This window comes from Oncorhynchus clarkii, chromosome 12 (genome assembly GCF_045791955.1).
Source record: "Oncorhynchus clarkii lewisi isolate Uvic-CL-2024 chromosome 12, UVic_Ocla_1.0, whole genome shotgun sequence".
Taxonomy (NCBI): domain Eukaryota; kingdom Metazoa; phylum Chordata; class Actinopteri; order Salmoniformes; family Salmonidae; genus Oncorhynchus; species Oncorhynchus clarkii.
The window spans coordinates 77,993,801-78,132,877 of record NC_092158.1 but is presented as its reverse complement, the minus strand read 5'-3'; the positions used below and the strand labels follow the sequence as shown (position 1 = coordinate 78,132,877).

Here is a 139,077-nt window from a genome sequence, read left to right as displayed (position 1 = left end):
AGTTTGTTGTTGATCATTGCTAGACAGCCATTTTCATGTCTTGCCATAGATTTTCAAGTTGATTTAAGTCAAAACTGTAACTAGGTCACTCAGGAACATTCAGTGTTGTCTTGTTAAGCAACTCCGGTGTATATTTGGCCTTCTGTTTTAGGTTATTGTCCTGCTGAAAGGTGAATTTGTCTCCCTCTGTCTGTTGGAATTTAGACGGAACCAAGTTTTCCTCTAGGATTTTGCCTGTGCTTAGCTCTATTCCATTTTATTTTATCTTAAAAAACTCCCTAGTCCTTGCCGATGACAACCATTCTCATAACATAATGCAGCCACCACCATGCTTGAAACTATGGAGAGTGGTACTTAGTAATGTGTTGTGTTGTGTTGTAGTTGCCCCAAACATTAGTCTTTGTATTTAGACAAAACTTAAATGTATTTGCCACATTGTTTCCAGTATTACTTTAGCGCCTTGTTGCAAACAGGATGCATGTCTTGGAATATTTGGAATATATTCACTCTGTCATTTAGGTTAGTATTGTGGAGTAACTACAATGTTGTTGATCCATACTCCATTTTCTCCTATCACAGCAATTAAGCTCTGTAACTGTTTTAAAGTCACCATTGGCCTCATGGTGAAATCCCTGAGCGGTTTCCGTCCTCTCCGGAAACTGAGTTGGGAAGTACACCTGTATCTTTGTAGTGACTGGGTGTATTGATACACCATCCAAAGTGTAATTAATAACTTCACCATGCTCAAAGAGATATTCAGTGTCTGCTTTTTTAAAATCCATCTACCAATAGGTGCCCTTTTTTGCAAAGCCATTGGAAAACCTCCCTGGTCTTTGTGGTTGAATCTGTCCTTGAAATTCATTGCTCGACTGAGGGACCTTACAGATAATTGTATGTGTGGGGTACAGAGATGAGGTAGTCATTGACAAATATGTTAAACACTATTATTGCACACAGACTGAGTCTATGCAACTTATTATTCCTGAACGTATGAAGGCTTGCCATAACAAAGAGGTTGAATACTTATTGACTCAAGACATTACAGCTTTTCATTTTTAATTAATGTGTAAAAAATATCTAAAAACATAATTCCACTTTGACATTATGGGGTATTGTGTGTATATCAGTGACACAAAATACCACTGTAATCCATTTTATATGCAGGCTGTCACACAACAAAAGGTTGAGAAAGTCAAGGGGTGTAAACACTTTCTGAAGGCACTGTACATCGTTTTACTACCATCAAGGCCCAAAATATAAGTGCCTTTTTATCATCTCATAACACTTTTGCTGGATCAAGATTAGCGAGATTCGTGACATTGAGACAAGTGCTTTTTAACACTATGACTGATATCTTAGCTGTGAATGAGGGGAAGTGTTAAGATGGGACCACACAGAGCAGTCACCTCCTCTTCACTCATCTACAGTATGACAGATGATAAATGCTAAACAAATTAGGATACATGACATTTCCATGTGGTGGTGGTGTTAGGTTATTATACTGTAATGTAGTGTACAGGGAGGTATGACTGCCTTGGGTACCATAGAGTTTCAGAGTTCTCACACCCCCTGACCTCCCACTATCCTTTCATAGTAAGAGAGAGAGTAGCATCACGTGATAGGCTTCTAGGCCATATACACAAGACTAGAAACAGAGTCAAATGCTATGAAGAAAGTTTAGAGAGAGAGAATATAACAGGAAGGCTGAGCTACAGAGCAGCCACGACACATAGATGTGTCAAGAGATGTCTGGTAGTGGGCGTGGCCAGGAGACCTCTTCAGCGAATGTAATCTATTTTTATACCACGGGTCGTTTTTTTGTTGTTCTCTAAATCTAGAGTAGTCACAAGCTCCTGTCCTCTCACTCACCTTCTCACCCTTTGCCATGCAATGTGTGAGAGAGAGAAAGAGGGGAAATGAATGTGTGAGATGGGTGGGTGGGGGAGCGAGTCCTGTTGGTGACAGAGAAAAAGAAGATGTGGGCCATGAGAAAGTACACCCAGCCCCCTGACTGAAACCACAGCCACCAACCAACCACATATACAGAGATACACACAGCCAGCTGTAATCATGGCCTACTGCTGACGGCAGCCCTCTGACCATCTCCGTCTCTCTTTGCATGTTCATTTGTTGGATATGTTTTATTGATTAATGTGTGGTAATGTGTGATTAGTGAGGCAAATTCGGACTCCTTGTTGCTATCAGCGAAAGGCGTTTTTTTTCATTAGATCATTTCCTCCTGTGGTTGCCCCATGCAGAGAAAATGTGCAAGTGTGAAAACGCCTATTGTTTCTCCTCTATTCCTTATCGGACGATTTTGTTTACAGAATTTGGATGTCTTTACTGTTTTACTGTTTGTATGTCTTCAAGAGTGTGTCCTGAATGGTGTAGCCTGTGTAGACTATATGCTGTGTGGGACTGTTCACGTTTGTGAGTGTGTGCACTGTCGGCATGCACATGTGTATGTGACTTTGCCTGCTTGCAGATGCACAATAACGTGTGGTATGTGTGTGTATGTATTCATGTGTTTGTGTCTCTGGGAGAGCTTAAGGCCGTCTCTGGTTGATGTGTTAAAACCACAATAGTCAGTGACATTGGGCTGGGCCCAGCACTCGCTTATCTGGCCCCACACCCAGCTATAGAAAAAAATACTCTTTATTTTTTTGTTTATTAGATACAGACAAGTAGTTTTGCATCCTATCTTTTTGCTTTTTTAGTTTTAATATAATCTTAATTAAGTATCTATTTTCAATCAATAATTAATACAATTCATGAGTTGACAATATTTTTAAATACACATTGCAAAATAGAAGGCACACATTTAGAAAATACTTACATTTGTTGGTCATTAGAGATAATCATAATAAATACTGATAATAAAAAGTCCTGTAATTATTGATAAAGTTTTGCTTGTATGCAGTCTATTTAAGGGTACTCATTTAGAGCTGGTTTTTTTTAAAATTAGAGGTGGGTAGCCACCAGGGAGGGAGGTGGGAGGTGGCCGGACTACTGGCATGGTTTGGTGGGTCATCATCATGAGCTTCCATTTGAGTGGACCTGACTGCTGAAGGACCTGTGTCATCAAGATGGGGAGAGTCTTAGGATGGCTCTTCACTGGTGGACTCAAAGCTGTCATCGTTCTCCTCGTCACTTGTTATCTGGTGTGCTGTCAGACTGACTGCAAGACTGGCTGTTGCACTCGGGTTCGTGTTGTTTCACCTCTTCACTTCTCTCTGTTAACTTGTCCCCTTCTTCCTCACCTCTCTCCGCTCCCTTGTCCCCTTCTTCCTCACCTCTCTCCGCTCCCTTGTCCCCTTCTTGCTCAACTCTCTCCGCTCCCTTGTCCCCTTCTTCCTCAACTCTCTCTGCTCCCTAGTCCTCCTCCTCCTCACCGCTCTGCTGCTCAGCTTGTTAGGGGAGGGAGGGAGGGAGGGATCTGGAGGTCATCGGGCTTGTCTGCTGGCTGAGTTAGTGGTTGAGCTTCAGGTTCTGCTCCCCTTCCACCATTCTTTGCTCTGTTGTTGTAGGCTTGTGGACAGTTGAAGTAGGTGTGCCCATCACCATTGCAGAGTGTTCACTTGCTTTCATTCGTGCACTCTCTGGACTTGTGGCTGAACTCACTGCATCTCCATAACTTGACAGTCTTGCAATCCTTCAACTGGTGGTCACTGGCTTTACAGACATAGCAGCGGGTGGTCTGTCCTGGGCAGAAGATTCTGCAGCTGTGTGGCCCCAGCATGATGTTGTTGGATATCTCTACAGCTTCACCATCTGTTCCTCTCTTGGTCTGGACCTTGTACCTCCTTAGCCCATAACATACTGGTTTTAAGGCAAGCTGAAGGAGAGTGCAGTAATGTTGCAGATACAGTTCTATGTCATGGTCAGAGAGCCTTCCTGTCCAAAAATTACCATTATAGTCTTCTCATCCACGTTGAATGCGGACTCCACTTCCGAGTCACTCCAATTCTGCTCATGTACATTTGCATTGCGGTGAAACTGGCGTAGGGGGTTGTTTGAGATAAAGCATATTTCATATTCTTGCCGGTTTGGGAGGGCTATGTAGGAATAGACATTTGCAGCAGTGAACCACAGTGTTACGCAGAGCGGAACAGGTGAACCCAAGAGCAGACTCAGACGAGGAGACTGGGATGAGGTAACCAAGGTAGTTGCAGGAAACCAGGTGCAGAGGCTGAGGCTGGAGCGAGAGTTCTTGGGACAGGGTATGCAGGTCCAGATGGTCCAGATGAGAATCCAAGGGAGCAGTAGAGTGGGGGATCCAGGACAGAGTAGCAGGACTGATGAGACGTGGGACTGGAGACAGGGACCAGAGTCAGAGCGGGCAGAACTGTAGAGGAGAGGAAAACCGCGTCAGGCAAGGGAAAACAGGCACAACAGGATCTAAACAGGAACAAACGGTTGGAAACGTAGACTGACCGAGCAGAGATTACGATCTGGCAGCGTGGAAGTGGCAGGGCTGAGTATTTGTAGAGGTCTTGATTATGACTCCAGCACACCTGTCTCCACCCACACACACAGAGACAGAGTCAGAAAGTGATGACTGGTGTTACTCACCATCTCGAGACGGTACGTACAGTTGAAGTCGGAAGTATCCATACACTTAGGTTGGAGTCATTAAAACAATTTTTTCAACCACTCCAATCATTTAACAAGCTATGGTTTTGGCAAGTTGTTTAGGACATCTACTTTGTGCATGACACAAGTCATTTTTCCAACAATTGTTTTGAGACAGATTATTTCATTTATAACTCACTGTATCACAATTCCAGTGGGTCAAAAGTTTACATACACTAAGTTGACTGTGCCTTTAAACAGCTTGGAAAATAACATAAAATGATGCCATGGCTTTAGAAGCTTCTAACAGGCTAATTGACATAAATTGAGTCAATTGGAGGTAATACCTGTGGATGTAGTTCAAGGCCTACCTTCAAACCCAGTGCCTCTTTGCTTGACATCATGGGAAAATTAAAAGAAATCAGACCCCAGAAACAAAATTGTAGACCTCCACATGTCTGGTTCATCCTTGGAAGCAATTTGCAAATGCCTGAAGATACCATGTTCATCTGTACAAACAATAGTACGCAAGTATTCACATCATGGGTGTCAAGGTGTGAGTGTAGCTGGTACATTGGAAGTCAGGTGCAGGAGAGCAGAGATGAGTGGACAAGGCACTTTACTGAGGCAATATATGAATAGAACTCAACCGCGTCACAAAAACAATTGCCCTCAGAACAAGTGAGGCAGCAGTAAGTACAAAAATAACAAGGTACAAAGTACAGGCTGTCAAAAAGCATGGGTGTAAAATATAACCCGGCGTAAACCAGCCGGAAGAGTCCCAACCTGACAATAAACAAGTACACACACAGACATGGGGGGAGCAGAGGGTTAAATACACGACATGTAATGAGGGAATGAATACCAGGTGTGTGGGAAAACAAGACAAAACAAATGGAAAATGAAAGGTGGATCGCCGATGGTTAGAAGACCGGCGACGTCGACCGCCGAATGCCTCCCGAACAAGGAGAGGGACAGACTTCGGCGGAAGTCGTGCCAATGGGACCACGCAGCCGTTATACCGCACAGGAAGGAGACGCGTTCTTTCTCCTAGAGATAACGTACTTTGGTGCGAAAAGTGCAAATCAATCCCAGAACAACAGCGAAGGACCTTGTGAAGATGCTGGAGGAAACAGGTACAAAATTATCTATATCCACAGTAAAACAAGTCCTATATCGACATTACCTGAAATGCCGCTCAGCAAGGAAGAAGCCACCGTCCAAAACCGCCATATAAAAGCCAGACTACGGTTTGCAACTGCACATGGGGACAAAGATCATACTTTTTGGAGAAATGTCCTCTGGTCTGATGAAACAAAAATAGAGCTGTTTGGCCATAATGACCATCGTTATGTTTGGAGGAAAAAGAGGGATGCTTGCAAGCTGAAGAACACCATCCCAACCGTGAAGCACGGGGGTGGCAGCATCATGTTGTGGGGGTGCTTTGCTTCAGGAGGGACTGTTGCACTTCACAAAATAGATGGCATCATGAGGATGGAAAATTATGTGGATATATTGCAGCAACATCTCAAGACATCAATCAGGAAGTTAAAGCAAATGGGTCTTCAAAATGGACAATGACCCCAAGCATACTTCCAAAGTTGTGGCAAAATGGCTTAAGGACAACAAAGTCAAGGTATTGGAGTGGCCATCACAAAGCCTTGGCCTTAATCCTATAGAGAATTTGTGGGAAGAACTGAAAAAGTGTGTGCGAGCAAGGAGGCCTACAACCTGACTCAGTTACACCAGCTCTGTCAGGCGTAATGGGCCAAAATTCACCCAACTTATTGTGGGAAGCTTGTGGAAGGCTACCTGTAACGTTTGACCCAAGTTAAAGAATTTAACCTGATGATCCCTTCCCGGGATCATAACTGACCAAAGACAAGGAATTTCTACTAGGATTAAATGTCAGTAACTGTGAAAAACCGAGCTATAATGTGTTTGGCTAAGATGTATGTAAACATCCGACTTCAACTGTATGGAGGTTTGGATGGTCAACAAGAGAAAATACTTTGTGAAGCTGCATTAAACCCCTATCCTCAGGGGTTTATATACCTCTGTAGGCCGAGCTAACTTCATCCACAGCCTCAAGTTTGGATTAGAGGGGAGAGACAGAGCAAGAGAGAGAAAAATACGGAAGGTCAAGGAGACACAGGATGAACAGTAGAGGGGGTGGCAGAAGCAGATGTAACAGTACCCCCCCCCCCCCCCCCCCTATACGGATGGGGAACGGCCAGTGACGAAGTCCAGAGCTATGTGTGACCAGGGGCAACTGGGTTTGGGAAGAGGACGAAGCAGACCGGAAGTGGGTTTAGTGGAGGTTTTGTTCCGGGCACAGACCGAGCAGGCTGAGACGAACTCCCGGACCTCTCTCTCCATAGTGGGCCACCAAAACCACTGATGCAGGAAGGCGAGAGTCCGGTTCATACCAGGGTGAAGAACTTCAGAGCGAACTGAATTTGGAACAAACAGAGCCTTTCTAGGAACGTTACCTGAGTCAGGCTGGTTCTGCTGAGCCGGGCAAATGCGGGATTAGATCTCCCAGGAGACGGCGGCAACGATGCCGGTGAATGGCACAATGGTCTCTGGCTCAAGAACCTATGTCGTCGGCGGTGAACTGGCAGGAGAGGGCGTCTGGCTTGGTATTCCTAGATCTGGGGTGATAAGTGAGTGTATAGTTGAATCTCCCAAAGAACAATGCCCTCCTGGCTTGCCGGGAGTTCAGACGTTTAGTGGTCTGGATGTAGGACAGGTTTTTGTAGTCCGTCCACACAATGAAAGGGAGGGCCGAGCCCTCCAGCCAGTGACGCCATTCCTCAAGAGCTAGCTTCACTGCCAGGAGTTACCGGTTACCGATGTCAAAATGTGCAAACCCCAGGAAGCGCTGCAGCTGTTTCAGATTCGAGCCACTCTGTGACTGCCCTGACCTTGGCAGGGTCCATCCGTAACTGTCCCTGTGCAATAATGTAACCCAGGAAGGACATAGAGAAAGCATGAAAATCACATTTCTCAGCTTTAACAAAAAGCGTATTCTCCAAAAGCCATTGGAGAACTTGGCGAACGTGTTGCTGGTGAGCCTCAGGGACCTTAGAAAAAAATGGAATGTCGTCCACATAGACAAAAACGAAGCGTCCAATCACATCCCTCTGAACATCATTAACCAGGCTCTGGAAAAAGACAGGAGTGAGACCAAATACTCAAAGTGTCCAAGTGAACACCGTTCTCCACTCATCCCCCCTCTCTGATGTGGACAAGGTGTAGGCATTCCGGAGGTCGAGTTTAGTGAACGCTGTGGCACCATGGAGGGGGGCAAAAGCAGAACTGATGATTGTCAAGGGATACTTGTTCTTCACAGTGACATTATTCAGCCCACAGAAGTCTATGCACGTCCTCAGTGAACCATCCTTTTTCTTTACAAAGAAAAAGCCAGCCCCTACCAGAGAGGAAGAAGGCCTGACATGTCCTGCAGCCAGGGAATCCTGAATGTACCCTCCATAGCCTCTTGCTCGGGGCGAGATATGTTATACAACAGGCTACAGTGGAGAGGAGCTCAAGGCTGGAGGTCAATAGCGCAGTCGTACGGCCGATGACGCGGCAGCGACAGGCAAGGGCAGAATGTAGACAATTCAAGTGACAAAATTAACTCCAAGTGGTTACCTTTCCAGCGGTCCAGTCGATCTGTGGATTGTGCCGTCACATCTGCTCCCACTATGCCCGGTGTTGTCATAACCTTCTGTTCTTCCCCTGTATTCTCTCTCTCTCTCTCTCTCTCTCTCTCTCTCTCTCTCTCTCTCTCTCTCTCTCCCCCTCTCTCTCTCTTGGTGTGATTGTGTGGTTGGAGACAGGTGTGCTGGAGTCCCTACCAGCTGCATATTGCCCCATTATCAAGACCTCTACATAAACTCATTCCTGCCATCATCGTAATATCTGATCAGTCAGTAATGATTCTAGCCTTTTGTCTTAGCTCAAGATCCTGGTTGCTCTAAAGTGCTTGCTCCCTGTCTTAGATCATTTTGTCCTCTCCTTGCAGTACTGCTCTGTCTCTGGCTCCTGTCTCCTGGTCAACATCTCAACACCAACCACCTTGCTCTGGATATTACTCACAACCATCACCTTGGATTCCTCTCAGGACCTGTTCCCCTGTTCCACGCTGTCAACTCCAACCTCACTCTACACTCCTGGTTATTGCAACTCATCTGAGCTGCCCCGGTTCTGCACTCCCAATTTTCTGTGTTCAATAAACATTTTGTGAATTCATCCCGGTTTCCTCTGTTGAGTCCGCTCTTGGGTTCCCCCTCTTCGCTCATCGTAACATGTGCAGCTTTAACCAAGGATGGCCAAGAACCAGGGGAGAGTGAGGGCAGTCGATTAAATGGAGACTGATCCTTTCCTGGTGATTCCCAGAGACACGCAGGATGGTTCTCTCACTGACACGGGCGAGGAGCTGTCCATTGAGAGCGATGGCATCGAGGGGTGAATCGAGTGGAACAGTGTCCAGGCCCAACTCGATGACAACAACTTGGTCCAGGAAACTCTTGTCGGCACCCGAGTCGATGAGGGCAGGCAGAGGACAAGCCTGGCTTTGCCACACGAGCGTGCCATCTAGCAAGGGTCTGGGGAGATGGAAAGCCGATTTGGCTCAACAGTATATCCCCCACAACTGCTGAGCCAACCCCTTTTGCTTCGCTGCAGTGAACAAGTGGAGACAAAGTGACCAACCTGGCCACAGTATAGGCAGCTCCTACTGCTGATTCGCAGCTGCCTCTCTTCAGGAGAAAGATGGGCCCGGTCGAGCTGCATGGGTTCGGGTTCTACCCTTTCTCTCCGACGCTCACGGAGATGGTTGTCAATGCAGATGGTGAGAGAAATGAGCTCCTCGACTCCATCAGGCTGGACACCAACTCATCCTTTATGGTCTCGGTGAGAGCGTTCTGGAATGCTCGCTGAAGGGCCTCCTCATTCCAGCTGCTCTCAGCGGCGAGGGTGCAAAACTCAATCGCCATCTCAGCAACACTATGGGAGCCTTGACGGATGGACAGGAGTTGCTTAGCGGCATCCTTACCGCAGACAGGGTGGTCGAAGACTCTCCTCATCACCTCCGTGAAGCTGGAGCAGGAGGAGCAGAAGTGGGACAGTTTCTCCCACACAGTTGTGGCCCAAGAAAGCGCTGCTCCAAAGAGGCTCCCAATCAGGAAGGAAATCTTGGCCCGTTCGCTAGCATAAGCGTAGGGCTGTTGCTTGTATAACAGTGAACATTGTACCCAAAAGGCTCTGCAAGCCGCAAGGTTGTCATCGTAATGCTCGGGGGACGGAACAAACGGCTCACAGAGCGGAGGAGAAGAACTAGGGGCTGGTTGCGGGCTCTGGGCGAAAGTTCGGCCCTGCAGGTCCAAAAGGCTCCATGAAAACTCTGTGACGTGCTCCAGAAGGGTTTTCAGGGCTTGGTGATGTTGCTCGAGCAGGGCGCCTTGGCCGGCGAGGGTTTGGTGGAGAGGATCTGAGTCTGCTGAGTTCATCTCTCTGGCCAGATCATACTGTTACACGGAGCGGAACAGGTGAACCCACGAGCAGACGAGGATGAGGAGACTGGGATGAGGTAACCAAGGTATTTATTGAAACACAGGGGGAAGATGGAGCGCAGGCCAGGGGAAGCCCCGGGCGGGTTGCAGGAAACCAGGTGCGGAGGCTGAGGCTGGAGCGAGAGGTGTTGGGACAGGGTAAGCAGGTCCGGAGGGGAATCCAAGGGAGCAGTAGAGTGGGAGATCCAGGACAGGGTAGCTGGATTGACGTGGGACTGGAGACAGGGACCAGAGTCAGAGCGGGCAAGGGAAAACAGGCACAACAGGATAACAGGATCTAAACAGGAACAAACGTCTAGAAACGTAGACTGACTGAGCAGAGATTACAATCTGGCAGCGTAGAAATGGCAGGGCTGAATATTTGTAGAGGTCTTGATTATGGAACAGGTTGCAGCTGGTGGGGATCTGCTCTGACTCCAGCACACCTGTCTCTGAGAGAGAGAGAGAGAGAGAGAGAGAGGGAGAAAGAGAGAGAGAGAGAGAGAGAGAGAGAGAGAGAGAGAGAGAGAGCATTGGGGGAGTAGTGGCAGGTCAAGGAGACACAGGATGAGCAGTAGAGTGCGTGGCAGGAGCAGATGTAACACACTGGGAGTTGAGCAGTAGGTTTTCAGCCACGTACTCTCTACTAGGCACATATCCTTCCAACAAGATTGGGAGCCATGATGGAAAATTTGCTCAGTTGTGATAAATGAGGGGGATTCCAGTGTATTCACTGGTTGAGTCCAACCCCAGGTCGCTCTCTGCCCAGAGAGAGTCTTGTGTTTGCATCCTCACCTGTCGCTTCATTCGTGCTTGTGATGCTGATTTCATAACCAAGCCTTATACAGACTGCTTCATTGGAGCTCAGAGCCAGGAGCATACTTGAACGCAAGGGAACATATCACAGTGGAAAGCAGAACAGGTGAGACAAAAACAAAGAAAGGAAAAGTACACTAAATGCCAACCAGCCATAACCCCCTCCCCCCTCCCTAAACCCCTCCACCCCAGACCCCAAGATTCAGGTTCCTAGAAAGACAGGAGCAGCAGCAGGGGAGCAGAGGGACGGATGTAGGAAGAGAAGCCCCTGAACCCCCCCCATCAGAGACGAGACACAAACCCACCACCCCGTCTCAACAACCTGCCCCCCCCTCGCCTGCACTCCCTGAAACCCTGGGGAGAAGGCTGCCAGCCCCCCGCCACAGTAACCACAGCGCTCTGCCAAGCTCCACTCCAGAACATCAAGGCAGTGGTACACTCAACTCCACTGTCTGCTGCTCACAGGATACAATACAATGAGTGTACAAAACATTAAGAACACCTGCTCTTTCAATGACATAGACTGACCAGGTGAATCCAGGTGAAAGCTATGATCTCTTATTGATGTCACATGTTAAATCCACTTCAATTAGTGTGGATGACGAGGAGGAGACAGGTTAAAGAAGGATTTTTAAGTCTAGAGACAGGTGAGACATGGATTGTGTACATGTGAAATTCAGAGAGTGAATGGGCAAGACTAAATATTTAAGTCCCTTTGAATGGGGTATGGTAGTAGGTGCCAGGCGCACCGGTTTCCGTCAAGAAGTGCAACGCTGCTGGGTTTTTGAAGCAGTTTCCCATGTGTATCAAGAATGGTCCACATGAGAGTCAACATGGGCCAGCATCCTTGTGAAACACTTTCGACACCTTGTAGAATCCATGCCACAATTAATTGAGGCTGTTCTGAGGGCCTCTGACCTGCTTCAATCTAAGGTGTCATGTGCTGAGTCATACAGTGATCTCCAATGTAGTTTCTCTGTAATTCAATGGATATCAGCTGTAATACAGTTATCTTTGCCATCTCACTTCTTGACTTCACTTGATTAGTAAAATCCTGTCATCTTCTAGCAGCTCTTTTAACCTTTGTTCTAGTGTGGGAGAGTGTTTCTATTTTCTCTATTTCCTAAATTACCTCAGTCACAGGAAGAGAGTTGTGTGGGTTGTGTAATTATACACATTCCACACTGCATAGACACCAGTGATGTGTGTGTCAATAATCTCCCATAGCAAGATTACATGGTTAAAGTAAGGTCCCTATTTGTACGTGAGACTAAGGTATTTAAGCACAATCAAGTGACCTTAATGTACACACTTCCTACCCTCAGTCAGGCTGTTGCTACCGGTATCTCCAAGTTACCTGTGACTCAGTAGCATAGAACATTGACTCTCAGACCAAGCTGGACATGTTTGGATATGTGCTTGGTCCTTTCTTGTGTACGGTAGCAGGATCAGTCCTCTCTAGAGGTAAGACAACAGGCAGGATGCGAACAACAAGCTGAACACCGAGCACATGTTTCCATTACAGAAGTTGGTTAACAACGGGGAATATCACATATGTTTTATTCAATCAAAAACTAAAACAAAGAAAAACAGTTTATCTAGCTGATAGACTATTTCTGATTAGAAAATCTCTGGTAAAGATTAGAATAAATCTTGAAAAATAACCAATGTTATGTATCATTGTCACATACTGTAGTTATGTGTGTAAGAGCCAAATTAATGTTACAGTATGAGTTTAACAGATTCACATTTTTAATTTCTAGCCTTTAGATAAATGCTTTGAATTGTACGCTGAGGTATAGACTTTGAATGCACTGTAAAGGTTGGCTGGTGTTTTTTTTTTTTTTAGCTTTCCCACAATTCTTTGTTCAGCAACTGCTTCAAAATCAAACCAAATCAATTGTTTTCTGTCATGTCATCAGTTAATGGGTGAGGGGGTAAAGAAAAGGGGATGTTACCGACACCAAAGAGATAGCAACCACTCCAGATTCAACTGTGCATACAAGTGGTAAGTTAAAGAATTCAGCCTCTCTCCAGATTTCAACTTTATAATATGAGATTGGTGTTTAATTAATGTTTTGCATGATTTTTATTGAATTTGAGGATCAATTCAGTACAGATATAAATCATTTTAATACTTTTAACTGACGAGCAATAAAAAAATGCAATATTTTTAGGATTGAGCGTGACTGAAAACTGACCAAAATAGGTTATTGTTTTTGCAAAAGTTTGTGTCGTTTGTTAATATACAGCTAGGTGATCAGTGGTAAAAAATCTATTCTGATAATGTGTAGAATTGTGAATATCATTGGGAGAATTGCAAAGGAAATATGTTGCATTTGTAATTTGATTGTATTATATGGTAGGATTGTATTCTATTTTATGAATGATTTGGTTACATATGTCATATTTAGAAACGTTTGAAAACTTATAGTGACGTAGATCTATTTAGTAAAAAGCTCAAAATGTATATATCACAACAGATCGTGAGATTTCAGTTTGAATTGCTTGACTTTAAAACAATGCCGGAGTAGGGTAGTCCTCAGAGAAAGAACTGCTTTTGAAATGTGTTTTTTTTTAAACAGTGTGCAGGTGGCCATGATGCATTTCTTACCCAAACCACAGGCTTTGGCATTTTAACTGAATATTTATCAACAGGTGTGTGTGTTTCACATTTACATACGAAGATAAGGAATACTAACTCAGAGCAACATGAGTGACATTACAGCTAAGTGTGATGTGTGTAAATGTGTGCCAATCTGTATATTTTCACAAAGCAATTTTTAGAGATAATATATTATTCAAAAATTTGGTGAATGACTATGTTACATTACGTGGAAAATTCATTCATGAAAGTTAATGTTATCAAAAAACGTATTATCTCTAATTTCGCTATCTCTTACAGCAGAAACACATATTTATATATCAAACTATTTTATGTCCATTACTTAATTGCAGCAAAATGTCATTACGATCCAAACACATTTCACATTCTCCAGAAATTCTATAAGTGAGGTGAATGATTCTGTAGATAAATATACTGAGTGTACAAAACATTAGGAACATGTTCTTTTTTCATGACATACAGTAGAGTGACCAGGTAAATCCAGGTGAAAGCTATGATCCCTTAACGATGTCACTTCAATCAGTGTAGATGAAGGGGAGTAGACAGGTTAAAGAAGCCATGAGACATTTGAGACATGGATTGTTTATGTGTGCCATTCAGAGGGTGAATGGACAAGACAAAACATTTAAGTGCCTTTGAACAGGGTATGGTAGAAGGACCGGTGCACCGGTTGTGTAAAGTACTGCAAGGCTACTGGGTTTTTCACACTCAACAGTTTCCTGTGTGTATCAAGATTGGTCCACTACCTAAAGGACACAATTGTGGGAAGCATTGGAGTCAACATGGGCCAGCATTCCTGTGGGATGCTTTCCACACCTTATAGAGTCCATGCCCCGACGAATTGAGTGCAACTCAATATTAGGAAGGTGTTGTTGGTGTTGTTTGGTATACTCAATGTATGTCTTTAGGGCCTTGGTATTTGTAGAAAAAATAAATAAAAAATATATAAATAATATTAGTTCGTTGTTGTTCTTTAGTACAGAGGAACACTTTGTCAAAGAATCTGTCATTAAGTTGTGAGTAAATTTCGAATGACCCCTCGCCTCTTGTCTGTTCTGTAGGTATTTATCTCTCTCACGCTCTGCACCTTCCCCTTGCCTCAGCTCTGTCATGCCTCGCTCATTCCTGGTCAAGAGTAAGAGACCAGGGTCTCATCCCCCTTGCTTCTCTAAAGGCACCAGACACACAAACCCTGACCAGCCACAACCTCATACAAATCATCACGACAGGCAGAACAGGGCGTGGCAGGAAGTAAGGTCCCCACATCGGAGCCCCTTCCAGGAGGACCAGGGCAACCTGTGCTCAGGGTCAGAAGTCAAGGACACCCTGGACTACCCCTGTCCTAGCTGGGACGCCATGGCAACCAGACCACACAGCACCTCGCCAGCTGATCTCTGGACCAGCAGGTCTGCAGGTATCTGACGGATCCTGACTTTATGGCTCTACACTCTATTTATTGTAAATAATAAATAAGTAGACCTAGATATTTGTATTTATTTGTATTGCATCGCATTAAACACTTCAAGTTGCCTCAATTTGATTGTCATAACTATCTTTATCAAATCAAAAATACTTTTTTTATTTCAAACTCAATCTACTAGTATGCCACTTACTCCACAGAAACCCAAGGGTACGATGGTGTGGAGCCTTCCGAGTCTGCCCTGCCCTGGTACCCACACTGGCCCCGGGGCCCTGACAGAGAGAGGGAGCTGGAGAAACTGGTCCATGTCTTACTGAGCCACAGGCCACATATGGACCTCAAATCCACCAGCCCATGCCCCCTCTGTGAAAAGGTAAGAAGAACCAGCAAGGGTCAGGAATTACAATATAATCAGAACAGCACATCCACCCTTGTAGGGTGTATCGACCAAAAGTGTGTGGTTCCAAACCATGCAAACACCTTCAGGCATGACTAAAATAGAGTAAATGAGATACTGTTTGGTGTTTGTGACCTGAGACAAGATTGACAGTAGAGTGGTGAAAAATGTACTCGACAGGGCTCTGTGACATGTCAGAAAATGACATAACAGATTTGTTTGGTGTGAGAATTGAGGCTGTGAGGGGTAATTGTGTTGAATATGGTTGACATCTCTGGGAGTATGAGCTACATCTGTTGTTACTCTTAGCTTTCTCTTTTCTCAGGTCTTGTACTCAGGAGCTGTACTGAAGACTCATTTACTCAGGTCACGTACATGCATGCATGCAGTCCCATTGGTCACATCAGCCAAAGCCCCAGAGCACCCCTACGAGTTCAAACAAGCTCTGGGCATGTACGGAAGACCAAAGGTATATCTGGCAGAAGTACATTGTTGGAGGTCTCTCCACTTCCCAACACAAACTATATAAACATACTCATGGCAAAATCCTAACCACATCTCTGTGAATGTGTGTGTTCCAGGAGCGTAGCTATAGCTGTAAGGAGTGTGGGAAGGTATTCAAGCGCTCCTCCACCCTGTCCACCCACCTGCTCATCCACTCTGACACCAGGCCCTACCCCTGCCAGTACTGTGGCAAGAGGTTCCACCAGAAGTCAGACATGAAGAAACACACCTTCATACATACAGGTATATGTTTATACTGTATCTTATACCATCTATTGTATCTTGCCTATGCCACTCGTACATATATTTATATGTACATATTCTTATTCCATCCCTTTAGATTTGTGTGCATTAGGTAGTTGTTGGGGAATTGTTAGATTACTTATTGGATATTACTGCACTGTTGAAACTAGAAGCACAAGCATTTCGCTACACTTGCATTAACATCTGCTAACCATGTGTATGTGACCAATACAAATATATTTGATTTGATTTGAGGTGCGGGGAGGTACACTGTAAGGACACATACACAAATGAGCATAGTGTGACTTGAACATAGGTCAGCTTGTGTGTGTACATTATAGTACAACTGACATACACATTGTGCAAAGGTTGCTTACATCTGAAGTTAGGATTCTGCCCTGCACACTGGCTGCTGTCACAGAGTATCTCTCTTCTTGAATTCTATGTCATGTCCTGCTGTCTGTCCCTGCCTGTCTCAGGTGAGAAGCCCCATGTGTGCCAGGTGTGTGGCAAGGCCTTCAGCCAGAGCTCCAACCTCATCACCCACAGCCGTAAACACAGCAGCTACTGGCCCTTCAGCTGCACGCACTGCCAAAGCAGCTTCCAGCGCAGACTGGACCTACAGCGCCACCAGGAGACACAATGTGTCCATAGCAGCGTGTACACACAGAGCTGAGGCCACGGGTATAATGGAGATCTGTATTACATAAGTACTGTATGTAGCACAAGAATGAGTGCTTTGTATAGATTGTTGACTGGTATTTGCAGTTCCATTTTTATATGGTACTTTGATCAGTGAATGAGGCCAAGCACATTACTTGTGTTCAAGTTATTTGTGCATTTGTTTTTGTGGATTTGCTTTCACTCACAGCTTTTCAGGTTGACCGTTTGGATAGTGCCTTGAGGGGATCTGATCACTTTAACATCTCTAGCAATGTCATATATAGTGTACGAGCTGGATTCCATTATTAGCACAGAAGATCAGCGTTGTAGCCAATTGAAATGTAAAGATAATTTTCGATTGAGCCAACATATGCAACATTGACCACGAATGCTGTCTCCGCCAACACGGAAACGTTGCCTTTAAATGTCAGTCACGCTTTAACGCTACGGACTGAATCCAGCCCTTTAGGTCCTGGTCTCTACTATGCTGTATGTCTAAAAAGACACCGTATTAAAAAAAGGTGGTTTGTAGAGTGACAAAGCAAACCCCTATTTCCCACTGTAATTGTCAATTCTCCTCAGAGAGCCGTTGCAATTGTAGCTCCCATTGTTGGTGTATGAATGAAGCTGCCATTTTCACTTCACTGTGGCAGCCCACCCAAGGGCATAATAATATACATTCAGGCCATGGGGAACACGACAGCAGTACGAGCAGAGAGAGAATGATTATGTTGAAGTGATGCTCCACAATTATGGGGAGACAACGTGACTGTATATTTTCAGTGTCACAGCCTGGTCAGCATGAGTGTATATATAAAAAGGGATTTAGATATACAAAAATAAATACTCTGTTAAAGTTTAGAATTTCTGGGGCTTCATTCATTGTTCTCACCCGCACTTTATTTGAAGATAAAACACAAAAACTCAGCCACAGATATTTAATTTAAATAGCAACAGCACAGATAATATCAAACAAAGGGTCACAGTTACAACATAGATATATACAATAAGGATCTGGATAATGGCAATTGCCCTCACACATATTCTACTCATGACATACAGTGCTTTGCGAAAGTATTCGGCCCCCTTGAACTTTGCGACCATTTGCCACATTTCAGGCTTCAAACAAAGATATAAAACTGTATTTTTTTGTGAAGAATCAACAACAAGTGGGACACAATCATGAAGTGGAACGACATTTATTGGATATTTCAAACTTTAACAAATCAAAAACTGAAAAATTGGGCGTGCAAAATTATTCAGCCCCCTTAAGTTAATACTTTATAGCGCCACCTTTTGCTGTGATTACAGCTGTAAGTCGCTTGGGGTATGTCTCTATCAGTTTTGCACATCGAGAGACTGAATTTTTTTCCCATTCCTCCTTGCAAAACAGCTCGAGCTCAGTGAAGTTGGATGGAGAGCATTTGTGAACAGCAGTTTTCAGTTCTTTCCACAGATTCTCGATTGGATTCAGGTCTGGACTTTGACTTGGCCATTCTAACACCTGGATATGTTTATTTTTTGAACCATTCCATTGTAGATTTTGCTTTATGTTTTGGATCATTGTCTTGTTGGAAGACAAATCTCCGTCCCAGTCTCAGGTCTTTTGCAGACTCCATCAGGTTTTCTTCCAGAATGGTCCTGTATTTGGCTCCATCCATCTTCCCATCAATTTTAACCATCTTCCCTGTCCCTGCTGAAGAAAAGCAGGCCCAAACCATGATGCTGCCACCACCATGTTTGACAGTGGGGATGGTGTGTTCAGCTGTGTTGCTTTTACGCCAAACATAACGTTTTGCATTGTTGCCAAAACGTTCAATTTTGGTTTCATCTGACCAGAGCACCTTCTTCCACATGTTTGGTGTGTCTCCCAGGTGGCTTGTGGCAAACTTTAAACAACACTTTTTATGGATATCTTTAAGAAATTGCTTTCTTCTTGCCACTCTTCCATAAAGGCCAGATTTGTGCAATATACGACTGATTGTTGTCCTATGGACAGAGTCTCCCACCTCAGCTGTAGATCTCTGCAGTTCATCCAGAGTGATCATGGGCCTCTTGGCTGCATCTCTGATCAGTCTTCTCCTTGTATAATCTGAAAGTTTAGAGGGACGGCCAGGTCTTGGTAGATTTGCAGTGGTCTGATACTCCTTCCATTTCAATATTATCGCTTGCACAGTGCTCCTTGGGATGTTTAAAGCTTGGGAAATCTTTTTGTATTCAAATCCGGCTTTAAACTTCTTCACAACAGTATCTCGGACCTGCCTGGTGTGTTCCTTGTTCTTCATGATGCTCTCTGCGCTTTTAACGGACCTCTGAGACTATCACAGTGCAGGTGCATTTATACGGAGACTTGATTACACACAGGTGGATTGTATTTATCATCATTAGTCATTTAGGTCAACATTGGATCATTCAGAGATCCTCACTGAACTTCTGGAGAGAGTTTGCTGCACTGAAAGTAAAGGGGCTGAATAATTTTGCACGCCCAATTTTTCAGTTTTTGATTTGTTAAAAAAGTTTGAAATATCCAATAAATGTCGTTCCACTTCATGATTGTGTCCCACTTGTTGTTGATTCTTCACAAAAAAATACAGTTTTATATCTTTATGTTTGAAGCCTGAAATGTGGCAAAAGGTCGCAAAGTTCAAGGGGGCCGAATACTTTCGCAAGGCACTGTATATTTGACTTCATGTGTTCCTCCTCTTTAAACTCAGTAGTGCTTATTTCTGTTTTAACATTAGGCTATGTTCAGATTCATGCTCGTCCTATAACCAGTAATCACACCATTCCATTCTATGAGCCCAGGTTATGACATTGTAGATACAGTGTAATGGATCAGATGCACTGAATAGTATTTCTTCCAACACTTTTAGGAGTTGCTGAGGCCATGTACCTGTAGACATTCATGTAGCCTCAGTCTTTCAGACCTTTACACATCTCATTGCTTCAAGCATGTGTACACCAAGTATACAAAACATTAAGGACACATTCCTAATATTGAGTTGCACCCCCCTCCCTTTTGCCCTCAGAACAGCCTTAATTATTTGGGGCATGGACTGTACAAGGTATCGAAAGCGTTCCACAGGGATGCTGGCCCATGTTGACTTCAATGCTTCCCACAGTTGTGTCCTTTAGGTAGTGGACCATTCTTGATACACACGGGAAACTGCGGGGGGGGGGGGGGGGGGGGGGGGGACTCAGCAGCGTTGTAATTCTTGACACAAACTGGTGTCCCTGGCACCTACTATCATTCCCCGTTCAAAGGAACTTAAATAATTAGTCTTGACCATTCACTCTCTGAATTTCACACATACACAATCCATGTCTCAATTGTCTCAAGGCTTAAAAATCTTTCTTTAACCCGTCTCCTCCCCTTCATCTCCACTGATTGAAGTGGATTTAACAAGGGACATCAATAAGGGATCATAACTTTCACCTGGATTTACCTGGTTAGTCTATGTCATGGAAAGAGCAGGTGTTCTCAATGTTTTGTATACTCAGTGTATATGTATTTACACACACCAGACATGGGGTTCAAAAACTATTTAGGGTATTTCAATTACTTTCAAAGACAGTTTGAAGTAAGTATCTGGATATTTTTTCAGTACTAAAATATTGGAATGAATTTGGAAATGCTCAACTATTTTCAAATACAAATATTAAAATACTGCATGCATTTGAACCCAGGTCTGTTTGGTCCTAGGGTTTTTTAAATAATGTATTTGAAAATATTTTCTGCTATTTATAGGAAGTTATTTTTTTAAATACTTCCAAGTAAAAATAGCTGATTGTATTTTCAAATAATGTGGCCAAAAATACACTGAGAATAAGTATTTAAATAACAAATACTTAAATACGCATGTATTTCAACCCAGGTCTGACACACTCACATACACACACCAGGTGTTTCATCTTCTGTCCCACTTTACCCTCAGTCTCAGATTTACCAGAGGAAACACTGAAAATGAGATATTTAGAGTATTTATTACATATGATACGAGATATCACTATTGCAATCTGCAGGTGCTTGACTAATTCACAAAGGGCGCTAGTGCCACCATGATAAGTCTATAGAATACTAGTCTAAATTTGACAATCTCTTTACTTTGTGGTCCCCCACCTGCTGTGTGTGTTGTTCCACTCTTATCACGTTCCATCTCACCTCTACACAGAGCTGTTGGAAGAGTCTAATAAGGCAGGGTTAGTATTCTCGATCAGGCCCCCTCTTCTGGTTGGTGGAGGAGCCCCTGCAACCAATCACATGTCAAGTGTTTCACTAACATTTATTCATGGTGAAAAAACCCAGCATTTCTCTCAAAAAATAATAAGAAAGTTGTCATAGTATCTTCTCTTACACTAGGTCAAATAAAATCAAATGTTATTTGTCACATGCTTCGAAAAAACAACAGGTGTAGACTAACAGTGAAATGCTTACTTACGGGCCCTTCCCAACAATGCAGAGAGAAAGAAAATAGAGAAATAATAAAATGAGTAACGATAACTTGGCTTTATATAAGGGTAACCAGTACCAAGTGGATGTGCAGGGTTACGAGGTAATTAAGGTAAATATGTACATATAACTAGAAATAAAGTGACAGATAGTAAACAGTAGCAGCAGGTATAGAATGTTCTCTGTTTATTTGTGAATAGGGTGGTATAGCTCAGTATTTTGGCCTTTGGTCCAGGATAGACTTTAGGAACTGTCCCGTGTGGTTACCTGTGTGAGAGTAGATGCACCATAGCGTCCCCATCAGGCTGATGCCCAGAAGGAAAGCAACAAACACAATCCCCAACACTGAGCCTGTGTCTACCCCAGAGCCTGGGTGACAAAAACATGGGAGGGAAAAGTAGTAGATAAGCCAAATCCCAGTTACTATCACTGTTGTGATAATACACACATGTAGGAACATCCGGGAGTTGATATTATGGTTAGGGTTGAACCGGGTGAGGACATGAAGCAAGGGTTAGGGTTGAGGCTAGGGTTAGGGTTGAATTGGGGTGTGGACATGAAGCAAGGGATAGGTTTGAGGCTAGGGTTAGGGTTGAATTGGGGTGTGGACATGAAGCAAGGGATAGGATTGAGGCTAGGGTTAGGGTTTAACCAGGGTGTGGACCTGAAGGTAGGGTTAGGGTTGAGGCTAGGGTTAGAGTTTAACCAGGGTGTGGACCTGAAGGTAGGGTTAGGGTTGAGGCTAGGGTTAGGGTTAGGGTTTAACCAGGGTGTGGACCTGAAGGTAGGGTTAGGGTTGAGGCTAGGGTTAGGGTTTAACCAGGGTGTGGACCTGAAGGTAGGGTTAGGGTTGAGGCTAGGGTTAAAGTTACAGTTACTCACTGCTGTGGGCTGGGATAGGCTTGGGTAGCTGAGACACACTGGGCATTTGACCTCTCTGACCTAGAGAGAGAAAGAGAGAGTTGGATAAGAAGAGAGAAACACCCTTTTACACAGAGTGAAAGTGAATTACTTCAGGCCCATGTAATGAGGAGGTGGACCACACCACCAATGACCATCTACTACTCACCAGCAGGTGGCGCCAGCTGTCTGGCCACACCAACGGGCTGATAGACCAGCATGGGTCTGGAGAAGTTTCTGTACTCACACTGACAGAGAGAAGAGAGAGGAAGATAAGCAGTGGCGGAATTAGGTATAGGCGACATTGGCATCCGCCCAGGGTGGCATCCTGCAGTGAGCAAAAATAAATAAATTGGGAACGGTGACATTTACACGATTGGTTTTCTATCGCTCATTAGCACGTCACGTCAATAATATCATGTCACCGTGTGGGACTGTGGGTCAATTAACCTTGTCGAAGTGGGCGCCCTGATTCTAGTTTGTGAGCTAGGGAAGGTCTCCCACTCAGAAGTACGAGATGTGGAGGGGGGCGGGGGTAGGTTAACCTCAGGTCTTCCAACTGGAAGCCCAAGGTAGGGGGAGCGGGGGAATCTATCAAATAGCGCACCTCTAACTATGTAAAGTACTAACGCAATCATTAAAATCAGTCACACTACGAAATGCTACTAAATAAATCACAATTAATTCATAATACTGTGAATATATAGTTTCACATACATTTTTCCGCGTTGTGCAAAATCATTAAGAATAATATAAAACCAGTCTACACACCACCAAGCTGAATTGGTTTAGTATTGACTCCTGGTTGACAGTGTTGGGGGATGGGTAATGTAGTGATGCTCGGGTGCCAAATCAACACTAATTTGTTTCTATTTGTCTTTTTTACTTCTTTTTGATATTAGTCTTATGTTTGTCTATATTTGTATATTTCTATAGTTTAAATGTTATGATTATTTATGATTTGTGTTATTCCAAATGTCTGAATAAAAATGACAGTTAGCGCAGAATCTTGCTTTTTTTGTTGCTGGGGGTGGGGGGGCGCTGAAGGGAGCCATACAAGCTAGTACCGCCACTGAGGGTAAGTCATTACTTTTAGTCATTAATAGCCATTATGAATATAGAACATGTACTGTACCTGTTGGTTGGGTAGTTTAGATACGAGGGCAGGGATACGGAGGCCCCAGGGATTTGGACAGCCACTCTGTATTATGGCCGTTGGAGGCCCCTGGGTCAATGACTCTCGGCCACACAGACAGATGCGACAGTGCAGGAACTGGACAGAGTTGTTGTAGATGGGCCGAAGGACAAAACTGAACCTCAGTCTGTGTATCTGGTCCTCCTCTCCTCCCATTCCTCCATCGCTCTCCTTCCTTTTGGCTCGTCCTCCTCGTCCCCTCTTCCCAACGTGTTCTCTTTTTCTCAATCCTGCTTTGTTCCTCCAAGCCCTTCCTGGATGCCTGAATGATAGGACTCTAGGTACCTCCTCTTCCTCTTCATAATATTCCTCATCATCCTCATCTTCCTCTTGGCCATGTGCCATGTTGCTGAGTGTCAGTGAGGAGTCAGCGGAGCAGCTGTCTCTAATGACTGACCAGCCAGGGGACACACGGGGGTCTGATAGGGGAGACACCATGCAGGACCGCACCTCCACACCCCCACCGAGGGCCCCCTTGGCGGAAAGCTTGGCAAAAACAGTCAGAGAAAATATGGGTAACACATTACTTTACCATGGTCTTATTACTGAGTTGATATTTTGTAAGTAGAGTGTAATAAGTATTGTAATTACACTAGTACTGTAATTTGTAGTACTCTGTTAAAACCTGCTGTGCTCTAGTGCTGTAATAGCAGGGCTACAGAGTTCTTATAGAAATGACTTATTGTGACATATCTAGATGTGATTATAATAGCCTTCTGGTAGAAGTCTTCTCTGAGCTTGAGGCAGCTGATACTGTAGAAGACGAGCAGAGGGAGAAACACAAGTAGCACTTGCAGCAGGAGCTACATCAACAGACAGACAGACAGACAGACAGACACACAATTAAACACACACACATAGCTTGGCAAACTGACCTCCACATAGACACGGTTGTCAGCAGTGATGGTACAAGGACCGGTCTGCCTCTGCTCATAGCCCTCTGTAACAAACAGCTGCAGTGAGACCAGTGGTCCGGCCCTGGCCCTTGGGAGAGGCCCCGGCCCCTGCAGAGTGGGCTGCTCCACAGGAAGGCTTGGGACACTGGGGACTGCAGCAAAACAGCTGAACTAAGAGGACAATGGAAAAGAGGGAGATGTATGGAATGATAAGGACAAGCATAGATATACATGTCTCTGTCTCACACACACACAACAAACACACACTAATATGTGGTGAAAATGGACCACACATACACAAACACACAACCTGTATCATCTCACATGTATGACCAGTGGAGTCCACTCTGTGGGCTCCTCGTCTGTCTCATTGCCCACGGCAACCAGAGGCTTGTTTCTCCATAGCAACACCTGAGAGGATGGATAGACACAAAACATGGCAAGTCATGTATTGTAAGAGTTGAAATACTAGAGCAGATAGGTCAGTGAGAGGTCAGTAGATATACAGTATTAGTAGATCGTAGTTCATTCACATGCTACATGTCTGTCTCACTGCCTCCCTCCTCTCCTGCTCCCTTTCCTCCCAGACCTCCACCACTCCCACTACCCTCTCTCCCTCCCTCCCTCCAGCCCCCTGCTCCCACACTCCCGTCCCCAGGCCTAGCTACACTCAGGTTGATCAGCAGTGTTCTGGCAACTCTAACCTAGGTCACCCATGTGGTGCCTGGGGGAGGTAAGACAGACTACTTACACAACCTCAGGAGCCCTTCAGATCATACTAACCAACAACAACACAATTACAGCCCTGCTCTTCTACTCTCTTCTCTCGTCCTCTGCCTTTCTACTGTGCATCTCTCTCAATCTCACACATAGATACACAGACAGACACACAGAGAGGGGCTCCATAGTGACCTACATGTCCCTCTCCCCCTCCCCACCTAAGTAAAGCCCATCCCTGCTCTATCTCCCCATCAGATCTGCCTCTCAGATGAGGCTGCCGGACGTCCCTATTACACAGCTCTTTCTCTTTCTGCTGACTGTGTTTAGCACAGAATCACTTGTAAACGGCTGCATGCATGGTTCAATTACCATTTTGGTGAGACAAGAACATTGCAAAACATGGTGAGACACAAAAATGTCACAAAACATGTTAAAATGTTCTCTGCAGATATTTTACCCCTTAAAACCACCTCTCTGTCTTACCGCATTTTTGTACTGTACCCCTCTGGGCTCTCCCTGCAGCACCCCTTCAGTCCCACAGGAAATGACCGGGAATGCCAACAAGAAATGGCTGCTGTTGGACTGGGCCATGCACTGAGGCTCCCGTAGTGTCACCTCCGACACCGGGAGAGACAGGGTCTGTGTGAAAGAGAGCATCACAAAAGCGACACTAAGTACCGTCATAAGAACCTACAATACACTGTAGGTCTACATGCAGTATATTGGTATTTGTATAACATAACCTCGCTAACAGGCTAACACACTAAACTACCAGTACAACCATAACCTCGCTAACACGCTAACACGTTAAACTACCAGTACAACCATAACCTCGCTAACACGCTAAACTACCAGTACAACCATAACCTCGCTAATACGCTAAACTACCAGTACAACCATAACCTCGCTAACACGCTAAACTACCAGTACAACCATAACCTCGCTAACACGCTAAACTACCAGTACAACCACAACTTCGCTAACACGCTAAACTACCAGTACAACCATAACCTCGCTAACACGCTAAACTACAACCATAACTCTCTTTCTATCTTTCTTTCTCTCTCTTGGAGTACTTGAGCCCTAGGAACATGCCTCAGGACTATCTGGCATGATGACTCCTTGCTGTCCCCAGTCCACCTGGCCGTGCTGCTGCTCCAGTTTCAACTGTTCTGCCTGCGGCTATGGAATCCTGACCTGTTCACTGGACGTGCTACCTGTCCCAGACCTATTATTTGACCATGCTGGTCATTTATGAACATTTGAACATCTTGGCCATGTTCCGTTATAATCTCCACCCGGCACAGCCAGTAGAGGACTGGCCACCCCTCATAGCCTGGTCCCTCTCTATGTTTCTTCCTAGGTTTTGAACTTTCTAGGGAGTTTTTCCTAGCCAACGTGCTTCAACACCTGCATTGCTTGCTGTTTGGGGTTTTAGGCTGGGTTTCTGTACAGCACTTTGCGATATCAGCTGATGTACGAAGGGCTATATAAATAAATTGGATAACCCCGCTAACACGCTAAACTACCAGTACAACCATAACCTCGAAAACACGCTAAACTACCAGTATAACCATAACCTCGCTAAACTACCAGTACAACCATAACCTCGCTAACACGCTAAACTACCAGTACAACCATAACCTCGCTAACATGCTAAACCACCAGTACAACCATAACCCCGCTAAACACGCTAAACTACCAGTACAACCACATAGTGAAAGTGACCTGCAGAATGTGTCTGTCCACTGCCACGTTGAGTCGTCCGTCCTGACACTGCACACTGACAGCCTCCCAGCCCCCACTGGTCCTTCCACCTCCCTCACTCAGCCACTGTCTCAGCCTGTGCTCCTGGACCCAAGGGGGCCTGCCATCCAGCATACGCACAGGGGGGCCACCTTCTGTGGGGAGGGAGAGAAAGAGAGAAAGGTGTGCTAACACACAGAACAGCACTTTTTAGGGATAACATGACCTTCAATATTGGGAGACAACATAATTAATCAGGAGAAACACCAACACAAACACACTGTTAGGAAACACAAAATAAACCATCCAGTTCACTCACACAATGAGGGACACAAGAGACACACACAGGTCCTGACCTGTCCCTCCCACAGCCAGTCTGATCACAAAGTGATTGGCCAGGTCAGCCTCTGTGTATGAGGCCACTTTGGGAAAGCCACTCTGATTGGCCCAGCTCAAAAGGTCACGGGTGGTAGAGAGGTCAGAGGTGAGCATGCTAGTCAGTGTCAGGTCAGGCTTCGGAGGGTAGAGTGGGGACACGCTGTTGGAGGACTGAGAGGAAAGAACAAGGGAGAGAAAAATGGTCAAAGAAATGCATAAATGGGGTGTTTGTGTTACAAGATAACCTGGCAAGCCCTGTCAAAGCCAAGTTGAATGTGTTTATTTATCAACAAGATAACCTGAGAGATATTTCCATTGATATTTGGAACTCACTTTGATGTTTTGAAATCACGTTTAGCTTGGCCTTCACTCAATGATTGTATTGCTCCTTTAATTTATTTAGCTATTTTGTCCATTTCATCATAATTTTTTTACAAATAACCCCTTTTATGACTTTTATACCAAACTCCAGAACAGGTGAAGGACCCATTCTAGCCCACATGATAGGAGAAATACCATAATGTGTCAAGTTTTACTAGATAGGATCCTCACATAGACAGAGATGTGTCCCCGGAGCCCTGGCACTGTGAGAGCCCAGTTGACTGGAACGGCACTACTGAGGATCAGCACCAATTTGTGCCACCCAGCATTGGCCACTGGGGGCACCAGAGAAATAGTCACCTCCACCTGCAGAGAGCTGGGATAGAGGGAGAGACCGGTCACTGAAAGGCATAGAGAGGGAGAAAATGCTTTGAAAATGATTAAGGGATAACTCAATAGCTCAACATTGTATTACTTGAACAGCTTCAGAGATTGATATTCTCCGCATGATTTTCTTCACATGCTGGAGACGTCCTAAACATACCCACAAAGCCCTGACCCTGCTGAAAGGAGCTTGATGACATGCACTTCTGGGTCGCCTCCGCCAACTGGAGCACAGCCCTGTACTTCCTGTGGCTGCAGGTCAGAGGTCAGGTAGTTGTGTGACAGGAACAGAGACTGCAGCTGGCACACGCTGGGCATGGTGATATCTGGAGGGCAGAGGGGAGACTTGGTTGGAGAGGGAGAGAGGTCAGAAAGACCAGGGTTGTGTATTAGTTGTATGTGTGTGGGGCGGGCTCACCCTCGCCCACGCGGACGTAGACGCGGTTGGCACTGGCTGTGTGTGTGAGGGAGGACAGGGAGCCATGGCGATGCATTGCCCATCGCAGCAAAGCCCGCGGACGGAAAGGCAGAGAGGGCATAGGCTGCACCTGCACTGCCAGACTGTAGGGCTGCACTGTAGAGTTAGGAGAGACCTGGGGCAAAGGGGGGACACTGTGGTTACAGAGAGAGACATGATAACACATAGTAATAGAAACATTCATTTGTGGGGGCCTATGTTTCTAAAACAACACACTTGCACAGACATACACACAAACACACTGGAGAGGTCAGTACTTTTATCAGTTCCTCATGGGAGGAAGTAAATACTCCCATCAAAACTGTTCTTTTTGGGGGTGAATGATTAATGACTAAAAGAGGTACACACACACACCACACGAGCACGCACACACAGACTGACCTGCACCAGCACAGGCAGATCCGGGGGTAGTCTCTCAGCCTCCAGCCACCAGCGTACTGGTTGCTTGGAGCTCAGTACCAGGATGAGGGTTTGACGGGGGGGGTGAGACAGAGACAGGGGTCTCAGGAGCACAGTCACCTAGAAGGGAAGAGAGGGGGTCAGGGCAGGGAGGCACAACGTATTGGGAGTGATTGTGGATGTGTCCTACTGTGAGAAAAAGAGAGGGAGCACCTGTTTGTCAGGGCTGCGTGTCCCTCTCCCCACAGCGATCACATGGGTCTCTTTCTCCCCGCTCTCTCTGGCTGCACAGCCCGGGCCGGCCTCAAAGCGCTCCAACAGCCCCTGCACAGGGTGAAGCGCCCCGGCTGGAGACAGAGAGCACTGCAGTTCCCCACAGTCAACTGCACAGTTGCAAAGACAACCAGAGGTCACTCAAATGGAGCTACGGCTGTATACTCTGTTTACGAGGAACATTGAGGACAAACTAATATAGATTGGGTCTCTTGTGAAAGAGATACAATGAAAAATAAAACACTTGATGTCCCTGAAAAAGACAACACAGAGAGACCATCTGAACTTGGTGTGAGGTTTGGTAATAGGCAGGATGGACAGGGTCAGCAGCAGACTCTCTGCTCTCACTGACAAACAGAAGAAACAAGTCTCTGTCAATCCGCCACATAAACACACTAGTGCTCCACTCGACTGCTCTGGTCTCAGACAAGCCCTCTCACTCAGCCTCTCTGTCTATGTCTCAGTCTGTCTCTGGTTCTTGCTCTCTTCTTCCAGTCAGTGGCTGTTGGCCCACTATGACTAAAAGACAGCTTGTTGTTCTCGGACTGAACAGAGCTAACTGGGGAGTGCCCCCTGACTGAACTTTCTATTTTTTTTCTTTACGTCTCTGAATATTCCACTTTCACTTTGCTAAACCCAAATCTGACTATTGACACATAGCTTTTTGAAAGCAGAGTCACTCTGGGAGGTACTTTTGAGAGAAAGCATTAAAGTTGTACTATTCCGTATGGAAACATCCTGTAGAATTAACAGTACCTCTATAACTGTCTCCTACCTCTTCAAAGAACATCTTAAAGAATCCCACAGCACCTCCCCCCATTTTTTAAAATAAAAAATACAAATGGCTTTTCATGAACTCGCACTTGAATGTGTCAGTGAACTAGCACTGACTTTGCTGACAGCTACTTTATTGAGGAAAATGTACTTATTATGACTGCGATATGTGGTTGTCCGACCTAGCTATCTTAAGATGAATGTACTAATTGGAAGTCAATCTGGATAAGAGCGTCTGCTAAATGACTAAAATGTCAATGTAAATGTCTTGTTTCCCTTACGTCCTGTTCTCTCCCCCAGTAGAAAGAGGCAGAAGAGAAACCACCTCGTCCCTGAAACCATCATGACTATTCTCCAGGAGTGAATTCAATGGGAGAGTCCCTCTTGCGTCATCCTGAGGGGGAAAAGAGAGTGATTAATACAGTGGTCTAGACGGAGTCTTTAACAAGAGACCAAGTTCTCCGTGTGCATAATGTTATATTGGACAGGCTGAGAGAACAGATGGATAATATGTATCCAAATAGAGGAGGAACAAACACTAGAGCAAGGACAGAGTTTACCCAGGGAACAAACAACATAACAAAGTCATCCCTCCCACTCATTCTTCTCCCATTCTGGACAGTATCAGATTCTTGGGGAATTTTTTCTTCTCTGTGTTCTGCCAATTGCAACTCGGAAACATTTGTCAATAACATGCTTTGAAGGCAAAATCTGTGATTTCAAAACGCCTGAATGATAAGACGAGTTACAGGGGTGTCGGAAAGTAAGTACTCTAAAATTGATAGAAGCTTTGGATACCATGCAATCAGGTCTGACATTCAGTGAGATTGACATGATAGTATTAAACATATTTTGACTCCATTGTTTGTTTATATAGAATACAAATAGGTCTGTACATCTTTCCTTAGCCTTGTTGAGTATATAATGCAATATAATCAAAGGTCATATACCCACTTATCTCATAATTGTCATGTGCCTATCTTTATTATGTGCCTGATAGTGACACACATCATATAATGCTGTGAGACAGAATTGGGGGTCGTTGTTCGGGACCGGTTGACCAGTTTATTGTCCTTGGGTGGGCTCCCGAGTGGCGCAGCGGTCTAAGGCACTGCATCTCATTGCTAGAGGCGTCACTACTGACCCTGGTTCAATCGCAGGCTGTATCACAACTGGCTGTGATTGGGAGTCCCATAGGGTGGTGCACCATTGGCCCAGCGTCGTCTGGGTTAGGGTTTGGCCAAGGTAGGCCGTCATTGTAAATAATAATTTGTTCTTAACTGACTTGCCTAGTTAAATAAATACAAAAAATAAGGATCAGAGGACGTCCAGACAACACACCGACCCATTGAAATAATGACATGTCATTAACTGGCGCGCAAAACTCTAATCTCTTCCACTCAAACTTGCCCAGAAAGAACTCACCACGAACTGCAAAATAACGGCTAATGGGGCCGGAAACAAAAATTGAACAATTGATTGGTCTTGATGGGTACTATGAGAATGCAGAGGAATAAACTATATATATTTTCTCTAACAGTGTCATTCAAAACAGTTGTTATATTATTTGTCTCATTAGCAAAGGATTCATCCCTTTGCTAATTCATGACAAATATTTAGAACTTCACTCGAAGAAAAAATGCATTAGCCCAGTCAGAATTCACTAGAAATAAAACATTAAAAAGTCAATAAACCTATAATGATTCAATTTAAACGGACCACAACTCACAGCACTTCGAATATCTCTCCTGACTTCTGAATACAGGCTATAATAAAAAGTCGTAACTCACCTGTGACAGTTCCCGGTGGAGCTGGACGTTGAAAGCAGACTGTCGATCAACTATTGATTCTCAGGTTAAGACCATTCAATAATTGGTTAAAACCAGTGACCACAGAACTGTATTGGCGTATATCACAGCGGGCTACACACCCTCTGTACCCCCTTTCAATACTAGAGAAAATAACAGAAAATTGCCTTTACCAAATCTATGTGCTGCTGCTTCAGGCGTCCAGAGACGCACTGGGTGGCATTTCAGATGGGGTATTGCATTGACATCATAGTTTTCGATAAGCCAAAGAAATCAAGAGTTAAGACAGTTTAATATTTTTAGAGGTGAGATACGGAATTTAAAACGATTCCCTCGAAATAGTATACAAGCCAGAGGAGGGGCAGGGAATGGGGCGATAGACAGGAGAGAGAATAGGGTCTAAAAACGCACAGAAACGTAGAAGGCAACAGGAAGAAGAGTGAGAGAGGACGAAGCGTAAAGGGGAAGAGGAGGGATGGTGGGAGGGTAAATAAATAGGAGCAGAAGGCTGGACTTGAGAAGTTGGAGAGGCAGGGGTAAAGTGAGAGGAATGCAGAGGAGGGAAAGGAAAGAGAGATAAATGAGAGATGGAGAAAAGTAATTAGACCATGAAGTACACTGTAATTATTTTTATTCATTGTAGAATTGTAAGGCTTCCAGTTGCAACAGGATGGTGAGTTTGCTCAACAAAATTGCATTCCAGTTGATTCAACATACAATTGTTTGCATATTTCCCAGTGTAAAATGAAACGCTTTATGACAATACATTACATATATCATAAGGCTTTTCTTTGAGGGCCTAGTTACACCCTAACACAGTGGTCTGAAACTCCTGGTTTATAGGCTGTATTAAGCCTGCAAGTCATATTCTGGCTTGCAAAATGTTGTTTAATCCCTTTTAGAATCCAGCCAGAGTGAGGATATCCAACAATTGGAACATTTATTTACCCGCAAACTGCATTGAGAACGATGGCCAGGGTAGGCGTATGGAAGATGAATTATTGAGACTACTAACAGCTTGGATTAGTTTAGAAAAATGTATGTTATTTATGTTTGCGTAGCATAAGATTATAAGATTAATCAACCAATCAATGCAAAAACACAGGTATTGAAACAAACAATTCTGAAAATCAACCTGCGATAGAGCATGCTGGGAAATGCTTTTGAGTAGTTTTGAGCAAACATACATTTGTAATTTTACTCAACAAGCTTGTTCAAATTCAGCTCACTTTGAGCAGAGTTTGTTGATTCACCATTCAACTGTACGGCTGCAATAGCATTGTGTGTTTGCTCAACATTTGGGCATATTGCTGAACCAACATACAGTGTTGCTTTCCAAGGGCACACATGAATTAGTAATTCGACTCAAGTTTTTATACATTCATATCACTGTGAGCAAAGATTGTTGATGTTCACACATTAGCTCAATTTCTTGTCCTTCTGGCTTTTCATATTTTTTTTTTTACTGTGTAGGCTAACATATATTTTCTCTGAAGTGTGGGTGAAATTACACAGATTTTTATCCAAATTGAGAAAGTTCAGAAAGAATTCAGAAAGTACTCAAGATGCATAATGTAAGGATTGTGTTTAATACGCATTGTTAGGTCCTATTTGCTCAATTCTGTTTTTGCAGGGAAACTCTTATTTCATGCCATGAAATTGTTGTTGGATATGTTATTACTGATATGTTTTCTGGTTGATTTATGTCCCAGATATACATTTTTTATCTGAAATAAATAACAATGTTTCCAGGCTGCCCAATACAGTATTTCATATTCAATCTAAATTGAAATGTATCATGGGTAAATTAAATTAAAGTAAATTCTCCAGATCGGTCTGAGAATAGATCAGCCTTTTAACTCTTAAGCTACCAGCTGGGGCCATTTTGTAAGGAACCTCGTCCTCCTCTTCTGAGGAGGAGAAGCGAGAAGGATCGGAGGACCAAAACGCAGCGTGGTAAGTATCCATAATTTAATGAAGCAAAATGAACACTGAACAAAAACAATAAGGAACAAACGAACAGTCCCGTAAGGTGAATGACAAACACTAAACAGGAATTAAACACCCACGAAACCCAGGTGGAAAAGGCTACCTAAGTATGATTCTCAATCAGAGACAACTAATGACACCTGCCTCTGATTTAGAACCATACTAGGCCGAACACAAAAACCAACATAGAAAAACAAACAGACTGCCCACAACAACTCACGCCCTGACCATACTAAAACAAAGACAAAACAAAGGAACTAAGGTCAGAACGTGACAGTACCCCCCCCTAAGGTGCGGTCTCCGGCCGCAAAACCTGAACCTATAGGGGAGGGTCTGAGTGGGCGTCTGTCCGCGGTGGCGGCTCTGGCGCGGGACGTGGACCCCACTTCACCATAGTTTTTGTCCGCCTCCTCAACCGCCCCCGTGACCTCTTATGAGCGGCAACCCTCGCCGCAGACCTCGGACTGGGGACCCTCGCCACGGGTCCCGAAAGGACGGGAGACTACAGCAACGCCGGGCAGGCGGTAGACTCCAGCAGCGCTGCCAGAGTCTCCCGCCTGTCCGCCTGTCCGTCCATTCGGGACCCGTGGCGAGGGTCCCCAGTCCGAGGTCGGCGGCGAGGGTTGCCGCTCATAAGAGAGGCCACGGGGGGGGGGGGGGGGGGGGGGGGCTCTGGCAGCTCCTGGCTGCCTGGCAGCTCAGGACAGACTGGCGGCTCTGGCAGCTCAGGACAGACGGGCGGCTCAGGACAGATGGACGGCTCAGGACAGACGGGCGGCTCTGGCAGCTCAGGACAGACGGGAGGCTCTGGCAGCTCAGGACAGACGGGAGACTCTGGCAGCTCAGGACAGACGGGAAACTCTGGCAGCTCAGGACAGACGGGAGACTCTGGCAGCTCAGGACAGACGGGAGACTCTGGCAGCTCAGGACAGACGGGAGACTCTGGCAGCTCAGGACAGACGGGAGACTCTGGCAGCTCAGGACAGACGGGAGACTCTGGCAGCTCAGGACAGACGGGAGACTCTGGCAGCTCAGGACAGACGGGAGACTCTGGCAGCTCAGGACAGACGGGAGACTGAACATGAACTCTAACCACGCTGCGTTTTGGTCTGCCTCTCCTTCCCAGGAAGAAAGCCGTTACAGAATCACCCACCAACCAAGGACCAAGCGGCGTGGTAACAGACGGCGGCAGAAGCAACAGCAGCAGCAGCAGGAGCAACAGCAGCAGCAGCAGCAGGAGAAGCAACAGCAGCAGTAGGAAAAGCAACAGAGGCAGCAGCAGCAGCAGCAGTGGGAGAGGCTGCACTATTTGGAAAAATGGACTTGGGAGGAGATCCTAGACGGGAAAGGACCCTGGGCAGAGCCAGGGGAATATTGCTGCACCAAAGCCGAGCTGGAGGCAGCGAAAGCGAAAGCAGAGAGGCGGCATTATGAGAGAGGGAGAGGCAGCCCCAAACATTTCTTGGGGGGGGGGGGAACAGGGAGAGTGTGGCAGAGTCAGGAGCCAGACCTGAGCCAACTCCCCCTGTTTACCGTAAGGAGCCATGGATGTTATCGGAGCTATCGGCGAAGCTGAGGGCTGAGTCTGAGAGGGTCGAGGAGTTATTGGACAGAATGGAGGAGAGTGAACGGATGGGAGTTGAGGAGAGTCTTGAGGAGGTGTTAATAGAATTGGGGGAGTGTGAAGAGAGAGAGCAGTTGATTTGGCATAGTATGCAAGGCATTCGCCATGAGGTGCGTGTCCCCAGCCCGGTACCACCAGTGCCGGCACCCCACACCAGGTTGTCTCTCCGTCCCATCAATACAGGTGCTCCCGCCTGTCCGGCGCTACCTGAGTTTCCGCCCCTCAGTCCAGAGGTGCCAGAGCTTCTCTGTCCAGCGCTGCCAGAGCCTTCCTCCTCTCCGGCGCTGCCAGAGCTTCCGCCCCTCAGCCAGGATCCGCCAGAGCCGCCAGTCAGCCAGGATCCGCCAGGATCTGCCAGAGCCGCCAGTCAGCCAGGATCTGCCAGAGCCGCCAGTCAGCTAGGATCTGCCAGAGCCGCCAGTCAGCCAGGATCTGCCAGAGCCGCCAGTCAGCATGGAGCCGCCAGAGCCGCCATTCAGCCAGGATCTGCCAGAGCCGTCAACCAGCCTGAGCTACCCTTCAGTCCCAAGCTACCCCTCAGTCCCGAGCTACCCCTCAGTCCCGAGCTACCCCTCAGTCCCGAGCTGCCCCTCAGTCCAGTGGGGCCCTTTGTTAGGGTTCATAGGCCAAGGTCGGCGGCGAGGGTCGCCACTCAAAGGACGCTAAGGAGGTGGACTAAGACAATGATGGAGTGGGGTCCACGTCCAGCGCCAGAGCCGCCACCGCGGACAGATGCCCACCCAGACCTTCCCCTACCTTCCCTAGGTTTAGGTTGTGCGGTCGGAGTCCGCACCTTGGGGGGAGGGGGTACTGTCACGTTCTGACCATAGTTCTTGTGTGTTTTCCTTGTTTTAGTGTTGGTCAGGACATGAGCTGGGTGGGCATTCTATGTTGTGTCTAGTTTGTCTGTTTCTGTGTTTGGCCTGATATGGTTCTCAATCAGAGGAAGGTGTTAGTCATTGTCTCTGATTGGGAACCATATTTAGGGAGCTTGTTTTGTGTTTGGGTTTGTGGGTGATTGTTTCCTGTCTTTGTGTTTTCTGCACAAGCTAGGACTGTTTCGGTTTTGCCACGTTTATTGTTTTGTATTCTGTTCATGTTGAGTTACCTTATTAAAATAACATGAACTCTAACCACGCTGCGTTTTGGTCCGCCTCTCCTTCCCAGGAAGAAAGCCGTTACAAGGGGCATATTTTTGTCATTACAGCCAAAAGTTTGTTTATTAAATTCTTAAAATGTTTTATGACTTAGTCAATCAACTTGTTCTTAACAAATCTAATTAATTGTTTAGTGTTTCTCTATCAATATGGACTATTTAAAAATGTAAGTCATTTGGGATAATTTTGACCTCAGCCAAAAACATATACTTCTGCCTATAGTAATTGGATAAATAGGACCTTTATTTCAATCCAGGATTCTCTGGAGACATAACAAGTTACCCACCAGAGGGTGGAGGGGGACCTGTTAACCACACCACCAGTGATTTGTATCAGTGATTTCGACCCGATAGACATATCATCTGCAGAGCTCCCCATGTACTCTCCTAAGTTGTAACTTTTCTATACCACGCATCATATGACTGTGTACAAAACCAAAATAACCTTATTTTTTATATATAAAATTTGCCAAAGGTATACAAGGTCTGGTAATGGTATCAATACTTGATAGAACTGAAATACAGAACTCAGATAGGCTCTGAATCTACATAGAGAGCTGTATTGGTGTGTATTCTCCGAAATATAGTTATATTAGGGCCTATGGTTATAAATGGTTATAACTAGGTAAGACCACATACATGCTTAGTTGTTGTCAAAACAGCTGATAAAAGTATGTCAGTGCTATGAATACTTGATAAAATAATAATACAAAAACCAGCTACCCTCTAAATGTACACATAGTGTTGTATTGGTGTGTATTCTACTTATTCTACTGAAAATATGATATAAATACCAGAATTCCTGTAATATCCTCCAATATTCTATATGTGCAACTTGGAAGTATATGTTTGGTGCTATATACTTTGGTTTGTAGTGACTTAGATGTGGGCATGCTTTTTGCAATAGTTTTGGTCATTGTCTCTCAGAATCACTTTTTGAAGGGAATTGAATCCTTTTTGTCAATAAAATGTTTTATATTTCAAATGTTGGTGTACTGCCCCTTTAAAATATGATAATTTTGACCACATGAATATGACAATTGATATTTACTTAAAAATTCTGAAAACTAAATGATACTATAATTAAATGACGGTAAATGTGCTTTTTTTTGTGCTAATGTGGATTGTACTTTGGAAAAAGCTGCACATTGTATAAAGGAAAAATGCATATATATGTTTGACAGAATATGCTGATTAACTGTAATTTTGCTAAAATAACAGTCTATTCTGGTAATCTTTTACTTCAGATAACATGTATCAAATGTTTTATGATGTTTTGATAAAACATAAGTTGATATTTTGCTGTGATTGATGCTTTTTCCAATAGTTTCTTCTTGGGGTCAAAATGACCCCAGTTGGTAAACGATGTCTATCAAATATTATGTTGGTGGCTTGAGAATTAAATGAGCAGACATGCAATCTATCTATGAAAAGAAGTATGGCCATGGAAATTAAATGAAAATTCCAGTCTTGGCTGCAATTTATGTGAACATACACTATGTACTGTAGAACCAAAAAAGGTTATTCGGCTGTCCAGATAGGAGAACCCTTTGAAGAACCCTTTTTGGTTCCAGGTAGAACCCTTTTAGGATCCATGTAGAACCCTTTCCACAGAGGGAGAACATCACCCTTGCTGACTTGTTTTCATCCTAACCAACTCACTTTTCAGTCTCAGTCAGGCCTTTTTTAATGACCACCTTTCTATGAATAGAAAATGTATTTTTCCTTCCATAGCCGTCCTTTTCTTGTCGGCTTGGTTCTCTGTTCAGTTGGAGCTCTCAGTACATCCTCAATCTCCTTTACACAGCTAAAGCCAAACTATCCCTGTCTAACGTGATCACAACACTGTCCAGCTCATTCCCACCTACCTACAGCTCAGGAGCAGTAAACCCCTTGTGAAATCTGTGAATGTCTGGAAGCAGGACAGTATAGAATCACTAAAGGGATGTTCTGTGTCCAGATTGGGACATTTTTCACGAGTTAGACATGCACAAGTCAGCACAGGTTGTCACAGACTACATACATTTCTGCGTTGACTCTGATATGCCAGAATACAAAAAGGCATACCCAAACAACACACACTACATCACAAATGAGGTCAAGGACTGGATCAACTGCAAGAGGCAAGAAGCAAGAGGCAACCATTCAAAAACAAGGACAAACAACAACTGAAATGGGTGCAAAAGGAGCTCAACCAAATGCTCAGAGAGACAAGGAAACAACACACGGAATCAGTGGGAACAAATAGTTCCTTACAAAGAACTCCAAAAAATGGTGGGAGTCGATGCGAACAATCACCAACATGAACCCTGCAAAATAAATCCTTGCACACACCAGATGAGCTGACCAAAGCCAAGGAATTAAATGTTTTTTTTTATACAAGATTTGATGTACATGACTTCTCTGTTGAGTGTGATAATGTGATTGTCTCCATTGTTATTGATTATTGTGTTCCTAGGTTGGAAATCAACCCTGTAGTTGTCATTTGAGTCTTCAAGCACACCTGTAAGAATAAAAAGATCATGGTGTGCGAGCTCCATTCAGATGTGAACCCTGTGTTAGATCCTTAGTAATTTGCCTATAAGAAAAGTTGTGAGACAAGATGAGGCAATCAACACCATAGTGCATCTCATTGTTAAGCATCTGGAAAACCCTGAGGCCTGTTATTTATTTCAGTTCAGCGTTTAACACAACACAGCCACATGTCCTACTCAGTCAGTTTTAAAGCAGACGAGTGTTAACTCCTGTATCATAAGGTGGTAGCACTCATTCCTGACTAGCCGTACTCAGCAGGTTAGTGTTAACAGAACCCTCTCTGAGGCTAGAGACATTAGCACAGGGGCCCGCAGGGTTGTGGGAGTTCACCCATCTTATTCATCATGTACACACATGAGTACACTAGCAGTAATCCTAATAACTATATTTTTCAGTTTTCTGATGATACCGCCATCCTTGGTGTGATGTATAAAGATGCTGATACTACTGTCAGGTCAGAAATTCAAAGGTTTGTCAATTGGTGTGATGAGCACCATCTTATCCTCAATGTAAAGAAAACAGAGGAGATGGTGTTTGACCCCAAATCTGATGGCAACCACGTGCCTGTGGTTGTCCACAATGCTAACATAGCACAGCTTAGTTCATACAAGTAGCTGGGTGCACACTAGGACAATGTACTGAACTGGAAGGTCCAAGTAGACAGTGTCTTCTGCAGAGTTCAACAACACCTCTATTTCCTAAGTAGACTCTATTTCCTAAGTAGACTCTATTTCCTAAGTAGACTCAGGGTTTTGGGATTTGACCAGAAAATAATGTCAAACGTACTCTGGCCACAGAGTTATTTTTTCAGAGTTGTGTACGCTCAATTTAATGTTGATATTTAACTCTGCTTCATTGGGTTTCACTCTGTACAGTATTAATTCAAAATAATTATTTTTAATCTCTGCAGTGTTGTTCAGTATTCTAGAGTTAATTATTTAGAGTAACGTTTACACTCAATACAATCGCAAGAGTTAATTCAACTCCTATGTGGTCAAACAACACTATTTTGGGGTTTATATGGTTCCATTTGAGGTATAAGGGTGTAAAGTCTCATTTGCATATTTCCTAATGTGTCACATTATGGTGTCTTGCAATGTGACATCCAATCTCTACTGGTATCCATTTAAGAGGGAGGATGTCCAGAACTTTTACATCACCTACAACTTACATTCAGAATCTATGTCAGAGCAGAGCAGAGCATAATGTTGCTTGAGACTACATACATCATGTAATCTGAAACAGCCTCCTCAGTAATGGTTGCCATAAACCCAAACACTTACATATTAGTTTAAGAAAATGCATGTTACATATTGAAACAAACCATTTGTAAAAATCTACCTGCAACAGAGCATTCTGAGAAATACGACAATGACGCCCCTCCAACATCTGTAGATACTCCGTAGTTTTAACTCCCTGTTTCTGGTTACTCTTAAAGGAGTTAAACATATACAGTCCCAATTAACTCGTTATCAGCACTAACTCCAGGGAACGTATCACTCTGTTGATGTGTTAAGATAACATCAGTAGAGTCAATTTAATTCTACATTTCACCTCTCCTTGATTTACTGTGTAGGTCTATTTCTACATTGTGGACTGACGCTTTGTGGACTTCTGCACTTTTGGATTGACGCTATTGGCCCAAAACTCTCAAAAGTGTCATTTTGTGAGTGGGTGGTTTCTGAAAAGTGGACAGAGTTAACAAGTCTTGACAGAGTTCAGATTTAACGGAGAACTATTACCTCCTTGGATACAGGCCAGATTGTCCAATTCCAAATCGAAATTCTCCACTAAAAGCTAATATTTGTTAATTAAATGTCTCTAAATGTTTTGAGTGATGACTGATGTTTCGGTCAAGAGGTACTGCCAGACACATTTAAAAATGTTTGCTTTACCACTAATGAACACAGCGCAAAGATGTTGAGACAACCAGGAAAGAGCCAAATGGAAATGCAGACAAAGTGTTTGAGGATGGTTAATGTGAGTGGGACTCTGAGGCAGACCAAGCCAGGGAAGATATCTATAATTGCATGCATTCGTCTCTCTTGCTAGTTAAAGGCCCACTATTGCTCCAACAACCACTTATCTGTCCTGGTTTCTTATGTAAAGAGGTCAGAGTTCATTGGACTGGCAGACTTGATAAACAGACTGAAGAACATGCAGCAGGGGCATTTGAGCCGTAGAGCCTTCAGCAGGCCAAGTTGGTGACATTGATGTGTAGCAACCTGATGCTCTTTAGCTACACCTGTTAGTCATTGCGTTTAACATATTTTCTGGATCGGTGACATTCACATATTTTTCCAACAATGACAATAAGGTAGTTATTGTTGGTCTCTGTTCCTTGTAAGGCCATGTTGGTCTTCACTGCCCATGGTGTCCCAGACTGCTACAGTGTGTCCTACAGAGAGAGAGAGAAAGAGAGAGAGAGAGAGAGAGAGAGAGAGAGAGAGACTCCTGTCTCTTCCTGGTAATGGTTTCTTATATTGGCTTTGACCAGAAAAGTGCAGGAAAAAATGAAACCGCAGTCTCCTTTTAAACTAGGCTCCAGTGAAGATGGGAGTGAGGGAAAGAAGGACAGAACGAGGGAGGAGAAAAGTGTGTTCCAGGAACACCCTGACCCCCTCACTCCCACTGCTTGAGTGCCCCCTCTCTACACACACCATCAACACGTTCATCTCTCCTCATCTAACCCCACCCCCTCCACATCTTTTCTCCCTTTTTTTCTCTACAATGATGTTCCCCGTCTCTCTTTTGTGCATCAAAATGATAATCTGACACATTATTCCTTCTGTCTTTCATTCTCCTGTTCCTCTTCTCCAGGGCACAGTATTGTCATTAGCACATTGAATAATAACAATGGGACCACATCCTCTCCTGCTGTACAGTATATCAGACTCAGCTCTGTTCTCAGGGTGCTAGAGTGTCGCACCTATTTCTTTGTCCATGCCATATGTTACCATCTCTACACTTACCTACCTGCACTGGTTTCCCACTGTGTCAGTATTTGTCTACTTTCTTGCTGGTTGGTACTCTCTGTTTCAGACATAGTTCCAGCCCCCTGAGATCACTGAGCACTGCTGTAACTATTGCTCTGTGATGGCATAACCCGCTGGGCTAAAATTACCTATTTTTTAATTTGTTGTATTTCACCCCAATTTCAATCTTGCCGCATTGCTGCAACTCCCCAACTGTCTCGGGAGGCAAAGGTCAAGTCATGCATCCTCCGAAACATGAACCGCCAAACCATGCTTCTTAACACCTGCCCGCACTAATGTGTTTGAGGTCGTTCAACTGACGACCAAGGTCAACCTGCAGGCGTCCGGCCCGCCACAAGGAGTCGCTAAAGCGCGATGAGCCAAGTAAAGCCAAACCTCCCCTAACCCGGACGACGCTGGGCCACGACGCTGGGCCAATTGTACGCCGCCCAAAGGGACTCCCGATCACGGCCGGTTGTGACACAGCCTGGGAACGAACCCGGGTCTGTAATGACCCCTCTAGCATTGCGATGCAGGGCGTAAGACCGCTGCACCACTATGGAGGCCCTGCTCTACTGACCATTTCATTCTCATCCATTTTATTATATTGCATTATGTTGACCTTAGGCCTAGTCATTCATTGTTTATGTGAATCTACAACAGAGAGACTCCAAATTCCACAGTGTGTTTCTGACCTGGAGAGAACACACACACACACACACACACACACACACACACACACACACACAAAATGATGGAAAAGATAAGGCCCTGCTGTAGACGTGTTTGGCCCATTAGGACTGAGTGTCTTCATAGTGTACCCGCTACTGCTAACGGTGTCTGGTGACGTGCAGCACACTCTGCTCTGTTCTATTACACAACATAATGAACGTAACATTGCTTTAAAAGGAGTTCAGACAATACTGGATGACAAACAAATGTAGTTATATTAGTTTGGATTGTGTGAGACAATCCATAAACAATATACACTACTGTACTCATGTTATAGGTTGTATATCACAAAAATGAAAAAATAAGTTCAAAGAATTGCTGCTAATGTAGCTGGCTGAATAGTAATTGGGCTGAAGAGTCAGAAAGCTGCGAGTCAGTCCATTGGGTTCAAATTTTTACTAAGTCACAATTCCAGACATAACATCGGCATGATTGACAAATCAAACACCAGAATGAAACTAAAATCACAGAAAAATTATTCTAAATGATTGAGGATAAAACTCACTGACGTACCGAGTGGGGACAGTAGAGGAGTATCCCATTTGAAGACGATGGGTAACATGACATAGTGAGGACCCAGCACAAACACAGAAAAACACCTCAACCTTCCACCCTCATCATCCTCACTGGCATCCCTTGACAGTCGTCATACACTGAATCTGCACCCCACTCATCTCAATTTCTTTGGAACACTTGACCTTCTCTATGGCTCCACCCTGTGGTCATTTATGAGAGGTGCAGGACTCTAGATGGACAGCAATGGGAACAGACTGAGGCAGGATCAGAATTTACACACAGAAACAGTAAGCAGCCTCAAACGATAAAGGGAGAGGAGACAGCAGACAGAGAGGCAATAGAGAGAGGTCCATTTGAGAGTAATCATATCTGATGATCCCTGCACCAACTGTATTGTCTTCTACAGAGAATATACTTTTCATCTTTTAAGTGGGCTCCATTACTTTCTATAGGGAAATAAACTTCAGTCAGTTCCAGTGTTGCTATGCTGCACAGATACTGTGTCCCAGCACTCATCCACTGTGCGTTACATCATCCGGATTATCTTCATGTATCATCCTATAAAAGGCCCTCCAGAAATCCATAGAGGTCAGCATCTCCGCAACACGCATTCACATCCTCCTGTAACTTTCTTCTGCCTTTTCACAGTTCAGACAGGACAGAACAGCAGTAAGCCTCTCCTGGTAACATACCTCTCGCAGTGTAGAGTCCCTCATCAGTTCCTCTTACAGTCTAAAGGGAGAGTCTGATCTTGACCCTTAGCAGAGGTCAGAGACGTAGTCAAAGTCTTTGAAGCAGTCCTGGTCCTTGCGGGAGAGGGTGCGGCGTTCGCGGGGCGGCGTGAGGGCGGGGGTCTCGGCGGTGAACTCCTCGTCAAAGTTGCTCACGTCCTCCCTCCCCCTGATGTTGGGGACGAACGGGGGCGGGAGCCGCCTCTGCAGCAACGCTTCCCAGTCCACACCCTGAGAGGGGGAACAGAGAGACCGGATTGGTTCATAGAATCCAGGTGAATTGAATCATCTACAGTGGGGCAAAAAAGTATTTAGTCAGCCACCAATTGTGTAAGTTCTCCCACTTAAAAAGATGAGAGAGGCCGGTAATTTTCATCATAGGTACACTTCAACGATGACAGACAAAATGAGAGAAAAAAATCCAGAAAATCACATTGTAGGATTTTTAATGAATTTATTTGCAAATTATGGTGGAAAATAAGTATTTGGTCACCTACAAAAAAGCAAGATTTCTGGCTCTCACAGACCTGTAACTTCTTCTTTAAGAGGCTCCTCTGTCCTCCACTGTATTAATGACACCTGTTTGAACTTGTTATCAGTATAAAAGACACCTGTCCACAACCTCAAACAGTCACACTCCAAACTCCACTATGACCAAGACCAAAGAGCTGTCAAAGGACACCAGAAACAAAACTGTAGACCTGCACCAGGCTGGGAAGACTGAATCTGCAATAGGTAAGCAGCTTGGTTTGAAGAAATCAACTGTGGAAGCAATTATTAGGAAATGGAAGACATACAAGACCACTGATAATCTCCCTCGATCTGGGGCTACACGCAAGATCTCACCCCGTGGGGTCAAAATGATCACAAGAACGGTGAGCAAAAATTCCAGAACCACACGGGGGGACCTAGTGAATGACCTGCAGAGAGCTGGGACCAAAGTAACAAAGCCTACCATCAGTAACACACTACGCCGCCAGGGACTCAAATCCTGCAGTGCCAGACGTGTCCCCCTGCTTAAGCCAGTACATGTCCAGGCCCGTCTGAAGTTTGCTAGAGAGCATTTGGATGATCCAGAAAAAGATTGGGAGAATGGCATATGGTCAGATGAAACCAAAATATAACTTTTTGGTAAAAACTCAACTCGTCGTGTTTGGAGGACAAAGAATGCGGAGTTGCATCCAAAGAACACCATACCTACTGTGAAGCATGGGGGTGGAAACATCATGCTTTGGGGCTGTTTTTCTGCAAAGGAACCAGGACGACTGATCCATGTAAAGGAAAGAATGAATGGGGCAATGTATTGTGAGATTTTGAGTGAAAACCTCCTTCCATCAGCAAGGGTATTGAAGATGAAACGTGGCTGGGTCTTTCAGCATGACAATGATCCCAAACACACCGCCCGTGTAACGAAGGAGTGGCTTCGTAAGAAGCATTTCAAGGTCCTGGAGTGGCCTAGCCAGTCTCCAGATCTCAACCCCATAGAAAATCTTTGGAGGGAGTTGAAAGTTTGTGTTGCCCAGCAACAGCCCCAAAACATCACTGCTCTAGAGGAGATCTGCATGGAGGAATGGGCCAAAATACCAGCAACAGTGTGTGAAAACCTTGTGAAGACTTACAGAAAACATTTGACCTCTGTCATTGCCAACAAAGGGTATATAACAAAGTATTGAGATAAACTTTTGTTATTGACCAAATACTTATTTTACACCATAATTTGCAAATAAATTCACTAAAAATCCTACAATGTGATTTTCTGGATTTTTTTCCCTCATTTTGTCTGTCATAGTTGAAGTGTACCTATGATGAAGATTACAGGCCTCTCTCATCTTTTTAAGTGGGAGAACTTGCACAATTGGTGGCTGACTAAATACTTTTTTGCCCCACTGTATGCAACTGAGAACAGCAACCCGTGATGTGACACGACCACATAGAGTTGGAGCAGATTCTGGAACTATTTAACAGGCTCATTGATTACATAAAATAGTTTAATCAGTGGTTTATAAGGAATGTGAGGGAACTTGAGAGAGAGCGAGAAAGAGGGAACTTGAGAGAAAGAGGGAACTTGAGAGAGAGCGAAAGGGAACTTGAGAGAGAGAGAAAGAGGGAACTTGAGAGAAAGAGGGAACTTGAGAGAGAGAAAGAAAGAGGTAACTTGAGAGAGAGCGAGGGAACTTGCGATAGAGAGAAAGGGAACTTGAGAGAGAGAGCGAGGGAACTTGCGAGAGAGAGAAAGGGAACTTGAGAGAGAGAGAGAGAGAGAGAAAGAGGGAACTTGAGAGAGAGAGAGAGAGAAAGAGGGAACTTGAGAGAGAGAGAGAGAGAGAGAGAGAAAGAGGGAACTTGAGAGAAAGAGGGAACTTGAGAGAAAGAGGGAGAGAGAGAAAGAGGGAACTTGAGAAAGAGAGAGAGAACGAGGGAACTTGCGAGAGAGAGAAAGAGGGAACTTGAGAGAAAGAGAGAGAAAGAGGGAACTTGAGAGAGAGAGAGGGAACTTGAGAGAGAGGGAACTTGAGAGAGAGAGAGAGAGGGAACTTGAGAGAGGGAACTTGAGAGAGAGAGAGAAAGAGGGAACTTGAGAGAGGGAACTTGAGAGAGAGAGAGAAAGAGGGAACTTGAGAGAGAGAGAGAAAGAGAGAAAGAGGGAACTTGAGAGAAAGAGAGAGAAAGAGGGAACTTGAGAGAGAGAGAAAGAGGGAACTTGAGAGAAAGAGAGAGAGAGAAAGAGGGAACTTGAGAGAAAGAGAGAGAGAGAAAGAGGGAACTTGAGAGAAAGAGAGAGAGAGAAAGAGGGAACTTGAGAGAAAGAGAGAGAGAGAAAGAGGGAACTTGAGAGAAAGAGAGAGAGAGAAAGAGGGAACTTGAGAGAGAGAGAAAGAGAGAACTTGAGAGAGAGAGAAAGAGAGAACTTGAGAGAGAGAAAGAGGGAACTTGAGAGAGAGCGAGGGAACTTGAGAGAGAGCGAGGGAACTTGAGAGAGAGCGAGGGAACTTGAGAGAGAGCGAGGGAACTTGAGAGAGAGCGAGGGAACTTGAGAGAGAGAGGGGGGGAAAGAGGGAACTTGAGAGAGAGCGAGGGAACTTGAGAGAGAGCGAGGGAACTTGAGAGAGAGCGAGGGAACTTGAGAGAGGGAACTTGAGAGAGAGAGAGAGAGAGAGAGAGAAAGAGGGAACTTGAGAGAGAGAAAGAGGGAACTTGAGAGAGAGAAAGAGGGAACTTGAGAGAGAGAAAGAGGGAGGGAACTTGAGAGAGAGAGAGAGAGGAAACTTGAGAGAGAGAGAGAGAGGAAACTTGAGAGAGAGAGAGAGGGGGAACTTGAGAGAGAGAACTTGAGAGAGAGAGAGAGAGAGAACTTGAGAGAGAGAGAACTTGAGAGAAACTTGAGAGAGAGAGAGAGAGAGAGAGAGAGAGAACTTGAGAGAGAGAGAGAGAACTTGAGAGAGAGAGAGAGAGAGAGAGAACTTGAGAGAGAGAGAGAGAGAGAACTTGAGAGAGAGAGAGAGAGAGAACTTGAGAGAGAGAGAGAGAGAGACATAGAGAGAGAGAGAGAGAGAGAGAGAGAGAGAGAGATCTTGAGAGAGAGAGAGAGAGAGAACTTGAGAGAGAGAGAGAGAGAGAACTTGAGAGAGAGAGAGACAGAGAACTTGAGAGAGAGACAGAGAACTTGAGAGAGAGAGACAGAGAACTTGAGAGAGAGACAGAGAACTTGAGAGAGAGACAGAGAACTTGAGAGAGAGACAGAGAACTTGAGAGAGAGACAGAGAACTTGAGAGAGAGAGAGAGAACTTGAGAGAGAGAGAGAGAACTTGAGAGAGAGAGAGAGAACTTGAGAGAGAGAGAGAGAACTTGAGAGAGAGAGAGAGAACTTGAGAGAGAGAGAGAGAGAGAACTTGAGAGAGAGAGAGAGAGAGAACTTGAGAGAGAGAACTTGAGAGAGAGAGAGAGAGGGAACTTGAGAGAGAGAGAGAGAGAGGGAACTTGAGAGAGGGAACTTGAGAGAGAGAGAGAAAGAGGGAACTTGAGAGAGAGAGAGAAAGAGAGAAAGAGGGAACTTGAGAGAAAGAGAGAGAAAGAGGGAACTTGAGAGAGAGAGAAAGAGGGAACTTGAGAGAAAGAGAGAGAGAGAAAGAGGGAACTTGAGAGAGAGAGAGAGAGAAAGAGGGAACTTGAGAGAGAGAGAGAGAGAGAAAGAGGGAACTTGAGAGAGAAAGAGGGAACTTGAGAGAGAAAGAGGGAACTTGAGAGAGAAAGAGAGAACTTGAGAGAGAAAGAGAGAGAACTTGAGAGAGAAAGAGAGAGAACTTGAGAGAGAGAGAGAGAGAACTTGAGAGAGAGAACTTGAGAGAGAGAGAGAGAGGGAACTTGAGAGAGGGAACTTGAGAGAGAGAGAGAAAGAGGGAACTTGAGAGAGGGAACTTGAGAGAGAGAGAGAAAGAGGGAACTTGAGAGAGAGAGAGAAAGAGAGAAAGAGGGAACTTGAGAGAGAGAGAAAGAGGGAACTTGAGAGAAAGAGAGAGAGAGAAAGAGGGAACTTGAGAGAAAGAGAGAGAGAGAAAGAGGGAACTTGAGAGAAAGAGAGAGAGAGAAAGAGGGAACTTGAGAGAAAGAGAGCGAGAGAAAGAGGGAACTTGAGAGAAAGAGAGAGAGAGAAAGAGGGAACTTGAGAGAGAGAGAAAGAGAGAACTTGAGAGAGAGAGAAAGAGAGAACTTGAGAGAGAGAAAGAGGGAACTTGAGAGAGAGCGAGGGAACTTGAGAGAGAGCGAGGGAACTTGAGAGAGAGCGAGGGAACTTGATAGAGAGAGGGGGGGAAAGAGGGAACTTGAGAGAGAGCGAGGGAACTTGAGAGAGAGCGAGGGAACTTGAGAGAGAGCGAGGGAACTTGAGAGAGGGAACTTGAGAGAGAGAGAGAGAGAGAGAGAGAAAGAGGGAACTTGAGAGAGAGAAAGAGGGAACTTGAGAGAGAGAAAGAGGGAACTTGAGAGAGAGAAAGAGGGAGGGAACTTGAGAGAGAGAGAGAGAGGAAACTTGAGAGAGAGAGAGAGAGGAAACTTGAGAGAGAGAGAGAGAGGGGGAACTTGAGAGAGAGAACTTGAGAGAGAGAGAGAGAGAACTTGAGAGAGAGAGAACTTGAGAGAAACTTGAGAGAGAGAGAGAGAACTTGAGAGAGAGAGAGAGAACTTGAGAGAGAGAGAGAGAACTTGAGAGAGAGAGAGAGAGAGAACTTGAGAGAGAGAGAGAGAGAGAACTTGAGAGAGAGAGAGAGAGAGAACTTGAGAGAGAGAGAGAGAGAGAACTTGAGAGAGAGAGAGAGAGAGAACTTGAGAGAGAGAGAGAGAGAGAACTTGAGAGAGAGAGAGAGAGAGAACTTGAGAGAGAGAGAGAGAGAGAACTTGAGAGAGAGAGAGAGAGAGAACTTGAGAGAGAGAGAGAGAGAGACTTGAGAGAGAGAGAGAGAGAGAACTTGAGAGAGAGAGAGAGAGAGAACTTGAGAGAGAGAGAGAGAGAGAACTTGAGAGAGAGAGAGAGAGAGAACTTGAGAGAGAGAGAGAGAGAGAACTTGAGAGAGAGAGAGAGAGAGAACTTGAGAGAGAGAGAGAGAGAGAACTTGAGAGAGAGAGAGAGAGAGAACTTGAGAGAGAGACAGAGAACTTGAGAGAGAGACAGAGAACTTGAGAGAGAGACAGAGAACTTGAGAGAGAGACAGAGAACTTGAGAGAGAGACAGAGAACTTGAGAGAGAGACAGAGAACTTGAGAGAGAGAGAGAGAACTTGAGAGAGAGAGAGAGAGAACTTGAGAGAGAGAGAGAGAACTTGAGAGAGAGAGAGAGAACTTGAGAGAGAGAGAGAGAACTTGAGAGAGAGAGAGAGAACTTGAGAGAGAGAGAGAGAGAGAGAACTTGAGAGAGAGAGAGAGAGAGAGAACTTGAGAGAGAGAACTTGAGAGAGAGAGAGAGAGGGAACTTGAGAGAGAGAGAGAGAGAGGGAACTTGAGAGAGGGAACTTGAGAGAGAGAGAGAAAGAGGGAACTTGAGAGAGAGAGAGAAAGAGAGAAAGAGGGAACTTGAGAGAAAGAGAGAGAAAGAGGGAACTTGAGAGAGAGAGAAAGAGGGAACTTGAGAGAAAGAGAGAGAGAGAAAGAGGGAACTTGAGAGAAAGAGAGAGAGAGAAAGAGGGAACTTGAGAGAAAGAGAGAGAGAGAAAGAGGGAACTTGAGAGAAAGAGAGAGAGAGAAAGAGGGAACTTGAGAGAAAGAGAGAGAGAGAAAGAGGGAACTTGAGAGAGAGAGAAAGAGGGAACTTGAGAGAGAGCGAGGGAACTTGAGAGAGAGCGAGGGAACTTGAGAGAGAGCGAGGGAACTTGATAGAGAGAGGGGGGGAAAGAGGGAACTTGAGAGAGAGCGAGGGAACTTGAGAGAGAGCGAGGGAACTTGAGAGAGAGCGAGGGAACTTGAGAGAGGGAACTTGAGAGAGAGAGAGAGAGAGAGAGAGAGAAAGAGGGAACTTGAGAGAGAGAAAGAGGGAACTTGAGAGAGAGAAAGAGGGAACTTGAGAGAGAGAAAGAGGGAGGGAACTTGAGAGAGAGCGAGGGAACTTGAGAGAGAGCGAGGGAACTTGAGAGAGGGAACTTGAGAGAGAGAGAGAGAGAGAGAGAGAGAGAGAGGGAACTTGAGAGAGAGAAAGAGGGAACTTGAGAGAGAGAAAGAGGGAACTTGAGAGAGAGAAAGAGGGAGGGAACTTGAGAGCGAGAGAGAGAGGAAACTTGAGAGAGAGAGAGAGAGGGGGAACTTGAGAGAGAGAACTTGAGAGAGAGAGAGAGAGAACTTGAGAGAAAGAAAGAACTTGAGAGAGAGAGAACTTGAAAGAGAGAGAGAACTTGAAAGAGAGAGAACTTGAAAGAGAGAGAACTTGAAAGAGAGAGAACTTGAAAGAGAGAGAACTTGAAAGAGAGAGAACTTGAAAGAGAGAGAACTTGAAAGAGAGAGAACTTGAAAGAGAGAGAACTTGAAAGAGAGAGAACTTGAGAGAGAGAGAACTTGAGAGAGAGAGAACTTGAGAGAGAGAGAAAGAGGGAACTTGAGAGAGAGAGAGAGAGGGAACTTGAGAAAGAGAGAGGGAACTTGAGAAAGAGAGAGGGAACTTGAGAAAGAGAGAGGGAACTTGAGAAAGAGAGAGGGAAGAAAGAGAGAGGGAACTTGAGAAAGAGAGAGGGAACTTGAGAAAGAGAGAGGGAACTTGAGAAAGAGAGAGGGAACTTGAGAAAGAGAGAGGGAACTTGAGAAAGAGAGAGGGAACTTGAGAAAGAGAGAGGGAGAGGGAACTTGAGAAAGAGAGAGAGAGAGAGGGAACTTGAGAAAGAGAGAGAGAGAGGGAACTTGAGAAAGAGAGAGAGAGACCTTGAGAGAGAGAGAGAGACTCACCCTAAAGAAAGGCTGTTTCTTGACATCATCAGCATCTTTCTCACCAGAGCCTAGGCGCCGCTCCGGGTTCCTCCTCAACAACTGGCAACAGAAAACAACAAACACCTCAACCCAGACTTAACAACTCACAGCACTGACCCAACACCAGCTAGCAACACACACAGATGGCAAACAGCTGAAAAAACATCAGAAACACTTTCTTTCACAGAAAACCCACTGCCTGAAAACTAGAAGCAAAATGGCTCCACCTTTACAGTGACCAAACTGACCATGTCAATCAATGAGATTCTCTCTTACTCCACTGGTGATTGGTGGGATGTGAATGTTGGGGGAGGAGCTTACCCGTCTCATGATGCCGATGGCCTCTGTGGAGAGGAAGCGAGGGTAGCGCACCTCGTCATTCACTATGCTGTCAAACACCTCCTCTTCATCATCACCTGGGAATGGAGACTGACACACACAGACCACACCGTCACGCTCGCAGCCACTCATTTAACCTATTATGGCGCCCCGGTGATGTGGCCAGGGAATGCCACTGTTTGGAGTGTAAGCCACACCCCACAACCAGCATTTTTAGGCTGCAGTGCCAAGCCCCACACCTGAAGCCACTCAGCCTCGTTAGGCTGTAATACAACTGGGGCATATGGGTGCAAGTTCAGTTCAACATGAGAAGAGGAGATACTGGCTGAATGCTGCAGGCCGAGCATTACAGACATTTGGGAAAAGCTCCTGGCTGGATGCCGAAGGCTGAGCTCTATAGACATTTGTTTGAAGCCCATGGACATTGTGAAGCTGGTAAGCTGGGTAGCAGCCCAGCTAGTTTTAAGTTCAGTTTAACTTTAAGTTCAGTTAAGCCCTCTGTGGGAAAGTGTTTTGTTTTCAGTTACAGTTTGAGAACTATCTTCGTGACCCTTTTATTTTGAATAAACATGCCAGCTTGGCTTAAGTTGTGTCTCTGTGTTGGACTTCTGTCATTATTACTCATCATTGCCATCCATCCATCCCCCCACCACACCTAGTGAGTCGTTACACTATATTAGTTTATGTAACATATGGCTCAAACACACATCACTTTATGTAATATAGACTAAAGCGCTGTATTACCATAAAGGCTTAAAGTACATATTACTGGCTTAAAGTATATATTACTTTAAAGGTAAGGGCTTAACTCATTATGTATTTTGTATACTTTTTAGCCAGTAGTTCTGAAAGTGGTCCCCTGAAATTGCCTCTCTCTCGCTCTGCTGTGGGTGCATCTTGCTAGCTGTCACTCATATGGCGAGGGGCTGAAGCTCATTGGTTGAACTCGAATTGCTAGGGGGTTGGACCACGTGAGGGGAAAATGGTGCAGCACAGCTTCCAGAACTAGCGATTTCGTGGCTAACTGAGGTAATACAGTAATTCTCCTAATGAACTATGCATGTATGAACTACACATTGACACATCCAACCCAAAGCGGGAGGTTTAAAAAATACTTTAGTAGTCGCCAAAGTTCCAGAGCATGTCTAAATAATAAGACTAGATATGTATGGAGTCATATTTATATAATTCTCTGAAGAGGTTTTTAGAGTCAAGTCTCTTACCTCTCCCACCAGCATCTCATACACCAGTACTCCCAGGCCCCACCAGTCCACTGCCCTGGTGTAGGAGGTGTCTGTCAGAACCTCTGGAGCCAAGAACTCAGGAGTACCACAGAACGTACTGGTCCTGTCCCCATAGCCCATACCTGGGGAAGTAGAGAGAGATCAGGAATGAGAAGAAGGGGAGAAAAGAGAAGCAGTGAGAGAGAGGTTGTTGTGAGAGAAAAACAGAGAGAGGAAGGAGAGCGAGAGAGACAAACTGAGTCACAAATATATAAAAACATGAGCACATTAGCAAAAAGAGGCTTCAATAATAAGACTCAAAAGTACTCCAAACTACAACCGCTATGACCTTGCATCCTTACAGACATGAGACATGCTGAATAGAGAACATACCCTCTTTGCAGAGCCCGAAGTCTGCGATCTTCACATAGCCCTGTGTATCCAGCAACAAGTTATCGAGTTTAAGGTCCCTGAGGAGGAGGGATGAAGATTAATTCAAAATTGATGAGTACTCTGAGGATGAAGGGGTAGGAGGATGAGAGGGTGCCTGTCTTTCATGTGTTCTGTATTTCATGTCTACCCAGAGTACTCACCGGTACACAATCTTATGGTCATGAAGAAACTGCAGGCCCAAAACCACACAGGCTGCGTAGAACCTGCAGGACGGACGGACAGACAGACAGACAGACAGACAGACAGACACACACACACACGACAGTAACAGCAGACCGTGGATGGATATGAGTACGCATACAGTACACAACCATATGAACACAAATCTACATATCTCAAAGCATGCCTGCTCCTCCCCCATGTCCCGTTACACATTCAGTAGAACACAGCAAACACAGAAATACACAGCGGTACCCACACGGCTCGGGGCTCTGTAAAGACGTCTGTGTGGATGTGCATCATGAGGTCACCCCCAGCCGTGTACTCCATGACGAAGCACACATGTTCTGGGGTCTGGAAACATGCAAACAGATTGACCAGGAAGGGATGGTGGGAGCTGTTCACCGTCTCAAAAATACGCTTCTCACACATCAAACTGAGGAGGGAGAGAGGAGAGGGAGAAGGAGAGATGAGAGAATGATAGAAGACAACAGGAAAGAGAGACAACTGTCTAATGTCAAGTACAGTATGTAAACACACAGTTAACTTGTACAGTGTATATGTTTGCCATGGTTTGTTGCAGATCAGTTTTGTGTTAACAATAATATTGTGGCACACTGTATATAAAACTAGACAATCCAGTCATAGAAATATCACCATGATGGAGGTCATATATTGTCAGAGAGAGGCATGATATTATGCCTTGATTCTGTCTTGGCCTGTGTTGCATTCTAGTGTTGATCCATACCTGTCCACTTCGTCCCGCGCCACAATGTCTCCCTTCTTCAGGGCTTTGATAGCGTACACACTGCCTGTCCTCTTGTACTCCGACAACAACACCTGGAAAACACCAGTGGTTCATGTGGATCTCGACCTGAATCCTCTGGATGGAGAACTTCCAAACAAAGGGAGGATATTTCAAATGTGAGGACACATACTTTGCCAAAGTGTCCCCTGCCCAGCACAGCGATCAGCTTGAAGTCCTGCAGACACAGAGGGCCTTTGCTCTGTCTAATACCAGGACACAAAGAAAATAATAATGATCACAATCACTGAAATAGCCTTTACTTTACCATGTTGAGGGTCATCTGCTAGCTGAAGAAACAGGATGCAGTATTATCTGGTGTTTTGTGCCTACCTAGCACTTCTATAGAGAGCATGTTGGTGTGATATATGTCTCTGTGGCTACAATAACGTGTTATGGAGGAGGTCAGGTCATGTGGCCATATTGTGAGTGGGTGTGTTTCTCCAGCATCATACTGTAGGGGCCATATTGTGAGAGGATGTACTCAGGTGTGAGTGTGAGGACACACTGTGCCAACTCTGCATGTTGCTGTACCTGCGCAAGGAACTCGTGGATAGGGTTCTGGTTGGCCGCCCTTGGGCGAGGTCCGGAGGGGACAAGGGCTCAATCACAGGCTGTTCCTGAGAGTGAGAGAAAAAGAGAGATGGAGAGAGAGATATATAAAGAGGGGAGAGGGATAGATAGAGAGAATGAGGGAGAAGGTGAGAGAGGGAGAAGGAAAAACAGACAGACAGGGCAACAGTAATTTTGTCACGCATTAGTAGCCAGTTCCCTGCTGGCTGGCTGGCTGCTCAATCCCCTTTCCTCTCCTCTCTTCCTCGTTACTGTTAATTAGTTCTTGAAAAACACTAGAGTAACTAATCCAGTAATCCCCCAGCCCCACTGACCATACCATCTGTTACCAAGGCCCTCCCTTCCTCCGCATCTCTCTCCCTCTCCCTCCATCACTCCCTCTGTCCCTCTCTCTCTGTCCTCTCGTGCCAATCATGTTTTACACACTTGGAATCTAACACAGATTGGGCTTTGATCTAATTAAAGCTCATTCGATCCAATTTGGTCTAATTAGTGTGGATTTCTCCCTTTCCCCTCTTATTGTTACCTCTCTCCTCTCCTTCCTCCAAAGCCCTGCTCTGTCTCGCTCCAGATTCATCCTAGTCTAATAGTCCAATATGACTGAACCACTGTTTTTTAATCAAAGGCTTTCTGGAGGGAATGGCCAAAGGGAATGTGATACTACAGAGATGGCTATCAGATGATTATCACTCCATCGCCGCACCCTCCCTCCCTCCCTCTATCCTCCCATCCCATCCCTCCCTCCATCCTCCCATCCCTCCCTCATCCTCCCATCCCTCCCTCCCTCATCCCTCTGTTCATCCCTTCCTTCTCTTCTTCTCACCAGGTGGGGTGTGTCAAAAGCGTCTCTCCTGATCTCAGGTCTCAGAGGAGAGTCGCTCTCCAGAGTCAGCTTCTCCACTGAGATCTCCCTACGACACACACAGAAACACCAGTCAACAGTCTCCCCATGTACAGTATATGTTGTGCTTGCTGTCTGAAGCATTAAAGAGGTATGAGAAAGGCTAACTGTGTGTGTGTGTGTACAGTACCCAGAATGTGAGCGTGAGTGTGTGTGTGGGGTGTGGCTGGGAACGTTATTTCCAGTAGGTATGGCGTTCCTCAGTAGGCGGACCCAGGTGGCGATGTCAACATTCATCTGATGAGCACGCAGGAACGATTTACCTGCCACACCCACACACACACACACACACACACACACACACACACACACACACACACACACACACACACGGCAATAAGATATACTGATAAACACATCCCCCTGAAATGCAATCTATCCTGTTCACGCAGAAACTTTTAACATGGTTTACTCAATCCATTAGGACTGCCCAGATTGCACTGAAGTTTCAACCCTGACACACTCAAGTTGTCATACTCCAAAGCATTAAACCACCTAAAACCATCAGATGAATCCACAGCACTGCTAATTCCAACACTAGATTGTAATACAGAGCACAGAGGGATACAAAGTTACAAAGTGGGTTCTGGGTGGAGGTCGCATGTAGTCACATATCTAGGACCTCCCCCAATCCCAATGTTAGGGGTGAAACACTAAACTGACTGTAGATCAGTGTCTAGGGGGCAACTCCATGCTACTCAGTGGGGAAGCAGTGGGGCGTCAGTGATGCAGGTGTGAGCCCTATAAGGATGCTGGGATACATGGAGCCAGGCTTGGCAGCTGCTGACAACATAAAAAACAAGATGGGGCTTTATCTAAGAGTTTACACATACTAACACAACACACTGTTCTGAGAAAAACTTACCATGCTGTTTGGAGAAAACCTTTTGTCTCTGCAGTCTTCGGCCTCTCACTATGACTGGGTTGAAGAACATTACCTGAAATACACACATATCAGCAGAGACTCATCAGAGGAGAAAGGGGAGGACCATCCTCCTCAGTGAATTTCATAAAAATAAAAATAGTAAGGGAATACCCCCCCTGAATTGGACAAAAATGAATGGCAAGATATTGGCATTGGACAAACCATATACACGATGTCCAATACCACCCAAAGCGGCGTTGATTCGTGCAAAGTATATGGCAAATGCCATATGGCAATTGCCAATTGTAACACTTCAAAAATCCAAAAATCCCGGTTGGCTCCACCGGGGTTTTTCATATTGGAAATGCAACCCAAGTCAACATCCAAAAGCAAAATTTTGAAAAAAGGATTTTTTTTCCAAAAACTTTTCACCCCTTAAAAAAGTGCTTTCTGGGCCGTTTTTCGAAATTCTTTAGATTTTTTTGTCAATTACACATGTGTAAGAACTGTATGAATAAACTTTTGTCCAATTTTGTTATCATATTTTTTTTTTTTTAATTACATGCGCATAAGGCATATGTTTTGTCCATTTGCAATATGATTTCATAGGAAGTCAAAAGTCAAAAATGTCAAAATTTTATAAAAAACTTCACACACCCTTAAAAAAGTGCTTTCTGGACCGTTTTTCAAAATTCTTTCGAATTTTGTGTCAATTACACACGTATAAGAACTGTATCAACATACTTTATTCGTATTTTATTATCATAATTTTTTTTTTTTTTGTACTTGTGCATAAGGCATATGTTTTGTCCATTTGCAATATGATTTAATAGGATGTCAAAAGTCGAAAATTTGATTTTTTTTAAAAAGTCCTTTCTGGACCGTTTTTCGAAATTGTTTCGATTTTAAGACAATGAATCATGTGTAAGAAGTGTATGAATATACTTTTGTAAAATGTTATTATCATAATTTTTTTTTTTTTACTTGTGCATAAGGAATATGATTTGTCCATTTGCAATATGATTTCATAGGAAGTCAAAAAATTTTGGGCCAAAATTGACTGAACTGATGAACTCGGGACGGCCGGGCAGTGATAGTTGTTCATTTCCATCACTCGTTGTGTTGATTTCATCATGTCCATTTGGTGATGTTTTTTCACTATAGAATCATATTGCAAATGCACGTGCATTTGCAATATGTTTCAATGGGCATTTACCATCACGAATTTGTCATGCTATAAAAATCCTGCAGGAATGTGAAATTGACTGGCCCGATGAACTCGGGATGGCTTTGCAGTGATTCTGGTTCATCTCAATCGCTCGTTAGTGTTGATTTCAGAATGTCCATTTGGTGATGTTTTTCACTATAGAATCATATTGCAAATGCACATGCATTGTTGTGCAACTGGTAACCGAAAAAAAAATGGTGATTTCATTATGTCCATTTGTTTATGTTTCCTTACTTTTTCAAAGTCACTGTGCATTTGCAATATGTTTTAATGGGCAGGTACCATCACGAATTGGTCATGCTATAAAAATCCTGCAGGAATGTGAAATTGACTGGCCCGATGAACTCGGGATGGCTTTGCAGTGATTCTGGGTCATCTCAATCGCTCGTTTGGGTTGATTTCATCATGTCCATTTGGTGATGTTTTTTCACTATAGAATCATATTGCAAATGCACGTGCAACTGGTAACCGAAATATAAAAAAATGGTGATTTCATTATGTCCATTTGTTTATGTTTCCTTACTTTTTCAAAGTCACTGTGCATTTGCAATATGTTTTAATGGGCAGGTACCATCACGAATTTGTCATGCTCAAAATTCAAACTATACTTTGCTCAAACTATACCTTTGTCAACTTGTATTATCATAATTTTTGTTTGTTTTACATGTGCATAAGGCATATGTTTTGTCCATTTGCAATATGATGTCATAGGAAGTCAAAAGTCAAAGTCAAACGTCAATTTTTTGGGGGGCCAAAATTGACTGAACTGATAAACTCGGGATGGCCGGGCAGTGATAGTTGTTCATTTCCATCACTCGTTGTGTTGATTTCATCATGTCCATTTGGTGATGTTTTTCACTATAGAATCATATTGCAAATGCGCGTGCAACTGGTAACCGAAAAAAAAAATGATGATTTCATTATGTCCATTTGTTTATGTTTCCTTACTTTTTCAAAGTCACTGTGCATTTGCAATATGTTTTAATGGGCAGGTACCATCGCAAATTTGTCATGCTCAAAATTCAAACTATACTTTGCTCAAACTATACCTTTGTCAACTTGTATTATCATAATTTTTTTTTGTTTTACTTGTGCATAGGGCATATGTTTTGTCCATTTGCAATATGATGTCATAGGAAGTCAAAAGTCAAAGTCAAAAGTAACGATTTTCCTCCGTGCAACTGGTGATCTGAAATGTGCAACTGGTGATCTGAAATGTGCAACTGGTGATCTGAAATGTGCAACTGGTAACCCCCCCCAAAAAAATTGTGATTTTTTTTGTTTATGTTTCCTTACTTTTTCAAAGTCACTGTGCATTTGCAATATGTTTCAATGGGCAGGTACCATCACGAATTTGTCATGCTATAAAAATCCTGCAGGAATGTGAAATTGACTGGCCCGATGAACTCGGGATGGCTTTGCAGTGATTCTGGTTCATCTCAATCGCTCGTTAGGGTAGATTTCAGAATGTGACTTTGGTGATGTTTTTTCACTATAGAATCATATTGCAAATGCACGTGCAACTGGTCACCCAAAAATAAAAAAATGTTGATTTCATTATGTCCATTTGTTTATGTTTCCTTACTTTTTCAAAGTCACTGTGCATTTGCAATATGTTTCAATGGGCAGGTACCATCACGAATTTGTCATGCTATAAAAATCCTGCAGGAATGTGAAATTGACTGGCCCGATGAACTCGGGATGGCTTTGCAGTGATTCTGGTTCATCTCAATCGCTCGTTAGGGTAGATTTCAGAATGTCGCTTTTGGTGATGGTACCTCACTGTTTAAACATATTGCAAATGTACAAGAGTCAAGTGGACAAGAGTCCATCAGTCAATTAGATATCATTCTGACACCAAACTGATACAAACTGACACCAAACCCACTTTTTCCAACTCGTTTAGTAGCCAACTATTACATACTTCAGAGCTGGCCCAAAATTCACAACGCCTTCGGTTCAAACCATAAAAAAACCATAAAACACGTAGTTACGTTCTAGCTGCGGGTCCATTTCTTATGTTATGTGTTGGCCTAGCTGAGGCGACCCCGAATCCCAAGTTTCGGCTCGATAGGTCATTTGGTGTCCGAGAAAAACCCTAATTGGTGCTGAAAATCCACTATTTTCCATGACTTGCTACGGGGTCCTTGAACGAGCTATCGGACAGAAACGTTGGGGTCCGTCTCTATGGGCCGAGCCGGTTTCAATGCACCTAGCCTTGCGTCTCTGAGACTTTTCTAAACGTTGTCATTTTCGTAATGGTCAAAATGAATTGAAGGTATTGCAAATGTACGAGGCTGTTTCTCGGTCCGAGAACCGTCTAGAGCCACGTAACTCACCACGCACCATCGACCGGAGGTCTAGAACAGGTTTCTAAAGTTTCGGAACTCTAGGTCTGACGGTTCTTTTTTAGCTCGAACAAAGCTAACTATTGCAGCCACTGTCTGTCTCTACGCACCCCAATACGTCCCTCCTTCCAAGTTGTGTTTTAGTGTGATTTTTTTTTCCTTTGAATTTTTTGGGGAAAAATGACTGATTTACAGTTCATGGGGGTTGCCTAATCACATATATGAAGTTTTGGACAGATCTGACTTTTTTAACCCTTCGAAACAGCCCCTGAGACACCATTTAAGGCACTTCCGGTTGGCACAGGAAGCTATAAATAAACTCATATCCTGATTGGGGTATGCCTTTACATAATCCTGAGTTTTAAGTCTTTACGTTAAGAACTGAGTTATTTACGGAGGGTTTAGTATGTGTGTGTTATTTCAGAAAATCATAGAAAATCACAGAAATCTCGCAGAGCTCCGCAGCACACTTTAAAAAGATTTGTATGAACACCCTGCAACTGGATCTGTAACCGTTGAAAAAAAAACCCGCCTATTTGTGAACATCACCAAGTTGTCATTGTTCCGTTTCTCTTAAATGACGATAGATAAATGGCTGGTTCTTTTTTTATTGACACCGGAGGCTCCTTGACTTTGACCTGAAGTGGAAAAATAATTTCTCTATTTCCATTTTGGACCTTTAATCCCAGAAAAATGGCCATAACTCAAAAACCGTTGAGGCCTAGACGCCATCTTGTTCGGGGCCAACTGCCCATTATGCCAAACCTACGCTCACCAAGTTTCGGCTTCGAAATATTTTCCGTTTTCGAGATAAGGCCCCGTCGTGATTCGTGATGTTTTGCCAAATTGCCATATGATTCCGTATGCCCTCTTGTGGGAATTTCCGGGATAGCGGAAAAATGGTCCAAAACTTGTTTATTTTATAAAACGGAAACCGAATGTCCGACAAAGTTCATTTGATGACTTCCCGGTAGGTCCGGCCATACCGCACGGCCCGACGCCGACCGCGAATTTTACAAACGATTTCGGGCGTCATTTGCAATATGGACTTTTTCACTAATCATACACGAAATGCCAAAATGTTCCCTTAAGGTATGTGAAACATCTAAAAAAGTTATCCTTTTTAGAGAAAACTATACTAAATATATTCACGTAACCACATAATTGATTAAAACACACTGCTTTGCAATGGTCTACAGTAGCTTCAACAGCACTCTGTAGGGTAGCACCATACTCTAGCCGGTAGTTTCCACCCTCTGGGTACATTGACTTCAATACAAAACCTAGGAGACTCATGGTCCTCACCCCATTCCATAGACTGACACAGTAATAATGACACCATCCCGGAGGGCGTCCTCCAACCTATCAGAGCTCTTGCAGCATGAACTGCAAGATAATTAATCTAGTAAAGCATAAACTACAACTTGCTAGCACTGCAGTGCTTAAAACAAATGTAATGAGTAGTTGACTCAAAGAGGGAAAAAAATTGAACAAATACATTTCGTAAAAAATGAAGAAGCAAGAAAGATATTTCATATTTTTTTCACTTTCACTTTCACTTACTTAGCTAGCGAACGCAGCTAGCTAGTTTAGCCTACTTAAACACCTGGCTCAAACAGAGAGGGATGCCATGTTTGCTAGCTGGCTATGCCAATCCAACATTGAAACTCTTCCAAGTCAAGGTAAGCTTTTTGTTTTATTCATTTACTGCCACCGGTGCCCGCCGGTGTAACTGCTAAACTGCTTGCTGACTACACTGTACTGCATGATTGTAGTGGGTTTACTAACGCGTTAGTTTTAGTAGCTATGTTGACTATGACGTTAGCTAATAATGGTGACAATGATGTAGGCTGTGTGTAGCGGTTATGATATGAAGGTTTGGCTTAGAAAGATTTTTTTGCCTGGTCACAGACAGCTGATGTGTTTGTGGTGCACTGAAGTCCACAAGCGAAGGGAAAGGGTGAGAGGAGGAGAGCACGTGGATGCAAAAAGGAATTAACAATCAAAGTGATCATACTGTTTGTATGTGGCTGCTATGAAAGTGACCTGTGTTTGCAGGTGATCAGGGGTGCATTCATTCCGCCAATTCAGTTGAAAAGCATTCTTAAATGGAAGCAAATGGAACGAAATGGGGATACACATATTTTAATTTGTCCAATAGAAACTTGTTTGCAACTGTTGGACTAATGATTACACCATAGATCAGCTAGATGCTGGCAAGTGTGTGCAAGGCGGTATTGAATGTGTCACTCTCTGTCACCTTGATTACTCAAATTTATCTCGACCTGTGCACCTACATTGCAAACTTTCATTCATAGGCTAGGTTGTAGAAACCTTATGATGGGTATAAGGAAAATTTGAGAATCATGTAGTAGCCGAAACACACCGATGTTACATTGAGCTGGGGGACTGGAATATGAATGACAGTCATCCAATATGCTGCAATAGAAATAAGGCCATGCTCATAAAACAAAATGTGCGTCCTCCCTCATCTTAAATAGCACTGATCGCCACTGACACATACAGTACCAGTCAAAAGTTTGGACAAACCTTCTCATTCAAGGGTTTTTCTTATATTTTTTTAAAACCATTTTCTACATTGTAGAATAATAGTGAAGACATCAAAACTATGAAATAACACATATGGAATCATGTAGTAACCAAAAAAGTGTTAAACAAATATAAATATATTTTATATTTGAGATTCTTCAAAGTAGCCACACTTTGCCTTGAGGACAGCTTTGCACACTATTGGCATTCTCTCAACCAGATTCACCTGGAATGCTTTTCCAACAGTCTTGAAGGAGTTCCCACATATGCTGAGCACTTGGCTGCTTTTCTTCACTCTGCGGTCCGACTCATTCCGAACCATCTCAATTTGGTTGAGGTCGGGGGATTGTGGAGGCCAGGTCATCTGATGCAGCACTCCAATACTCTCCTTCTTGGTAAAATAGCCTTTACTCAGCCTGGAGGTGTGGTGGTTCATTGTCCTAATTATATTCCCACTAAGTGCAAACCATATGGGATGGCGTAACGCTGCAGAATGCTATGATAGCCATGCTGGTTAAGTGTGTTTAAAATTCTAAATAAATCACTGACAGTGTCACCAGCAAAGCACCCGCACACCATAAAACCTCCTCCTCCATGCTTTACGGTGGGAAATACACATGAGGAGATAATCCGTTCACCCACACTGAGTCTCACAAAGACACGGCGGTTGGAACCAATAATCTCTAATTTGGACTCCAGACCAAAGGACAAATGTCCACCGGTCTAATGTCCATTACTCATGTTTCTTAGTAAGCAAGTCTCTTCTTCTTATCGGTGTCCTTCAGTAGTGGTTTCTTTGCAGTAATTTGACCATGAAGGCCTGATTCACACAGTATCCTCTGAACAGTTGATGTTGAGATGTTTCTGTTACTTGAACTCTGTGAAGCATTTATTTGGGCTGCAATTTCTGAGGCTGGTAACTCTAATGAACTTATCCTTTGCAGCAGAGGTAACTCTGGGTCTTCCTTTCCTGTGGCGGCCCTCATGAGAGCCAGTTTCATCATAGCACTTGATGTTTTTTGTGACTGCACTTGAATACACTTTCAAAGTTCTTGAAATGATCCATATTGACTGACCATGTCTTAAAGTAATGATGGACTGTCGTTTCTCTTTGATTATTTGAGCTGTTCTTGCCATAATATATACTTGGTCTTTTACCAAATAGGGCTATCTTCTGTATACCACCCCTACCTTGACACAACACAACTGATTGGCTCAAACGCATTAAGAAGGAAACAAATTCCACAAATGAACTTTTAACAAAATGCATTCCAGGTGACTACCTCATGAATCTGGTTGAGATAATTCCAAGAGTGTGCAAAGCTGTCATCAAGGCAAAGGGTGGTTACTAAAATCTAAAATCTATTTTTATTTGTTTAACCCTTTTTTTCCTTACTACATGATTCCATATGTTATTTCATAGATTTGATGTATTCATTATTATTCTACAATGTAGAAAATAGTAAAAATAAAGAAAAACCCTTGAATGAGTAGGTGTGTCAAAACCTTTGACTGGTACTGTATAGTTCAGGCTTGAGCAGGGATGTATGTGTTGGTGCGTGTGTTTGCATGTTCGCATGTCTCTGTATGTGTGCATGTGTATACATGCGGGGTGTGTGTACCTCAGCCAGCAGCAGGCCCTGAGGCTCCAGCTCCAGCTGAACTCTGTGTTTCTGGTTGTCCAGGAAGTCCTCCAGCTTCAGGTACTTGAGAGCACACAGGGAGCGGTAGTCCCTCCAGTACACTGCTATCTCCATCTCCCTGGACTGGGCCGAAACACAGGTCAACACACATACTGTTTCAACCACAGGTGTACATACACTTCTTTTTACCTTTTCACGCTCTCTCAATTCTCAATGTGCCTCTCTCTCTCTCAATTCTCAATGTGCCTCTCTCTCTCTCAATTCTCAATGTGCCTCTCTCTCTCTCAATTCTCAATGTGCCTCTCTCTCTCTCAATTCAATGCAAGGGGCTTTATAGGCATGGGAATCTCACTCTCTGTCTCTGTCTCGGTCTCTGTCTCTGTGTGTGTGTTGTGTGATGTAATATCTTACTCTCTCCAGTTCTACAGTGAAGGTCTGGTCCCAGGCCTGCTCTCCCACCGTCTTCCAGCATGTCTGTCCCACCACTGTGTTCTCCAGCTTCAACACCGCACTCACCTCCGCTGTTCAACACATGTTTAGAAACTCACTGCACAACACAAATGGACAGACACACACACACACACACACACACACACACACACACACACACACACACACACACACACACACACACACACACACACACACACACTTACAGGAGAGTTCGTCGGTTTTGCCGGGGATCCTGAGGCTCATGCTGCTGGTGCTGCGGCTGTAGAGACCACTGAGTTTGAAGGAGCGTCCGTCCCCTGGGCTGTAGCACGGCAAGACCACCGGGGTTCCTCTACTGCGCCCCGGGACCACCTCCAACACCCCCACACAGCCCAGCAGACGCACCTGCAGGGTACCTAGGACAGAGAGCGAGAGAGAGTTGATATGTGATGTTTGAGTAGAAGTGAGAGTATCATACCTGATTCAAAAGTTTTATAACTTCAGTCACTGGATATGGGAGAGATATTCAACTGAATCCATGAGTTTCTGATGCATTAGAGCCTTCAGTTAGGTATAGGCAGAGAGGTAGTGAGAGACTATAGAGAGGCTGTAATAGTCAGTGATAAATTATAGAGAGGCTGTACGTGTCAGTGATAGGGTATAGAGAGACTGTAAGAGTCAGAGATAGGGTATAGAGAGACTGTAAGAGTCAGAAATAGGGTATAGGGAGACTGTATGAGTCAACAGTAACCTTGGGAAAATCCTCTGCATTACCATTAACAGCAGACTCGTACATTTCCTCAATGAAAACAATGTACTGAGCAAATGTCAAATTGTCTTTTTACCAAATTACCGTACAACAGACCATGTATTCACCCTGCACACCCTAATTGACAACCAAACAAACCAAAACAAAGGCAAAGTCTTCTCATGCTTTGTTGATTTCAAAAAAGCCTTCGACTCAATTTGGCATGAGGGTCTGCTATACAAACTGATGGAAAGTGGTGTTGGGGGTAAAACATACGACATTATAAAATCCATGTACACAAACAACAAGTGTGCGGTTAAAATTGGCAAAAAACACACACATTTCTTCACACAGGGTCGTGGGGTGAGACAGGGATGCAGCTTAAGCCCCACCCTCTTCAACATATATATTAACGAATTGGCGCGGGCACTAGAAAAGTCTGCAGCACCCGGCTTCACCCTACTAGAATCCGAAGTCAAATGTCTGCTGTTTGCTGATGATCTGGTGCTTCTGTCACCAACCAAGGAGGGCCTACAGCAGCACCTAGATCTTATGCACAGATTCTGTCAGACCTGGGCCCTGACAGTAAATCTCAGTAAGACCAAAATAATGGTGTTCCAAAAAAGGTCCAGTCACCAGGACCACAAATACAAATTCCATCTAGACACTGTTGCCCTAGAGCACACAAAAAACTATACATACCTTGGCCTAAACATCAGCGCCACAGGTAACTTCCACAAAGCTGTGAACGATCTGAGAGACAAGGCAAGAAGGGCATTCTATGCCATCAAAAGGAACATACATTTCAACATACCAATTAGGATTTGGCTAAAAATACTTGAATCAGTCATAGAGCCCATTGCCCTTTATGGTTGTGAGGTCTGGGGTCCGCTCACCAACCAAGACTTCACAAAATGGGACAAACACCAAATTGAGACTCTGCACGCAGAATTCTGCAAAAATATCATCCGTGTACAACGTAGAACACCAAATAATGCATGCAGAGCAGAATTAGGCCGATACCCACTAATTATCAAAATCCAGAAAAGAGACGTTAAATTCTATAACCACCTAAAAGGAAGCGATTCCCAAACCTTCCATAACAAAGCCATCACCTACAGAGAGATGAACCTGGAGAAGAGTCCCCTAAGCAAGCTGGTCCTGGGGCTCTGTTCACAAACACATACACACCCTACAGAGCCCCAGGACAGCAGCACAATTAGACCCAACCAAATCATGAGAAAACAAAAAGATAATTACTTGACACATTGGAAAGAATTAACAAAAAAACTGAGCAAACTATAATGCTATTTGGCCCTACACAGAGAGTACACAGCGGCAGAATACCTGACCACTGTGACTGACCCACAATTAAGGATAGCTTTGACTATGTACAGACTCAGTGAGCATAGCCTTGCTATTGAGAAAGGCCGCCGTAGGCAGACATGGCTCTCAAGAGAAGACAGGCTATGTGCTCACTGCCCACAAAATGAGGTGGAAACTGAGCTGCACTTCCTAACCTCCTGCCCAATGTATGACCATATTAGAGAGACATATTTCCCTCAGATTACACAGATCCACAAAGAATTTGAAAACAAATCCAATTTTGATAAACTCCCATATCTACTGGGTGAAATTCCACAGTGTGCCATCACAGCAGCAAGATTTGTGACCTGTTGCCACGAGAAAAGGGCAACCAGTGAAGAACAAACACCATTGTAAATACAACCCATATTTATGCCTATTTATTTTATCTTGTGTCCTTTAACCATTTGTAGATTGTTAAAACACTGTATATATATAATATGACATTTGTAATGTCTTTATTGTTTTGAAACTTCTGTATGTGTAATATTTACTGTTATTTTTTATTGTTTATTTCACTTTATATATTCACTTTATATATTATCTACCTCACTTGCTTTGGCAATGTTAACACATGTTTCCCATGCCAATAAAGCCCTTGAATTGAATTGAATTGACTGTAAGAGTCAGAGATAGGGTATAGGGAGACTGTAAGAGTCAGTGATAGGGTATAGAGAGACTGTAAGAGTCAGAGATAGGGTATAGAGAGACTAAGAGTCAGAGATAGGGTATAGGGAGACTGTAAGAGTCAATGATAGGGTTTAGAGAGGCTGTAAGAGTCAGTGATAGGGTTTAGAGAGGCTGTAAGAGTCAGTGATAGGGTTTAGAGAGGCTGTAAGAGTCAGTGATAGGGTTTAGAGAGGCTGTAAGAGTCAGTGATCGGGTTTAGAGAGGCTGTAAGAGTCAGTGATAGGGTTTAGAGAGGCTGTAAGAGTCAGTGATAGACTATGAGTGTATGTACCAGTGAGTGGGGAGGGCTTGCAGAGGGTGCTGTACTGGTTGTGTACATAGGGGGTTCCGTGTCTGGAGCTGAAGGCTGAGGAGGAGGCCAACACCAGCTCTTCCTTGATGAGGCAGGCCTTGGGGTGGTCGTCCGTCAGCTCCAGCAGATGCTGCTCCAGAGAGCCTCTCAGCAGGTCACAGCGCTGGGACGACTCACTCAGACCACACTGGGCCTGGGGGGAGAGAGGAGCGAGGGGGTTTACAATGGTGTGTGTGTGTGTGTGTGTGTATGTGTGCATTTCAATGTGCCCTAAATGGTGTGTGTGTGTATGTGTGCATTTAAATGTGCCCTAAATGGTGTGTGTGTGTATGTGTGCATTTAAATGTGCCCTAAATGGTGTGTGTGTGCATTAAATGTACGTTCATGTGTGAGATCCATACAGTAGTCTTGTGTGTGAACTCTGACCTCTGACATGGCCTTCTTGTCCTGGACCTTCCCTACTCCCAGCAGCCTCAGCATGTTCTTGGCTCCCTCAGCCATGGCGTGCTCCACACGGTAATGATGCCACAGCTCCTCCACACGCAGCTCCACCCCACACGTGTCTGGATTACCTGGGGAGAGCGATAACAAACCATTTACTGACCCTTTGGCTTTTTACACATTTTGTTGTTACAGCCTTATTCTAAAATGGATTAAATACATTTTCCCTCATCAATCTACACACAATACCCCATAAAGACAAAGCAAAAGCAGGTTTTTAGAAATGTTTGCAAATGTAAATAAAATTTAAAAAAATAATTAAACATGACATTTACGTAAGTATTCAAACTCAGGACTTTGTTGAAGCACCTTTGGCAGTGATTACAGACTGGAGTCTTCTTGGGTATGACGCTACAAGCTTGGCACACCTGGATTTGGAAAGTTTCTCCCATTCTTCTCTGCAGATCCTCTCAAGCTCTGTCAGGTTGGATGGGGAGCGTCGCTGCATAGCTATTTTCAGGTCTCTCCAGAGATGTTCGATCTGGTTCAAGTCCGGGCTCTGGCTGGGCCACTCTGCATTGTCTTGGCTGTGTGCTTAGGGTTGTTGTCCTGTTGGAAGGTGAACCTTGGCCCAAGTCTGAGGGCCTGAGCGCTCTGGAGCAGGTTTTCATCAAGGATCTCTCTGTACTTTGCTCCGTTCATCTTTCCCTCGATCCTGACTAGTCTCCTAGTCCCTGCCGCTGAAAAACATCCCCACAGCATGATGCTGCCACCACCATGGTTCACCGTATGGATGGTGCCAGGTTTCCTCCAGACGTGACGCTTGGCATTCAGGCCAAATGTTCAATCTTGGTTTCATCAGACTAGACAATCTTGTTTCTCATGTTCTGAGAGTCCTTTAGGTGCCTTTTGGCAAACTCCAAGTGGGCTGTCATGTGCCTCTTACTGAGGAGTGGCTTCCATCTGGCCACTCTACCATAGAGGCCTGATTGGTGGAGTGCTGCAGAGATGGTTGTCCTTCTGGAAGGTTCTCCCATCTCCACAGAGGAACTCTGGAGCTCTGTCAGAGTGACCATCAGGATCTTGGTCACCTCCCTGACAAAGGCCCTTCTCCCCCAATTTCTCAGTTTGGCTGGGCGGCCAGCTCTAGGAAAAATCTTGGTGGTTCCAAACTTCTTCCATTTAAGAATGATGGAGGCCACTGTTTTCTTAGGGACCTTCAATGCTGCAGAAATGTTTTGGTACCCTTCCCCAGATCTGTGCCTCAACACAATCCTCCTACGGGCAATTCCTTCGACCTCATGGCTTGGTTTCTGCTCTGACATGCACGGTCAACTGTGGGACATATATAGACAGGTGTGTGCCTTTCCAAATCATGTCCAATCAATTTAATTTCCCACAGGTGGACTCCAATCAAGTTGTAGAAATATCTCAAGGATGATCAATGGAAACAGGACCTGCACCTGAGCTCAATTTGGAGTCTCATAGCAAAGGGTCTGAATACTTACGTAAACAAGGTGTTTCTGTCTTTTATTTGTAATACATTTGAAAACATTTTGACGAACCTGTTTTCGGCTTGTCATTATGGGGTATTGTGTAGATTGGGGTTTTGATGGATTTGTGTGCGTCTGTGTGTGTCCTAAGTTAGGGATGGTTCATGACTTATGAGGCTAAATGCCCTGCAGCTCTGATCTATTCTTAAACCAACGGAGGGAGGGAGGTAGAGAGAAGAAGGTAGGGAGAGGGAAATAGACAGCAATACATTTAAAGATATAGGCCTAAATCTGTATCTTTACTTCCTGTGCTTTTCTCATCTTCTCACTCTCTTTCTCGTTCTCGCTTTCCATATCTTACTATTTGTTTCCTTATCTTTCTCTCTCTCCCCTTTTCCCTCTGTCTCTAACCTCGGGTAAATGAAGCATGACTTTTTGCTGTTGGGCAACATCATGTGGATGCAGGAACATCAATAAGGCCTTAACCTGCGCTCTGTGTGGAAGTGAGCCCGGGTGTGTGTGTGTGTGTCTGTGTCTGTGTGTGTGTGTGTGTGTGTGGTGATCTGTTACCCACACTTCATAAAACATTTAACAATAGATGTACAGATTAGAGACAGACAGACAAAGGGGGATGAACAGACAGACAGACAGGAAGACAGACAGACAAGCAGGCAGGCAATCAGGCAGGCAGGCAGATATTTACCCTGGATATCTTCATTCTGCTCAGTGGCCTGTATGGCCTTGCGGATCTGCATGCGGATGATGTCGATCTTGGTCTTGCTGTCCTGCAGCATCTGCTGGGCCGCCTGATGCATCTTCTTGTCCTACAAGCGACACCGTACAGTGAGGACAGTGAAATAGCAGACAGCTCACAAATACACATCCCAGCTAACCTTCACTACTCAGAGAAGAATCAGGCTGGGAGAAGATCTGACTAGAGACATGAACTCAGAAGAGTGAGAAAGAGAGATTGTGGAGGGGCTGGCTGTATTGTACATAGGCTACAATAGATGTATATATTAGAGGGGTTAGGTTGTCCAGTCAGGTCCAGTACCTTGGTGACTCCATTGGCATAAATGGGGATCATCTTCTCTGCTCCCTGTTTGCACTTGAGTTCGATGTTGAGCTGGCGCTCCAGAGCCGTGATCCGGTCCTGATTGGCCGAGCGGCTGCGCGCCCCGGGAGACATGGGGGCATCTGAGGGTCAAAGGTCATGGTATTAACTGACAGTTATTATAATCATTAACAATGGCCAACTTTTTTCTACATTCTTCATTTTACATTCTACATTCTACATTTTGTTCGAATCCATCCAATGGTATAAGGCTACACTCCATTCGCTTCATAGTTCCATCCCCGTCAGTGATACCTGTGTTGTTGTCGTCCCCTCCTTTGACCACAATGTAAGCGTCCAGCTCCTGTAACTTAGAGTGCAGGCTGTCCAGTCTGCGGTTGGAGCTGCGAAGCTGGCTGTCCACCTGCTGGGCATTCTTCTTGTCTGTGGTGGCTCTCCTCAGGTTATCTGCTCCTTCCTTGATCTTCAGCTCCTTCCTGATCCAGTCAAATCACAGGGACTTTTCATAAGTTTGTAGCATCACACAATGAGTAGTTCATCAATACATCCTAGAAATGATTGAATAGTAAATGAGTAATTAAGTAGTAATGCTAACCTGATCTCCCGGCGGATGTGGTCCCTCGCTCCGTCCAGCCGCTGCTGAATGCTGGAGTCAGAGAAGTCTGAGCTCTGGTCCAGACCCAGCTGCTCCAGCAGTGACAGCCCACCTGGGTCACTCTGACAGGGGGGAGGAAGAGGAGAGGGGGAGAGAGAATGGATAATAGATTAGTATCGGTCAAATACATTGCGACATGTATTGTGCCAAGATGATATTGCAGTGATAGCAGAGAGACGTAGACAAAGGTCTGCAGTATTTCCTCTCTGGGAAAAAGGCCTAATTAGGGTTTTTGGAGGAGTGGAGGTGCAGGGGACTAGGTTGCGTTCACCTTTGACACCAGATGTCTCCCACACAACCCTGTAGGTCAGAAGGTTTAACTGAGCAGCACTAAACTGGCTGCAAACATTAGGATTAACAGGAGCATTTATCTGTACACGGAAAATAAAGAAAGTGAGAGAGAGAGAAAGAGAGAGAGAGAGAGAGCGAGAGAGAGCTAGAGAGAGAGAGAAAGAGAGCTAGAGAGAGAGAGAAAGAGAGCTAGAGAGAGAGAGAGAGAGAGAGAGAGAGAGCTAGAGAGAGAGAGAAAGAGAGCTAGAGAGAGAGAGAGAGAGAGAGAGAGAGAGTGAGAAAGAGAGAGAGAGAGAGATAGAGAGAGCTAGAGAGAGAGAGAGAGAGAGAAAGAGCAGGCTAATGTTCCAATGGGTCCCAGAGACAGGTGCCCACACCAAAGAGCCCAACATTTCAGCTCACATCCTGTGTGACTGCAGTGCAGCAAAGAGTAAAAGTAATGTAGATCCATGGCTAGAGTAGATATAACAGAGGCCAAGACAGCAACAGAAAGGGACAGACGGAGTCAGTGACTTAAAAAGCAGTTGTGACAGAGAGAGGAGCAGTCACTGCGAGGTGAGTGCTTCCCTTCAGAAAACTGAGTCTCTAAGAGCAGCAGAGTGAGACTGAGACGTTAAATGAGTCAAGGTCTGAGCGCTCACGTCCCCTCCTGATGGTAACCAGATCAGAGCAGATTAGGGCAGCATTAATATAGACTAAAATCTATCAGGGCTTGTTCCTGCTCAGGGCCACTGATTCACACAGACACACTGTCAGCACTCCAGCTCTCAGCAAGCCACATAGAAACAGATACAGCACACAAACACACATGACAGTGTGATAGACATTAGGCACAAATACAGACATACATGCATGTAACGGCATTGCATGCATATAAGCACATTTGCGTGCATGCACTCACATACACACACACACACACACACACAAACCGACATGCAACACTATCACAGTAAATCCCCAACAGCAGACATTAGAAACAATAAAACAGAGACAGCTCATTATTAGAGTTGAACAGAGCCCACATCCTTCAACATGGAGAGACAGACAGACAGACAGACAGACAGACAGACAGACAGACAGACAGACAGACAGACAGACAGACAGACAGACAGAGCAGTCCCAGTCCCTCCTCTCTCATAACGACTGACTGACTGCTGTAGGCCACTCAGAGACCTGGCTCCAGCCTGCAGATCTGATTACAGCAGCGTCCCTATTGGCCTGTTCAGCGCCACGCCAGGCATAACAGAGCAGAGCCCGGCTCCTACCAGGCCTTGTGGCCAAGCCCAGCTATTGGGCCTTTGAGGGCTACTTACACAGGCTATTAAACAGGAAACCTTCCACAACAACAGTGCAGAGTAGTCATGGTAATCTGGGAATATTTCTTATAGCGGACCTGATGGCCTAATGTTGTGTCAAATGGCGCACTGAAATGTTTGGCTATTTGTTGTGAAGGAACACAGCGTTAGATATACAGGTGAAATAAACTCAGCAAAAAAAGAAACGTCCTCTCACTGTCAACTGCGTTTATTTTCAGCAAACTTAAATAAAACTTGTAAACTTGTAAATATTTGTATGAACATAACAAGATTCATCAACTGAGACATAAACTGAACAAGTTCCACAGACATGTGACTAACAGAGATAGAATCATGTGTCCCTGAACAAAGGGGGTGTCAAAATCAAAAGTAACAGTCAGTATCTGGTGTGGCCACCAGCTGCATTAAGTACTACAGTGCATCTCCTCCTCATGGACTGTACCAGATTTGCCAGTACTTGCTTTGAGATGTTACCCCACTCTTCCACCAAGGCACCTGCAAGTTCCCGGACATTTCTGGGGGGAATGGCCCTAGCCTTCACCCTCCGATCCAACAGGTCCCAGACGTGCTCAAAGGAATTGAGATCCGGGCTCTTCGCTGGCCATAGCAGAATACTGACATTCCTTGCAGGAAATCACGCACAGAACGAGCGGTATGGCTGGTGGCATTGTCATGCCGGAGGGTCATGTCAGGATCAGCCTGCAGGAGAGGTACCACATGAGGGAGGAGGATGTCCCTGTAACGCACAGCGTTGAGATTGCCAGCAATGACAACAAGCTCAGTCAGATGATGCTGTGACACACCGCCCCAGACCATGACGGACCCTCCACCTCCAAATCGATCCAGCTCCAGAGTACAGGCCTTGGTGTAACGCTGATTCCTTCGACGATGAACGCGAATCCGACCATCACCCCTGGTGAGACAAAACTCATCGGTGAAGAGCACTTTTTGCCAGTCCTGTCTGGTCCAGCGACGGTGGGTTTGTGCCCATAGCCGACGTTGTTGCCGGCGATGTCTGGTGAGGACCTGCCTTACAACAGGCCTACAAGCCCTCAGTCCAGCCTCTCTCAGCCTATTGCGGACAGTCTGAGCACTGATGGAGGGATTGTGCGTTCCTGGTGCAACTCGGGCAGTTGTTGTTGCCATCCTGTACCTGTCTCGCAGGTGTGATGTTCAGATGTACCGATCCTGTGCAGGTGTTGTTACACGTGGTCTGCCACTGCGAGGATGATCAGCTGTCCGTCCTGTCTCCCTGTAGCGCTGTCTTAGGCGTCTCACAGTACGGACATTGCAATTTATTGCCCTGGCCACATATCCAGTCCTCATGCCTCCTTGCAGCATACCTAAGGCACATTAATGCAGATGAGCAGGGACCCTGGGCATATTTATTTTGGTGTTTTTCAGAGTCAGTAGAAAGGCCTCTTTAGTGTCCTAAGTTTTCATAACTGTGACCTTAATTGCCTACCGTCTGTAAGCTGTTGGTGTCTTAACGACCGTTCCACAGGTGCATGTTCCTTAATTGTGTATGGTTCATTGAACAAGCATGAGAAACAGTGTTGAAACCCTTTTACAACAAAGATCTGTGAAGTTACTTGGATTTTTACAAATGATCTTTGAAAGACAGGGTCCTGAAAAAGGGCTGTTTCTTTTTTTGCTGAGTTTAGGACTGTTGGTATCAACACGATCATAAGTTGTGGGCCAAATGGCCCAGTCAGCTGGGGCGTGGTGTTACTGTCCCAACAAAACCAAGGCTGTAGCTTCATTGTGCTCCCAGCCCTGTCCTTCTCTGCAATAAAATAATCTAGAGATGGAGGTAGAGAACATACAAGGAGAGAGAAAGATGAGGGAGGAATAGAGCCTTGGTAGGACTAAGACAGGAAGAACACCCACTTGTTGAGCAGAACTGAGACACACACACACACACAACACACTAGTTTGACACACACACTCGTCTTAAAATGAACAGCTACTAATAGTGAGGCAGGAGGTGAGCAACAGTGGCACAGAGGAGAGAAGAATAGCAGAGACAACAACATAAGAGGAAGGAGGAAAGGGCCGGACCATTAACCATGTTACTCACTACTATACATTTATTGCCATTTAGCAATGCCCTCCAGTGGAACAATACCGAGAAATTGAATAGAGGCAGTTCTCCACTCAGATGGGTCTGAAAACAATGCGACAATACTAAAAGCAGCCCCGACATGAGTCATCAGAAATGGCATGGACTGAGAAGGAAGTGAACATGAAGCAGAAAGCAGAGAGGAAACTCACAAGCACACTGTAGTGTGGAAGGCAACCATGTTGTATGGTGCCCAGACAGAGTGTGCCTACCGAAGACTCGGCGTCCCCCTGGTCCTGTTCAGTGTGAGTGGGGTGGTCTGCAGCTGTGTGCTCCCCTGGGCAGTCCGCCAAAGCTCCCTCGCTGGCCATGGCCCACCCTGGCTTTCTCTGTGTTGCCCAACCCCTCCCCTCTGCCCCGTTACACACTCTCACACCAGAACCGCCACTCAAAGTACAGAGGGCTATTCCTGCCTCCTCAAATCCGGGATGTGCTTCCTTCCCGCCAGGAATCAAAAGAGACTCAATCTGAAGCGAATGAGCGATGAAGAGGTATTAAGAGAGAGAGCGACACAGCTCCACCCCCACCCCCACCCCACTGCTTCCTGTTCTGCTCTCTAGCCTAGAGAGAGAGCGAGAAACTAACAGTAACACTACAGACACACACACAGAGGAGAGTGGTGTGGTTTTGTAAGCGAGTGAGCAATGCCACTTTGCTTCCTGCTGTTGGCTAGTCTTAGCATAGCGACAGGCTGCTGTGATAGACACTGATCACATCAAACACACTGCCAGATGCGGTGTCTGTTTCAAGTTTCAAGTTTCATTAGTCGGGATACACCTGGTGTACACCGTCCAAAGAAATGCTCACTTGCAGGTTAATTCCGGACAATGCAAAAACAATAAGAAATAATAAAATATAAGAATAGGAATATAAAGTAAATGGCTCAGTAGAATATAATAAACATTTTAGCATAAGTATAATACAGGAAGGTACAATTTAGTGTCCAATATGTATACATGTTTGGGGAAGTGTGTGTAGAATGAATGGAAATATGTGTGTGTGTGTGTGTGTGTGTGTGTGTGTGTGTGTGTGTGTGTGTGTAAGAGCCAGTTCAAGTGTTCAACAGTCTGATGGCTTGTAGATAGAAACTGTCTCTGAGCCTGTTGGTATCAGATCTCATGCTCCGGTACGTCTGCTTGACGGTAAGGGAGTGAACAGCTCATGACTGGGGTGTGTGGGGTCCTGGATGATGCTGCGGACCTTCCTCAGGCACCGTTTCGAGTAGATGTCCTGGATGGGTGGAAGCACGGTGATGTACAGCCCATTGGGAAAGTATTCAGACCCCTTGACCTTTTCCACATTTTGTTATGTTACAGTCTTATTTTAAAACGGATTACATTTATTTTTTCCTCATCAATCTACACACAATACCACATAATAACAAAACGAAAAAGGGTTTTTAGATTTTTGTTTATACCTTATTTACATAAGTATTCAGACCCTTTGCTATGAGACTCGAAATTGAGCTCAGGTGCACCCTGTTTCCATTGATCATCCTTGAGATGTTTTTACAATTTGATGAGGTCGAAGGAGTTGCCCGTAGAACTCCAAGACAGAATTGTGTCGAGGCACAGATCTGGGAAAGAGTACCAAAACATTTCTGCAGGATTGAGAGGGTCAGGGAGGTGTTTCACTGTGGAGATGGGAGAACCTTCCAGAAGGGCAACTCGTAGAGACGGAAGCCACTCCTCAGTAAAAGGCACGACAGTCCACTTGGATATTGCCAAAAAGCACCTAAAGAACTCTGGCCATGTGAAACAAGATTCTCTGGTCTGATGACACCAAGACTGAACACTTTGGCCTGAATGCCAAGCAACACGTCTGGAGGAAACCTGACACCATCTCTACGGTGAAGCATGGTGGTGGCAGCATCATGCTGTGGGGATGTTTGTCAGCGGCAGGGACTGGGAGACTAGTCAGGATCGAGTGAAAGATGAACAGAGCAAAGTACAGAGAGATCCTTGATGAAAACCTGCTTTAGAGCGCTCAGGACCTCAGACTGGGGCGAAGGTTCACCTTCCAACAGGACAACGACGCCAAGCACACAGCCAAGACATGTCATGTTACAACAGAAGCATGCAGCAACATAAGCATGTTGGTCATAAATAGCATCAGGCCACATGGAGAAGAACACCCATGGAGAGAAACAGAGGCACAGCTGCTTCACAGAACAGGGAACAGGAAGTGGAACTAAACCATGTCACAGGGTTTGTATCATGAGAGTGAGAGGGAGGGAGGATTAGGGATGCAAAATGGGAACTTACAATAAATTCCCTGGTTTTCACAAAATCCCAGTTGGAGGATTCTGGAATCAGGAGGGAATAAGCAGGAAATCCAGAATCTTCCAAACAGGATTTCTGGAAAACCAGGGAATTTCTTGAAAGTTCCCGGAATTGTGCAACCCTAGGGCTAAAAATCATATCCCGATTTCTTTCCAAATGCTTATATAATTGTGTTTTATGACTATTGCACATTTTATAAAACACAGACTAGACAATATAACAGTATTTGGCTAAAATGCTGCTAGCGGTACGTGGTAATGACAAACTGAGCATGAATTTTTCAGAATCAATGTTAGAAGTGTCTGCTCTGTGCACAATTTGAGTAGTTGAGACATAAAAATGTTATCGTTAAAGGTTAACTTATCCCCTATTACAATAAAATAATGTCTCAATGTGTCCATATGACCAATTCTGTTGGACCAAACCTCAAATGAAAATAGCGAGTTGAAACCGCTTGTCAGAGGAAGAAGTGATCTCTCAACTTTGTTGGTGTGAGGGGCAGGGGAGGAGCTTGGTGTGTGTAAACAGAGAGGAAGAGGCGACGCGAGAGGTTTCACTCTCGGCAAAATCTGTCCAAAATAAGCCCAATGCGTGTAAATGGGAAGGTGCACACAGCACAGAAGGCGCGAAGGAGACAAGATCAAAAACACAACAAGAGAACAGGCGGACTTAAACACTCATAAAAACAAAAAAATACAAAAAAAGAGATGAGATACAGGAATTTCGAATATTGTGCAAAAACATACATTTGAATGAATAAAATAGATTTGATATATTGCCCAGCCCTACTAGAGAGGCTGAATAACCATAACAAACAGGTAAAGTTTACAGACAAACAGCAGTGAGAGGAGTGACCCAGCAGAACAGCCAGAGCGTCCATGTTGCCTCCAGCCTCTTCCTGTCAGTGACTGATTCAGTGAGGTTGTGTCAGTCTGAAGTCCTGACTCAGAGGCTACCCTAGGTCACCTTCAGAATGGCTCACAGCCATGTCAGACCAGGCACACACTGTCAAAACACTTTCTCTCTCATAAACACACAGATGTACACACACACACACACACACACACACACACACACACACACACACACACACACACACACACACACACACACACACACACACACACACACACACACACACACACACACACACACACACACACACACACACACACACACACACACGACAGCCTACTCAGTAACAGGGCAAATGCTGCCCATCATCACAGAGGAAGTGAAAGTGTCCCATAGAATGACTTCCTATAGAGAGGAATGTATGTATGTATGTATGTATGTATGTATGTATGTATGTATGTATGTATGTGACATGCAACACACAAGACAGCCATAGAGAGAAAGAAACAAGAAAATGGGAGTCACCCTCATCCCTCTCCCTCTTCTCTCTCACCCTCTTCCTCTCTCCCATCATCCCTCAGGCAGTATATCTGCCATGCTGTGGCTGGGCCCCAGTGTGTAGTAGCTCCTCTCAGCTCGATGTAGCCATTGACTGAAAGTCATCCCTTTGATGAAGTTAATGGCCTGACTGCCGGTTTGCAGCGCCTGCCTCTATAAATAAACATAAAGCCCATCTCATTGACTTTAAGGGAAGCACTCTTGTCTATCTGTGCCACTTCCCTCCCAACTCCCTCCCTCACACCTGTGATGCTTGGTGATGCATAAGCAAATATCAATAATGACAATGACAGGGAAATGAGAAAGCATAGTGCTGCTGCTTAACTGATAGACTATGAGGCACTAATGTATAAGTCATTATCATTTAATAACAATGTCCTTTCCGACTCAGTCATGTGTGCTCTGATGGGATATTTTGGGGGAAGAGAAATGAGGGATGGGGGAACTGCTGGGGGATTGGCAGTTCCAGGAACAAGCTGGAGGATGACGATGACATGTTTTGGAGTTGGGGTCATGGATTAAACCAGAAGCAATGTGAAGCCACTGTGTGGGAGTGGATGTTCAGACAGGTGACAGACAGTGACCTTTAGATGACCCATCAAGGTCTTCCTAGAGAAAGCTGTCAAAAGCACAGAGAGGTGTGCCACAAGGGTCAGGTGTGCTGATAGTGATTGCCCCTGAGGGAGAGAGAATGAACATGGTGTTGTGCTATAAGTGTCAGAGGATGAGAAACAGTGACCTCTGGGGTCAGCAGAGAACATCGGCACTCATGAGCATCACCACAAGTTCCTAAAAAACGAAGCGATAGAGATTGCGAGAAAGTAAAGGTGAGGAGAGAAAGAGTGTTTAAAACAGGACAGAACTCTCTCAATATCACTATTATCCATCAATTTCATGGCTAGTGACTACACTGTCGTGTAATCACAAGTGATTTTGTTGCCAAAATTATATCAGTGAGGTATTATGTCTGATAGTGTGTTCTCCCTTTGCACTCTCATCTAGAGACCCAGACAGAGACAGAATGAGGGAGCGTCATCTAGAGACCCAGACAGTGACAGAATGAGGGAGCGTCATCTAGAGACCCAGACAGTGACAGAATGAGGGAGCGTCATCTAGAGACCCAGACAGTGACAGAATGAGGGAGCGTCATCTAGAGACCCAGACAGTGACAGAATGAGGGAGCGTCATCTAGAGACCTAGACAGTCACAGAATGAGGGAGCGTCATCTAGAGACCCAGACAGTGACAGAATGAGGGAGCGTCATCTAGAGACCCAGACAGTGACAGAATGAGGGAGCGTCATCTAGAGACCCCAACAGTGACAGAATGAGGGAGCGAGAGAGAGAGAGAGAGAGCGAAAGGTTCCAGGGAAACAGGAGAGATATGTGAGGTTATCTGAATTCCCCTCACATCCTCTCATCTCCACACAGCCCCATTCAGCAGGCAGCAGGCATGCAGTGGCTGGGATTTGGGTTAAGAGGGCCTGGTGGGGAGCAACAGTGAATTCCAATTACCACTCACTCCCCTCCTCCCTCCTCCCCTTGATGTGCTGCTTAACCACTGTTCACAGCAGACAAACACATCACATTGAGAGAGCTACCACTCAGATAATGAATATACACACCAACTGAAGAGTTGTGAATACAACAGCATGGAAGTCCATGTCAGTGGAAACATAGAGAGTAGTGAGGCTGAGGGTGGAGAATCAACGCTCCCAGTGGCGGAGTTGGAGCACAGAGTGTACAAAACAGTTAGAGGGGTGTCATTGCTGTAGTGTACAGAAATTGTAGAGCATTGTTATCAATGCTCTACTGAACCCACCTGCACAAAGCAGCACATTGCAAACAAAGTTGGTGACCTACAACAGTCATCCTGAATATGGTCATGACACAGAGCAGAGGGAGAATTACTGAGGTGCTTTATGGGACAATAGCCTAGTGGTTGGACTAGTAACCAAAAGGTTTCATGTTCAAGTCCCCGAGCTGACAAGGTACAAATCTGTTGTTCTGCCCCTGAACAGGCAGTTAACCCACTGTTCCTAGGCTGTCATTGAAAATAAGAATTTGTTCTTAACTGACTTACCTAGTTTAATAAAGGTTAAAAAAAAGAAGGCTATGCTAGTGCACTGTACTTATGAAAGTGGCTTCCTCCTAATCCTTATATACCAGTGGAAAGTTGCCCTAAGAAATTGTCCAAGACTCCAGCCACCCTAGTCATAGACTGTTCTCTTTGCTACCGCACGGCAAGTGGTGCCGGAGCACCAAGTCTAAGTCCAAGAGGCTTCTAAACAGCTTCAAGCCATAAGACTCCTGAACATCTAATCAAATGGCCACCCAGACTATTTGCATGGCCCTCCTCTTTTACACCGCTGCTACTCTCTGTTGTTATCATCTATGCATAGTCACTTTAATAACTCTACCTACATGTACATGTTACCTCAACTAACCGTTGCCCCCGCGCATTGACTCTGTACTAGTACCCCCCTGTATATAGTCTCGCTATTGTTATTTTACTGCTGTTCTTTAATTCATTGTAATTTTATTTCTTATTCTTATCCGTATTTTTTTTTAACTATATTGTTGGTTAGGGGCTCGTAAGTAAGCATTTCACTATAAGGCATGGTATTCTGTTGTATTCGGCGCATGTGACTAATACAATTTGATTTGATGGTTTAGGTGAGATTGTATAATTAAGCCTCCGAATCGGCATATTGAACTTTGTATGTTTTGGACTTTTTCTGTTTGTATAAAAAATACTGTATAATAGAGGATGTCCAAACTCTGTGTCAATAAATAGTCAAATTTAACCTGTAAGTATGACTGGAGATTATGTGTGTGTGCGTGTGGGCATGTTTAACTATACTTATGGGGACCAGAAGTCCCCACAAGTATAGTAAACAAACAAAAAGCTAACCAACTGGGGACATTTTGTTAGTCCCCACTAGGTCAAATGCTATTTCTATGGGGTTTAGTGTTGAGGTTACAATTAGGTTTAGGGTTAAGAGCTAGGGTTAGGTTTAGAGTTATGGTTAAGTTTTGGGGTTAAGGTTAGAGTAAGACTAAGAGTCAGAGTTAGAGGTTAGAGTTAGTTAGAGGTTAGAGTTTAGAGTTAGAGATTAGAGTAAGAGGTTAGAGTAAGAGTTAGAGTTAGAGGTTAGAGTTAATTAGAGTTTAGAGCTAGAGTTAGAGGTTAGAGTAAGAGGTTAGAGTAAGAGGTTAGAGTTAGAGGTTAAGAGGTTAGAGTTAGAGGTTAAGAGGTTAGAGTGAGAGTTAGAGGTTAGAGTGAGAGTTAGAGGTTAGAGTAAGAGGTTAGAGATAGAGGTTAGAGTTAGAGGTTAGAGTTAGAAGTTAGAGTAAGAGGTTAGAGATTAGAGTAAGAGTTAGAGGTTAGAGTAAGAGGTTAGAGATAGAGGTTAGAGTTAGAGGTTAGAGTTAGAGGTTAGAGTTAGAGGTTAGAGTGAGAGTTAGAGGTTAGAGTTAGAGGTTAGAGTTATAGGTTAGAGTTAGAGGTTAGAGATTAGAGTAAGAGTTAGAGGTTAGAGATTAGAGTAAGAGTTAGAGGTTAGAGTAAGAGGTTAGAGTGAGAGGTTAGAGTAAGAGTTAGAGGTTAGAGGTTAGAGTAAGAGGTTAGAGTAAGAGTTAGAGGTTAGAGGTAGAGGTTAGAGTAAGAGTTAGAGGTTAGAGTAAGAGGTTAGAGTAAGAGTTAGAGGTTAGAGGTAGAGGTTAGAGGTAGAGGTTAGAGTTTAGAGTTAGTTAGAATTAGAGGTTAGAGTTCAGTTAGGGAAAATAGGATTTTGAATGGGATTGAATTTTGTGTCCCCACAAGGTTAGTTGTACAAGACTGTGAGTGTGTGTGTGTGCCAGGAGTGCCCGGTCCACAGCTGGGGAAGAGTCTATCCCCATGAAAAGCAGCATTGTGGAGGGGTCCATCTTCTCAAGAGACTTCAATAAATGCTTATGTGTTTGTGTTGCTGATTCTGTCCATTGTGAGAACCACCACAATCAGTCTCTCTGTTCAGGCCTCAGAGGGTTGAAGACTGCATTTCCAAACAACATCCAAAGGGAAGTACAAATGTGTCTCTCTGTGTCCCACTCATGTAGAGCAGTGGATGGAGAATTCTGACGTTACCAGGGAATCATTTATTAAAGTAGACTACTTTGTTATCAATGCTCTACTGAACCCACCTGCACAAAGCAGCACATTGCAAACAAAGTTGGTGACCTACAACAGTCATCCTGAATATGGTCGTGACACAGAGCAGAGGGAGAATTACTGAGGTGCTTTATGGGACAATAGATTCACAGCCATGTTAACTGATGCCATTCCTTTGATCTTATCTTGTCAGCAGCTTAGAACATGGTGAAAGACACAGAGACACAGAGAGCGAGGGACACAGAGAGCGAGAGACACAGAGACAGAGAGCGAGGGACACAGAGAGCGAGAGACACAGAGACAGAGAGCGAGAGAAACTCCTGGCCCATGGGGTTGTGTATGTCTCTGTGCTTTGACTCCGGGGAAATTGGGGCTCCAAGCTGTGTGACTCCTGGCTCTGACTCAGATGGTCTGGCGTGGTGATTTCCGCAGTGAGCCTGTCCAGGGTCAATAGCTACATCCTCCCACTCACTAAGGCCCAGTGGGGGGTAGGAAAAGAGAGAGAGAGAGAGAGAGAGAGGGAGAGAGAGAGAGAAAGAGGGAGAGGGAGAAAGAGAGAGAGAGAGAGAGAGGAAGAGGGAGAAAGAGAGAGAGAGTGAGGGAGAGAGAGAGAGAGAGAAAGGTCTGAATGACTGACTGAGAACCATGCTGTGTTAGACTGTGAACTCCACTCCACAAACACAGCCTCAGGACAGTGGTGCATGAAAACAAACAGGGAAGGGAGTGATTTTCCAGGAGACCGATTCAAATCTGCCACAGCTCAGCCGTGACTAATGACCCACTCAGGGTGTTTGCCTGTGACTGTGCCTGAATACCACGGAAATAACTCAAAATCTATGTTTGTGTGTTTGTTAGAGAGAGAGAGAGAGAGAGAGAGATAGAGAGAGAGAGAGAGAGAGAGAGAGAGAGAGAGAGAGAGAGAGAGAGAGAGAGAAGCAATGCAGCGCTAAGATCTACTTAGATTTTTGTGTTGTGGCAAATCTTCTTTGAAAACTTTGTTGGTCTAAGGTCTGAGCAGCAACAGTATTGGTTCTCTCTATATCCAGCCCTCTGTCCTCATCTCCCTCTCTCTGCCTGGCTCCTGACTTCCACTGATAAGGGCTTCACTGACATGCTTTATAGGTGATTAATGCTACAGCTCCCTCACCTAGAGGTGTCAGGGAAAGACGCTGCACTCCACACCAAAAGCTCTGAAAAAAGAAGGAATTGGAAACAGATTTTAATGGAAACCGAGAGCAGATTAAAAATGATTATGGCAGAGGGGATAAGAGCACGTCCTATAAAGCTGATGATTATCCATCTTTAGTTCTGCTGACGATTACGGCAGGCGTCCGCAAACAGGAAGGCAAAGACAGCACCAATATGTGTGGCTGTATGTTGTTGACTAATGTTCCCAACTGACTAATGAGCACAGTACTGTTGTGTGTTCTATAAAACAATAAAACAGTCAAGTAGAGCAACGTGCATCATTCCTTACTCACAGTACACTAAGACGGATGCCTAGTCAACAGTGGGAACAGGAACACCACTTCCAAATACCCTAAGCTCCCCTAGTGTGATTGATGCAAGGTGGGGTACAATTGGGGAGCTAAAATAAGTGAAGGAGTAAACCGATCTGTACAGAGCTATAGTGTGGTTGAGACCCCACAGGAGCAGCAGGAAGGAGAGCTGGAGGGTGGTTACAACTGCCATACCACCGATGGGAAATCACAGCAATTATCAAGATGACAAGTTGCAACGTCAGCTCAATTAGGAATCTAACTCACAACCAAACAGTCATTTACTGTACCCTTCATCCGTCATGTATTTCCCCTCTCTCCACTTTCAACCCCCTCTCTCTCTCTCTCTCTCTCTCTCTCTCTGTCTCTCCAGGCAGTGACTTATTCTAAGCACCATGTTTCAAGGCATGTGAAAAGGACTGCTGTTACATCCTCACCATTTCTACCTGACTCAGTCTGAAAGTCTGTGTTTTAAGAGAATTATGAGAGGTACAGTTGGTCTTGTGCTCTTCTGTTGTTTGACAGCCAGGTAACGTCACTCTCTCTACTTTTAGACCGAGACTGATAATAGATGTTTTTCTTCCTCGGCTCAGATTAATGGCCCCTGGGCAGACAGAACAGACAGCCCACTGTTGGGATGGCAGCGCCGTCGCTGCACCCATCTAGCACTGCGTCTGTGCTCCTCTTACACCCTACACCACTCCCACAGAGCAGACGCTATCACATGACCTCACTTGGAGGCTACCTCATCACCATTACCGTAGGTAACCACAATCAGGTCACTGCATGGGCATGGCCTGGCCTTGCTCTTATCGTCCTAGAACCGACTGACTTGCTCACAGTCTCAGTGGTCACAGCACTGTGGAATGTCTCACCTTCACACCTCAAAATGGTGCCTCCCTCCCAGCCAACGAGCACACCAAAACAATGCTACTCAGTATAGCTTCCATTTAAAGCTGGACTCCTTAATGGTGAAGCATCCACCTCCGTTTGCGATATTACAACAACAAAGACGTTACTGCAAACCTGTTTTTCCAGAAGAGCACAATATGTACTGCAATTTTTACCATGCTGCACAAATCAATAACAACGGTGGTGGGGCAGCCAGGGGCGCTGTTTCCCCCTACTTCGGATTCTATCTTTAAGCATTGAATGTCAGAATAAACTAAATTCAAACAAAGTCCTTTAGTGACATTGTTTGGGGTTGATCTGTGATAGCCTGTGGTGGCTGTACCCAAGTAATGGAAGCATTGTTGTAGGTTGGTAGTGCCCCTTGACCCATGGAAAACTTCCAAGGTAAGTCAAAAAGCTTGATTTTTTTTGACCTTGTATTTTCTAAAATGATGTATTACAGAAAAAGATGACTGAATTATGAAAGCTATCCGTTTGCGATTTCAGCACCACAGCTGGGCCAGTCAGTCAGTAAGAATGCTGTCTCTGGCTGGGATTACTAAACCACTGATTACTGCCCATTTCTGCAGAGATAAAACATTGGCTCCTACATAACTCCAATCAGCAACCTCATTTCCCACTCACTCTAAAATGGTGCTTATGCTTGGCCAATTGGAGTAAAATATGATGCCCCCACATAACATTGTTTCGGGCCTTTCTTCATTGTAACACATTCCTCAATCCTATAACACCACCGCAATCCCATGAGACCTCAGGCCTCAAAACACTCAAAACGTCACTCACAATAACCTGCACAACAACCATCACAACTGCACTGAGCAGTATAGTCACAAACAACAGGTCTGGCTGCCCCATGTCACCGTGGAGGACAGTCTTTCATGATCTATCCATGATCAGGGTGGGTTGGCAGTAATCATAACTAATCCCGTGAGGCAAGCCAGTGGGCATTTAGCCAGCATGGCAGAACAGAGCAGAACTATAGCTGGACTGACAAAGGAACAGCTCTTGTTAAGACTGACTGGATGGGCAAGGTAGGTTTGGCTTTGTGACATGCCCATGGGGACATGGGTTGGGATCATGTATACTAGGGGGTTTTCCCCGGGCCACCTAAGTACAAACAGTCAAAAAAAATGTATATATATATATATATATATATATATATATATACTGAACAAAAATATAAACGCAACGTAAAGTGTTGGTCCCATGTTTCATGAGCTGAAATAAAAGATCCCAGAAATGTTCCATACGCACAAAAAGCTTCTTTCTCTCAAATTCTGTGCACAAATTTGTTAACATCCCTGTTAGTGAGCAATTTTCCTTTGCCAAGATAGGCCACACCTGTCAGGTGGATAGATTATCAAGAAGCTGATTAAACAGCATGATTTTTACACAGGTGCACCTTGGGCTAGGGACAATAAAAGGCCACTCTAAAATGTGCAGTTTTGTCACAGCAGATGTCTGAAGTTTTGAGGGAGCGTGCAATTAGCATGCTGATTGCAGGAATGTCCACCAGAGAGGTTGCCAGAGAATTTAATGTTTAATTCTCTGCCATAAGCCGCCTCCAACGTCGTTTTAAAGAATTTGGCAGTACGTCCAACCGTCCTCACACCCACAGACCAAGTGTAGCCACACCAGCCCAGGACATCCGGATTCTTCACCTGCGGGATAGTCTGAGACCAGCCAACTGATTAGCTGATGAAACGGAGGAGTATTTCTGTCTGTAATAAAGCCCTTTTCTGGAGAAAAAAACTAATTCTGATTGGCTGGGCCTGGCTCCCCAGTGGGTGGGTCTATGCCCTCCCAGGCCCATGCATGTGTGCGCCCCTGCCCAGTCATGTGAAATACATAGATTAGGGCCTGATTAATTTATTTTCTGATTTCCTTATATGAACTGTAACTCAGTAAAAACGTTGAAATTGGCTATGCCAGATTAAGTGATATGACATGCTATTCTATAAAATAATTTCCCCGTAATTATTATTACCTGATTGAGCTAATCATGTAAATGTAATTAACTAGAGAGTCGGGGCACCACAAAATAATATTTATAGAGCTGTTATCTTCCAAATAAACTATTAAAGACCTAGTAATATTTTACATCAATAGCAGTCAATATTAATCGTCACCTTAATTCAGTCTCATCTGAAAGTTGTAAATTCTTGGTTGAATCAGCAATACAAAATTGGGTTTAATTATTTATTTACTAAATACCTAACTAATCACACAGAATTACACATACACATAATTAATCATAACTTGATTACAAATTACGTCATAAAGGAAAACGTCCCTAGCGGGCGGAACAGATATGACAGCTTGTTACACAAAAGAAAAGTGGCTGGATTTGAGTGAAATAAATATTTACTCTGAGCTGGGCTTCGGTAGGTTGGTGGTAGATGGAAGGCCGTGTTGCCAAACCGAGTCTTTTGAAGAATGTCTCTGGTGGTCAATTGGATACGTTGTAGTAACGTCGTTGTGTGGTAGACGGGATACTCTGTCTGTTCCTTCCTAACCTGCGTTTGCAGCTGCTGTTGCTAACTCAATGGCTAGAAGGTATCACTTCTGTAGTGAATAAGAGTTCAAAGTTCATACCATTCGCAACCAAAGCTCATGCTGATGTTGGCTTCGTTCTCTAGTTATTATCTGAACCATTCTGACATCGGACCATCGTCCTCACATCCTCGGAACAGGAGGTTATATTGTCATCAAGGCTTTATATAGGAAGGGAGAGGAGGGCGTGTTTGAAAAGCTTTATAGCCCATGTTCCTTCACAGGCTGCGGGCCACTGATTGAGCATAGCTAAAATCACATTTCAACCCATCACGAACAATTTCATATTCAAACATTTAAATTGAACAACAATTCCACGTGAATCCGATAACTCTGATGTGTAGACTTTCCATTGTAGAGTTTATGTCATCTTATTATTGATGAGAATGTCTCAGATGACAACCAAACTGACATCATATTCATTAAGTACCACTGCATATGTTCAATTGGTCGGATTACCAGACTATAGTTCATTTCCCCCCACCTTCTGATGTTCCCAGAATCTCTATGTTAACCAAGGGTTTTGCAAATGTAACCTCGGTAGGGTAGAGAGAGGAAAAAGGGGGGAAGAGGTATTTATGACTGTCATAAACCTACCCCCAGGCCAATGTCATGACAGTTGCGTTTATATTTTTGTTCAGTATTTATATAAAATAACTTTGGGATGGTAAAACATTTTCAGTGTAAAATTCAACGACTAAAATCAGATATAATGTATGCAAAAAAGATAATGGACCTATACATTTTAAATAAGATAATCTTTGAGAACTAACAATCATCAAAATGAAAAACTAGACAGTTGGAATATAAAATTCCAAAAATGTCACGGCATTGGGCCCCCATTGATTTTGTTACAATGGTTGAGTCACTCAGATAGCATAAGAACACGGCATAAGCCATGACAAAATGTGTAGAAATGCAGGAAACTAGCTTTAAAACGGTAAAAATGTCTCTCCGCCCCATGGCAAAGTGTGTAGAATAAGCTTTAAAAAAAGCTGAATTCTGTCTCTGCAGTCAAGAGAGCCTCTAAAATGTTCAGTCGGAGATCGCACTATTGACCACGCCCACCACCAAAGCCCGATTTTGATCCAGAAAAAATGGTGTACTCCATCTCTACAGCTGGGAAGGGTGCAGCCAGGTCTAAGGGAGGATAGGATATATTTACACAGAGCCAGTTTAATCCTGGAGTGAAGGGCTGGGACTGGGGGTGAGGGTGGGTTTTGGGTGTAATGCCACCATGGGAGTGGGTCAGGACAGAAATGTCCAGGGTCTCCTAATCCTATTATCAATGGAGCTATCAGCAATGACAGCTGGAGACAAAACAGTTTTTGTTTGCGTGATGAGGAGCCCGTCTAAAGAAGAACCATAGTGTTTTTTTCTCTTTTTAATATACAGCGCAACAGGTGTCTGGGGCTTAGTCGGCCTGAGTGTGGAGGACGTCTTTGATGCCATTAAAGAAATGTACTGACAGAGGAAATGTTTCCAGTCTCCTGCGCGATCAATAAAAAGCCATTTGGCAAAAAGCAAAAAAAGACAGAGAATCGTTGAACATACATAATGACCAGCTGGCTGCAACCACTCACAGAGATCTTCTTGAGCATTGATAAGGACAGCAGAAAACCATAAGATATTAAAAAATGCATGAGAGGATGGCTGCAATGTACGTCTATAAGGGTGGTGTGTTATCAATGCAAAAGACCCAAATACCCAGGTGGATTCTTGCTTTACACTCAGTGAAGCTGTCTGGGGAGCAGGGAGTAAGCAAATAAACAAACATCAAATCAATGCATGAGAGAGAGAGAGACGGAGGACGACTAAGTGTGAGTGAGAGAGAGAGAGAGAGAGCGAGAGAGAGAGAGAGACGGCGGACGACTAAGTGGGAGTGAGAGGGAGAGAGTGAGAGAGAGAGAGAGAGAGAGAGAGACGGAGGACGACTAAGTGGGAGTGAGAGAGAGAGAGAGCGAGAGAGATGGCGGACGACTAAGTGGGAGTGAGAGAGAGAGAGAGAGAGAGAGAGAGAGAGAGACAGCAGACGACTAAGTGGGAAAGAGAGAGAGAGAGACGGAGGACGACTAAGTGGGAGTGAGAGAGAGAGAGAGACGGAGGACGACTAAGTGGGAGTGAGAGAGAGAGAGAGAGACAGCAGACGACTAAGTGGGAAAGAGAGAGAGAGAGAGAGAGAGAGAGAGAGACGGAGGACGACTAAGTGGGAGTGAGAGAGAGAGATAGAGAGACGGAGGACGACTAAGTGGGAGTGAGAGAGAGAGAGAGAGAGAGAGAGAGACAGCAGACGACTAAGTGGGAAAGAGAGAGAGAGAGAGAGAGAGAGACGGAGGACGACTAAGTGGGAGTGAGAGAGAGAGAGAGAGACAGCAGACGACTAAGTGGGAAAGAGAGAGAGAGACAGCAGACGACTAAGTGGGAAAGAGAGAGAGAGAGAGAGACGGAGGACGACTAAGTGGGAGTGAGAGAGAGAGAGAGAGAGAGAGAGAGAGACAGCAGACGACTAAGTGGGAAAGAGAGAGAGAGAGAGAGAGAGAGATGGAGGATGACTAAGTGGGAGTGAGAGAGAGAGAGAGAGAGAGAGAGAGAGAGACGGAGGACGACTAAGTGGGAGTGAGAGAGAGCGAGAGAGAGAGAGAGAGAGAGAGAGAGAGAGACAGCAGACGACTAAGTGGGAAAGAGAGAGAGAGAGAGAGAGAGACGGAGGACGACTAAGTGGGAGTGAGAGAGAGAGCGAGAGAGACAGCAGACGACTAAGTGGGAAAGAGAGAGAGAGAGAGAGAGAGACGGAGGACGACTAAGTGGGAGTGAGAGAGAGAGAGAGAGAGAGAGAGAGAGAGAGAGAGAGAGAGAGACAGCAGACGACTAAGTGGGAAAGAGAGAGAGAGAGAGAGAGAGAGAGAGAGACGGAGGACGACTAAGTGGGAGTGAGAGAGAGAGCGAGAGAGACAGCATACGACTAAGTGGGAAAGAGAGAGAGAGAGAGAGAGAGAGACGGAGGACGACTAAGTGGGACTGAGAGAGAGAGAGAGACAGCGGACGACTAAGTGGGAAAGAGAGAGAGAGAGAGAGAGAGACGGAGGACGACTAAGTGGGAGTGAGAGAGAGAGAGAGAGAGAGTGAGAGAGAGAGAGCGAGAGAGACGGAGGACGACTAAGTGGGGCTGAGAGAGAGAGAGAGAGAGCGGACGACTAAGTGGGAAAGAGAGAGAGAGAGAGAGAGAGACGGAGGACGACTAAGTGGGAGTGAGAGAGAGAGAGAGAGAGAGAGAGAGAGAGAGAGAGAGAGAGAGACAGCGGACGACGAAGTGGGAGAGAGAGAGAGAGAGACAGCGGACGACTAAGTGGGAAAGAGAGAGAGAGAGAGAGAGAGAGAGACACAGCGGACGACGAAGTGGGAGAGAGAGAGAGGGAGAGACAGCGGACGACTAAGTGGGAAAGAGAGAGCGAGAGAGAGACGGAGGACGACTAAGTGGGAGTGGGAGTGAGAGAGAGAGAGAGAGACAGAGAGAGAGAGAGAGAGAGAGAGAGACGGAGGACGACTAAGTGGGAGTGAGAGAGAGAGAGAGAGAGAGAGAGAGAGAGAGAGAGAGAGAGAGAGAGAGAGAGAGAGACAGCGGACGACGAAGTGGGAGAGAGAGAGAGAGAGACAGCGGACGACTAAGTGGGAAAGAGAGAGAGAGAGAGAGAGAGAGAGACGGAAGACGACTAAGTGCGAGTGAGAGAGAGAGAGAGAGAGAGAGAGACAGCGGACGACGAAGTGGGAGAGAGAGAGAGAGAGAGACAGCGGACGACTAAGTGGGAAAGAGAGAGAGAGAGACGGAGGACGACTTAGTGGGAGTGAGAGAGAGAGAGAGAGAGAGACAGCGGACGACGAAGTGGGAGAGAGAGAGAGAGAGAGACAGCGGACGACTAAGTGGGAAAGAGAGAGAGAGAGAGAGAGAGAGCGAGAGAGACAGTGGACGACGAAGTGGGAGAGAGAGAGACAGCGGACGACTAAGTGGGAGAGAGAGAGAGAGAGAGAGAGAGACAGCGGACGACTAAGTGGGAGAGAGAGAGAGAGAGAGAGAGAGAGAGAGACGGAGGACGACTAAGTGGGAGTGAGAGAGAGAGAGAGAGAGAGAGAGAGAGAGAGAGAGAGAGACAGCGGACGACAAAGTGGGAGAGAGAGAGAGAGACAGCGGACGACTAAGTGGGAGAGAGAGAGAGAGACAGCGGACGACTAAGTGGGAGAGAGAGAGAGAGAGTGGACGACTAAGTGGGAGAGAGAGAGAGAGAGAGAGAGAGACAGCGGACGACTAAGTGGGAGAATGAGAAAGAAAGAAAGAGAGAGAGCGAGAGAGACCAATACACCCTGATGGACTAAGCCCTATTATGTGCACTGGATAATATGGATAATGTGTCCCTTTCAAAAAAAACATTCTGACCCCCCCAGTAGAGACTTGATGAGGTATTGAGGGGAAATAGAACAATCAAGCCCAATCACTATGCACAGTATAGGTCTGCTCCAAACAGGGACGTCAATCATTGCCAACGTGCCTGCTTGATCTCAATCAGCAATCTCTCAGTATCTATGTGTAGCCAATCTACTGCTCCTGGACATAACATTCTTCTCCATGCTACAATCTACACTGACCAAAAATATAAACGCAACATGTAAAGTGTTAGTCCCATGTTTCATGAGCTGAAATCCCAGATCCCAGAAATGTTCCATTCGCACAAAAAGCTTATTTCTCTCAAATATTGTGCACAAATGTGTTAACGTCCCTGTTAGTGAGCATTTCTCCTTTGCCAAGATAATCCATCCATCTGACAGATTTGACATATCAAGAAGCTGATTAAACAGCATGATCATTACAAATGTGCAGTTTTGTCACGCAACACAATACCACAGATGTCTCTAGTATTGAAGAAGCGTGCAATTGGCATGTCGACTGCAGGAATGTCCACCAGAGCTGTTGCCAGAGAATTTAAGGTTATTTTCTCTACCATAAGCCAATGTTGTTTTAGATAATTTGGCAGTACGTCCAACCGGCCTCACAACCGTAGACCACGTGTAACCAGGCCAGCCAAGGACCTCCACACCCGGCTTCTTCACCTGCGAGATCGTCTGAGATCAGCCACCTGGACAGCTGATGAAACTGTGGGTTTCTGCACAAACTGTCAGAAACCATCTCAGGGAAGCTCATCTAGGTGCTTGTCGTCCTCACCAGGGTCTTGACCTGAATGCAGTTCAGCTGCGTAACGTGGGCAAATTGTCATCTTTTTATGGCCACTGGCACGCTGGAAAAGTGTGCTCTTCACGGATGAATCACTGTTTCAACTGTACCGGGCAGATGGCAGACATGACATGTGGGTGAGCGGTTTGCTGATATCAACATTGTGAACAGAGTGCCCCATGGTGGCAGTGGGGTTATGGTATGGGCAGGCCTAAGCTATGGACAACGAACACAATTGCATTTTATCAATGGCAATTTGAATGCACAGACACACCGAGACGAGATCCTGAGGCTCATTGTTGTGTCATTAATCTGCCGCAATCACCTCATGACGCAAGGATCTGTACACAATTCCTGGAAGCTAAAAATGTCCCAGTTCTTCCATGGCCTGCATACTCACCAGACAGGTCACCCACTGAGCATGTTAGAGATGCTCTGGATCGACGTGTACGAAAGCGTGTTTCAGTTCCCGCCAATATCCAGCAACTTTGCACAGGTATTGAAGAGGAGTGGGACAACATTCCACAGGCCACAATCAACAGCCTGATCAACTCTATGCCAAGGAAATGTGTCGAGCTGCATGGGGCAAATGGTGGTCACACCAGATACTGACTGGTTTTCTGATCCAGGCCCCAATCTTTTTTTAAAGGTATCTGTGACCAACAGATGCATATCTTTATTCCCAGTCATGTGAATTCCATAGATTAGGGCCTAATGCATTTTTTTCAATTGACTGATTTCCTTATATGAACTGTAACTCAGTAAAATCTTTGAAATCTTTGAATGTTGCGTTAATATTTTTGACCAGTGTAAAAACAGAAATTGTGGATTGTTTGCTGGATAAATTAAACCCCATTGAAATGGTTGATTTAGTTTTTGTATGTCTAGGGGTTTTTCTAGTCTAGGTGTTTATGTCTATAGTTGCCTAGATTGGTTCTCAATCAGAGGCAGCTGTTTAATGTTGTCTCTGATTGGGAACCATATTTAGGTAGCCATATTCCTTGGTTGTTTTGTGGGTTGTTATTCTATGTTTAGTTGCCTGTTTGCACAAGTCATATAGCTTCACGGTTCGTTTTGTTGTTTTGTTCAGTGTTTGTTCTTTTCATTAAAAGAGTTATGTACGCTTATCACGCTGCGCCTTGGTCTCCTCATTATGACGACCGTGACAGTAAAGATCCCTAAAATATATGAAAGTCTTGCAGGGCCTATTATTATTTCCACAAAGTCAATGCATGTATCTTTTCCATCCAAAGCAATATTTTCTCTCCCATTGCAAAACGAGCTAAACATAACTGAAAAAGAAGAGAAGGGCCTAGAGGTAGAACAAGAGAATTCAAAACATGAACAACGAACATTTAGGCCCCGTTACCCTCCTCTGATGTGTGTTGCCCACAGTCACAGTGCTAGCTTTCCAGGAATCAGGAAACCTTCTCTTTCATGGAAACACTAACTTACGTCAGTCAAGAGGCCACCCCCAATTTTACAGTCATAAGCATTATTATGTACATGCCATTTTATTGAATACATTTAAAACAAATTATTGATCTCAAGTTTCTGGAGGAAGATCCTTGGGGGAAGAAGTCTGACAGTGGCACCATTGGAAGGCACTTACTATAGCCTACATGTGTCCTTGATACCGGATGCTTACCTGACACTGACACATAGTGATATAGGCTTAGGCTACTTGCTGACCCAGTTCAGTGTTCAGTAGGTCATACTTCACATGATGTTGCACCGGCCCGCCCTGGGCATAAGTGACATAAGTGGTCGCTTTGGGCCTCCGGCCGCTAGGGGGCCCCGATCAAAAACATTTATTTTTTAAAGAACTCAGTCAGCGTCTCAACTTATTGTTGTGAGTTAGAATAGTATAATTCACATGGTGCAATTTAGAAATGCTGTTGTGCATCAGCAGTTATCTTGCTGTGTCAATCACTGACAGTCACTCAATTAGCCCATGTCTAGCCAGCTATCTAAACTTGTGGTAATCATGGTCAAATTATAGACCAGGGGCCCCCATTGATTTTATTAGTCACTCTCACTCAGATATCATATTGTCGTGGTATAAATCATGGAAAATGTGCAGAATTGTAGGATATTAGCTTTAAAACTGCAAAAATGTCCTTCCACCCTATGGCAATATTTTTTGAATTTCAAGAAATTAGCTGTAAAACTGCCTATTTTTCCCAAATTAGTAGAATTGCATGAAATTTGTTAGAAAATTGCCAAATGTTCTCTCCATGGCAAAATGTGTAGAATGCATGCAAACATGTTGCCCCATAGCAACATTTGTCAAATTGCATGAAATTATATCTGAAACTTTTTTCTTTACACTGTCAAAAGGGGGGCCGTTCAAATGTTTTTCCGAGAGGTGGGGTCCCCAACAAAATGTTGCTTAAGGCCTCAAAAGGCAAAAATGCCTTGTAGTAACAGATGTGGTGTCACGCCCTGACCATAGAGAGCCTTTTATTCTCTATGGGGTGGTTAGGTCGGGGTGTGACTAGGGTGGGTTATCTAGGTTATTGTATGTCTATGTTGGCCTGGTATGGTTTCCAATCAGAGACAGCTGTTTATTGTTGTCTCTGATTGGGGATCATATTTAGGCAGCCATTTCCCCCACTGTGTTTTGTGGGATCTTGTTTGTGTGTAGTGGCCTGTGAGCACTCCATGACTACACGTTTTCGTTTTTTGCTCTTTACTGTTTTTGTGAGTTTCATTTCAATTAAACATGTGGAACTCTACGTACGCTGCGCCTTGGTCCGACACTCATTATAACGATTGTGACATGTGGTGAAATATGTTGGCACCCTTGCACATTACAAAAAAGTGCAATGGAGCAGAATGTTCAGTTTTTTCTTTTCAAAACTGGTTGAACGGCTATTTTTACCCTGTTGGCACCTGCAACTTACCAAAGGTTAAATAAATTACACAGTAAATGAGAATCACTGCCTCCAACCAAATTAATTGGAATTTTGAATGATTTAATTCAGGACATTTTTTTAACTTTGTTTTTTTTCTTTTCTTGGTTCTGTGCAGTTCTAAGTCAAACAAATACACAAGTAAACACAAAGTTTTTTCTAATTCAATTTATTTTAGAACAGATCTACACAGGCAGCCCAATTTGGGTCTTTTGGTCATTAATTATTAGTTTGACCAATCAGATCAGGTCTAAAAAAACTATCGGGATGTGTATGTATGTAATATGTAATGCACTAACTTAAAATAGAATGTGTAGTTTTATGTATCTTATTATTTGAACTTTGGTCTGACCCAAACTCAGTGGGTTTCCTGCAAGGCTGCAGGAGACAGATATTAATGTGTTGGGTTCTGGCTTGAGTTCAACCTGGCCTCTAATTTGTAACAATTCCCTCCTATGCAGTTTCCTGAACTGAGATGACACCTGTGTAAACAGCATGAGGTAACATGACCTGTTTAATTAGGTCCTTGACTCTGACACTCTTCACTGTAACTCACCTGAGTGGAACAACTATGTACCACAAGAAATGGCCCTCTAATGCTCCATACAGGTAATTTCTCTTCCATATGTTGGGTGAGGTAAAAAAGTAGACGTGTGTACAGTATTTGTTGGTCTACACATCATCAATACGTCATTACTTGTGTTTACACCCGCACAAATATGTCAGACTGCTTTGGTAACACACACCTGCCATTATTATGCTCTGTTTGTCCATTGCAAACATGGGGGACAGAAAACACCGACCCAAAGTTTGAAGGTGATGGTGTGGACTAAAGGCTCAGTAGGTTATAGTGGGCTACTACCGGTCTAAAACCACCATAGTACTTTGGCCCGATGTACTAGTAGGGTATCTGTCTACCATGCAAAGCAAAGACGTCACCACAAACCCAATTAGAAGAATAGCCTACAAATATGACATGCACGCATCTCTTCGAATAGGACAAACGCAGGCTAACATAATATGTTAAATCAAGGAAAACCCCTGTCCAATGCTAACTTGGAAAACTTACTTGCATCGAGTCGTTGTTAGCCATCTGGTGTCTTGTGTTTCACACAGGCTACCACAGCGGTGGGATGACAAAGTCTTCTTCAATGTAGCTGATGAATGTTTATTATCAAATCATTTTAGTGATCTACGACACCATCAAATCAGGTCCTGTCCGCTTGGAGTTATTTGCAGTCAAAGAACAGGCCAACATTGGCGAATACCCTCAGCACTTTAAAACGACTGAACTGTACGGAGAGTTAACGGGCGCCTGTCTCAGCCCAGGTGAGCGAGAGCATCGACAAAATGAACATTGTAGGCCTCTCATTCTCTTCTTTAGTCCATGTTCCAAAAGAGCAAGAAGTTACGTATCGCCGTGTCCACCTTTCAACTATGTTGTGTAGTTTGAAGGCTGACGTTGACTGGTTCATCTGACATTCTACCCCATGTAATTGGAGAACATGACAGCTACAGAAATAATACTAAATGGACATCATTCAATTTTTCACTCACTCTCGAAAATCGACATTATTATTAGGCTATTATTTCCATGCATTGCATCGTCTATCCTATAATCGGGTTATGAACAAGAACCGTTGTGTCTACATAACATAGCCTCCCGTTTACGTAGCCTACCGCTCACGTTATCATTTCCAGTTTAAATCCAGGCGAAATATCTATAAACCACAAAATAATATCTGACATTTTCTTACTCTGAGAAAATAAATGCTATCCTACGGCACTGTTCCCTTTCCGAGAGCTCCTTTGTGCGTGCCTGGTCGTGAATCAACAGTATAAAAACGGTCTGATGCTCGTTGCTTGTGGGGTCAACTAACCAGTGAGGGTAGCTGAGCACAAGTGAGGGGCGCGCGTCTTATTGGTCATGTGATCACTACAATCGCAATAAACCTGTTGACGATAAATCACAATTTCGCGCCTTTCTTTAGTAATTTCATAAAGCGAGCCCTCCTTCACCACTTGGCACCCCTAAAAACGAACTATTGGTGATATCGCCTTATTCACATGGGCCGAGTCTGCTGACCTACCTAATTTACCATTGTTCATTTGTTGTAGTGGAACTAAATGGATTAAGAGAGAGACTTAATGGTATGGACTTAATATTGTACTGGGTAGGTTTAGGCTAAGCGACTCTTTGTCCGACTCTGGCCATCACTGAAAGAGACTAGTGAAGCCTAGTGGTTAGTTGGCCAAACTGTTGCTCAAACCGTACATAATATTTAGTCTCGGAAAGGTTGCAACCTGGAGTCAGGGGTAGACGTAACATAGTAAACGAAAATCCGTGACTCTCAAATTAGTATATGTTACATTATGTATTATGTGTGATATGTACAATTTGTATGATATGTTACAAATTGCAATTTGTTGTCACTAAAGTTAGCTAGGTGGCTAATGCTAACATTAGCTAGACTAGGAGTTAGGTTAAAGGGCAAAGTAGTAAGTAGTTGCAAAGTTGCTAAAATGCTACAGTTGTCTGTGATGAGATTTGAATACGCAACCTTTGGATTGCTAGACATTCGCATTATACACCCACCAATCCACCTTCCTTTTATTGTTGCCTTCAGTAACCTTCGGTCTTATGTAACCATACCAAATGTAACAGATCATACATACTATTAGCCTAGTGGTTAGAGTGTTGGGACAGTAACCTAAAGGTTGCTGGATTGAATCCCCAAGCTGACAAGGTAAAAATCTGTTGTTCTCCCGAGTAAGGCAGTTACCCCACTGTTCCCCGGGTGCTGTGGATGATGATTAAGGCAGCCTCCTGCACCTCTCTGATTCAAAGGTTGGGTTAAATACAGAAGACCATTTCAGTTGAAAGCATTCAGTTGTACAACTGACTAGGTATCCCCCTTGCCCTAATTTAAGTGTTCCGTTTTACTATGTTACTTCTAGTATGAGGAAAGCCTGTAAACCCAGACCCTAGGAAACCTGAACATTGTGGGAGGCAACCAATCATATATAGCCTACTTCAGTGGAGGCAACCCCTCTGTCAAGACAAGAGAGACTACATGGCATCAGTCTTTCACAGTAGGTTATGCTGTTTGTTGCCATTGCCAACCTGGTTGCAAAATAACAAAAAATAGGAAGAGCTAGTTGAAAGTCATTTTATTTCTTTATTATGGTTATATTAAACATACTTAATGATACATGTATAAGCCTAAAAATGATCTTAAATAGTGAATTACCATACAGTAGGCCTATCACAGTCTACAAACACAATTTAATAGCACCAGTTTAATAATCAAATCCTTGTAGCAAAATTGATCAAGAGGAAGGAGGAGGAGCTTGAAAATAATATTAGATTTTCCAAACTCTGATTAGGCCTATAATGTACTTAATAGTATGCCTCTGGTGATTATTTGAACTATAATATTTGATGATGGCCAGTCATGTCTATACAGATGTAGGATCTTCATTTGAGACAGTTTGCTACAACAGGAAAATAATCCTATGGCAACAGGAAATGTGAATTATGTGGATTATAATTCAAATTGATATTTCACATAAGGGAAAATCTAATCTGACATTTCAGAGTGGAAATTACAAACTTCAGAAGTCTTTATAAAACCTCAAATACACTACGAGTTTGTTTTTGGTGGGGGGAAATAGTTTTTTGAAAGGTCTAAAACCAAATCAAAACTGTAGAAATGAAAATGGATGTACATGTATAGGCTCTTCACTCTGTCCAGCTTGATAACAGTAGTTGAAACGAAAGCTAGACAGCGAAGAATTCAAGCATTTATGGTCCCTGGACTATTTTCTTCAAGCAAATAATACATTTTTAACGCGTCCCTCCGGACCTCAGTGAAGACCGAATACGGCCCAAGGGCAAAATGAGTTAGACACCACCGGTTTAAAGGACAATGTATTACATAAATATCCTTTAACAAATGCTGCATTCAAACTGAAATAAGTTGTCATACACAGCATCACATACATTTATAATATCACCATGTGGATACATACAGATATACTTTTAAAAAATATTAGCCTACCTGTCAAAATAGTTTCATAGATGTGCTTGCACAATACTAATATTGTATATCCTACGGTACTGATCATGGATAAAGACCGATTACATGGGTTACAGTATTTATTTACAGTAGTCTAACTCAACCGTTAGGTGGCAGTGTTCATCTACCTCTATTTACAAACGGAACTAAAAGAGGACATACAGTATAAGCCTTTAATAATGAATGCAAACAAAACATTTATAGATACTACATATATCTGTATAGATGCTAAAATTAGAACAAACTTGCATAAATAAACAACAATTCTCATGAAATCTAAACTAAATGATGTGCAACTGATATTACTCATATTGCACAATTCACCATACATTTCTGATTGCACATAACAGTAGAATTATATAAAATGTATTAACAAAAAATGTATCAAATTTTACATCCCGACTGAAACCCTACCCAGACATTTTGTAGCCTTCCCAAGTAGGATGTACATACATGACATACTGTAGTAGACCTGACACCAAAGTAATACAAGCAGGAATCAAAACTGCATGAGTATTCAAAACTCCAAAACAGAGACAGGTGGCTCACAGATCAAATAAATTTGTTGATAGATCAACGGTTGACATGACTGAGATAGATGAAGGATATTCATTTGACAAATGTAGCCAACATGTATGCAAGTTTGAGGCTTTAGGAACCTAGTTTCCCCCTCCGTTAAGCCATTATGGCATTGGTCAAACACAGCACTTATTTAGTACAATGTTAAAGTCCTTCCAACACTTCATATCCAGTTTCCCATCTCACAACATTGCCTCATCACTACTGCAAATAACTCCGTCTCCTGGGGCGTATTTAATAAAGGGCAATGAATGTTGATGTAATTCTCTGAACAGTTTGTTACATTTTTATCAGTGCTCTGAGTGTTGTGCTCTCACTGTGTGGTATTGTCGCTGTCTCAGACTTCTCTATCATGACATCATTTGTAACCTTGGAAACCCATTGAATAAAGGCCAACACAAGAAATGAGGTTATAGCTTTGGAATGCAGGGTGACCCCCCCCCCCCGCTTCCACCAATCCCCTCACAACCACTGTGAAAGGCAGAGCAGAACAAGGACATCCTACTCTCACCCTCCCTCTTTTCCTGTGTGATTGACAGCCCAATTATTTTGAGACATTGCTCTCTCCTTAAAAGGGTGTTCTCCTACAAAGGATTGCGTCAATTCAAAGCAGTCCATTTGGTCCAGACCGTAGCTAGCAGCAGTATTTTCTCCACATACAAAACAGCTTCTCTGAGGATTTGAAGCTGATAATAATTTAACACAACCAAGTCTAATCTAGTCCCACTTACCTGTAACATTTAAAATAATTAACAAGTGCACTTTGTCATAACTATCGCCCAGAATAAGGTTCATACTATACAGTTAATCAAATTTGGGTTTTGATTCAAAGCAATACAGAGATAAAATACAAAATATATATATAGTAATCCTATGTGTATTATTACAGTATATTAGATGCAGTACCAATGGGAGCTGTGCCATTCTTAATTCTCTACTGATGAAGAGTGTTAATATATAGCATTCTCTGAATATTATTTTTACAATACAGTGAATGTGGATTTCTATGTAGATATGAAGTTAGAATGTATAGCATGCTCTTTTTGTGACGTGGTGTGGTTTAATCAGTGTACCTCACTGTTATGTTGGCCCATGTCATGAATTTATAGTGTGGAGATGCAGTGCCAACTTGTGTCGTGTGAATACAGTATGCAGTGCATAGATATGACAGTGATGAGTGGTGTGTCCTCCTCCTTCCCTGGCTTTCAGTGCTGTGTCTCCAGCTCCACCACGGTCCAGTCTCCCTGGGGGGAGCTGCCCTGGCTGTCTGGGGAGTAGCTGCTGACAGAGGTGACAGTGGCAGAGGGGGGACTGAGCGGGGGCAGCAGGTTGGGCCACATGCTGCTCTCCAGGGGGCTCAGGGTGCCCCCGCTCCCCACAGGCAGCAGGAGCAGAGGGGGGCAACCCCTGTCCCCGGACAGCAGCAGGGTTTGGTTGATGAGCTGCTGGACGATGTCCACCTTCTTGCTCCAGTCCAGGTCCGTTGGAGGAATGGGACGCTGCCCCTGCTGGCGTGACTCTGGCCAGGTCTGCTTGGATGTCCACTTCTCCTGCTGCATCTTTGTTTCCCTCTCTCTGTTCTGCTTTCTTTCCTGACCCTCGTCCTCCTCCTCGCTGGTTTCCATGGCCTCATAGATGGTGCATAGCCCAGAGGATGGGGAGAGCATGACTGCAGACGGACTCCTCAACTGCTGCTGCTGCTGCTGTTGTTTCTGCTGCTGTCTGAGCTGTTGTTTGAGTTGTTGCTCCAACTCTAGCTGCCACTGCAGCACCTGGCGGCGGTGTCTGTGCTCCTGCTGCTGCTGCTGGAGTTGGAGCTGGAGGAGCTCCCGACGCTGCCTTTCTAGCTGCATCTGCTGCTCCTGCCTCAGACACTCCTCCTCTAGCCACTGCCTCTTCTGCCTCTCCTGCTCCTGCCGCTCTCTCAAGTGCTTCTGGTGCTGCTTCAGCCTGCGCAGCTGACCGTTGGCTACAGCTGCAGACTGGAGGGACCTGGAGGTGGTGTCGGAGGGTCTCCTGTTGCACTGCTGCTCTGCGATGTAGTGGCCGTTCACTACGAGATGAGGAGGAAGCTGGATGTGGTCCTCCTCCCTTAGGCCCACGGGTGGCTCTCTCTGCTTCTGTTGTGACTGGTGGGACTCTTCGGTCTCATCTTCGTCACTCTTGGGACCTCCTGCTAGACAGTCAAGATAACTTGGGATGTGCGTTAGAGACGCATGCACCAAAAAGGAGGGGTAGGACAGCATCCAGGGCCAGAGGATTCAAGGAGAAGAATCAAAAGGAGTGGAGGGAAGACGTAAAGCAAAACGAGGGATGTGCTGAGGGATTGACGTCTTTACACAAAGGAATAAAGCAAACACAAACAGAAACCTGTCTCGATCAGTTGAAAAAGGACAAATAAATGAAGTGTTTGACCACTGTTTACTATTCTGTTATATATTGGCTCATCTAAGTGTTATAACAAACCTAACAGTTGTTGTATTCTGTTATTTTTGGGTATACATTTGTGGTGTGGAAGGACATATCAAATTCTTACTGATCAGACCGTCACATCGAATCTTTGTGGTCTGGCTTCAAATGTCCCCGAGGGTAATAGCGACTGAGTAGTGGAAAACGAGTACAGAGGATGGCATGCATCCTAGACTCATCCTAAATCATCCCTTAACTTATTGGAACATGCAATGACTCATTAACATGACATCTGTCTGATTGGAGTACTTGCCAACATCTAGGACCTAATCTAATACATATTACATAACCCATCTACTATATAGACTATCAGTACTAGAGTCAAATGAGGTCTAGAGTTTGCTCTCAAATCATTTGGGAAAAAGGTTATGAAGTTGACATTGAGTTGAGGTTGAACTACAATTGTTAAATTGTGGAGACACTTCATGGATTTATCAACAACTACAGTACATGTCTATACATTTAATATAATACAACATTTCAGACAGTTCCTGACATGGGACAGGACATTAGCTAAACAGATGTAACAGCAGTGGCCAATCACATCTTAAATGTAATCGCTTTCCCATATGTGTCTGGTAATTGTAACCCCGGAAACCCAGAACTAAAATCTCACGTAATTGCGTCAGAGTTTAGGTAATTTACATCAATTTGCAACCCATTCATACAATGTAATAAAGTGGTGCGCAACATTGTTGGTAATCGTTTTGACTTAAGTCTTTGCCCTCAAGATGCTGGCCTGAAACTCAGAACTATATGTAGCCATAATAAGGGATAAAGATCACATGACTAGGAGCAATTAATCTCCCCTGTCTCTATGATCTGGCATTTAACCACCATTAATCCAAATGTGAATTGACACATTTAAAAATGTCCCAGGGAAATATCTCCACATAAAGGCTAGATTTTGATAACATGAGAATTAACATGGAAGACCTGACAAGCCAGGGACTAGACAAAGAAAATGGGGAACAAGGGATTAACCATTTTACTTAAGAATTAAATCATAAACTACTCTGATGAAAAAGTTTTTGACCAACCATATGGTTTCTTCATATGTGTGGGGTCACAACATACACCTGCCTGCTTTGAAACGCATTCTATCCCACATAAAAAATCAACTCAGCCAATACAAGGATGCCCCTGGGACCTGCTCGGCTAATTACCAAAACGTGTACCTCAACACTGACCATGCCTTACTCAAGGGCAGCCATGGTGTCCCAACAGACACGTACAGTACTATACATGCAACAGAGCGTTCCCAAAGCAACATCATGAGACGCCTGTATGTTCATGATAGGCCTACTGTGCAAAATGCCAAATCTGTCTTTTTTTGTTTTGTTTAGGAAGACCATAATGGTGCAGAAGGTAGGAGAGGAGGAACAAGGGATGCTCTGATTTCAGTACTGACAAACATAGGGATCCAAGGGCTTTCCTTGTCTTGAATGAGCAGGAGCAGGCAGGATGGAGTCAGATCTCTCATCCGCTTCAGCTTCTTCTTAAGACACATTCAGGTGGGTGTGGGGTAATGCCATTATATATGTGTGTGTGTGTGTGTGTGTGTGTTGGGTGGAGCATTCGGGAGGATACAGGCAGGTTTGAGCTTCACGTCGCAGAGTGAAGGAGCAGGAGTCTTCCCTGGTGTCTGTTTGGGGACTACCACCTACCAAGGACATTTACAAATGTGGTGTTGGTCTGCGTTGAATCCATGGAGGTCAGAGAGAAACATATACATGCTGGAAAACAGGGTATGGGACACCAGGTGGATTGCCTCCTAACCAAAATTCCATTGAGCATCAACACCATTCCACAGATAAAACTTCACTTCCTGGTGGGAAGTGATTCCCATGGTGAGGACAGTGATGTCATTTAAATACATAAAACTGACCTAGACAACAATTGAGACATGCTACGCTAATGGGAAATAACAAGAAACAGGAACAACATGCCTTGCAATGATGTTTAATGGAATTTTGAAAAACCTACTTAGCGTGAACCATTCATTTATGAACATCCCTAGTGTATAATGGTTTAATCAGATACAAGTTCAGTGTTAGTACATGCAAGTTGAAATATCCAATATCACTAAAAGCGTTTCAGTGAGAAAAGCGTTTTCAGTGAGCGTCATTCTAAATGCAGAGGAATGCAGGTTTTTTCCCCAGAAATAGTTGTTAGTTGGTTCTGAAGCACAAATGATCAACTAAGAGAGGCATGAAGCATGACCACTTAAAACAGATGCCTCAAAACACACTGTACATGACAACGTCACTTGCCACAATAATCTATGCAGGGAGAGGCACACTTCCTGTAGCACAAATTAAAACTAGACAAACTTCAAATCGAACACTCTCATATGGGCCTTAAGAAAACTGTAAGGGGAGGAAAGCCATGTTAAATATCTAGCCTTTATTCGATACTAAAATGGTGTTGAAAGCAAAACGACAAACTTGTAGAAAAAGAGAGTAGGTTATCTCTACGGTGCAGGATCAAATGGAGCGTGTACATAGGGGAGGGAGGACCGGGTTCCAACAAAACAAGTACAAAAAAATAATAAATGACATTTGTTTGGTAAAAACAGTAGGATAAATACACATGTAGGTAGAGTCCATTCTCCTTTTACTCCTTTTCTTTAAAGAGCTTTGTCCCAACGGACCAGTCAGTCAATGCCCCCTCAGGGGTTACGGAGTGTTACTTAAAAAGAACATTCTAATAGAAAATGGTAGCTAGTAGCTATTGTACATAAAGTAGTGCCATACATTCATAACCATAATAGTAGTATGAAAGAGGGAGGCTTCACTGATCTACAGTCTTTTTCGTTCCCCTTGCTTTTTGTTTCCTACCATCATTTGCTTGTTTTTCTAAACCATCTAACCCACCTCGAGAGAAAAACTAAGAACAACAAGGGGGGAGGGGTGCGAGAAGGTGCATTCCAGGGGTAGGGACTTATACGTTACCTGCCAGAAAGCTATCAGTCTTATCGCATATAGCAGAGTAGTAGGGTGGCTGGCCCTCGCTGGCCTCCCCGGCATGCTGGGGCCCCAGGCGGAGGGTGTCCTCCAGGGTGTTGGCCTCCAGGTCGTCAGCATCCATCTTCCCCCCCAGCATGTAGTGGTGCTGGTCCCCAGGCTGGCCCAGGGGCAGCAGGTCTACAGGGCCTCCCAGCAGCTCCTCTGACTGGGCGGCCGCTGCAGGCAGGGTCAGCTCCTTGATGAGGGAGGGGTCCTTGGCCTCCTCGGGCAACTGGTCCTCGTTCTCCAGGGAGAAGATGCCGGGGCTCTTACCGCAGCTCTCGGCAGTGGAGTGGGCGTTGGAGTTGGACATGGTGCAGTCAAAGCCGTAAGACGCCACTGAGTTGGCAGACTGGGGCGTGCCGCCACCCCCGTCCTCCTCTCCTTCTCCGGCCAGCACCTCCACCACCTCCTCTTCCAGGGCAGGCAGGATACAGGCGGACGGTGGGCTGTCGAACTCAGCACGGTCATCCATGGTGACGGGGACATCTGGGTCGTTGATCTGCATCTCACCCTCCATGTCGCTGGCCTCGTCTCCCGAGGTGGAGGGGGAGGAGGGGGCAGAGGCGGGGGCAGTAGGAGGGCCTGCTCCCAGGACCTCGTCAGCAGGGAGCGTCTCAGCCTCCTCCTCCTCGTCACCTCGCTCCAGATGGATGCCCAAGTCCTGCTCCAGGTCAGGCTGCACATTGGATGGCACAGGAGTCTGCTGCTTGTCAGAGCGTGACTCCACCCCGGAGCTGCTGTCATAGTCACGGAGCTCCTCGGGAGTGCTGGTTTCACTGCTGCTGTGGACGGCCAGGGCCGTGCCACTCAGGGTGCTGGACTGAGACATGCCCACAGCATGGGGTCCTGGGGGAGCAGAGGCCTCCACTGGGGCGGAGCTCTCCATCTCCTCAGGGGCAGACTGGGGCTCTGAGGGCTGCTCTGACTGGAGCATCAGAGAGGGGGCACTGAGATCCAACCAGGCCTGGGCAGAGGACTGGGTGGACGTCTCAGGGCCGTCAGACCCGTGGTCAGACAGGGGGCTGGAGGCGGTGTGGGGGGAGGAGAGGTGGGGCTGGGCCCAGGGGTCAGTGAAGGGGTTTGTCTGACCCCAGGCTGAGGAAGGTGGGATGGGCGAACGGCTGAGGTTATCCAAGCGGTCCTCCTCTGTGTAGTCGTCCTCGTCTGCGTTCCCACAGCTCTCCAGTCCACTCTCCGTCACCCCTTCGCTGGGCATCTCCACATCTTCATCATCCTCCTCCTCCTCATCCTCCTGCTGACACACCTTCCGGTGGTCCACTGCCCGCTCTGAGCTCAAGTCCATATCATCAACATCAACTCGCTCCTCCTCGATGGCCAGGGTCTCCACATCGGGGGAGCACATGAAGGCCCCTTCTCCCTCGGAGCCCTTGAGACTGGAGTCTACCAGGGCGTCAGAGCTCTGGGTACCCTGCAGCAGGCCCGTGTGTTGGGTGCTGCTAATCTCTGACGACCCCTGCAGGCGGCTGCTCATACTGCTCACATCCTCAGAGTCCATCCCTGACAAGAGGTCATCCCCATGCCAACTGGTGGCACCACCGAAGCCTGCAGGCTTGGCCTCCTCAGAGGGCTGAGAGCTACTCATGTCAAACAGTGATGTCGGCTTGCACACTTTCCTATCCTCTTCCTCATCTTCCTCCTCCTCGATGGCCAGGGTCTCCACATCGAGGGAGCACATGAAGGTCCCTTCTCCTTCGGAGCCCTTGAGGCTGGAGTCTACCAGGGCGTCGGAGCTCTGGGTACCCTGCAGCAGGCTCGTGTGCTGGGTGCTGCTAATATCTGACGACCCCTGCAGGCGGCTGCTCATACTGCTCACATCCTCAGAGTCCATCCCTGACAAGAGGTCATCCCCATGCCAACTGGTGGCACCACCGAAGCCTGCAGGCTTTGCCTCCTCAGAGGGCTGAGAGCTACTCATATCAAATTGTGATGTCGGCTTGCACACTTTCCTATCCTCTTCCTTATCTTCCTCCTCGTTGGCCAGGGTCTCCACATCGGGGGAGCACATGAAGGCCCCTTCTCCCTCGGAGCCCTTGAGGCTGGAGTCTACCAGGGCGTCGGAGCTCTGGGTACCCTGTAGCAGGCCCGTGTGCTGGGTGCTGCTAATCTCTGACGACCCCTGCAGGCGGCTGCTCATACTGCTCACATCCTCAGAGTCCATCCCTGACAAGAGGTCATCCCCATGCCAACTGGTGGCATCACCGAAGCCTGCAGGCTTGGACTCCTCAAACAGTGATGTCGGTTTTCCCACCGTCCTCTCCTCATCCTCATTGTCATCATTGTCATCATCTTCGTTGATCTCCTCATCTGCCTTCTCCACTGCCTCCTCCTGGTCCTGAGAGGGAGAGACCAGGACCCCTGTGGTGAACTCATCCATGGGCTGAGACATCATGCTGAACGCAGGAGGGGCTGAAGAGGAGGGCATGAGGAGGTCCTCCTGCTGCTCATCTGGCTGGACCTTCACCTCCTCCTGGACCAGGCTCTGTGGAGACATGGCAGACTGGTTCTGGGCCCAGGAGTCTGGCTGGACCTTCACCTCCTCCTGGACCAGGCTCTGTGGAGACATAGCAGACTGGTTCTGGGCCCAGGAGTCTGGTTGGACCTTCACCTCCTCCTGGACCGGGCTCTGTGGAGACATGGCAGACTGGTTCTGGGCCCAGGAGTCTGGCTGGACCTTCACCTCCTCCTGGACAGGGCTCTGTGGAGACATGGCAGACTGGTTCTGGGCCCAGGAGTCTGGCTGGACCTTCACCTCCTCCTGGACAGGGCTCTGTGGAGACATGGCAGACTGGTTCTGGGCCCAGGTGTCTGGCTGGACCTTCACCTCCTCCTGGACAGGGCTCTGTGGAGACATGGCAGACTGGTTCTGGGCCCAGGTGTCTGGCTGGACCTTCACCTCCTCCTGGACTGGGCTCTGTGGAGACATGGCAGACTGGTTCTGGGCCGAGGAGTCTGGCTGGACCTTCACCTCCTCCTGGACCGGGCTCTGTGGAGACATGGCAGACTGGTTCTGGGCGCAGGAGTCTGACTGGAATATCACCTCCTCCTGGACCGGGCTCTGTGGAGACATGGCAGACTGGTTCTGGGCCGAGGAGTCTGGCTGGACCTTCACCTCCTCCTGGACCGGGCTCTGTGGAGACATGGCAGACTGGTTCTGGGCGCAGGAGTCTGGCTGGAAAATCACCTCCTCCTGGACCGGGCTCTGTGGAGACATGGCAGACTGGTTCTGGGCCCAGGAGTCTGGCTGGAAAATCACCTCCTCCTGGACTGGACTCTGTGGAGCCATGGCAGACTGGCTCTGGGACCTGGGTTCTGGCTGGACGTGCATGTCCAGCAGAGCAGAGGCATTCTGAGGCTCCCTGACCGGAGACATGGGCCCGGTGGGGGAGCGTGGAGGAGACATGACTGTGGTGCCCAGGGGAGACACTGTGTCTGCTGGCTCTTCCAGGTGGACCAGGTCCAGCTGAGCTGACAGCTGAGAGATAAAGGCCTCTGGGGTCTCCTTTGGCTGGCTGGCCTGAGGGGGCACAGTCTCCTTCTCCTCTGGGACTGCAGCCACCACTGCTTCTTCCGAGGTTGCCATGGAGAATACAGCAGCCGAGGAAGCTGCAGCTATGGCAGCAGCAACAGCGGCGTCCTGGGTCTCACCAGTTTCAGTCGCAGGCTCTGACGCCGTTGTGGGTTTGGGGCCACGCTTTACTGCCATGGGGGTGTTGCTGCCCACAGTCTTCTTAGGGGTGGAAGCCTTCCCTGCTGGCTTGGTACTAGGGGTCTTGGGGCCAGCACTGACATCCTTTGAAGGCGTGGGCTTGCTTGGAGTCTTCTTGGTGTCTGCAGCCTTGCTGCTGGCAGCCGGCTTCTTGGGGGTGGAGTCTGGCTTGGATGCGGAGGCTGATTTGGGAGTCTCAGGTTTGGTGGTCTTGGCTGGTGAGGTACGAGTGAGAGGAGCCGCTGCAGGCTTCTTGGTGGCTGATTTGGTAACATCTGGAGGAAATGTATAACACAAGCAGACGTTTGTGAAGAGGAAAAGGACAAGGGTTGGAAACTTAATTATGATGAACAAATGATCTAATATTTAACAAAGATATATTTTGAATAATGTAATAACATGTAATGCTAGTAATAAAAAGCTAAAACCTTTGTAATTTTTTCTTTTTTAAATTGAACCAAAACTGATGTCCCCTCTTACCTTTCTTGATGGGAGTTTTTGAGGGCTGTGATGTTGGGGTCCGTCCAGCTGAGGGTGTTGTAGAGACGGCTTTGGCAGAAGCTGGTCTGGGAGTGGTGGAGGTGGTTTTAGCCGTGGGGGTGCCAGGCTTGGCTGTGGATGTGGAGCTCTTGGCTGTGCTGGCTGTGGCTGGCCTGGCTGCAGCAGAGGCAGGGCGAGATCCTGGAGCAGCAGTGGCAGGCCTGAGGGAGAACAGGAGAGCGGTGGGGTCAGAATCACTGAGCACGGCTTTCAAACCAGGGGGGTCATCTACCAGACACCATGAATCAGTATTTCTGTAGAGGTGATAAAATATCGAAATGGAGACGTGACTGCTGGTGCTATTTATATAAATACAAATAAAGTGACACTAAATTAACACCAATGTTTAAACAGACTCATTTGCATCGTCAAGCGAACGTTGGTCCCTCGAGTTCCACATGCTGGTAACCCCTGGGCCATAAATCACAGAGCAAGAGGCCCCGTCGACTGTATTCATAAGTCATTCTGTTAGTCACTTCTACAGCCCTGCCAGACACTAGACTTCCTCAGGAACACAGCACAGAGAGGTCATAAACCAAGTGATGACGGAGAAAACACAACAAGAGCATGAGGACGAAGAGGAGTCAACTTCCATTCACTCTTTATCTCTTCAATGCCTGGAGTGGCTGGCCCTGACAGGGCACTAATACAGTAACTCAGCCAGTCAACCCAGTCATCACAACACCCTGAGGCATCTGAAGCAGTGCAGCCTGGGAGATAAGTCACACCACACATTCAGAGTGGAGCCCCCCCCTGCTACATCCAGCCCACCTCTCCTGACATGAGGGTAATGTGCACTCTGGTCAAGTAGCTTCCACGTCAGGCCAGTGCAAAGTAGCCGACATGCAGTGACACAGTCGTGAGATCTCGTTAGCCTACGCTGCACTGCACCACCGCCTCTAAATAAAGAACAGAGTTAGCATCGGTGGCGGGGAGAGGGAAGATCGCTGGGGTCATGTTCATCTTTAATTCAGACGGAGCACAGAAATAACTTGTTCAAATCCCTGTTGGAACTATGGATGGAGTTAAAAGCATGTTTTGTTGTACAAGAGCAAACGCTGCCAGTTTTTACATGGCAAGGAAACCCAGAGTGCCACGCACACCCTGTCAAGTGTAGGCCTGATGGAACACACTGCCTGTCTGGTAACATCTAGCCTCGACATGATGTCCACTGGACACTAGCAATGGATTACAACCATGCACAGCTTCCTTCCCTGTACAGTATGAGTTGTCATAGGTAGAGAATGAAGAGCGGTGAAGAGGGAGGGAAGTAGCTGATGATCCTGTTGTACCAAAACAAGAGACTGCCTGTTATTACTAACGATGAGAGGGATTACAAGCTCAAGTTAATGATATTGTTTGGTGTGGTGACATCTAGACTAAGGCTTCTTATGAAGCATTAACAGCCTAGGTCATGGTACAAAAAGGTCATTGTTTCTATCCAGAGTTGCATCACAAAAACTGGCCATTTTCTCTATTAGTATGCGTGATATAACCTAGTCCAGGAGAAGAGCTTTTTAATTGGCTGACCCTTCAACTGATTGACTACGAGTGAGCAGAACGTGACATTCACTGTGGTTTCCTCAGGTATCAATCTGACAGGTATCAATCTGACAGGTATCAATCTGACAGGTATCAATCTGACAGGTCTAGACGTAAGTGAGGACACACTAAAAAGAAAAGTAACGTGGTAAAATTCTAAGTTTAGGAGATTTGTAAATGTGTGTGCTGCCTTGAAAAAATTTAATTAAAGATTAGAAAATAATTACAGGACGAATTGAATAGGAAGGTAGAGAGAATGCAGGAGAGATGATGACAGAGTATTTATCTTAATCTGTGTGACGAAAGGAATATGGCTAATCCAAAATGACAAGATGACTCCGTTTAGGGAGGGAAACAAGGCAGATTAGCGGGCCATCGTCAAAGGCTGTAGGAGAGAGGGAGCGAGAGAAAGTGCTCATCCAATTACACGTCATTAACCTTCTATCATTGCCGCTTCTCAAATAGGTCCGGTCACTGTTGTAGGAGCCAGTGTGGCCATTATAGAATAATGGGGCATGGCCGAACAATAATAAATAAAAAAAGACAGACAGGATGTGTTACAAAATGAATACATGCTTCTCGGCAGTTAGGCACAATGAAAAGGCTCGACTGAGGCATTACAGTGCAATGATGCTTGAATTATGAAGCTTTAAAAAATAAAAAATAAATGTATTCTCTAATTAAGATCACTGTCACCCAAATGACTGAGGCAGTGCTGGTCATGTTAGACTCGTGAGTCTAATGGCTTGCAGTTGCACACAATGAAGGAAAATTGCTGTGCGTTGTTTCTCAAACTTGCCAAAGGCCTTGCCATTAGGAACTTCATCACACATTGGGGGTTAAAGAAAATGTAGAGAAAAGGCCTAGAAATTCACTGAAGCTTAAAAAATGAGCGCATAGACAATTAAAGTAGCCTGAGGTTCATAAAATATAACATTTTAGTTTCATTACGCGTTCTGGAACGATGTGGAGCTTTGCGGTGATTAACATAAAAAGGTTGTGTGCCTTCGCATGGAAAATCAAAGTGGGGCTACGATTAAGTCAATGAGATGCATAAGCAAGGCTAGTGTCTCCCCTGCAGCAGAGCTAACAGCAGAGAGCCAGCTACCATGGGGACGGACCTCCTCCCAGGGAGACAGCTGGCATATTAGAGGTGATGCCATTTTAATTCAGCAGAAAGGCTGGGAGGGACACTTTACCCTGGTTAAAAGGAGGAGACTCTACCTCCAGGACATCCACACAGGGCTTCAGATATATGGGAACACCACAGGAATCTCACTCTAACCCAGAAACAAAAGGAATCAGTCTTTCGCTTGCAATTTCCCAGAGAAATTCACCAGGTAGTTAGTTGCCTTGGAGCTAGAAAGACCCTTATACTGCCGCAGCAGCACTCAAGAGGGGCTTTGAGCGAAAGGAGAAGACATTACACAGGGTGCCGCCTTAACCTGATAAACCAGCTATAACTGGCTTCTTGGTTGGTTCTGCTTGAGGGAAATAAGATTTAAAAATAACAAGATATCAAAAGGACAGTCAACCAACTGAAGATGGAGCTGAGGTGTTGAGTAGAAGTAAAATGGTTTCCATCTCCTAGCAGTAGAGGGACAAAGAGGAAACCAGAGAGAGAACAAAGAGCAGGTAGAGCCTGGTGGGTGGGTGACGATGCAGGTCCCTGTATAACAGAATAGGGCTGTATGAGTGTGGTGAAGCAGAGGCCTATAGAACCACTGCTGTCCAGAGAGCACTCTGCAACATCCATCATGTCTGCCACACTTCCAGAGCATGAGCTCACACCCCCGTTGCCACCAGATCCTTTAAGTGATTAGGTCTGCTGCTGTACCTCCCATAAAACCATGGCTATGGGGGACCGCGTCACAGAGTGGTCTGCCTGTCACACCCACAGCCCAGCAAGAGAGGGGATTTACAGCCTGCACAACTGGCCTGCTTCATATTGTACACGACTGGCACAGCTATATCACACGTACACGACTGGCACAGCTATATTACACTGTACACGACTGGCACAGCTATATTACACTGTACACGACTGGCACAGCTATATTACACTGTACACGACTGGCACAGCTATATTACACTGTACACGACTGGCACAGCTATATTACACTGTACACGACTGGCACAGGTATATTACACTGTACACGACTGGCACAGCTATATTACACTGTACAAGACTGGCACAGCTATATTACACTGTACAAGACTGGCACAGCTATATCACACGTACACGACTGGCACAGCTATATTACACTGTACACGACTGGTACAGCTATATTACACTGTACACGACTGGCACAGCTATATTACACTGTACAAGAATGGCACAGCTATATTACACTGTACAAGACTGGCACAGCTATATCACACGTACACGACTGGCACAGCTATATTACACTGTACAAGACTGGTACAGCTATATTACACTGTACACGACTGGTACAGCTATATTACACTGTACAAGACTGGTACAGCTATATTACACTGTACACGACTGGCACAGGTATATTACACTGTACACGACTGGCACAGCTATATTACACTGTACAAGACTGGTACAGCTACATTACACTGTACACGACTGGCACAGCTATATTACACTGTACACGACTGGCACAGCTATATTACACGTACACGACTGGCACAGGTATATTACACTGTACAAGACTGGCACAGCTATATTACACTGTACAAGACTGGCACAGCTATATTACACTGTACACGACTGGCACAGGTATATTACACTGTACAAGACTGGCACAGCTATATTACACTGTACAAGACTGGTACAGCTATATTACACTGTACAAGACTGGCACAGCTATATTACACTGTACAAGACTGGTACAGCTATATTACACTGTACACGACTGGCACAGCTATATTACACTGTACACGACTGGCACAGGTATATTACACTGTACACGACTGGCACAGCTATATTACACTGTAAACGACTGGCACAGCTATATTACACTGTAAACGACTGGCACAGCTATATTACACTGTACACGACTGGCACAGCTATATTACACTGTAAACGACTGGCACAGCTATATTACACTGTAAACGACTGGCACAGCTATATTACACTGTACACGACTGGCACAGCTATATTACACTGTACACGACTGTCAGCCTACTGCTCTATTATTGTTCAGTACAGCAGGACAAGGGAGAGAGAACCACCACCCCTGTCCTCTTCTCCTAGCCTTTCATTGCTTCCTCCAAATTCATAGACCACCGCCGACGCTCCTTACTCAATATAGGCCCAACAATGCACTGTTTATCTTATTTCACCTTTATTTAACGAGGCAAGTCAGTTAAGAACACATTCTTACTTTCAATGGCGGCCTAGGAACGGTGGGTTAACTGACTGTTCAGGGGCAGAACGACAGATTATTTACCATGTCAGCTCAGGGATTCAATCTTGCAACCTTACGGTTAACTAGTCCAACGCTCTAACCACCTGCCTCACGAGGAGCCTGCCTGTTACGCGAATGCAGTAAGAAGCCAAGGTAAGTTGCTAGCTAGCATTAAACTTATCTTATAAAAAACAATCAATCAATCATAATCACTAGTTATAACTACACATGTTTGATGATATTACTAGTTTATCTAACGTGTCCTGCGTTGCATATGATCGATGCGGTGCGCATTCACGAAAAAGGACTGTCGTTGCTCCAATGTGTACCTAACCAGAAACATCAAGGCCTTTCTTAAAATCAACACACAGAAGTATATATTTTTACACCTGCATATTTAGCTAAAATAAATCCAGGTTAGCAGGCAATATTAACCAGGTGAAATTGTGACACTTCTCTTGCGTTCATTGCACGCAGAGTCAGTGTATATGCAACAGTCTGGGCCGCCTGGCTCATTGCAAATTAATTTGCCTGAATTTTATGTAATTATGACATAACATTGAAGGTTGTGCAATGTAACAGCAATATTTAGACTTAGGGATGCCATCCGTTAGATAAAATATGGAACGGTTCCGTATTTCACTGAAAGAATAAACGTTTTGTTTTTTCGAACTGATAGTTTCTGGATTCGACCATATTAATGACCTAAGGCTCGTATTTCTGTGTGTTATTATGTTATAACTAAGTCTATGATTGATAGAGCAGTCTGACTGAGCGATGGTAGGCACCAGCAGGCACGTAAGCATTCATTCAAACAGCACTTTTGTGCGTTTTGCCAGCAGTTCTTCGCAATGCTTGCATTGCGCTGTTTATGACTTCAAGCCTATCAACTCCCGAGATGGCTGGTGTAACCGATGTGAAATGGCTAGCTAGTTAGCGGGGTGTGCGCTAATAGCGTTTCAAACGTCACTCGCTCTCAGACTTGGAGTAGTTGTTGGGTGGCTGTTGTCGATGTGTTCCTGGTTCGAGCCCAGGTAGCGGCGAGGAGAGGGATGGAAGCTATACTGTTACCCCCAATACTAAAATGCCTATAAAAACATCCAATAGTCAAAGGTATATGAAATACAAATGGTATAGAGAAAAATAGTCCTATAATTCCTATAATAACTACAACCTAAAACTTCTTACCTGGGAATATTGAAGACTCATGTTAAAAGGAACCACCAGCTTTCATATGTTCTCATGTTCTGAGCAAGGAACTTAAACACTAGCTTTCTTACATGGCACATATTGCACTTTTACTTTCTTCTCCAACACTTTGTTTTTGCATTATTTAAACCAAATTGAACATGTTTCATTATTTATTTGAGGATAAATTGATTTTATTGATGTATTATATTAAGTTAAAATAAGTGTTCATTCAGTATTGTTGTAATTGTCCTTATTACAAATAAATACAAATAAATGTTTAAAAAACGTCCGATTAATCGGCATCAGCTTTTTTTGGCCCTCCAATAATCGGTATCGGCGTTGAAAAAGCATAATTGGTCGACCTCTATTAAACGCCATCAAATAACATTGTATTTGTCAGTGTACAGCAGGCATAAAAGGTGCAGTGGAATGCTTGTGCTAGCTTCCTCAACAACGCAGTACATTCATCAATAACAGAGTCAAGTCAAAAACAACAACAGAAGTAATAAATAATACCAGAAAACAATGGAAAAAAAATAAACAAAAAAACACTCAAATAAGAGAGGGCAACGACCGTTGGCGCTATTTTGTTATTCGACTACATGCACACATGCAACGTGATGATTAACATATACAGCCTCCCAGCAATACAGGCCTGCACAGCATATACACAACACCAGCATACGCATACAAGCAAACCCACACCCAATGAGCAATGACGGGCGCTGCATGATGTCATCTCAACTATGACTCAAAAACACACCTTCACACATACCTTCCCCCACACCACCCACTGTGTCCAACACTACATAATGACTTTTCATGATGCACTAAATCAGACCCAGAGGTTTCCTGTCACAAGCTGTAGATCTAACATTATACAGGCAATCAGTATCAAACAGCAGACACACACAGAGAGTACAAACAGCCCTACAACAGTGTTGGCTTGAGCAAATGTGTGCACACCTCATCACACAGCTAAATTGGTACTGCAAAAACAGTGGCACACACACACATCGCGGCCAAATAGTGTTCACACCTCTACCACACCCACCAACCAGGAAGTAGTGACAGGTATTAAGTGCTACTGTAAAAGGAGAGGTGGAATACTGAGAAATCGTGTGCTGCTGCAGACTATTCATTTCACACACATATTTTCAGCTGCCACCGACAAAGTCTGAGGTTGAACTTCAGAATCAATCTGAGATGTGTCACCAGCAGACTGGATCTAGTGTTTGGAGGGGTCAGAGCTGTGATACTAAAATAGAACAAAAAGCGTAACAGTATCAGGACAAACAGAACACAGACCGGACTAGCTAAATGTCAACGGAACCAAAACAAAACAGCCATGATGCTTAGGGCTGGTACAATTATTGTATAGTTGTGTAACCGATAATTATAAGCAGTATCCAGGAACAAAATAATCATCATAATCATCTTAATAACGTCATTTTAGGTGAAGGGAGATTCAACTTCATATTCCAAGTATACAGGGAGTGTACAAAACATCAAGAACACCTTCCTTTTGCCCTCAGAACAGCCTCAATTCGTCGGGTATGGACTAGAAAGTGTCGAAAGCTTTCCACAGGGATGCTGGCCTATGTTGACACCAGTGCTTCCCACAGTCTTGCCCATTCACCCTCTGAATGGAACACATACACAATCCATGGCTCAATCATATCAACACTTAAGAATCCATCTTTAACCTGTCTCCTCCCGTTCATCTACACAGATTGAAAGGGAGGAGACAGGTGACCTCAATAAGGGATCATAGCTTTCACCTAGACAGTGTCATCGAAAGGTGTTCCTAATGTTTTGTACCCTATAGTTGACCCAATAGCAGTTTGTTATTTTTTACATGAATTGGGTAAAGTTGGTAGCTTAATCATTTTACGAGCAAAACGGCATGGTTGGGAGAGACGTTCCAAGCGATCAAAACCAGAGTCCTATATTCATAGCTTTTAGAATGGACACCATGTTAATGCCTTTGAGCATTTCCTTTATCCATTCATGATGAGAATTTGGAATCTTGTACATAGCATTGTTTAAAAATCGGAACATTCTGTGAATTGCTATTGGTCAACATTGTACATGGGGAGCTATTACAGCTGCCATGGAACGCAGGGTTATGTGAATGCATCATAATATGCATAAACTTCAACGTCCAAACTTTTCAAATATATGGCTCTGTTAAAAACCATTTGTTTGTGAGACGGGAGTGTCACCAAAGCTGTGTCGTATTCATTAAGTATCTCGTAGGACATTTTTCAAAAATGCATCACAAGCGCAAAACATTTGTTCTATAAAAATCACAATTAAGACAACCATGGCCATTTGTATGACATTTAGCCTACCCCTTATTCTGTAATTGTCACAGCCATAATGATGTGATTCAGTCAAATTAGATTTAGGTCATTTGTAGCTGTAGGATCGAAAAAAGAAGAAAAAACTATATTTGCTTTCCAATCTTTTCTGTCTGATAAGAAAGAAAATCTCCTGAGAGTGAACTTGAATTAATTGAGGGATAAAATGAGTATTGTGTGTGTGAGAGAGAGAGGGAGAGTCAGTGGTCTCAGTGAGCAGGGAGACAGGCGGTGTCTGATATGCCAGAACATATCCACTCTCCACTCTGCATACGCTCATCTGATACAGACATGCATTAAAAAGAGGGAGCAGGAAGGGAATAGAGATACATCTAATTACAGCAGAGATTTATGACCCTGTCACAGTCTGTTACCCCTCCAGTGCAGGCTGGCTGGGTACACAACGCTCACTGCATCCATCAGCCGCCACGCTATTTCCCTCAGCCATATGTTGCACAACGCAAAATGAACAGTTTTGTTCCGTAATGCATGGATTAAAGTTCTCGCTTACCTCATAGTTTAACTTCACCAGAGATTGTCGCACTCGCAAAAAAATACTAAATCGCTATCTGTTGACTAGTATGTACTCACTAGATCCTGTTAGATCGTTGGAGGGGGGAACTATGAAAAGTAAGGAACTATGTAAGAGATCACAGTTCCCTTGGTACACAAACAACACAGAGGGGGAAAGGGGGGTTGGGCGGGGGAGTGAGGGCCTATTCAAAGAACAGCCAAACACCTTAGGACATCCCTGGTCATCCTCCCCTCTTCACAGACAAAAGGCTTGTTGAGCCACCTCGCCGCAGCCCATGACTCTCTGGAGTTCCTCCCTGGGGTTAAGGTCGTCTCTGCTGGAACGCCACACAGCGTGACTCAGGTACTGTCTGGGCCTAATCTGACCTGATTCTACTCACTGCCAAACAGAGGTCCAAAACAGCCTGATCTGTCTCCTGGAGTTGGTTAATATTTATTCTGAGGGGTGCAGACTAATCTCTGGATGCGATTTGCAAACCCAAAACAGCGCTGCGAGACCTGGCTCAGAGTGACTGCTGGCCTACTTCCGAGGACTTCTTAAAGCCCCTCTCTGTGTAGGGACATTGTGCCTGTTCCTCCAGAGTGTTTTAACCAGTCCCTTTCAGTCTGCAACATTCCCAAATGAAGCAACTGGCTTCTCAGTCGCAACAGTTGCAATTTATTAAAACAATTATTTACTGCTGTTTTAGTTGCATATGTATTGGGGCAGCAAGTAGCCTAGTGGTTAGAGCGTTGGACTAGTAACCGAAAGGTTGCAAGATAGAATCCCTGAGCTGACAAGGTAAAAATCTGTCATTCTGCCCCTAAACAAGGCAGTTAACCCACTGTTCCTTGGCCATCATTGAGAATTTGTTCTTATCTGACTTGCCTAGTTAAATAAAAGAAAACAGTGAATTGAAGTCGGCATCAAACAAAAGGCTGCCCAGCTAGGTAGACAGTCAATCAGCTTTTGCCTGAAGTGAGGACCAATGACATACAATTTGATTCCTATGTAATCTACACACTCACAGTCTCTCACCAGGGAAGGGGCTACGAGCTCTACGCCAATGGTTGGCCTACCTGGTTGTCTTGGAAACAGGAGGCCTATCAGGCTTGGGGGCGGCGGCAGTGCTGGGCTTGGTGGTAGCTGCAGAGACAGGCCGGGGAGCTGGGGAGATGAGATATGGGAAGGTGAGGAAGAGAGGGAATGACAAAGAGATAGATATACAACATGAGTAAGATTTGTTTCATTTGAAAGATGCAGCCAATGATTTATGTCATAACATTTATTTCCTGAGGAACCAGGCCAATGTGTTTCTGTATTTGTTCTGGATGTGCAGTATGCCAACCTTCACAATACAAAACAGTACAATGTCAGAAAATGTACATTTGCTGTGTCCAGAAGACAATTGGCAACTTATGACAAATGCAAGGCTTCACGTAGCTTTCAGTGACTGAAAATTACTGGTCCTAAATGTTAGCCTACCTGTGGGCTTCTTAGCAGCGGTGGTGGTGGCTTTGACACCATTAGTTGGCGCCGCAGGTGTCTTCTTTGCTGCTGTTCCTGTGGTGGCCTTTACCCCGTTGGTGGCAGCTGGAGCCGAGGCAGGGCGGCTGGTGCCCGCTGGCTTCTTCTCACCAACCTTGGCGGTGGTCTTAGTGGTAGGGGCAACGGCTGTGCCTACGGGCCTCTTGGGCGTGGTCTTCTCTGGGGCACCAGTGGTGGTCTTCTTGGCCACTCCGTTGGCATGTGGCTTGGAAACCCCATTGGTCAGTCGGCTCTGGGCGGTGTTGGGTCGGGACCCTGGTCCGGTCGTGGGCTTAATTGTGGTGGTGGTCCCAGGCTTTGTCTTAGCAGCGGGGGCCTTGGTCTTGGCTTTTGGGTCTGCTGCAGCCTTGCTGTTCCCCGTCTTGGTGGGGGCCACCTGGGCTGGCTCTGGATGAGGCTCGCCCTGCCCCATCTCTCCCTGCTGACTAATTCCCTCCGTCTGAGGTGCCGGCGCAGCCTGGTTAGGCTCCTCTCCCATCGCAACTGGCTCGTTTACCTGATCGGCGTCCAGTGCTTCCATTGGCTCCATCGCTGCTGTGGCAACCCCATCCGGTTTCATCTCCCCTCAGTCCTGGCTGTCCGTCTCTGCAGAGGAGGGCTGGAGAGCTTGAGACTGAAGATGGTGACTGCACTCAGGTGATGGTGGAGTCTGATCTGGCAAAGAGAATAGAATAGTATGGTCAGGCTGTGACAAGACATGTATGACACTGAGCCTTCATATCAGCAGACAGGCCACAGAGGGATCAGATAAAGGCTTTCCTACAGACAGATATACAGACAAACACTACATACGGCGTATGCAGAAATATTGTTTTGAAAGTAGAGCAAATGTGTTTAAGGTCAATGATCCTAACAGAATAGGAGCAGACAGAACAGGATGTGCCATTCTGCAGAGAGCTTCATTGCTAAACAACCCTGGAGGGAGGCCTAATAACAGGGAAACCTAAAGAGTCAGTAGTCTGACAGGACAGGAGACTTGGCTCCACGGTGAAGCAACACTGAGGTAGAGGAAGTGGCTTGGCCTGAGGAGCGTGGGAACAGGGGATACAGTCTGTAAAGCTTGGAACGACAGTGCGCTGCTCGGACTCTAGAAGGCCTCTCCACTTCCACTCAGCCCCTCTCTCCCCCATACCCAGATGCTGCTGCTCACCCTCCTTTCTAGTGGAGAGAGTCTTTATACTGTCAGCTTCCTGGAACCACTCCCCACACAGCCCCCCTTTCTCTCTGCTCTCATCCCTTACTCATCCGCTAAAACTAAATACATTACTGTGCCTTCCTTCGTTCCCCTGCCAAACCTCCCATTTTCTCCAAGCCTTTTCCTCAACTTCCCCCACTCTTTCTACCCCTCTGTTCTCTGTTTGCGTTCGCACAGATGGCCTGAGCAGCTGAGCAAGGCCAGAGGGGAAGAGAGAGAGAGGGAGAAGGAGAGAGGAAAAGCCCTGGGGAGAAAATCCATACCGCAAGCAGCACACACACACACACACACACACACACACACACACACACACACACACACACACACAGACCTCAGACAACACAGTGGCAGTGAGAGGGGGAGGAGAGAGCCCTGCCACAGCGTACATGGCAATCAACTTAATTGAGTGACACAGCAGTCACATTTGGAGTGAGGTGTGTGTGTGTTGGATGCAGGTGAAAGCAACAGCAACCGTGTTTCACACATTTACATGTTAAGCTCAGTCCAACAGAGACGCTCTGTTCAAGAACCTAGTCCTCACACCATGCTGCTCTGCCTATAACAGAGCTCTACACTAACATCAGACGCCTGCCCTGACTCCAACCCTTCAAAAAGAAAAACAACAACAACACCCAACTCCAGATTGACACCAGGGACTCTCACACGTCGATAGCCCTGACAACTCAACTAGGAAAAATAAAGTCAAATCCAATCGGTGCCTTTCTCCCTCTACCTCCCCTTCCTGTGTTCTGAACGGTTCTATTCCTGCAGTTGCTGAACAGCCAGACAGCTTGACTGTGCTTTTCCCAGCTCTGCTCTGTTGTGGTGATAAATCTCCAGCCCTCAGCCAGAGGAACACTGCTCTGCTCTTTTTCCTCCAGTTGGGAGATTACACAGCTCTAGTCTAAGGCCCTCGCCCCGTCTACATCACCCTGTGTAGTAAGGAACATACAACTACGCCTAATGATACATGTGTTGGCACTGGCAATATTTTGACTGACTTTGGACAACCCTGCAATGTTGTAGTTGTCTTTGTTGAAATAGGTTTTGATTGTCTTTGCAGTCATATGCTTGATTAGAGATGGATGGCGTTAGGATTACCTGTGTAAAACATCTCAAGCTGATTCTCCACAGATGGTAGTGTGTTAGATATACTTTGTTCATTGGAGTGGGATATCAGAAGCTGTCGGCTGCTAAACGGCTAGAGGATGTGGGCTGCAGCCTAGATAGAAGATGACAAGGGTCAACCAGCTGCATCACAACCCCAAGGACGCTCGCCACCCCCCAAGAGGAGAGGAACAACTTCCTGTCCATGTCTGGAGGACTCATCGCTATTTAGGGAAGCAATAAAGAGAGGAAGTGAAATACTACACACACACACACACACACACACACACACACACACACACACACACACACACCACCAAGGGGCAGGGGTTCACTGTCATGTCAAGGAGAAACCAAACAATAGGATGAAGGTGCGCACACACACACACACACACACACACACACACCTTTATCTCATTATTGTTAATCAATCATAGACAAGACGCTTAATGCACTTCAGCAGCTGACAATAGAACACCAGCTGGGCAAAGTATGATCATCCTCCAAGAGCCATATTCAATGTAAACTAATCTGCCTCTGTGTGTCTCACAGACACCGCAGACACTTACAGGCCTATACTGTATATACTGATATCTGGCAGGCCTCCAACAGCACTGGGAGATCCCAGCTTTTCGGATTGACTAGACACACAAGCGTGAGAGGGGTCCTCAAATGTATTATTTAATGAGGCAAGTCAGTTAAGGACAAATTCTTATTTACAATGACAGCCTACACTGGCCAAACCTGGACGACGCTGGGCCAATTGTGCGCCGCCCTATGGGACTCCCAATCACAGCCGATAATCAGGTCATGAGTATATTCTAACGGTAATCGCCACGTTGACCTTTTAAAAAACTGTGCAGAGTCTCAGTGTGTACACCTATTAGAGGTCGACCGATTAATCGGAAGGGCCGATTTCAAGTTTTCATAACAATCGAAAATCGGTATTTTTGGACACCGATTTAAAAAATATTTTTAACACCTTTATGTAATCTTTATTTAACTAGGCAAGTCAGTTAAGAACACATTATTATTTTCAATGACGGCCTAGGAACAGTGGGTTAACTGACTGTTCAGGGGCAGAACGACAGATTATTTACCTTGTCAGCTCAGGGATTCAATCTGGCAACCTTACAGTTAACTAGTCCAATGCTCTAACCACCTGCCTCTCATTGCACTCCACGAGGAGACTGCCTGTTACGCGAATGCAGTAAGCCAAGGTAAGTTGCTAGCTAGCATTAAACTTATCTTATAAAAAACAATCAATCAATCATATTCACTAGTTAACTACACATGGTTGATGATATTACTAGTTTATCTAGCGTGTCCTGCGTTGCATATAATCGATGGGATCCATATCGTTGCTCCAATGTGTACCTAACCATAAACATCAATGCCTTTCTTAAAATCAATACACAGAAGTATTTATTTTTAAACCTGCATATTTAGCTAAAAGAAATCCAGGTTTGCAAACCAGGTGAAATTGTGTCACTTATATGCAACAGTTTGGGCCGCTTAATTTGCCAGAATGTTGCGTAATTATGACATAACATTGAAGGATGTGCAATAACGGGAATATCTAGACTTATGGATGCCACCCCTTAGATAAAATACGGAACGGTTCCGTATTTCACTGAAAGAATAAACGTCTTGTTTTCGATATGAGTTTACGGATTCTACCATATTAATGACCTACGGCTCGTATTTCTGTGTGTTATCATGTTATAACTAAGTCTATTATTTGATAGAGCAGTCTGACTGAGCGATGGTAGGCACCAGCAGGCTCGTAAGCATTCATTCAAACAGCACTTTCGTGTGTTTGCCAGCAGCTATTTATGACTTCAAGCCTATCAACTCCTGAGATTAGGCTGGTGTAACCGATGTGAAATGGCTAGCTAGTTAGCGGGGTGCGCGCTAATAGCGTTTCAAACGTCACTCGCTCTGAGACTTGGAGTGGTTGTTCCCCTTGCTCTGCAAGGGCCGCGGCTTTTGTGGAGAGATGGGTAACGATGCTTCGAGGGTGGCTGTTGTCGATGTGTTCCTAGTTCGAACCCAGGTAGCAGCTATACTATTACCCTGGCAATACTAAAGTGCCTATAAAAACATCCAATCGTCAAAGGTATATTAAATACAAATGGTATAGAGAGAAATAGTCCTATAATTCCTATAATAACTACAACCTAAAACTTCTTACCTGGGAATATTGAAGACTCATGTTAAAAGGAACCACCAGCTTTCATATGTTCTCATGTTCTGAGCAAGGAACTTAAACACTAGCTTTCTTACATGGCACATATTGCACTTCTACTTTCTTCTCCAACACTTCGTTTTTGTATTATTTAAACCAAATTGAACATGTTTCATTATTTATTTGAGTCTAAATTGATTTTATTGATGTATTATATTAAGTTAAAATAAGTGTTCATTCAGTATTGTTGTAATTGTCATTATTACAAATAAATAAAAAAAGAATCGGACGATTTATCGGTATCTGCTTTTTTTGGTCCTCTAATAATCGGTATCGGCGTTGAAAAATCATAATCGGTCGACCTCTAACACCTATACAAGCTTTTGCATGTGTATGGCTGTGTTTTGGGGCATTAGGTCAATTTGTTTGATAAAACACAAATCGACAAAAACCTATTGGAGTAAATGATACATGTTCAATTCCCAATGAATGTTCCCAGCAGGAGTGGGTGGGCTAAATGCTAACTTAATGTCGTCTCTCCTGGTGGCCTGTGTGTGCATGTCTAATCAGGGCCTCCCTTTGCCAGGAACAAGAGCCTGGCTACTGAAAATCACAGCGGTCAACGGCACTTATGAATAGCTAGCAATGGCAACCGCCACCGCTTTCCTAGTACACTGCTGTGTGTACATACATTCTCTGTGCCTGCATGTCCCCCAGGGTCAGCTGTAAATAGCAGTCAATGGGAGGATTGTACCGGAAGGAAGCTGGGGCAAGCGAACAGGAGATCAGTTTAATGTGCTTTTCCTAACGCTCCCATAACCTTCCCTTAATGCCTAGAATTGATAACCGTGGCACCAGAGAGAGGATTCAAGAGTTAACGGTCGGCAGTCTGGTTTGAAGAGGCCAGTTTAACGGCCTCTGAACCCATCAACACACATTCATCACCACATGCTGCAAACACTGGGATCCGGTGTCTTTACTCCTCGGCCAGTGTTAAGACGCCCTGGTGCCTGTGTTGACAGAACATCTCTCAGTTTAATGTTGAGACTGTGTGGCGTCTTCATCTAGAAACCACTGCTCTTATTCAACACTGCTGAGATAAGTGAACATTAACGTTTGAGGCACCATACGCTGGCATAGGGCCAGAGGTAAACTCTAAAACAGAAACCCTGCAGCATTCCACTATTCCCCTGAGGGAGGACAAGCATACACACCAGACATGGTGCGTTGAGGACCAACACATGAAACATTTTGTTGAATGATGCAGCATTGAGTCTTACAAGCAAGTCTGGGGAATTGAGACTGTAGCAGGTGAAACCAGAATGGGTGGTACTACCAGTCTTACACAGACAAGACTACACAAAGAATAAAAGGTTAGACCCATGGCAACAACTTCATTTGGGGTTGGTGCAGATGGTTCTGATACAAAAGAAGAGAAGGGAAACAGAGGAGTGCTAGAGGGCGATACAGAGGGCCTAAAACAGAAACTAACAGCACCGCCTCCAAAAGCGAAAGTTCCCCCCCATTAATAAGCTCCATCATGTATCATCTCAGAGGGAAATCTTGGCACTAAACCCTGAACAGCTGCTGTGCATTACTAATATCATCGTTCATTTCAAAGTACAATTAATACATTGTGGAAAATGCCAAATCTGCAAGTGTGATTAAATGTCATTCAGGAACTTACAATAGATCACACCCAAAAACACATGCTTTCCAAGGCTTCAAGAGAACGCATGATCATCATCATCATCATAAAAGCATTATATTACACCATACTCATCATCATAGTCCCTTTCAGCGACTACTGCACACACCAGTTCATCTCTCCACTCAATTAGCTTTCCCTGCATGGTACCGTCCCTCTCTCTGCTTTAATAGAAACCATTATACACTTTTGTAGCCTTGGGGCGGCTATCTAAACAGAACCCAAGAGACTGAGGGACTGATTGTTGCTGTGCGCTGCCCAGCTAAGAAAGGGGAGCCAGGATGGTACAAAAGACGCATGACACCGTCCCAGCTGAGTCAGTGCGCTGCCTTCATCACCCTGACACTAATCGCGGCTCGCACATTCCCAAACAGGCCCGGCCAAAGGTCAGGAAGCCGCCCCTGCCCCACACACAAACAAACCGCTCCAAACAAAGTTGACTCCTCTCCACGGAATTCCTTCCTGGACACGGTGGGAGACAAGAAGGGATTGTGAGGCCCTTCTCGGGCGGTGACGTCAGGACATGCCCGACAAATGAGGCTATGGACACTTAACTCCCCAGACAGGATCCAAATCAGCTGCTTTCTGCTCTATCTCCTGGGCTATAGCCTACAATGCACCATCGTTTCAACCTTATGATTTCCATTGACAACTCAATGGTCTTGGTAACAGACAATGGACCAAGTAAACTCAGTTCAGGAATACGCTTTTCTCTTGTTCACTGGTCTGCTGCCTGTGTCAGTCAAGGCAACATCTTGTGTGACAGACACCTGAATCACAGAACCATGTGATGTGACAGACTGTAATCCCTGTGCTCTAAAGAAGTTTAGTAGGAGCCAAAAGCAGGTTTAGAGTCTGTACCGCCATGGCACGACTGGTAGAAACTTCAAGTGAGAGAAGGGTACTATCTACCAAAGGTCGACCGATTATGATTTTTCAACGCCGATACCGATTATTAGAGGACCAAAAAAAAGGCAGATACCGATTAATTTTTATTTATTTATTTGTAATAATGACAATTACAACAATACTGAATGAACACTTATTTTAACTTAATATAATACATCAATGAAATCAATTTAGCCTCAAATAAATAATGAAGCATGTTCAATTTGGTTTAAATAATGCAAAAACAAAGTGTTGGAGAAGAAAGTAAAAGTGCAATATGTGCCATGTAAGAAAGCTAACGTTTAAGTTCCTTGCTCAGAACATGAGAACATATGAAAGCTGGTGGTTCCTTTTAACATGAGTCTTCAATATTCCCAGGTAAGAAATGTTAGGTTGTAGTTATTATAGGAATTATAGGACTATTTCTCTCTATACCATTTTATTTCATTAACCTTTGACTATTGGATGTTCTTATAGGAACTTTAGTATTGCCAGTGTAACAGTAGCTTCCATCCCTCTCCTCGCTCCTACCTGGGCTCGAAGCATCGTTACCCATGCAGAGCAAGGGGAACAACCACTCCAAGTCTCGCTTGAAGTCATAAACAGCTGCTGGCAAACACACGAAAGTGCTGTTTGAATGAATGCTTACGAGACTGCTGGTGCCTACCATCGCTCAGTCAGACTGCTCTATCAAATCATAGACTTAGTTATAACATGATAACACACAGAAATACGAGGCTTAGGTCATTAATATGGTCGAATCCGAAAACAAGACGTTTATTCTTTCAGTGAAATACGGAACCGTTCCGTATTGCAACAGGTGGCATCCATAAGTCTAAATATTCCTGTTACATTGCACAACCTTCAATGTTATGTCATAATTACTTAAAATTCTGGCAAATTAGGCGGCCCAAACTGTTGCATATACACTGACTCTGCGTGCAATGAACGCAAGAGAAGTGACACAATTTCACCTGGTTAATATTGCCTGCTAACCTGGATTTCTTTTAGATAAATATGCAGGTTTAAAAATATATACTTCTGTGTATTGATTTTAAGAAAGGCATTGATGTTTATGGTTAGGTACACATTGGAGCAACGATACGCACCGCATTGATTATATGCAACGCAGGACACGCTAGATAAACTAGTAATATCATCAACCATATGTAGCTAACTAGTGATTATGATTGATTGATTGATTGTTTTTATAAGATAAGTTTAATGCTAGCTAGCAACTTACCTTGGCTTACTGCATTTGCGTAACAGGCAGGCTCCTCGTGGAGTGCAATGAGAGGCAGGTGGTTAGAGCGTTGGACTAGTTAACTGTAAGGTTGCAAGATTGAATATCTGAGCTGACAAGGTAAAAATCTGTCGTTCTGCCCCTGAACAAGGCAGTTAACCCACCGTTCCTAGGCCGTAATTGAAAATAAGAATGCGTTCTTAACTGGCTTGCCTAGTTAAATAAAGAATAAATAAAAGGTGTAAAAAATATATATATATATATATATATTTTAAATCGGCGTCCAAAAATACCGATTTCCGATTGTTATTGTTATGAAAACTTGAAATCGGCCCTAATTAATCGGCCATTCCGATTAATCGGTCGACCTTTACTATCTACATCACATACCTTCGCTCCCGGACCCATCCGGTGAATATGCTGGTCCCAAACACACACTACCCCCACTTTACCAGCATGCGTCAACCATCTCCCAGCCTCAGGAGACTCGGCCCCCCGGGGACAGGGAGATTAACACATGACAGAGCTTGTTAACCCTGGACAAAGAGATTTGCTAATCCTGTACGATCAGGCCGACTGTCCTCCAGCGCCGGCCCAGAGACTACCCACAGAGACAGAGAGTACCCAGGACAGAGGCCTAGTGTGTCCCAGAAACGAAACAAAAAGACCTGGCTCCATCACAACAATGGAGAGATGGAGCCGACAACAAACAAGGTCCCAACAGCGCACAGTCTACCTACAGTAGACCGCTGAGAAGAACAGCGGGGTGGGTGTGATCTTGACCATGCCGATATTGATCGTGGGGGAGAAAGTGAGGATGTTGGCTACTCAGATGGTGAGAAGTGTCAGGGCATTAGAGAGGCAGACAGGGACCTGTTCCACTAATGGTGTCCCTTGCCTGGGGGTTACCCACCAGTGAGGCTGGTGTGGAGGGACTGAAGGAGAAGGTAATGTGTAACTTGAAGAGCAGGTCCTTCTCCATAATGGGCAGTGTGCCCACTGACAGACTCCAGGGGGTAAATGACATTAGGCCAGATAGAGCCAGCTGGTGGGTTGGATCGATAACACCAGATAGGATGGAGAGGAACAGGTCAGGTATCTGGACGGGACAGCAAAACATACCCTTGAGGTTTCAGCTCTCTAGCAGCCACTCACTACTGGAACTGACTCTGGCCATAAGAGGATTATGTCCTCCTGTTTGAAGCAGAGCAGGCACGTTCCAGATGGAATCTGATCCCTCGCAGGTTGTCAAAACCACCAGGGCTAACCAGGGCTTATCAACAAAATAACAGCTAGGCTAACACCACATAAAACTGTACCTAGTCGTTACCCAGAAATGTACATGGTATTTGGGGCTTGGGTCAAAAGGCTTCTTAAATAGAAATTACAGGACAATAACATTTCAAATGACTCAAAACATCTGACAAATCCCCCCCTCCCTTTCAACTCTCATAACTGTAGCCATATTTCTGTCATCGGGAACTTTAGGCACCCATGTCATGCCAGACTGGCTCATGGTGTAGACAGGCTGCCACAGCACTGACATAATGCTGAATGAATTGGGCAGAAAAAAATGAAACACAACTGACAGTAAACAGGTGGAAACCATGGCAACACTTACAGTGCATTCTGAAAGTATTCAGACCCCTTTACTTCTTCCACATTTTGTTACGTTACAGCCTTATTCTAAAATTGATTAAATCGTTTTTTCCCCTCATCAATCTACACACAATACCCCATAATGACAAAGCGAAAACAGGTTTAGAAATGTTCGCAAATTACAAATAAAAAACAGAAATACCTTATTTACACAAGTATTTAGACCCTCTGTTATAAGACTCGAAATTGAGCTCAGGTGCATCCTGTTTCCATCGATCATCCTTAAGATGTTTCTACAACTTTGAGTCCACCTGTGGTGAATGTAATTGACTGGACATGATTTGGAATGGCACACCTGTCTATATTAGGTCAGAGCAAAAACCAAGCAGGTCGAAGGAATTGTTCGTAGAGCTCCGAGACGGGATTGTGTTGAGGCACAGATCTGCAGAAGGGTACCAAAAAATGTCTGAAGCATTGAAGGTCCAAGAACAGTGGCCTCAATCATTCTTAAATGATTTCTTTCACTTACTTGCTGTGCTGTTTCATTGTTCATTTGTTCAGTCGTTTCATTCTCAACCAGGATTTCTATGGAACGCCGTTTGGGTCATTGCGTGTCAAAAAGATAACACTATTTGACGTGTCAAATAAGCTTGTTGACCAATCAGGACCTGGATATGACTGCACGTCACATAATAATTTAACGGGTTCATTAATTTTTTACGTAGTTATTACACTATCACTCGTATTTCATATGTCACAACGATTCATCGATACATATGCTATGATGCTGGTAAAGTTGTCTCGCGCACCTACAGTGCTTGCATAAAAAAAGATAGCTAGCTCATGGATGCAAACAATGTTTTTACCCAAAAACATAGGAAAACGACAATCTGGTTCAGTAGCTATATAGTTAGCTAGCTATATAGCTAGGTATCAGTCTACCCAGTGACACCCAGAGAATATTAGCGTCGCAGCTCTTATTGTGGGACTCTGAAACAACTGAATTGAGCCACATTCATTGTCAGCCTATGTGTATTAAACACTATTCCCGAGTAAAAACAACACTGCGTGGATGTTTGAGTCTGATAACTCTGAGGAGGATGTTGGGAAAAAATATCTTAAGAGACAATGCTAATATTTGCGTAAACTCTTCACAGTTGTGTTCTGTGGGTGTCACCGAATAGACTGATAACCCATTTCATTGATTCACATTCCAACCTTGTTTAACATTATGTAGTCTAAATATGGCATGATTCCACCAATTGTAACCTTATGCATCACTTTCAAAAGAGGTACTTTTCTTTTGAAGGCAAACTGCAAAATCCACTATTGTGCCTAATCGTTATTGTGGCTTGCTTCACAATACATAACCTGGTCCGGTCAAGCCTCACTAGCCAGATGAAGCTAGCTAGCTGTTTATAACCCTGTTGCCCAAAGCTAATATTAAGTAGCTGGCTAGCTATTTATTTTCAGGAACTGAAGTTCAATTTCAATAGGCGAACAACAAGTGGCTACCTAGCTAATACTTACAAGGATTCCTAAATCATTGCTAAGAACAATGAAAATGACTGCAGTTTCTACTGGTCATTGTTTTCAGGCTGGTTGTATTGGTGCTAGGTACCAAGCTAAAGCTAGCTACCCCAGAAGTTGCGGTCGAACAAATAATGCTTTATTACCAACGCGGTATTGTAAACAATCGTTCATGGCCGGTATTTGCAGACTTTTTTGTACAGCTTTGACAGTGCTACTGATAGTAGTGGTGACGCTTGGCTTGCACCTGCAAATTCAGAACACACAACCTTCTATAATAGAACTGTGTTATTTGACGTGTATCTTTTTTGACACGCAAAGACCCAAATGGTGTTCCATAGTATGTTGTGACGCTATTACTGTGCAACTCCGATTGGACAACATCTGAATAATAGCGCACTTGGTAGTATGTACTAGAGGTCGACCGATTAATCGGAATGGCCGATTAATTAGGGACGATTTCAAGTTTTCATAACAATCGGAAATCTGTATTTTTGGACGCCGATTTTGCCGTTTTTTTTACAACATTATTTAACTAGGCAAGTCAGTTAAGAACACATTCTTATTTTCAAAGACGGCCTAGAAACGGTGGGTTAACTGCCTTGTTCAGGGGCAGAACGACAGATTTTTACCTTGTCAGCTCAGGGATTCAATCTTGCAACCTTACGGTTAACTAGTCCAACGCTCTAACCACCTGCCTCATGAGGAGCCTGCCTGTTACGCGAATGTGCTAAGAAGCCAAGGTAAGTTGCTAGCTAGCATTAAACTTATCTTATAAAAAACAATCAATCAATCATAATCACTAGTTATAACTACACATGGTTGATGATATTACTAGTTTATCTAGCGTGTCCTGTGTTGCATATAATCGATGCGGTGCGCATTCGCGAAAAAGGACTGTCGTTGCTCCAATGTGTACCTAACCAGAAACATCAAGGCCTTTCTTAAAATCAATACACAGAAGTATATATTTTTAAACCTGCATATTTAGCTAAAAGAAATCCAGGTTAGCAGGCAATATTAACCAGGTGAAATTGTGTCACTTCTCTTGCGTTCATTGCACGTAGAGTCAGAGTATATGCAACAGTTTGGGCCGCCTGGCTCTTTACGAACTAATTTGCCTGAATTTTACGTAATTATGACATAACATTGAAGGTTGTGCAATGTAACAGGAATATTTAGACTTATGGATGCCACCCGTTAGATAAAATACGGAACGGTTCCGTATTTCACTGAAAGAATAAACGTCTTGTTTTCGAGATGATAGTTTCCGGGTTCGACCATATTAAGGCTCGTATTTCTGTGTGTTATTATGTTATAATTAAGTCTATGATTTGATAGAGCAGTCTGACTGAGCGATGGTAGGCACCACCAGCAGGCTCGTAAGCGTTCATTCAAACAGCACTTTTGTGCGTTTTGCCAGCAGCTCTTCGCAATGCGGGGTGCACGCTAATAGCGTTTCAAACGTCACTCACTCTGAGACTTGGAGTAGGTGTTCCCCTTGCTCTGCATGGGTAACGCTGCTTCGAGGGTGGCTGTTGTCGATGTGTTCCTGGTTCGAGCCCAGGTAGGCGCGAGGAGAGGGATGGAAGCTATACTGTTACACTGGCAATACTAAAGTGCCTATAAGAACATCCAATAGTCAAAGGTATATGAAATACAAATGGTATAGAGAGAAATAGTCCTATAATAACTACAACCTAAAACTTCTTACCTGGGAATATTGAAGACTCATGTTAAAAGGAACCACCAGCTTTCATATGTTCTCATGTTCTGAGCAAGGAACTTAAACGTTAGCTTTCTTACATGGCACATATTGCACTTTTACTTTCTTCTCCAACACTTTGCTTTTGTATTATTTAAACCAAATTGAACATGTTTCATTATTTATTTGAGTCTAAATTGATTTTATTGATGTATTATATTAAGTTAAAATAAGTGTTCATTCAGTATTGTTGTAATTGTCAATATTACAAATAAATAAAAAAAGAATCGGACGATTTATCGGTATCTGCTTTTTTTGGTCCTCCAATAATCGGTATCGGCGTTGAAAAATCATAATCGGTCGACTTCTAGTATGTACCGGTGCCTAACCAGATGGTGAAAGCCAACATCACGCTCGACAGAGAACTGTTAATTGTCAAAGGCAATGAATTGCATTATCCTGGCTTTAATGGATTTCGCCTTTGAGTTTACTCTTTCAAATGACTGCTCGACCCACACAGCATACATTGTGGGCTAGGTTGTTAGGAATTCTGTGTTGCATGTCTAGTGCAAAATTTTATGTGGCGTCATAATGTCATGTAGCTAGGTTATATAGGTATGCACGTCAGCTTTGACATCAGTTTTGCACATCGGCGTTAAACTTTACATTGGGCCGATACCGATGTTGCCATTTTTAGCTAATTAGATTTACTTATATATCGTGCATCCCTACTAGAAATCAGCAAGCCTTTAGTTTCTGACAGTATTAAAGATCATTTCCATGTTGAGTAGACGTTATGGCCATATCGCAGCCAGTCAGCAACCACAGCAATCCAGGCAAAATTGTGAAAGTGGTGAGGGAGGCATAGCAACAGGGTTCTGAACCATGTCCATTATCCAGCCTCCCACTGGAAGAATTCAGAGCCTCAACACAGAAAATTAATTACTGCAGCTGCTGGCATATATACCCTCAAAACTGCGCAGCAACTGTCAGGACTGACAACTGTGATACCACTGAGGCAGCTATCTTGGCTGGACCAATGTCCGTGGCAGAATTATCAAGCCTTTATCTGGAAAGTACACATTACAGTAATGACGACCATGGCAAACAATGGAGTGGCACTGCAGAAACCACTACTACAGTTCCAGGTCTGTGGTTAAAATAATCTCACGGCTGCAGGCCAGTTGCCAGCTCTGACTTTACTCATAAGCGATGGTGACAGAAAGTGCCAAAGGTCATACAGTTCAACCCACTGAGCAATAAAAGCAGTAGAGACAGCATCCAAGATGGCCGATTCATGGACCGTCTATATCCGAGTTGCATCCAGTTTAATCTGACTTCTATATGGGGCCGTCTATGGGAATTGTCTTTCTTGGCCGGACATCAGATAAACTGCAGTACCGAAGCAAGACTGTAGGTGCAGTCGAAAGTGTGCTTCCAGACCAGAACCCTGGGCCTTGGTTCAGCCTGAGAGGGATCTGGTGAGTAGGGGACCAGTCCAGGGCAGGCAGAGGACACACCAATTTGAATATGTACAGTTTGGGGACGTCACTGAATCAACCTATTTAGCCTACTACGCCTGAGTGCAAGCAGAGGCACAAATTACTGTAGGCATCTCCCTGACAGCCCATGGCATAGGTCAGAGGAAGGGCAGAGCAAAGAGAACTGTAGGTCATAAAATCACTCCAGAATGCTATGGTATGAATTCCACATGGAATTGCATCTCCTCTGATTGTAGACATCTAAGCTCTTCTTTGGCCAACTGTTTCAGAAGGCTTACTAAAACATGTGCATGGCATTAAAGGAGAGACTTAAAATAGGTGTGACAGACAATGTAATAACCAAAATGCCTGCGGAGACATGAGTGGAGGAGGAATCCATTTTCAGCCTATTGTGACAGTGAGGTGGGCAAGGGGAATTTGGTACCAAATGTCACAATGCTGGCACATTGGTTGAAAGTACAAAAATAACACTATTTTGCTAAAACAAGATAAATGATATTGAACCCGAAATCTGTCTTATCATTCGATTCATAGACATGACAGATATTTTTTTTTTAACGTAACAAGCCAGCAGCACTTGGGTAAAACAGGATCTACATTTAATTTCAAATGAATGCATTATGCCCATGTCTGAGCGTGTCTCTATCCCGCTGCCTCATTCACTTGCTTGCTTTGTGAGTCAGCCATCGCTCATTAATGCACCAGAGGGTTGACTAGCGTGTTGGAGCCTCTCTAAGCCAGACAAGTGCTCACAATCACCCTGAGATGCAATATATTCCTGAGTGGCATCAATACCTCATGGCAGATCATTGCAGAATATTGACCTACCCATGCCCACTACCCCACCCTAAGGCTCATTGTCATCCGAACATCAGGGGCAGAGGTTAGGCCTGTGGGCCATCTATAATGATTAGTTGTAAATGTATATGGTAGCTGCACGTTGAGGGTTTTGGAGACTAACATTATTCACCATTGTTCTTTTGGAGAAAGAACTGGTCTGGTTGCATAGCATTAACACAAGCAAAAAACAGCTCTGAGTTCATAGCCTGAAGCCACAATGTTTGCCTATATGATAGAGTTTGAACAAATTGTGTTTTGTTGCATTGAGATTACAGTACTTGTCATGTCTCACGTTCTAATAATCATAAGAATTGGGTGAGTCTTCAAAGACTTCTCAACCTAATAAAGTATAGCACTTAAGCCATTCTACAAAAGTATCCGATGCTATGTTCTCTGACTAATGCAAAAGACTAACAGAATTAGCCTAAATTGCCCAACATTTCGCCTAGGGCAACGAACCAAGCCGTTCTCACTAGAGACCACTTGGCCGCACAGAACAATAGGCGTCAACGATGGAGGATGAGAGAAGAAAAGTTGATATAATGAAGTGAATACGACGAATTGCTTTTGAAAAGGCAAATCATCCAAATTAATACACACAGATCCCTACCTAAAAGGAAGGATGTTATTTTAGCCAGTTCATTCGTCGGTTAGCTAAATAGCTGGTGATCAATTTCAGCCATCACACAGGGCTGCCACCGCCCCATCACCCCCTCCCAAATGCAATCGAATTCCGAATCTAAAACATCCTCTTTATGGCTTGAGCCGCTCACTGGCAGAAGGAAAAGGCAACGATTCACTTGCTCCTATTCTCGTTTTTGTGCGACCCAACAGACTCGCCTGGATAGTTCAGTTAGCAAGTAACCTATTTAGTTAGCTAGCATTTCAACAAAGCTTATTTGTATGGCGCCGTTTCCAATTCAAGTTGACGTTTATGTCATGAATCTTGCCCTCGAGGCATAACTGAGCGATTTCCGCTAGGTGAGCCAGCTGCAAAGTCAAAATTTGCTTTACTTGAAACAATCACGAAAACAAAAGTGTGATTTTTGGTCTTAATTTATGGTTGGGACATTAGAGTTAGCAGTGTGGTTAAGGTTAGGTTTAAAATGAGATTGTATGACTGTGGTTGTGCCAGCTAGTGACCACTCTGCAGACCTGCCTCCAGAACAAGATTCATGACGAAAAACGCTAACCTACGTTTGCAATAGGAAATCGTGAATTGGACTTGCAATGTCGACAAAGACATTCACCCACTTTGGACTTGCAATGTCGACAAAGACATTCACCCACTATCTATATGATTATTAACCCATTGTTAACACATTATTAACCCACTCTAACTACCAACATCATAAAATAAAAATATAATATTTTAGGAAACGAAAAACATTTGTTAAAGCATCACATCGTAACTTGCATTTGATATTTTCTGTAATTTAAGTGTAAATGTAGGTACACAGCTAGCTAGCATGCTAACGCTCAACCAGTCTCTAGACTTACCAACGCAGTGTTGCTAGCTATAGCTTGATCTCCAGCTACGCCCAGTGTTTGACAATATCCTCCGACTCCTTTCAGAATCCTCGAATACAAAGTGTAACAAATTGGAAAATGAAACCGAACGAGATGAAAAACAGGCCAAAGTACAGCAGCCAGATTACCAAGAAACTTCTGTCGACCGCCGATTTCAGAAGTGATGCACGTCCCTTCCAAAGAAAGGAAAAGCGATTTGCAGTCCACGCAGACAATCTCTACTGGCCTGGACGGATGGACAGGCGGAGAGGGTTTTACCACGGCACTGCGCGCGGGGGTGAAATTGAAAGGGATGAATAGCCAAGTAACTCGACTTTCTCCAGCTCACAACCAATCACTACCCCGGCTGAGATTTATTCAAATGAGGAATGATGTCATCTCTCAAGTCACCCTACTTTCTTTCTTCCCATCCTTCCCAAATTGCACCGGTTGTCTCCCCTTCCCGTATCCCTCCACCAGTTTTCCCGCGTCCCCTCCCTCCATGCCGGCTCCACGCTCGTCCTGCACACACCTCCTGCAGTTTCTTTTCTTTTCAACGGTGCATTCTCTCCACACAATGGTGGCATGTTAGGATTCTCCGTTGCTTCTGGACCACTGGATGCTGAGATTTCAGCCACAAAGGGTACCACAGCATAGTCTGTCATATTTTGATTTTCTTTAGGTCTACTGCCATTTTAGCTACTACCATATTACTCTAATATGATAATGAAACAAACATCTTTATTGGTTCTACAAGGACTAAAATTGTCCTGCTGCACATACATAATGAATATTGATTGACACCTTTTATCCATAAACACTATCTTCACAGAGATATTAATAATACTAGGTTTATTGCAGTGGCACATTCTTTATTGTAAGGACAAGATATCTAATCTGTTGCAGACAAGCCCCCACACAGACGAGACCAAACATGTTTGACCTGTCAAAG

General features: G+C 44.7%; 4 protein-coding genes across 13 annotated transcripts; 1 reads left to right on the top strand and 3 right to left on the bottom strand.

The window, feature by feature from the left end:
• The first annotated feature begins 12,861 nt into the window (after nucleotides 1-12,861).
• LOC139422263 (zinc finger protein Gfi-1b-like) lies at nucleotides 12,862-17,663 on the top strand. The gene is made up of 6 exons (XM_071173444.1): nucleotides 12,862-12,954; nucleotides 14,634-14,986; nucleotides 15,193-15,365; nucleotides 15,715-15,858; nucleotides 15,971-16,136; nucleotides 16,616-17,663. The coding sequence occupies exons 1-6, from the start codon at nucleotides 12,872-12,874 to the stop codon at nucleotides 16,810-16,812; spliced, it is 1,116 nt and encodes a 371-aa protein (XP_071029545.1). The 5' UTR covers nucleotides 12,862-12,871; the 3' UTR covers nucleotides 16,813-17,663.
• Nucleotides 17,664-20,013: 2,350 nt separating this feature from the next.
• LOC139422262 (transforming growth factor beta receptor type 3-like) lies at nucleotides 20,014-31,907 on the bottom strand. Of its 2 annotated transcripts, XM_071173442.1 has the most exons (19): nucleotides 31,695-31,907; nucleotides 31,504-31,524; nucleotides 29,995-30,107; nucleotides 28,880-29,049; nucleotides 28,649-28,786; nucleotides 28,208-28,382; nucleotides 27,950-28,115; nucleotides 27,637-27,781; nucleotides 27,063-27,255; nucleotides 26,689-26,861; nucleotides 25,444-25,599; nucleotides 24,565-24,651; nucleotides 24,220-24,411; nucleotides 23,285-23,830; nucleotides 22,319-22,397; nucleotides 22,132-22,191; nucleotides 21,517-21,618; nucleotides 20,920-21,046; nucleotides 20,014-20,757 (listed from the first exon to the last, which is right to left on the bottom strand). In XM_071173442.1, the coding sequence occupies exons 3-18, from the start codon at nucleotides 30,056-30,058 to the stop codon at nucleotides 20,964-20,966; spliced, it is 2,529 nt and encodes an 842-aa protein (XP_071029543.1). In that variant the 5' UTR covers nucleotides 30,059-30,107; nucleotides 31,504-31,524; nucleotides 31,695-31,907; the 3' UTR covers nucleotides 20,014-20,757; nucleotides 20,920-20,963. The 2 variants fall into 2 exon arrangements, with proteins under 2 accessions (XP_071029543.1, XP_071029544.1); XM_071173443.1 differs by having other exon boundaries at nucleotides 20,962-21,046; nucleotides 31,504-31,907.
• Nucleotides 31,908-42,913: 11,006 nt separating this feature from the next.
• Nucleotides 42,914-98,048, bottom strand: LOC139421383 (serine/threonine-protein kinase N1-like). Of its 7 annotated transcripts, none has more exons than XM_071172230.1 (23): nucleotides 97,241-98,048; nucleotides 71,437-71,558; nucleotides 71,136-71,317; nucleotides 70,821-70,963; nucleotides 70,470-70,590; nucleotides 68,259-68,404; nucleotides 67,812-68,025; nucleotides 64,962-65,153; nucleotides 64,717-64,826; nucleotides 64,285-64,428; nucleotides 56,537-56,609; nucleotides 55,802-55,934; nucleotides 55,594-55,681; nucleotides 54,732-54,817; nucleotides 54,331-54,403; nucleotides 54,141-54,232; nucleotides 53,652-53,828; nucleotides 53,374-53,436; nucleotides 53,174-53,250; nucleotides 52,781-52,923; nucleotides 51,540-51,647; nucleotides 51,198-51,278; nucleotides 42,914-44,010 (listed from the first exon to the last, which is right to left on the bottom strand). In XM_071172230.1, the coding sequence occupies exons 1-23, from the start codon at nucleotides 97,262-97,264 to the stop codon at nucleotides 43,807-43,809; spliced, it is 2,796 nt and encodes a 931-aa protein (XP_071028331.1). In that variant the 5' UTR covers nucleotides 97,265-98,048; the 3' UTR covers nucleotides 42,914-43,806. The 7 variants fall into 7 exon arrangements, with proteins under 7 accessions (XP_071028331.1, XP_071028330.1, XP_071028333.1 ...); XM_071172229.1 differs by lacking the exon at nucleotides 97,241-98,048 and adding an exon at nucleotides 75,438-75,688; XM_071172232.1 differs by lacking the exon at nucleotides 97,241-98,048 and adding an exon at nucleotides 71,768-72,869.
• Nucleotides 98,049-105,244: 7,196 nt separating this feature from the next.
• Nucleotides 105,245-138,572, bottom strand: LOC139421382 (platelet binding protein GspB-like). Of its 3 annotated transcripts, none has more exons than XM_071172223.1 (6): nucleotides 138,117-138,476; nucleotides 123,408-123,528; nucleotides 121,049-121,765; nucleotides 120,643-120,730; nucleotides 110,517-110,737; nucleotides 105,245-110,311 (listed from the first exon to the last, which is right to left on the bottom strand). In XM_071172223.1, the coding sequence occupies exons 3-6, from the start codon at nucleotides 121,668-121,670 to the stop codon at nucleotides 106,242-106,244; spliced, it is 5,001 nt and encodes a 1,666-aa protein (XP_071028324.1). In that variant the 5' UTR covers nucleotides 121,671-121,765; nucleotides 123,408-123,528; nucleotides 138,117-138,476; the 3' UTR covers nucleotides 105,245-106,241. The 3 variants fall into 3 exon arrangements, with proteins under 3 accessions (XP_071028324.1, XP_071028325.1, XP_071028322.1); XM_071172224.1 differs by lacking the exon at nucleotides 123,408-123,528 and having other exon boundaries at nucleotides 105,245-109,295; nucleotides 109,368-110,311; XM_071172221.1 differs by lacking the exon at nucleotides 123,408-123,528 and having other exon boundaries at nucleotides 138,117-138,572.
• Nucleotides 138,573-139,077: the final 505 nt, after the last annotated feature.

What these genes read in the sequence shown, in the direction of transcription:
- LOC139422262 (XM_071173443.1), bottom strand. Translation starts at nt 30,058, where the DNA reads ATGATGGTTTCAGGGACGAGGTGGTTTCTCTTCTGCCTCTTTCTACTG. An exon ending in GGGGACACATCTCTGTCTAT is followed by an intron (nt 27,256 to 27,636) that starts GTGAGGATCCTA and finishes CTTTCCTCTCAG; the next exon opens with TCCTCCAACAGCGTGTCCCC. An exon ending in GTGCATCTACTCTCACACAG is followed by an intron (nt 21,047 to 21,516) that starts GTAACCACACGG and finishes GATTGGTTGCAG; the next exon opens with GGGCTCCTCCACCAACCAGA.
- LOC139421383 (XM_071172225.1), bottom strand. Translation starts at nt 75,536, where the DNA reads ATGGCCAGCGAGGGAGCTTTGGCGGACTGCCCAGGGGAGCACACAGCT. An exon ending in AGGGCCTGCTGCTGGCTGAG is followed by an intron (nt 56,610 to 64,284) that starts GTACACACACCC and finishes TGTGTATTTCAG; the next exon opens with GTAATGTTCTTCAACCCAGT. An exon ending in AGAAACAGCCTTTCTTTAGG is followed by an intron (nt 44,011 to 51,197) that starts GTGAGTCTCTCT and finishes TCCCCCTCTCAG; the next exon opens with GGTGTGGACTGGGAAGCGTT.
- LOC139421382 (XM_071172221.1), bottom strand. Translation starts at nt 121,670, where the DNA reads ATGAAACCGGATGGGGTTGCCACAGCAGCGATGGAGCCAATGGAAGCA. An exon ending in CGCTGCTAAGAAGCCCACAG is followed by an intron (nt 120,731 to 121,048) that starts GTAGGCTAACAT and finishes TCATCTCCCCAG; the next exon opens with CTCCCCGGCCTGTCTCTGCA. An exon ending in CCTGTTTCCAAGACAACCAG is followed by an intron (nt 110,738 to 120,642) that starts GTAGGCCAACCA and finishes GTTCTCCCTCAG; the next exon opens with GCCTGCCACTGCTGCTCCAG.
- LOC139422263 (XM_071173444.1), top strand. Translation starts at nt 12,872, where the DNA reads ATGGGTGAGGGGGTAAAGAAAAGGGGATGTTACCGACACCAAAGAGAT. An exon ending in CTGGACCAGCAGGTCTGCAG is followed by an intron (nt 14,987 to 15,192) that starts GTATCTGACGGA and finishes CTTACTCCACAG; the next exon opens with AAACCCAAGGGTACGATGGT. An exon ending in CATGCCCCCTCTGTGAAAAG is followed by an intron (nt 15,366 to 15,714) that starts GTAAGAAGAACC and finishes CTCTTTTCTCAG; the next exon opens with GTCTTGTACTCAGGAGCTGT.